At 49.3% G+C, this 141,897-nt stretch overlaps 4 protein-coding genes and 1 long non-coding RNA gene across 25 annotated transcripts in view; 2 read left to right on the top strand and 3 right to left on the bottom strand.

Moving 5' to 3' along the window:
- Positions 1 to 81,115: 81,115 nt before the first annotated feature.
- On the bottom strand, positions 81,116 to 88,640 carry LOC116764074 (collagen alpha-2(I) chain-like). The gene is made up of 5 exons (XM_032652279.1): positions 88,586 to 88,640; positions 87,554 to 87,670; positions 87,253 to 87,482; positions 82,395 to 84,382; positions 81,116 to 82,201 (listed from the first exon to the last, which is right to left on the bottom strand). The coding sequence occupies exons 1-4, from the start codon at positions 88,638 to 88,640 to the stop codon at positions 84,239 to 84,241; spliced, it is 546 nt and encodes a 181-aa protein (XP_032508170.1). The 3' UTR covers positions 81,116 to 82,201; positions 82,395 to 84,238.
- Positions 85,730 to 86,875, bottom strand: LOC116764779. Its single transcript, XR_004353010.1, has 2 exons — positions 86,235 to 86,875; positions 85,730 to 85,893 (listed from the first exon to the last, which is right to left on the bottom strand). It is a non-coding gene; the product is annotated as an uncharacterized LOC116764779 (long non-coding RNA).
- On the top strand, positions 87,059 to 112,817 carry FHL2 (four and a half LIM domains 2). Of its 18 annotated transcripts, none has more exons than XM_032653762.1 (8): positions 87,059 to 87,265; positions 88,697 to 88,781; positions 89,232 to 89,380; positions 97,764 to 97,941; positions 105,938 to 106,112; positions 109,177 to 109,346; positions 110,078 to 110,264; positions 112,230 to 112,812. In XM_032653762.1, exons 4-8 carry the CDS (start codon positions 97,786 to 97,788, stop codon positions 112,379 to 112,381), a joined length of 840 nt encoding a protein of 279 aa, XP_032509653.1. In that variant the 5' UTR covers positions 87,059 to 87,265; positions 88,697 to 88,781; positions 89,232 to 89,380; positions 97,764 to 97,785; the 3' UTR covers positions 112,382 to 112,812. The 18 variants fall into 18 exon arrangements, with proteins under 18 accessions (XP_032509653.1, XP_032509648.1, XP_032509656.1 ...); XM_032653757.1 differs by having other exon boundaries at positions 89,219 to 89,380; XM_032653763.1 differs by having other exon boundaries at positions 87,116 to 87,265; positions 89,237 to 89,380.
- Positions 112,639 to 129,974, bottom strand: C13H2orf49 (chromosome 13 C2orf49 homolog). Of its 4 annotated transcripts, none has more exons than XR_004353008.1 (5): positions 129,492 to 129,969; positions 127,380 to 127,546; positions 124,020 to 124,401; positions 118,271 to 121,742; positions 112,639 to 115,505 (listed from the first exon to the last, which is right to left on the bottom strand). XR_004353008.1 is itself a non-coding variant. In XM_032653770.1 (5 exons), the coding sequence occupies exons 1-4, from the start codon at positions 129,591 to 129,593 to the stop codon at positions 121,686 to 121,688; spliced, it is 708 nt and encodes a 235-aa protein (XP_032509661.1). In that variant the 5' UTR covers positions 129,594 to 129,971; the 3' UTR covers positions 112,639 to 113,248; positions 121,668 to 121,685. The 4 variants fall into 4 exon arrangements, 2 of the variants coding, with proteins under 2 accessions (XP_032509661.1, XP_032509662.1); XR_004353009.1 differs by having other exon boundaries at positions 112,639 to 113,248; XM_032653770.1 differs by having other exon boundaries at positions 112,639 to 113,248; positions 121,668 to 121,742; positions 129,492 to 129,971.
- A 3,892-nt stretch (positions 129,975 to 133,866) lies between these two features.
- TGFBRAP1 (transforming growth factor beta receptor associated protein 1) overlaps positions 133,867 to 141,897 on the top strand; it is a 44,470-nt gene continuing 36,439 nt past the window's right edge. Inside the window, 1 exon segment of the mRNA XM_032652731.1 lies at positions 133,867 to 133,975. The gene's annotated coding sequence lies outside the window, so the exon portion shown is untranslated.

Here is a 141,897-nt window from a genome sequence, read left to right as displayed (position 1 = left end):
CCGTTCTCTTCCTCCCCGGGCAGAAATTCCTCTTCCGCAGCCCCTGAGTTTTGGAACTGCTCTGGAGAGAGCTGCATTTGAAACTGCCAAGACGAGCACGTTGTGTGTGATCTCTCCTTGGTGAAATGATTTTACAATCTCACCGGAGAGGCCAAGGTGGCATCTCAGAGCCACAGGGACCCTGCCAGTCCCAGGCTCTGAGCCCTGGCAGGTGAGGGTGTGCCTTCGTCTGGCCTTGGCTCTGCCCCCTAGAAAGCCAGCCCTCCACCATCACCTGCCCCTTCCCGGCTGCTGTGTCCAGCGTGGATAAGCTGACAGCAACCAGCAACCCTTCCACAAAGTTTAGAGCTTTCACCAATCCTTGCACGGTCCCCTTTGAGTCAAGGATCCATTATTTTTTAATTAAAATGTTTTATTGTTTACTTGATTTTTCCTTTGAATTTTCATGTGCCGAAATGAAAACATCTAAGACTTTCTATATATGTGTGTATATGTGGGTTGTTTGCTTATTGTTTGTCTGTGTCATCGCACTGTGGATCTATGACGTGGCATGCTGATTATAATCCTACCAGAAAGACTAAGTGCTTTGTGGTGGTTTTAAAGCAGCAGTCGGCAAGCTTTTGTCTACAAGGGACCAGATACTAAATATTTACGCCTTGTGTGCTGGGTGGTCTCTGTCACAGTCATCGGCTTTGTCCTGCAGCCCAAGAGGAACCACACACAATACACAGACAGGGCGTGGCCGTGTCCCAATAACTTTTATTTATGAACTGAAATGTAAACTTTGTAGATTGATCGTGGCTCGCAAAGTTTCCTCCTTTGATCTTTTTTTTCCAACTCCTTAAAAATGTAGGAACTTCCCGGGCGGGCCAGTGGTTAACACTTCACCTTCCATCGCAGGGGGTGTGGGTTCAATCCCTACTCGGCGAAATAAGATCCCACATGCCTTGTGGTCAAAAAGACCAAAACATAAAACAGAAGCAATACTGTTACAAATTCAATAAAGACTTTAGAAATGGTCACGTCCAAAAAAAAAAAAAATTTTAAAAAAAACGTAAAAATGCTTCTTGCAGGACCTACAAAAACAAGGGGATGTCAGATGTGGCCCGCGGGTCATAGTTTGCTGACCTCTGGTTTCAAGTTTGGGCACAAGCTGATAACCATAATTTCTCCAAAGTTTTAAAGTTGCTGAGGCAAACGCTTCTCAGCCTGTGCCGGGACGCAGGGCTCAGTCACACTTGTCGTGGCTCAAAGCCCCGCTCGGGAACCCAGGGATGTATTTTTATTCACTGGCCCCTTGCATCCCTCTATCCAGAGACAAAGATGACACTGTGGTCCCTGGGTTCACAGAGGATCCCCATCCCCTCAGAGCCCTGAAGTCTCTCCAGCCTGGGGTCTGCAGAGCCCCCCAGGATGGGCTGCTCTGGGTGTGCTAGACTGCTGAGCCACTCTGTCCTCTGCCCCTGGACACACATGCCTCCTCACCCATCCACCCCCCAGACTCTCTAGGTGATTCTAGTAAGCGACCTGGAATCTTCCTCCACATCTGGGCCACCCCAGGGTTTCAGGGATGGAGCCACTCCCGTTCCTAGAAATGGCAGGTCTCGGTCCCTCCCCCAGGGCTCCTGATCGTCTCTTGGATGGTCATTGCCTGCTGTGTCAGGCGGGGGTCTCCAGAGAGACAGAACCTGTAGGAGACACACAGAAAGAGACTCATTTTAGGGAACTGGCTCAGGCAATGGTGGGTTGGCAAGTCTGGCTGCAGGCTGGACCCTCAGGCAGGACTGCTTTGCTGGTCTGGACGCAGAACGCCTTCTTCTCCAGGAAACCTCAGGTTTCGCTCTCAGGCCTTCGGCTGCATGAGAGCTGCCCCCACGTTATCGAGGGTCGCCTCCCTGACTCACAGTCCCCTGACCTGGGATGCTGACCACGCCTGCAAAAAGCTAGATTAGTGTTTGGCCAGGCTCTGCCGGGCTCAGTCCAGCACCCTATGAGCCACCGTGGGGGAAAGCTTGGGTCCAGAAACAACCAGAGCTGTGTGGCTTTTACCGCATCTGCTGGTTTCTGGGTCTCAGTTTTCTCACCTGAAAACGTGCGTAAGCCATACCTGCTTTCCTGGGTGAATCAGTCTGGGTCCAGCCAGGAGACAGGACCACACAGTGATCTAAACAGGGGATGTTTAATTGAAAGAATTATTCAGCTACGAGCGGTCCTCAACCTTTTTGCCCCCAGGCACTGGCTTCGTGGAAGACAATTTTTCCACGGACTGGGGTGGAATGGGCAATGGCTCAGGCAGTGATGCCAGTGATGGGGAGCGGTGGGGAGCGGTGGGGGGCGGTGAGGAGAGATGGGGGGCGGTGGGGAGTGGTGTGGGGCGGTGGGGAGCGATGGGGAGCGGCAGATGAAGCTTTGTTCGCTAACCTGCCGCTCACCTCCTGCCGTGCAGCGCGGCTCTTAACAGGCCGTGGACGGGTACCAGGACGTGGCCCGGGGTTTGGGGACCCCTGATGTAAAGAGATCTCTCTGCGGTTCCCAGGGCTGAGGGAGAACGTCCAAGGGAGGACAAGCTCGGGAGGGGGCCCCATCCCAAGGCCGGGTGCAGACCTCCATGGGGAAGTGTGGTTGCAGCCTCTGGATGGAGGAGCAGGTGGCAGGATGCCCAGGTGGAAGCCGGTCCACAGGACCCGGGCAAGCAGGGAATACCCGGGGTGCAGGTGTGCCACTGCCGGCATTCAGGTGTGCAGACCTGCAGGTGGGAGGAGCTGCTACAGGTAGGAGGCCTGGAGCTCGTGTCGAGGGGCTGCAGGGGGGCAATCGGCAGGCCCCTTCCTCGTGTCTGGCCCCCCAGAGCCCCGACCAGGAGAGCTGAGCGTGCTGCTCTCTGGGAGCTCTGCCCCCGCCGCAGGGCAGGCGCTAACGGGGAGCCGGGAGCTGCGAGGCACATCACGACCACTAGCACGCGGGATGTTTGGAGGCTGAGGGAGATGACGGGGGTGACGCCCCTGGACGCCCAGTTTCCACCAGCGGGCCGCAGCGGCCCTAAGAGCAGGCCCTTCTCTTTAACCTGAGTTTGCAGTTGTCAAGCCTAAACCTCTCAGTTATGGCGCCAGGCAGCCCGTTTCCGGAGGTTGGGAGATCTGGAGACCCACGTGTGGGCAAAAAAAAACAGGGAAGAAGCCCATGGCCAGGTCCCGGGCCGCACAACTGCTCGCGGCCCAGACACACTCTCCTTGCTGCCTCCGCCTGCCCCGACACGGCTCGTGTTTGAAATGCGTTCAAGCAGAGGAGGGCACGGAGAAGGAGCCATTTCCTCTGTCATTACCCTCCCCGTCTGTATTCCTTTCCTAGGACTTCAGCCAGGTGACACACGACACAGGTGTATTGTCTCTGGTCCTGGAGGCCAGACGTCTGGGGTGTCACAGACTTGGTTCCTGCAGCGGGCTCTGATTGGGACTCTGTTCCAGGCCTCTCCCCCGGCGTCTGCTGGTTTGCTGACAACTGACTTGCCTCGGCTTGTAATACATCCCCCCGATCTCGGCCTTCAGGCTCACCTGGTGTTCTCCCTGTGTGCTTCTCCTTTTTATAAGGAAACCAGTCATATTAATTAGAGCCCCACCTTACTCCAGTATGATGCCATCTGAACTAATTACATTGTAACTCCCCTAGTTCCGAATAGGGTAGCATTTTGAGGAGCTGGTGGTTAGGTCTTTAAGCTCTGAATTTGGCGGGAGGGACACCCTTGAACCCACAGCCCCATCCTCTTGCCCTTCGCGGGCTGAGGATGAAGCAGGCGCAGGGTTGGGTTGAGCACGGTGGAGGAGAGCGGGGGCCACGGCAGGACGAGGCAATGCCCCTTCTGGGCTACGGGGCTCAGTACTGAGGGTTCTTATGTGTTCCTTCACTTCTTCCCTCCGTCGTCATCTTTTTGGTGTCTCCTCTGCTCCTGACCTGAGGATCCCATGCTGAGCTGACCTGTTGACTTTCTATCCTCCTTTTCGGGTTGGTCTCTCCATCTGGAGGTCACCTGTTTCCAGCCAAACCCATCCCTGCCTCAGGGCTTCAGGTTTCTGGTTTCCCAGCTCCAGCGGCCTGGCCAGCTCCCAGCTGGGCTGCACTTCAGACAAGTGCAGCCCACGGGGCCACTGAGGGCAAGGCCAAATGTCACTGAAGTCTGGGGTTATCCCTGAGCTGTAGGGGCAGTGCGGCAACTGATGTTCATATGAGCATCTGAGTCACCAAAGGAAGGTGCCATTGGGTTCACCATAGACAGAGAATGAGTCCTTGTCTCAGAAACATTCCCATCAACAATTTTTTATATTAATTAATTTATTTATTTATTTTGGTTGTGTTGGGTCTTTGTCGCCGCGCGCAGTCTTTCTCTAGTTGCGGCGAGCGGAGGCTACTATTCGTCGTGGTGCGCGGGCTTCTCATTGCGGTGGCTTCTCTCGTTGCGGAGCACGGGCTCTAGGCACGTGGGCTTCAGAAGCTGTGGCACGTGAGCTCAGCAGTTGTGGCGCACGGGCTTAGTTGCTCCGCGGCATGTGGGATCTTCCCGGACCAGGGCTAGAACCCGTGTCCCCTGCATTGGCAGGCGGGTTCTTAACCACTGCTCCACCAGAGAAGTCCCGCCATCAATAATTTTTTAAAATCTGTAACAGGCTTCAGTCACCCAGGAAAGACCACGAGGCCGGTATATCGCTGTGTCATGATGATTCTTCATAAATGAAGAATAGCTGGGTTAGGTGTTATTTTTTTTAAGAAAGAAGAAGTTGCAATGACCTGTTTTTACACCAGATGGCAGAGTTGATTTTCCTTTGGCTTTTTAAAAACACTTTGCAAAATAACGAATTGGTCCATATCAAGTTGATATAGTTTGGGTTACACCTTTCCATGCAAGGACACAGCACACTAGAATTCCTTTACCCTAAACCCTTTCTTGGAGAAGTAGAATTCCAGGCAATCTAAAGAATGTGATTTTGGTTACTTCATACCTATTTTGTCAAAGGAATGTGTGTTTGAACTATACCCATGGTTACTTTCAAATTGATGCAGTTTTGCATGTGGTTTTTAAAATTTGTATATGCAATTATACAACCTATTGGCCGATCATTCCAATAGTTTATAGAACCTCGACTACACAGTGTCCCAAATGCATTTTTAAGAAATATGTCTGGGCTTCCCTGGTGGCGCAGTGGTTGAGAGTCCGCCTGCCGGTGCAGGGACGTGGGTTCGTGCCCCGGTCCGGGAAGATCCCACACGCCGCGGAGCGGCTGGGCCCGTGAGCCATGGCCGCTGAGCCTGCGCGTCCGGAGCTTGTGCTCCTCAGCGGGAGAGGCTACAGTGGTGAGAGGCGCACGTACCGCAAAAAAAAAAAAAAGAAAAGAAAAGAAATATGTCTGCTACTCTTAACAATTATAAGGAACTCATTTGCATTATTGCTCCTCCTTTTGTGTGTTATTTATCATCTTCATTTTATTTTTTTCCCTATTAAACTTGAAGAGCAAAAACTAAAATATGAAGAAATTCTTTTTAACCACTAGTGTAATAAACATTCAACATGCCTGCGATCATAAAACAGAACTCTCTACTTCCAGCAACAAATGACTATTATCAGACACGAATACCCATGCAGGCTGTACTACCATACACATTTCAGAATTTAGCCCTAGATTTTAAGAGCGTAATTATAACCAAACTTTGGGACTATGAAATGTCTTCGTTTATTTGTCGTATGTTGGCATTTATACTGTTTATATATATACCGTCTTAGCACTGCTCTGTGCTACGAGCACGGAGGTTAAGTTGCCATCTCACTCTCCCTGGAGTGCTGCACTGTATCACCACGTAGACGCCCAATGGCGCTGCGGCGTGGATGGACGCACAGACACACGGTGAGAGGAGGGGGCCACACCTGCTGCATATAGATTCCCAAAATGCTTACATTTCATCCCAAATATTCAACAGTTCCGTTCCTATTTATCCCACATCCTGGATGAGATCATCTAAACCCAGAGCTCTGTGCTTGGCCCGCGATCAGAACTAATAATATTAATGTCTTTCTGGTCTCTAGTTTTCCTCGGTCTATGACGAGAGCCCTTGGGAGCACTGAAACCCTGGGTTTATTTTATATGAAATAAACGCTATAGTGCTGTGCGTCTCTGCATTACTGAAAAACAGCTGAAAATCTGATCTCACCAAAAACTAAAGTTAATTTGGCTAAAACAAGCCCCAAATATACTCAAGGGACAGCTTTCTCTGACTCCGCACCAGCATCAAACTTGCTAAGTTTTCCAATGCCAAGTTCTTTACTGTCAGTCGAGAAATGAAGATTTTTATTTAAAGACAAACTAAAGGACAGTGGTGGTATATGGTTTGAATGCTGGACGTCTTCCAAGAAGTAATATGGTGGGGACTGAGCGCACTAATTTTTTCTGTGACATTTAAACTAACTCATTCTTCACATCTTATAAACTTTGAAAGCCACATTGGGCTGCAGGTTTTTTAATAGATATGAAAGAAAGGAAACCAAAAGTCTATGACAGGCAAAGTTTAAATCGGACATCTTCTCATTCCGTTCTCATGTATTACTTTAACATCCACCAAGAGTGTAATATTAGTAAGAGCCAACCTTATTAGCTCTTACTGTGAACCAAGCATTATTCTAAGTACTTTACCTGTGTTAACTCATTTAATCTTTATAAAATAAAAACCTTATAAAATACTCCTTTTAGAAGATGTGGCAGATGTATAGAATGGAATATTACTCAGCCATAAAAAGAAACGAAATTGAGTTATTTGTAGTGAGATAGATGGACCTAGAGTCTGTCATACAGAGTGAAGTAAGTCAGAAAGAGAAAAACAAATACCGTATGCTAACACATGTATATGGAATCTAAAATTTAAAAAAAATAGGTTCTGGAGAACCTAGGGGCAGGACAGGAATAAAGACACAGACGTAGAGAATGGACTTGAGGACACGGGGAGGGGGAAGGGTAAGCTGGGACAAAGTGAGAGAGTGGCATGGACACATATACACTACCAAATGTAAAATAGACAGCTAGTGGGAAGCAGCCGCATAGCACAGGGAGATCAGCTCCGTGCTTTGTGTCCACCTAGAGGGGTGGGATAGGGAGGGTGGCAGGGAGGGAGACGCAAGAGGGAAGAGATATGGGAACATATGTATACGTAAAGCTGATTCACTTTGTTATAAAGCAGAAACTAACACACCATTGTAAAGCAATTATACTCCAATAAAGACGTTAAAAAAAAATACTCCTTTTAGTCCCATTGTGCAAAGGAGGACAATAAAGGCTGGTTTTCTTGATTAGCTCATGGGGTACCGTGCACACCCATCAACTACCCCGTGGTGGGACGAGTGACCGCGGAGAAGTACCAGCCTCCGCCTGGTGAGGGGGCGGAGCTTCCCCGTGGAGCTGACCCTTAACCCAGGCGTTACAGGGGGAGGCGGAGGGTCCCTCAGGCCCAGCAGCTTCAGGTGCAGCCACAGGACCAGGGCGCTGGGGAGGCCAGGCGCTGAGCGGGGCTGGGGGTCCCTCTCCCGGGCCGGACTGAGGACTCGGAATTAATCTTGTAGAGCAAATGGTGGTCTCGAGCAGAAATAACTCAGTCTGTGGATGCAGAGGACAAAGCATAGCTAAGTGGAAAATGAGCAAAGGTGGGGGACCCAGGGGCTTTGGGATCTCGGGGAAGCAGATGGGCAGGGGTCTGTCCCCTGGCGGGGTGGCCTCGGAGGCTTTGCTCCCTCAGGCTTGCCCTGGGGACGAGCCTAAGTTGGTTGGGAGGACTGAACGAGAACAGTGCTCGTTCGGGGCCACATATGAAGAATTCATCATGTCAGATCCTGTCCCCCCGGTACAGACCCGTACCCCTCCCCCTCCAGGCCCTCCGCACCACCGGGCAGTAATAATAACCTAACGAGGTCAGGCACCACTGAAGGCGCAGACCAGCCGGCGCCTTGCCGGCCTTCTCTCCGTCAGCCCCCAGCTCCCGGTCACCGGGGGAGTCACCAGGTCACACGATGTCGTCCGGGGCGGCCAGGTTCCAACCCAGGTCCATCTGGCTAATGCAAACTTCACGCTTGCACTCTCTACGCAAGCACGTGTCTGCTTCCCGAGAGCCTGTGGCTGCGGGAGGGATTCCCCTTCCCCCGACCCGCCTGCTTGGAGCCGGTGGCCTTGCTCTACTTGGAGCTGCCTTGCTGCGTTACTGTCGGGGAATCAAAGTTAGGGGAGCCCAGGCTGACACGGCAGAAGAGGTGCCCTGGGTGGTGTGTGAGGACGCAGCGGCGGCTGTTACCGCGGCCCCGCAGCAATCGTACAGCCAGGGCCCGGTGATAGTGCCCTTTCTCTCACAGGTGCCAAGTTTCCTTGCTGATCCTTTCTCCTCACTCCCTACCGGCCCACAGAGCAATGGACACGGGCCCTTGTCGGCGAGCGAGGACGGAGGGAGAGGGGCAAAGAGGCTTGGCAGGTGCTGAGAGTCGTGTTGGGAGCAGGGCTATGGGGACAGGGGACGGGCGGTAGGGAGGTGGAAGAGGAGGCTGGACTGACAGGTGAGGGGCTTGGCCTCCTGGCTAAGGAGCATGGCTGTCACCCTGAGGGAGTGGAGCCACCTGTGGGGCCTGGACTGGCCTGGCCCGGGCTCCCACCTCCCAGCTGCTGTCCTGCCCCGGGGCACACAGGACGGTGAGGAGGCACAGTGAAAACTGCGACCTGCTGCCAGGGACAGAGCAGAGAGTCGGGGACCGGCCGGGCTTGTGGCCAGCGTCACCCTGGCTCTGCCTGTATGAACACACACAGCTCTCGGCAGCCAGGCTGGCCGAGCACCACGGGGGGCTCCGGAGCATCTGGGCGACTAAACTACAAAAGCACAAGACGTGCTGCGAAAATACACGGTTAGAAAGGAACTGAGGGAAAGAACCTGAAATCCTTAGATTCAAACCCAGTGTCCCTGGTTACGAATGGACCGCTGAATCTGAGGCTCAGTTTCCACGTCTAGAAAACGCTTCTGTTAATTCCCAGAATTTGTGAGACTCGAATGAAGTAATATATGCAAAAACTCTAAATCATTCCCAAATGCGAGCTACTCTGTCCCCAAGGCACCTGAAGCAAAGAGAATAGCAACACATCCCGTGAGTCAAGCACTTGTGTCTGGGAGGACCCAGGTGCCGGCAGGGATACGGGTGGAACGAGGGAAAAGGCGTTGCTCCTTTGATGTTACTGGAGATGGAGAGAGACGTGGCCGTGCTGGGCTTCGTAACGGGGCGCGTGCCGGGCAAGTAGCACCAAGGAAAGGCCCGTGGACTGACCTGGAGCCCGGAAATGACGTGCTGGGAAAACCGACCCACACGGCTTCTGCCGCTGTCAGGTCCTTTCAAGGGACAGGAGATGCAGGAACTTCCCTAGCGGTCCAGTGATTAGAACGCCGCGCTTCCTCTGCTGGGGGCCCAGGTTCCATCCCTGGTCGGGGAACTGAGATTACACAAGGCACACGGTGCCGCCAAAAAAAAAAAAAAAGGACAACAACAACAAAAAAAACAAGGGACAGGAGACACTGGTCTGAGCCACCCCTCCCTGTGGCCTCCTTTGGGACCAGACAAAATTTAGTGCTTTACTCCACGTGCACTTGAGACAGGTGTGAGATGGAGCACCTGAAACGGCTTTGGCAGCGAGTCCAGAAACGGACGAAGATAAATGGATGCTTTAGAAACCTGGAAGAGTGGGGAAGGTGCTGATTTCAACTAAAAATAATCCTTGGAAACAAGATCCCCTGCTGTGGGATTTGTTTGTATATCGTGTACCTGACAACGGCCAGCCCCTCGGGAGCAGGCAGGACAGACGCAGCTGGAGAAGATTTGATCCTGGATTTACTGGTGTGAGGAGGACCCAGAGCGGCTTCATCCTGAGGCCGGATGCAGGCCGGAAGCCGACTTTGTAAAGGGAAGCCCGTAAAAGTCAGCTGGATTTCATTTCGGGGCGCCGTGCCCTGTGCACGAGGCCTGCCCCACCCCCAAGGGCGGCAGGAGGAGGGTTGACTTACAAATCGCGTCTTTGGAAGATCTAACCATCATCTCCGGCGCGGGGGAGAGGGGACCAGCCTTGAAGAAGTCCTGCCATGCTCTTGTGAGATGCGGGTGGCTGGGATTATCCGAATGAAAGTGTGAAAATGGATTTCCAGTTTTTGTATTTTGATGGCGTTAAGCCATTTGAGTCCCATTAAGGGACTCCCGTTAGCTGGGCAAGTATACTCTAAAGAAGGTCAACACCCAGTCTTCCCTGTATTCTCAGCACGGTGGGAAGTGTGCCAAGCATTAAAGCTCCTTACAGTCTGGACTGTATGAAATGACCGTTCCTACTGGGCCTGCTTTTGAGAAGGCCCAAAGGAAGAGATATTCATCTTTATCTGACTATCGCCCACAAAGACTACCTGACATAAGAAGTAAATTATGTATTCACATTTGATAACATGAGCTGTGTGTTAAAAGTAAGGAAATGAGGGAAAGTTGGAAAGGTTTTCATTTGGTTCAGACACAGTCCCTCCAGATCCAGATTCTCTAGTGTTTAGGTCAAATTCCGCATGTCATTCTCATGTGTCATAGCCCAAGCCACAGCGATTCAACAGACAATGACCTAGCAGGACCAGCTGTGGCTCTGGAGCAGAGATCACATCACTGAGATGCTGAAACATGTCCAGGAAACCACAGCCTTGTTTGCCCTGCGGGGAAGATCTCTCGGGACAAGGTATTGTATGTCTTTGCATCCCAGAAAATACGCCTCTTGGAAAGTGCCCCATGACCAGGGTTGTATGAAAAGGAGGGAGGTAGTATGTATCACAGGACGAAGATAAATAAAGGAGTGCGTGTGTCAGGAAACAAGAATTTAAAGATGCAGAAACCAGTAAGTAACCTTGGAGGCTCTCAACCAGAAGAGAGTGACTTGGGGGATAGGGTCCTGGAAGAAGGTGGGTCTCGGCGACCATTCGCGTCTTCCTCTCAGTTGCCTTCTCCCTCCCACGTCACTCGTTTTGTCCTGGTGCTCCGCATCTCAGTCTGTGGTTTCTTCTTGTACCAAATGTATTCTAATTATACAGAGAGCTTGCAGTGTCGCCATCTTCTTATAAAATGACACACGACAAAATTACTAAAACAGACCTAGTGATATTTGACTTCTCGTACCTACACTACAAAGCAAAGAAAATTTCCTTCTCACCTCTTCCACGGAAGGTTGAAAGGTCCACCAAGTCCTACAATATCTGGAAACGCCCCTCCACACACAGATATGGGAGGACCGACATTGTGCTTGTAACCTTCTCAGACATGTTTCCTTAATTATTGCCTAAGATGCTCCCACTCAATGACCTCCCTGGTCTCCCCCATCACTGTGGTCCATCCCAAGGCTCCGGCTGTGAATAATGGGAGGGGGCTCACGGGGCTCCACTCCAGGAGGGTGAGGCTGGCTGGGGGAGGATAAGGGCAGCCCCTTTAGAAACATGTGGACCCTCCACACTTGAGCTGGGAAATGGTGCCTCTAACAGAGGAAACAGGACGTGGATAGTGACATGAGCAAGAGGACCTATTTCCATTTTCACTGTTTCAAAGTATTGAGATTAAAGATGATCAAGCAGGGCTTCCCTGGTGGCGCAGTGGTTGAGAGTCCGCCTGCCGATGCAGGGGACGCGGGTTCGTGCCCTGGTCCGGGAAGATCCCACATGCCGCGGAGCGGCTGGGCCCGTGAGCCATGGCCGCTGAGCCTGCGCGTCCAGAGCCTGTGCTCCGCAGCGGGAGAGGCCACAGCAGTGAGAGGCCCGCATACCGCAAAAAACATAAAACAAAAATAAATAAATAAAGCTGATGCCTGAGAGTTCTGGTGTCTATTTCAGGCTGCTGACGCTCACGGGGACATGGTAGGTTTTACTCCAGATCACGGACGAGGCTGTCACTGCCTGAACTTGAGCTTGCTGACCCTGCCACTGAGGTCAGTAGGTACGAAGGGATTCAGACTGGGGCGCTGCAGTTAAGAGGTTCTGAGCAGGGCTGGAAATCTGAGCCCAGATCAGAAAGGATCTCATTAACAGGACAAGGTTGACGCATGTAGCATCAGCAAAGAACATAAGGCAATAATGTAGATTGGTACATCGGGCATTCCTGACTACGAGTAAAATGGTTTCAAAGGAGAGGGCAGGAGCCTCTAGGGTCTTCTCTCTATTGCCTTGGCTCCCTGCTAGACAGGGATGTTCTGTGAAGGTGTAGGCACCCAACTGGGCACACGGACAGCCATTATACGCTTTTCAAACGATCGATTCAGGTGTGAAAAACTAGCCCAGATGAAGACGCCAGTGTTCTAATACCCGTCCAGCCCTCTGGTCTTCTTTTGCTCTAGAACCGTAGCTCTCAAACTGTGATCCACAGGCCCCTGAGGATCCCCAAGGCCCTTCCAAGGGGTCCTCGAGGTCAAAACTATTTCTATGATACCGCTAAAATGTTATTATTGCCAAAGAGAGAGTTGCTAAAATTGGCTCAGAGGACATTTTTTTAGCAAAAAAGTATTTGTTAATTGAGGTGTGTACGTTGTATTTTTAGACATAATGGTATTGTGCACTTACTAGACTACAGCGTAGTGGTGACATAACTTTTATGTGCGCTGGGAGGACAAAGAATTTATGTGACTCACTTCATTGTGATATTCACTTTATTGCAGGGGTCTGGAACCAAACTGGCAATATCTGTGAACCAGTATTTTTTCTAACGGCCAGCACACGAAGTTAGAAATTATGCATGGCTAAAAGACTTATTCAAAGTACAAGATAGACCTGTGGATTTTAATGTAATAGAATACAAAACGTTCATTAACGTGGTTTCCACTTCGACATCGCAGCAACCTCAAGCAGCTGGCACTCATCAATTTTCCACGCAGGATCAAAGCGTGTTACCTACAATTATCTGAAAAGGCTGATAAAAATCCTCCTCCTTTTTCCAGCTGGATATCTGTGGAAGCCTAGATTTTCTTCACTCATTTTAGCCAAAGCAACGTAACACAACAGGCTAAACGCAGAAGCCCTAAATGGACAAACCCCGGGTCACCCAGCCAGAGTGTGGACATCTCACACATCCAGGCCTCCAAATTCTCTTCCTTGGACAATTCAGAAAAGACTTTCCCTGTGTCCGTAGACACCCGGTCATCCCTTTCTTTTTAAAAATTGTTCAATTTGTTTTTTATTTTTTTAATTTTTATGGGAGTATAGTTGCTTTACAATGTTGTTTTAGTTTCTGCTGTACAGCAAAGTGAATCGGTTATACATATACACATACCCACTCTTTTTTAGATCCTTTTTTCATATAGGCCATTACAGAGGATTGAGTAGAGTTCCCTGTGCTATACAGCAGGTCCTTATGAGGTATCTATTTTATATATAGTAGTGTGTGTATGTCAGTCCCAATCTTCCAATGTATCCCTCCCCACCCCCATTGCCTGGTAACCTTAAGTTTGTTTTCTACATCCATGACTCTGTTTCTGCTTTGCAAATAAGTTTATCTGTACCATTCTTCTAGATTCCACATATAAGCCATATCATATGATATCTGTCTTTCTCTGTCTGACTTACTTCACTTAATGTGATAATCTCTAGGTCCATCCATGTTGCTGCAAATGGCAATATTTCGTTCTGTTTTATGGCTGAGTAGTATTCCATTGTATATATGTACCACATCTTCTTTATCCATTCCTCTGTCGATGGACATTTAGGTTGCTTCCGTGTCTTGGCTATTGTAAACAGCGCTGCGGTAAACACCAGGGTGCGTGCATCCTTTCAAATTATGGTTTTCTCAGGATATATGCCCAGGAGTGGGATTGCTGGATCAGGTCCTCCCTTTCTGTTTCCATATCAGAACCCTCTAGAGTACAGAATTGACAAGAAAAGTGCCTCCCTAGGACAGGAGCCAGTAGTTATTCTCAGTGCTGTTCTTTTGACCAGGCAGACTTTGGCAAGACTGTTCACACTCCTTGCTTCCTGTCTGCTGCAACAGTGGAGACCACCGCCTCTGAGATGCTGCCTTTTGGGTCCCCGATTACCCCCCTTAAATCAGTTATTTCCTATGTGTTCTTCACGTGATGCTTTCTCAACTTTTTTCCTACATAAAACATTATTTTTCTATGAAAAACTATGTTCTATTAAAAAATATTCAGAATGTAAGAGCTGATGTTGAATTCTTTCATTTGTTTGACCGTCTCATTGTTGACCTTGATTTGTTACCAACGTGCCTGCTTTTCCCTTTCATTTGTATCTAAATCTATAAATGGAGAAATTGAATCATTCACACTGCGATCTCTGAGATCACAACGGGGCATTAAAATACCCTATTTGGATTTGAGGGCGTTTATCACTTAGCTGGGGAGGGGTGGGCAGAAGTCAACCATAATTAAGTTACCATGATGTTAGCATTATTCTGATGTTTGTTTGAGATAACTTCTCAGAAATGTCATTCCTCAGGAAGAGAGTTTGTTGTGTGTGTGTGTGTGTGTGTGAGAGAGAGAGAGAGAGAGAGAGAGAGAAAGAGAGAGAGAAGGAAGATCTAAAACAGAAGATTGGGAAGGAATTCTAGAGACTGTTCTACCATTTGACAAAAATACTGGGTTGAACTACATGAAATTCCCAATATTACACAATTTTGAACTTCAGAACTGGCCATTTTATATGATTCAATATAATTGCATTAAAAGTGAAACAGGTGGGAAGTGGGCAGAGGGAGGAGGGGGCCTGGAGTGAGGGAGGACAGGGTTACAAAGTGGAAAGTATTGGTGGTCACCCCTGCAGATAGCTCTTGGCCTGGACAAGGGATTATCTACTTACAATAATGGTCAAGTCAGTCCAGAAATTTTCTGGGGACTTATTGAGGAAATTCCCAATATAAGAAAGTTCCAGGAGGGCTTCCCTCATGGTACAGTGGTTAAGAATCCGCCTGCCAATGCAGGGGACGTGGGTTCGAGCCCTGGTCCAGGAAGATCCCACGTGCCATGGAACAACTAAGCCCGCGAGCCACAACTACTGAAGCCCAAGAGCCACAGCTAGTGAAGCCCCTGCACCTAGAGCCCGTACTCTGCAGCAAGAGACGCCACCGCAATGAGAAGCCCGCACACCACAACAGAGTAGCCCCCGCCCGCCGCAACTAGAGAAAGCCCGTGCGCAGCAATGAAGACCCTACGCAGCCAAGAATAAATAAATTTATAAAAAAAGAAAGTTCCAGGAGACTCATTTACTCCTGAAATTGAAGGGTGGATTTAAGGCTCAGGTGGAAAATTTCCCTGTGAATCCAGTGATTTGGAGCTGAGAGAAATACCTGAACCTCAAGGGTGGGGCTGTGATGAGGGAGGAAAAGCAGCCTCAGAGGGTCAGGTGGATGATGAGGGTTAACAGTGCCTCTGAGACTACACACACACACACACACACACACACACACACACACACACACACTCACACACACAGCCCTGAAATGCCCCAGAGAGCATGTAACTGGGACCCATCACATAACCGATTCTCACACGTCCCCCGGTGAAAGGCCTGACCGTGTGTGTGCTGGGTGTCCACAAATAAGATAGTTCAGATAAATGGACAACTGAAAGGTGACAGCAGAAATCAGGCTGTGGGCTTTGAAAGAGATCCCCTTACCCCTCTCCTCACATCCCTGTAGCTGTAGGGTGATGGTAGCCGGTAACAACCAGGCTGAGAAAAGGCCATGGAAAGTCCCACGCCCCAGTGAAACAAAGCAGGACCCTATGGTCCTCGCCCTTCCCAAGTTCTCCGCCTGTCTTTTACCTGTGGAAAAACCTTCACCAAAGCATAAGTTTAATCAGAGAAGTGAGAAAATGCAGAAGCAAAGAAAAGCAGTCAAACAGGACAACAGTTTATTATTAAATAATAATAGTTTAGTCTGTAAGCAAAGCCAAGGACCTTTAGTTCCTCCTCAAGGGCTCTAGATAATATTCTGAGCCATGTCCTGTGAGCTGTCTTGTAGATACTGAAACCTCCACCCGGTGGAAGAAGTGAACTACGTGATGACCAGACTGTAGCCGTGACATAAGCTGTCACAATTCTGAGAACTGGCCCCAAAGAAATGGGAAAAAACCGACCCTGGAACTGAAGATGAACGGAACCTGAAACAATCAAGAGGATGCAGGTCAGACCACCGAGGACCAAGTTCGGGATGCCTGTCAGAGCCGCCTGTGCTGTTTCTGCACGGAGTCCCCTCCCTCTGCCTATAAAAGCTCTTGCCCCCTGATTGTCAGAGGGGCCTCCAAAAAAGCAAACTTTCCTTTCCACCAACCTGGCCCCTTTACTGGCTTTTGAGCAGTAAGCAGCCGGACCCCACTTCCGGTTACACCGGGGTCCAGCTCCCCACCTGACCCCAAACTAGATGGCTGTGCAGATGTTGATAAAAACTGCCGGTTGGACTCTAACTCATCGCTTTTGAGGACTGAACTAGCGTCCTTCAAACAGTGGGCACAAGGAGTACAGACAGACAGCCTCAGAGTTGCTCAAAATATCTTCCCCAGGGTCCCTCATTAGGTAGCAGGCTGCCCTTTCCAAGAATGTGTTTATCAAAAAGGCAACTGGAAACTGTGCTCTCTCCAGAAGTCTGCTAACATGCGACGTGAGATAGCCGAACAGGCCTCTATGTGGAGAGCAGGACTGACTATTTATAATAATGACGGCTCAGGCCGTCAGCTCCCCTCTGGGGCCTGCCTGCCAGTAAGATCAGGACATCCATTCGCCCCCCCCAGATAGGCGAAGAGTGCTTTGCTACAAACCGCAGAGGCCACAGAGTCTATCCGCAAGCTCTTTCCTGCAAGGGTGGGCCTGGATTTTGAAGCAAAAATTGGATTTCCAGGAAGAAACAGTCAAACGAGTCCCTGACAGGCAGCCACTCTACCCTCCTGGGGATCCAGCCGTGGTGCCTTCATGAGCTCTCCACCCCTGTGGAGGCAACGTGAGGGAACCAGGCTGGCTCCAACTTTGGGAGCTTCAGGCAGAACACAAGGAAATAAAGATGATCCTGTCCTGGAATTTTAAAATTTCGAAGTCAGGCTTCCGTTGTGTGTTTAAAATTTCTAGTCCAAGGAAGGGACTCTCCCATTCACCGGAAGGGGACATATTGTGCTCTCCTTTGCCATCTGGTCACTTGCCATTTATGCTTCAGGAATTCTGATCCCAGTTCTGTGTGCAACGAATGATCAAACCCAAGTTCGTGAAAGTGTACAAGAGAAAATAGTCTATCCCGGTGATTCAAAATTACAGACCATCTCACAACAGGACAGGTTTGCCCTTCTGCTTCTAGTTTTGCCAAAAGTGCAAGCACTGGACCTAAACTGCGTTTTCATTTTCATACTTTCCTTCTCTGAGAGTGAAACCCTTGAAAAGTTTCTAATCTCCGTACACACACCCAGGCGGGTAACGCGCTCACGGGACCACGGTCTGAAGGGAGCCTTCGTGCACAGTTTATCACCTTGGAAGGGCCATCAGCAAAGCAACCGGCTGACAACGCCCAGAATCCAGCTGCCTCTGAAGGGCCCAAGTGGTGTGGATTTGTGAAAGCAATACCCTAGATAACAGGCAATAAAAAGCCGCTGCTTGTTTTAGAGGAGAGTTCAAGCATAATCACAATGAAACCTGCATCATAAATAGGAAGATCCTGGGGTTTCAGCAAATCTTTGAAAAGCTGGTATCGCCTGATTGGGACCAGAAATCCCAAAGTGAAATGTGCAGGGACTTTCCTGGTGGCGCAGTGGCTAAGAATCCGCCTGCCAATGCAGGGGACACGGGTTTGATCCCTGGTCCGGGAAGATCCCACATGCTGAGGAGCAGCTAAGCCCGTGCGCCACAACTAATGAGCCTGTGCGCCACAGCTACCAAAGCCTGTGCGCCTAGAGCCTGTGCTCCGCAACAAGAGAAGCCACCGCAACGAGAAGCCCATGCACCGCAACGAGGAATAGCCCCCGCTCGCGGCAACTAGAGAAAGCCCGCGTGCAGCAACGAAGACCCAATGCGGCCAAAAATAAAATTAATTAATTAATTAGTTTTTTTTAAATCTGTTTTTAAAAAGTGAAATGTACAAAAACACACATTTCTGAATAAGGCATCGGAGAGGAGATCAAGGAAGTCATGGGTGGGAGGGTTGTCCCACCACAGCACTCCAGGAGACACCGTTAACCTCATAGTCACGGGAATCGTGCCCTCTGGCCTTGAGCAGTGCACAACACACACAGCCGGTCATGGTGGTCCTGGGGTGGCCAGAACACTGGCCAGGTGGAGGTTTCTTTATACCTGCTCAGAAATAAGGAGGGAGAGATTAGCATCAAAGTCCCAGAAAAACAAGAGCGGTAACAACAACCAGCTACCTCAAAACATATTCAAACTTAAGATGTCCCTACTTTGCTAGACTGTTCTAAGTTACATTGTACTATCCTCATCTTGGGGTCAATCGTACACGGAGACCCAGACTAACTACGCACCTGTATCACGTTTCTAACGAGTGAATATCTAACCATGTGCCTGAGTCTCCAAATGCCAGGCTTGGGAAACCTGGCGGCTGGGTTTTATTTATGGTGCCTGTCCAGAACTCGTTCGGGGGTTCTGCTATGAGGAAAAGAGCAAGTGGAGTCGTGGGTAGCAGGGAGGGGGCGGGAGGCCAGAGGCGCTGACAGCTGAGAAGGGGTGGTGAACATGTGTCAGAGCCAGCACAGACCCCGCACACCTGTCTATTTTTACACAGCACTTAGCTGCCGTGTCACTGAGTCCCCAAAGCCGATTTTAAGAGATCCCACTTCAATGACTGATACGAAAAAAGCATGCAAATTCTGCCAAATGACTTCACGGAAAGGAGGTCTGGGGCAGCTTTCATCGCTGGAAAAGCAGAAATATGGCCTCCCTGCAAGTGTGTGGACATCAAGGGACCTAGTGAGACCATCATCAGAGGGAAAGAGGCCCTGGAAAGCAGGACCCCTGTGTCCTGCGACACGCTTTTGTAATTTTGTCATTACAGGTGTCCTGTAATACACCTCCTCACCCTTCCCCAGCAGAGGTGAAGCATCTGTCGCTTTTATTTTCCTGTTACTTTTTCGCCTTTCTTTGTAAGTGGTCCATCTTTTGGGGCAAAGATTTTATATTTATAAGAAAAAAATAAAGGTGGGCGAAAGATCCTGCCTCTCCCTCTCCTAACTTTCTCAGAAGGATGACAGGGGTGGCGGCTGATGAGGTCCGGGGACTTGGAGGTTGTTTCGTCAGCATAATGAGGACGCTGGATTCTCTTCCTGGAAGAGGCCACGCACCAAAATGTCCCTCTCTCATTGACAGTTTCTCGTGTTCCATGCACTTCTAATCGCAAAGCTCAGTCTGCCAGGTTCACTCCAGCCCTGGAAGCAGGATGCATTTCTTATCAACGCACAAACAAGGCACAAGGGCGCCCTTTCGCTATCTTTATGGCAGGTGCTAAATTTTAAGCTTCCTGCCCAGGCAAGTTCTCCCAGGTACTGATGACGTCTGATGCTCAGTAAACACTACGGGCTCGGGGAGGGTTCCTGATCAACACTGGAGAAGAGCCATCACACCAGTGTCTCTGAGTGACCAGGGCGACTCCGAGCAGCCCGGCTCCCCTCCCTGGCCCTCCACACAACGCCAGGCAGATCCTGGCACTCAGGTGAGGGATAAGGTGGTGCTAGCAGTTGACCTCGAAGGTGCTGAACGTTGAAGCTACGGAGCAGCCTCTTACCACAGCCGATGGCCCTCAGACCCCAGCCCGGGAAAGGGCTCCCGACCTGAAGGGCTTTGCTGCCCCACCAAATCTAAGCGACTCGAGTTGATCGCTTGGAAAGGAAATGGAAAACAAAACACAATCTGGATCATTGTGGTTAGAAAAATAGCTTCAGGATCCTTTGGCCTGAGTGTTCAGAAGGCCCAGGGGGCCTGAAGAATGCAGTGGGTTCCGGGAAGGCAGAGATGAACACTCATTCCTCTAAAACACCCAATTACCAAGTTTTCATTTGTTTTCTTGGAACCAAAAATGTCTGAAGAGGGGTCGTCCTCTTTGAGGCTGGGGTACAGAGACGGGTCTAAATTGCAGTCAGAGAACACAAACAAGGCAATGGCAGAACATCTAATACTCATTAAACTATCATTTCAAACTAATTCTAAGCCAGCAAGAGGCAGGCAGTGAAGAGTCAGCTGAAGGAGTCAACGTTGGAAGACTTGTGCTTTGCTGGTGGGAGCGCAAAACGGCGCAGCACCTGGGGAACACTTCCTCCAAACAGTGCACACTGGGGCTTCCCTGGGGGCGCAGTGGTGAGGAAGCCGCCTGCCAACGCAGGCGACACGGGTTCCAGCCCTGGTCCAGGAAGATCCCACGTGTCGCAGATCAGCTGATCCCTTGCCCCACAACCACTGAGCCTATGCTCTAGAGCCTGCGAACCACGACTACTGAGCCCGTGTGCCACAACTACTGAGCCCACGTGCCACAGCTACTGAAGCCCGCACGCCTAGAGCCCGTGCTCTGCAACGAGAGAAGCCACCGCAATGAGAAGCCCGCGCACCACAATGAAGGGTAGCCCCCCGCTCGCCGCAACTAGAGAAAGCCCGCAGCAACGAAGACCCAACACAGCCAAAAATAAATAAAAATAAAACAAATAAATTTAAAAACAAATTAAACATAGAGTTACCACATGATCCAGCAATTCCACTTTAGGGAATAAACCCCAAAGAATCAAAAGCAGGAATTCAAACAGATGTTTGTACCCCATATTTATAGCAGCATCGTTCAATGGCCCTAAGGTGGAAGGAACCAAGTCTCTATCTACAGATGAACAAATAAACAAAATGTGGTCTGTGCCTACAATGGAATATTATTCAGCCTTCAAAAAGGAAGGAGATTCTGATACCTGCTATGACATGGATAAACCTTTTAAGACTTTATGCTGAGTGAAATAAGCCTGTCACAAAAGGACAAATACTGTGTTATTCCATTTATACGAGGTCCCTAGAACGGACAGATTCAGAAAGACAGAAAGCAGAACAGTGGAGGCCAGGCACTCGGGGCGGGGCAGGGGTGAGTTAGCATTTAGTAGGTACAGAATTTCTGTACTCACTTTTGGGAACACGAGCGAGTGCTGGAGGTGGATGGTGGCTGCTCCATGTTGTAGATGTACTCAGCACCACTGAACTACACGCTCGGAAACGGTTCCGATGGTAAGTTTTGTGCCACGTGTATCTCAGCACACTGTGAAAAAGGCTTAAATGGGAAATGCACCCAGCGGTTGTCTGATGGATCAGACTCTTGGTTCCATTGGTACAGACGTTTATGGATCTCACGGGCCGGGGATGGACCCCCAGATACAGATCCACAGATGTCTCTAGTGGAAAGTGTGTATTCCTCTAAAAGTGCTCTGCATCAGCCACGAAAAGTGAAAAGCGTACTGTATTTTTCCTTCCAGTGACTTAAAAATAGAGACGTGAATAGAGGCTGATGTTCTTAATAGTTCTGTTTAGTTTCCATCTCAAAGAATTCCTTCCTGTTCTGAGAAAAACTAATGAACACTCTGCATGCATTTCCATGATTTCTGAGCCTGAGGTACGTGACTGATGACGGCCAGAACTTAAGCTGCCAAGTGCTCAGAAAAGGTATGCTTTTAAAAACTGAACTGCGAAACCCAAAGTCCTTTACTCAGACTTTCTCTGATCCTCCAGCGTAACTGAATTGACCACCTATTCAGAAACCATCAAGGGCATCACACGCTTGGCTTCACGGGTCTCCACTCACCCCGACCCCAGGTCAGGACCCTTACCCCGGGTCAGGACGCCCCTCAGAAATTCAAAGATTAGAATCTCAGGACCACTTCCACAAACGTCAAGTCAAACTTTCCATGCCAGGGCTTCGGAAAAAGTATTTGGTGACCAACTATTTCATGTGGTCTCATGGGCCCAATCTTAGCCCCGCACCAGCCGAGCTACTCTCATCTCCCATCGCGGACCCACGTGTGAACATGGGCAGGCCCAGGGAACGAGCTGCTTCTGTACTTCGGAGAAGCCCCAGGCTGCTTGGCCAAAATGCACCGCGAACAGAACTCTTTAGTCATCATTTTTCTGTTCAGTTCTAAAACCGGGAGTCCAAAAGAGCTTCTAATGTGTGCTAAAGAAAGGAGGAGGAAGGAGGCCGCTCCGGGGCTGGGGGGCAGCTCAGGCAGGGCCCTGGGGAAGCCGCAAAGGATGATCTGGTTCACGCAGGCCCGCCGGGGCAGAGCAGGCCAGGCGGGCGGCCTCACTGCAAGGAGCCTGCATGCGGCAGGACCGTTGAACAACACTGCTGGTCCCCTAGCAGGTGTGGACGCGGGTGAACTGAGATTCTCCTGTTAAATCACCCAGGTGATGGGACAGCCCCCTGAACTGTCACCATTATTACTGGGGAGTGGGGATGGTCACCAAAAGAGAAGGCAGAAAGGCCGGGGAGGGAGGGACCCGAAGGTCAGTCTCTGGTTTACAGCTGTGTGGCTATTAGCAGGCACTGGACTTTTCCAAGCCAAGTCTCAGGGTCTATAAAGTGGGAGTTGAGATGCCACCCAGCTCCTGAGCCCTGTGTCAGGACATCGAGGTAACGCAGGAAACACAGCACAGGCCTGGGGTCTGGGCTGCTGGTGGCAATGTCCAGGCATTATTTTGGCCGCAGGGGCCACAGCAAACCACCCACCCGTTACTCAGCTGGGCTTAGGCCGCCCCCGTCGTGCACCCAGTGCACGCAGTGCCTAAGGGGGTGCTGGTGGGCATCCAGTAAGACAGGTAACCCGGACTCCACAGACTAGGGGAAGGAAAAGCGTGTCATGAGGACCTGTATCCAAATTCAGAGATGAGCTGGTCCTCAAGGAAGCCACAGCTGTTGAGCTTTTTGAGCTCACTGGACATCAGCGCAAATAGGGCCGCCTTTAAGGTGAGGACACGAGGGCAGTGCGGGCCTGATGCGCTCTTGCCTTGACATGGGGCCACCCTGGCGTGCACTTAGGAAGGTAGACAGGGTGGTGGCCACTCATCTCTTAAATTTGTCGTCAAAGAAACGCTGGGAAAAGGTGGTCTTAACCCCTCTGCTCCTTGTGTTTTCCTGGCTCAGCAGGTCTCTGAACTTGGGCTGAGTTAAAATCTTTGCCTCCAATTTGTCCAGTTTTCCACACGGTGGGACCGTTTTTCCCCTCTGTGGAACGTGTGTGTCGCCAGGCTTGATCAGGGGAGAGGGAAAATCCAGCACAGGGAGCTTTGACGGCTTCTTCATCCCGTGAACATGGCCCGGGTTTTCACTTTTTATTTATATATAAAACTTGATGCAGGGACTTCCCGGGTGGCATAGTGGTCAGGAATCCGCCTGCCAATGCAGGGGACATGGGTTCGGGCCCTGCTCCGGGAAGATCCCACATGCCGTGGAGCAACTAAGCCCGTGCGCCACAACTACTAAACCCTACGCTCTAGAGCCCGCGAGCCACAACTACTGAGCCCGTGTGCCACAAATACTGAAGCCCGCGTGCCTAGAGCCCGTGCTCCGCAATGAGAGAAGCCACGGCAATGAGAAGCCCACGTACCGCAATGAAGAGTAGCCCCCGCTCCACAGAACTAGAGAAAGCCCGTGTGCAGCAACGAAGACCCAACACAGCCAAAGATAAATAAATTAATTAATTAAAAATTTAAAAATAAATAAAAAATAAAACCTGATCCAGGTAGTATTTATAGTGGAATAAAAGTCGTGTATAAATGGGCCTGCCTTTTCCTTCCTGTCAAGAACAAAGGTTGAGATGGTCTTGAAATTCTTTAATCATTCCTGCTGATTGACGTTCATGCAAATGTGCCTGATATGAATACAGATGCGTACGCTGAAACGTTTTTATTATAGAAATAACAAAGATTTGTTAAAGAAAGGGAACCAGAAAAAAAATTAACAAAATAATAAAAATTAAACTAACACAACATTGTAAAGCAACTATACTCCAATAAAAATTAATTAAAAAACAAAACAAAACAATAATAATCATTATTATAAACATTACCCGCAATTTGATCATCTAAAGATGACGTCTTAGATGTCTGGACGTATATCCTTTCAGTCTGCTTTCTGTGCACGTGGGTAGGTGTTTTCACGTGACGTCAGTGGAATTGTGTTACATATGCATTTTTGTATCTGCCTTTTTTCACTTAATATGACTGGGGGGCATATTCTCGTGTTGCTACCTACCTGGTCCCTGTCTCGTGGGTAAATCATAATTTATTAAGACATCTTACTGCACATCTAAACTGTTTACAATTTTTTGCGATTATAATTACACCACAACGAGAGTACGTGTAGCTTTGCAAAAGATGCATCTGGTTTCCTGCAGTTGCTGCGCAAGCTCTGTGAAGTCGAGAGAGGCCACCGGGTTTTATATGCGTCTTCCCAGCAAGCAAAGCCGTCCAGCGTCTGCCGCTTGTTCGTGGAGTGAGGCCAAGCGGCCAAGCTGTTTTCACACCCAGATTAAAAGCGGACACCAGCCAAAGGCTCCTGGACTCTCTGTTCTCAGTGGGCTTCGGACATTCAGCGGGAGAGGTGACCCTGGAAGGCCATGTCCCCCTGCAGGCCCTGGGGGCGGCGTGGGTGACGTGTCACTGGATCCCACTGCACCCAGGTCCGGTGAGCAGATGTGGGTCCAGGACAGAGCGACAGGCAGGCGGGTCCTTGGCCTGAAACTTGCCTTCCCTGTTGCGCTAGGTCGTCACTGTCCCTTTGAGAAGCAGGGCTGCTGGCGCAGGGCCTCCTGCCTGTGATCCCCACCCACCCCCCTCTATCCCCCCATCTGTCCCATCCCAGCCATCTGCCCAGCAACTGAACCTTCCCCTCCGTCCACCCTGCAGGTTCCTCGCTGTGGCCACTGCTCGTCTGTCTCTGCTTCTGTTTAACGAGGTCGTCCTCCCGGCCAAAGATTTAGGTACGATTTATGTTTGCTCGGGGTGGGGAGAGGGGAAGAGAACTCACAACCAAAATAGAACAGTTAGCACAACATTTTTTCCTGTTGAATGTTGTCTGGCACCGAATTATCTGGAATCCATCTGTTCCCAAAAGAATTGTAGAAATGTTCAGAAAATTAAAAAAAAAAAAACACTTCAATAGGGGTCGTCTTGCAAATCCAACCTGAAGGAAGAGAACCAGCCCAGGGCCTGCAGAGGGGCTGCAAGAGAAAAGCAAGAAGAAATGAACAGCGGCTCCCAGGCGGCATTCAGAAGGCAGTGCTGGGCCGCAGACAAGCCCTGGGGTCACGTTCAGTCCTCCAGCAAACACGGGTCCACTCACACCAAGGCCAGGCTGCCCTCGGGGACTCACCGACCACAGGCCTGCTTTCTGGGCCTGGCTGTCTGGTCGGCCTGTGGCCACCACTCGCACATCGACGGGCAGCTGACCACACAACCCGCCTGTCCCGCGTTGAGTGGGACCCAGACGAAGGAGCAAGAGGTCGTGTCCAGGAAGAACGGCGCGGGGGCGGGGGGGACAACCCCGTGAGAGACACTGACGGCTGCTCCTGGTCACATACAGGTGCGGCCACGTGCTTGCCCACCAGGTGGCCCCCCGGCCTGGCCCAGGAAGCCCAGCGTCAGTCCCAGCTTCTCTGCCTCGGGACCACGTGTTCACCAGACGTCCCGGGGAGCGGGCATCTCCCAGCGCTGGGAGGAAGGGCTCAGGGCCAACAGAGGCAGCACACCCGGGGCTCGTAGCTCAGGTCCAGATGGCGGATGGCCTTGCTGCAGCGTGTAGAGCATTGTGAGAAAGCTAGGCTGCTCTCGCAAGATGAGTTTTTACAGAATGCTCTGGATTTCCAGATTCTCTGAGGAAATGGCAGGAGCTGGCACTGCAGGGCCTGAGTGTCCCCAGGGCTGCCCGACGGCTGCAGCCAGCGTGTCACCACCTTTCCAGCCGGGCCCCAGCAAGGGTCCTCCTGCGTGGTGTCACTCGGGCCAACAGAAGGAACAGAGTTGGGGTCAGAAGCAAGAGAAAGGGTTAGTTTTTGAGCAGAGAGGTGCTGTGATACCTTCATCCTTAAATGGAAAAACAAAGAAACTAACCCGAAAGGCCCCCTCCAGTTCCTTCTCTATTTTTCTGCTCCCCTCACAGCATGAGTCCTCGAAAGGGCTGCTCTGGTACTTGTCACTTCCTCACCCGCAAGTCCAGTGGGACTTTCACGGTCCGTTTCCACTGGGACCCCTTGGTCAAGGTCGCCATGTCCTCCAATCAGCATATTCCAGCCCCTCAGCACTGGAGTCCCGATCAGGCCCTCCACTGGAAAGACGTCCTTCTCTTAGCTTTGGGCCACCACCTCCCCTGGTTTCCCTCCTTCCCGCCCTGTCACTCACCTCCACACCCATCCACCCTTTCAGTGATATGATTTGGTTACTCGGGACGTTGGTCTCTCACGAAGCTCCGAGCTCCGTGCAGGCAGGGATGATCTGGGCCATTTTCTTCTCTGTCCTGAGCTTCCAGACTTGCCTGGTACTCGAGATGGGTGTGCTGAACAGGGAATGTGGAAACGGGCCATTGTTTGTGCAACGCCCTGCAGGGCACGGAACTGTGTGTGACTAACAGCTAAGTACCTTAGTCTCTGCTGTAACAAGTCACCCAGATTTACTTAAAACAACAGAATTTTATTCTCGCGTCCTTTTCTGGGGAAATCAAAAGTCCAAAATCAAGATGCCAGCAGGGCCGCGCTTTCTCCCAACGTCTGGGAAGAACCCCGGGCTTCCCTCGGTTGATGGAAGCACAGCTCCAATCTTTGCCTCTGTTACGTTCTCCCTCATGTCTCTCAGTGTCCAAATCTCTCTCTCCTTCCTCTTATAAAGACACCAACAGGGGATTTAGGGCCTATCATAAATAAAGGATCTCAAAATCCTTAACTACTCACACGTGCAAACAGCCTATTTGCAAACAATTCCACCTTCTAAGGTTCTTAATAGACATGAATGGGGGGGGACACTAACCCCCTACAGTCAGTTTGGATCTCCATTGATATTCAGACTTTCTAAATACCCAAAACAGCTTCTACGATTCAGCTATTGTGTCTCAAAGTTTTTGGTTCTTCAAGTCTTATAAACTCGTGGAGCTGATAGAGGCGTGACACTTTATATCTAAAAACTCCAACATGTAAAAACGTAGCTTACTTTCTCTTATGTGACTTTTTTTTTTTTTTGCGGTACGCGGGCCTCTCACTGTTGTGGCCCCTCCCGTTGCGGAGCACAGGCTTGGGACACGCAGGCTCAGCGGCCATGGCTCACGGGCCCAGCTGCTCCGCAGCATGTGGCATCTTCACAGACCGGGGCACGAACCTGCATCCCCTACATCGGCAGGTGGACTCTCAACCACTGCGCCACCAGGGAAGCCCTGCTTATGTGACTTTTATTTTTACCTTGAGCTCCGTTCCACCCAATGGAGAAGATTGAGTGGTCATTTCCAGGTGATGGCAATCTGTCCTCAGTCAGTCCAGGTCGGAGTAGGCTGAGTTCCACTTCCCACCTGCCACCAGCTCTCCCGTTTCTCTGTCATCTACAGTCCTGGCTGCTGTGTGAGCAGGGTCTCCGGGGTCCTGCTTGCCCTCCGGGGACGTCCCTCAGGACTGAAAGCAGGGACCCCCAGACCCGCCGGCGAGGACAGACGTGGTGAGGACCCCACTCCAGCCCCCGCCTCCTGTCTGCCCTTCCTTCACTTTATCCAGGCTTGCGGGGTGGTGCAGGGGTTGGAGCATGTGAATAGCAGACAGGCCAGTTCTGCCCAATTGTGCTGCGCACAGATTTTTTCTTTTCTGAAACTGGATGGAGGTGTTTGGGGTTTGGCTTGGTCTTCATTTTTTAACTTAAAAGTCAAGAATTGTCTTTGATCTCGGTTTCTGCCGCGCTCACTTTTGTCTGAGTTGGTGACTCATGTCGGCAGCCTTCGTAAACCAGAGGCCCTCTGGGCACAAGTGAGGCCTTCGTAAACCAGAGGCCCTCTGGGCACAAGTGAGGCCGGTCACTAAAGCAAGGGCGGGGACCGAGTCTGGGTGCCAGGACACACCCCTACCTCACGCCATCCACACCTGCAAGAGAAGACCCTCCAGTAGACTAGACCCAAATGTTCTCCATTCACAGCACCCCAGGGTCTCAGACATTGTTCCATGGTGCCCCTATGTCAAAGAAACACTCAACAGTCTGTTTACTAAGTAATTAGGTTCAAACAACTTGATAAGCATTTATGTCCTAACAGCAGAGTAACCTACGAAAAAAATAATATGTATAAGTTGAAAGAAAAAATAATTTTTGTTTCATTCTTTAATAAACACAATTTCTTACTATTTGGATGTGTGCCTGTCGAGCACTGAGCAACTTTTCAAACTTCAGAATCAGATGGGGGCTTCCCTGGTGGCCCAGTGGTTAAGAATCCGCCTGCAAATGCAGGGGACACGGGTTCGAGCCCTGGTCCAGGAACATCCCACATGCCACGGAGCAACTAAGCCCGTGCGCCACAACTACTGAGCCTGCGCTCTAGAGCCCACGAGACACAATTACTGAGCCCGCGTGCCACAACTACTGAAGCCCGCGCACCTAGAGCCCGTGCTCTGCAACAAGAGAAGCCACCACGATGAGAAGCCCATGCACCGAAATGAAGAGTAGCCCCTGCTCGCCACAACTAGAGAAAGCCCATGCACAGCAATGAAGACCCAACACAGCCAAAATTTAATTAATTTATTTATTTATTTAAAAAAAAAGAATCAGATGGAACACAATCTGTATGGATCGAATCGTGTCCCTGAAATTCATATGTTGAAGCCCTAACCTCCAATATAACTGTATTTGGAGATGAGGCCTTTAAAGAGGTGATTAAAGTTAAACAAAGTCATACGGGTGTGGCCCTAATTCAACAGGATCGGTGTTCTTACAAAAAGAGGAAGAGACACCTGGGACAAGTGTGCACAGAGAAAAGGCCAGGTGAGGACACAGCAAGAAGGTGGATTTAGGAGAAAACTGTTCCTCTACGCTCCTAGGTTCTATGCTTATGGGCCTGCAAATTAAATGAACAAAAGACAGATTAATAGAATAGCCACAATTTTTATTAATATTTACATGCATGAGAGTTCACAGAAAAGAAGTGAAACTCAAAAAGGCAGTTAGGCTTGGGGACTCATATACCATCTTAACAAAAAAAGGGGGTTTGGCTTCAAGGGACGATAAATCTTGGGGAAGTTACTAGGAAATAGATGAGAGAACTAATGGAAGATAAGGGTTATGTTAATGAGGTCTTTTTATGCCAGCTCACCTGGTGTGACCTCCATCTATGACAATGAGTCACTCTTATCACCGGGGAGGGGGAGGGGCTGAGGGAGCGCTTCACAAAGTCTGCTTTAGGCAGATAAGGGAGAGCAGAGAACCCTTCCTGCATCTGTTGACTCTCAAATGGCTTCAGCTCAAAATAGTCCTTATGCCAAAGTGGCATATTTTGGGTGGCTTACCTGATGCCCTTCAACAGCACCCTGAAATCCAAGGAGAGAGGCTTCAGGAGAAATCGACCTTGCTGGACTTCCAGCCTCCAGGACTGTGAGAAAATTAATTTCTGTTGTTTAAGCCTCCCAGGCTATGGTATTTTGTTATAGCAGCCCTTGCAAACAAATTCACTATCACTTGTTTCCTTTCTTTTAGTTTTATTTTATTACAGTGAATGTCTTTGGCAAAGAACAGAACTCTATCTGGTGCTGGAACCACAAATGACCTCGAGCTAGTTGTCCATATGGAGCGGGGTGGGGGGGGGCGGGGGGGCAGATATCAAGGACGCAGTCTTCCCCATGAGGATTTGAAATATCTCAGGGGCTCTGAGTTGGGTTGATGCTCCAGGGCACTTCACCCACAGTACAGGAACCATGGCATCAGACAAAAAAAATTAGGTCTCTCCCCTGCAAGAGACACAGGTTTAGTAATATAGGTGAGTGTTTTCTTCTTATATGTTCAAGCTTACTGCTTGCTTCTTCTAACTAATAATTTTTCATCTTTATAGTAAATATTATAAAACTTCATGGTTTTCAGTATTTAATATCAACCCATAAGCCAAGCACAGATATACCCATTCAATACCGTTGAAGAAGAGAACAAAACTGTTACGAACCCCATCCAAGAAAAATGATGGAATTGCGAAGAGTTGAGAGGTGCACTGGGTAGCCGGCTATGACTTTCCTCCACTTACCTGATGGAAACTCAGGAGGAAATGACTAAATGCAATGAAACAGAAAATAGAGGTTCAAGTACGTTGCAGAAAGTTGTAAAAGTAGAATGAAAGCATTAAAGGAAATACTTTTTAAATGGAGAGGGGCAGAGAAGATGGGGGAAGTGTGATTGACCCGAAATCCACACCCACACTCTGCAAAGTTAATAGATACAGCCTAACTCTAATAAACTACCAACTAGAGGGATAAACGTGCTTTTAAATTCCTTTACAAGAACAAGAGGTAAAGGTGTGTCTCCCTGGGCAGTACTACTGGGTGTGAATGGGAAGAGGGGTGGTTCAAGTTGAAACAAGCCTCCTTTACTTCTTATTTGCTGGCATTCCATTCACTTTATTGCTTTCAAAATAAAAGTTTGTTTCCTAAAAAAAAAAAAAAAAAAGTTTGCTAAATGTTAAATGGAAAGAATAGTATCCCAAACATAATACTGTATAGTATTATTCCAATATACTTCATCTATCTAGTTCTAACATATGTTCAAAAAAAAGATTGGAAGAAATAAACCATACTCACTGCCAAGAAGGACTCATTCGGGATGGTGAGAACACCAGTATTTTAATTTCTGAAATTAGTAGGCATCACTCTTTTTTTAAAAAAATTAATTTTATTTATTTATGGCTGCGTTGGGTCTTCATTGCTGCGCATAGGCTCTCTCTAGTTGCGGCGAGCGGGGCCTACTCTTCATTGCGGTGCGCGGGCTTCTCATTTCAGTGGCTTCTCTTGTTACGGAGCACAGGCCCTAGGCGCGCAGGCTTCATAGTTGTGGCACGTGAGCTCAGTAGTTGTGGCTTGCGGGCTCTGGAGCGCAGGCTCAGTAGCTGTGGTGCATGGGCTTAGTTGCTCCGCGGCATGTGGGATCTTCCCAGACCAGGGCTCAAACCCGTGTCCCCTGCACTGGCAGGTGGATTCTTAACCACTGCGCCACCAGGGAAATCCCTAGACATCACTCTTATAATCAGAAAAAGAAATTATCTTAAGAGCTGGTACCCAGATTTTTCTCAGAAAGAGAACTGAATTCTCAGTATATGAGATTTTATAAAACTCCATCTTAGCCCTCGAGGGATGGGTGAGAGCCGTAGGCACAGACACTTGCTGACACCTGGGCAGCAAAGTAGAGGTGTCCCATGCCCCTTCTCAAGCTGCAGGAGCAGCGCATGCTCGACGACCACACCCGGTCACAGATACAGGCCAAAGCTCTGAATTACTCCTTTTTCACAATCTGCTTGTCTACCAAATTCTTCGGCACTATTGTCCCCACTCAGGACTTCAAATCTCTGTAAGAGCACAAAACAACCCCTTTCTGGAAGGATGGGCATCAGGAAAAGTCTCCACAAGCCGTGAGAGAGAAATCAACACGGGCCGATTGATGCTAGGATCGAGGTCAGGTCAGGGTGTGTATCTGGGGGCAGGTGGGGGCGGGAAGAGCTGTTGGCTCCATCAGGGGTCACAAGGAAAGCTCTAGTTCAGGACTGGACTATTCCGTTTTGTCCAAGGAGCCCCCAGAAGACCTGAAAAGTTCTCACACCATGAGGCTGGCCTGGGCTCAGACTCACCCATGGTGGGCCTGCCTGGTTAGGTCAACCCAGACTTGAAATACGTTATAAAATCAAGGCTGTGTGCACAAGAAAGCCTGCCAGGTCGGTGCCACAGCGACCGTGAGACATAGCAGAAGCAGGCAACTTCTGCCCATGTTTTTGTGTCCCTTTGGAAGCTTCTCAGAATCCACTACTGAGTCTACCATTAAGAAAGCGTCCAGGGCTTGCAGACTCTCGTGCCTACAGCAGCCAGGAAAGTGTATGAATACGTGAAGCAAACTGCTTAAGGCTGTAGGTGGAAGTGGGGAGACCCTGAGCTGGACGGGTGGAACCTCAGAAACCATGTGCCCAGGACGTGGCTCTCCAGCTGCAGATGGGCAGCCATGGAGGAGAATCCAAGGCCAGGCTGATCAGCTCAGATCGTAAAGCCCCTGGAAACTCATGCCAAGCCTGGAGGCTTTGGCCCCAGCAGTGGCAGCCAGAACGCAAAACCTTAAGTAGAACATGAGCTCCATCTAACAGTTACATTCATCAGCCTTTTGCTCAGTTGTTTGCTCCACTTTTTCCCCTTTCCTCCTCCCACCTACATTTTTCTTTCCAATTTAAGCAAAACAGACCTTGAATTTCTTGCTTCTGGAATGTTACCGAAAATAGCTTACTCAGAAAACTTACTTTCCATAAATATACCGATTTATAAATGAGAGGACATGGTAACGGGAGCTGCAGACATTCCTAATTTGTTTTTGTTTTGTTTGTTTGACTCTCACAGGGATACGATTATCCAATGCACACAATCTTTTCAGACCTGAACATGAGGTCTGGAGTCTTGACCAGAATTCCTTAAACCAAAGGAGTTTACACTAACAGAAATAAGCAAAAAGTTTTATCCACATAAAGAATGTGGAGTTAATGGTACTCAGGATTAAAATTCCTCTTTTTGGTTATACTTAAATATGTCAGAACAGAAGATTGAAGAAGGAAAGATTATCTGATACCTTCACCTACCCCACCATGATGTTCTAGTACAGTTGGAGGATAGAGAGACACAAAGTTTCTAGAATAAAGAACTAATTGACAGAATTCACTAGCGAAGCCATCTGGTTCTGGGTTTTTCTTTGTTGAGAGGTTTTTGATTATTGATTCAATCTCCACGCTAGTTATAGATTTGTTCAGACCTTCTATTTCTTCATCGGTTTGTCTTGGTAGGTCGTGCGTTTCCAGGAATTTATCCATTTTGTCTAGGCCATCCAATTTGTTGGCATATAATTGTTCATAGTAGTCACTTATGATCTTTATATCACCAATTCTTCTCAAACTCTTGCCAAAAAAATTGAAGAGGAGGGAACATTTCCAAACTCATTGTGTGAGGCCAGCATTACCCTGATACCAAAGTCAGAAGAAGATACCACAAGAAATGAAAACTACAGGCCAACATCCCTGATGAATATAGATGCAAACATTCTCAGCATGATACTAGCAGATCTAATCTAACAGCACATTAAAGGTATCATATGCTATGACCAAGCAGGATATGTCTCTGGGATGCAAGGATGGTTCAATATGAGAAAATCAATTAATGTGACACACTACATTAACAGAATAAGAATAAAAAGCACATGATCATTTTAATAGATGAAGAAAAATCATTTGACAAATTCCAACCTTCTTCATGATAAAAAGAACACAACAAACTAGGAAGGAAACAAACTAGAAGAAAATTATCTCAACAAAATAAAGACCATATACGACAAGCTCACAGCTAACATCATACTCAATGGTGAAAAACTGAAAACGTTTCCTCTAAGATCAGGAACAAGACAAAGATGCCCACTCTCACCACTTCTATTTAACATAGTATTGGAAGTGCTAGCCAGAGTAATCAGGCAAGAAAAAAATAAATGAAAGCCTTCCACATCAGAACGGAAGAAGTAAAACTGTCTATTTGCAGATGACATGATGTTATTTAGAGAAAATCTTAAAGACTATAAAAAACTGTTAGAACTAATTTTAAAACTCAGTAAAGTTGAAGAATACAACATCAACATTAAAAAATCACTTGGTTTTCAAAAAACTAACAAAGAACTATCTGAAAAGGAAATTAGGAAAACAATTCCATTTGCAATAGAACCAAAAAGAATAAAATATTTAGGAATAAACTAAGGAGATGAAAGGCTTGTATACTGAAAGCTACAAAACAATGATGAAGGAAATTAAACAAGACACAAACAAATAGAAATGCATATCTTTTCATGGATTGGAAGACTTCATATTGTTAAATGTCCACTTTACCCAAAGCAGTTTACAGATTTAATGCAATCCTTATTGAAATCACAATGAGTTTTTTAACTAGAAAAAGCAATTCAAAAATTCATATGGAACTGCAAAAGACTGTGAAGAGCCAAATCAATATTGAGAAAGAAGGATGGTGTATTTAAGGTGCAGGTTTTGGCTATTTTGGAGAATTACTGTTTTCCTGATCTCTCACATGTATACATGTTATTAAACTTTTATTTGATTTTCTCATATTTTTAAAAAAAAAAGAAGCTAGAGGCATCACACTTCCTGATTTCAAACTATATTATAAAACTAAAGTAACCAAAACAGTGTGACACTGGCATAAAGATAGACATATAAAACCATGGAACAAAATAACCCAGAAATAAATCCATACATATATAGTCAACTGATCTTTGACAAGGGTGCCAAGAATACACAATGGGGAAAGGGTAGTGTCTCCAGCAAATGGTACTGAGAAAACTGGATATCCACATGCAAAAGAATGAAATTAGACCCTTATCTTACACCATAAACAGAAATCAACTCTTAATGGCTTAAAGACTCAAACATAAGACTTGAAACCAAAAAAATCCTAGAATTAAACACAGGGAAAAACCTCCATGTCATTGGTCTTGTCAATGATTTCACAACTATGACATCAAAAACACAGGAAACAAAAACAAAAATAAACAAGTAGGACAACAGCAAACTAAAAAACTTCTGCATAACAAAGGAAGAAGTTAACATAGTGATAAAGCAACTTAAAGAATGGGAGAAAATATTTGCAAACCATCTATCTGATGAGGGGTTAATATCCAAAATATATAAGAAACTCCTATAACTCAATTTTTAAAAGAGCTAATAACTTGATTAAATAATGGGCTGAGGACTTGAAGAGACATTTTTCCAAAGAAGACATACAAATAGCCAACAGGTAGGTATAAGGAAAAACATGCTCAACATCACTAATCATCGAGGAAATGCAAATCAAAATCACAATGAGATGCCACTTTACTTCTGTCAAGATGGCTATAATTTTTTTTTAAAATGGACAGTAAGTGTTGGCAAGGATGTGGAGAAACTGGAATTCTTGTGCACTGTTGATGAGGATGCAAAATGGTACACCTGCTATAGAAAACAGTATGGACGCTCCTCAAAAAAATAAAAATAAAACTACCATATGATCCAGCACTCCGTTTCTGAGTATTTATTTATCCAAGAGAATTGAAATCAGAATCTCAAAGAAATATCAACTCCTCCATGTTCATTGTAGTGTAACCGAAAGTGGGGTCTGGCTGCTCGCCTCTCAAAAGCCAATAAAGAGGCCAGGATGGTGGAAAGGAAAGTTTGCTTTATTTAGGATGGCAGCAACTGGGGTGTGGCAGGGAGAGCGGACGCCTGTCCAAAGGCTTTTATAGACAGAGGGAGGGGGCTCCGTGCAGAAACAGCACAGGCAGCTCTGACAGTCATCTTGAAACTGGTCATCGGTGGTCTGACCAATCAACGTCATCTTGATTGTTTTATGTTCAGTTCATCTTCAGTTACAGGGTCTGTTTGTTTCCATTTCTTTGAGGCCAGCTCCCAGAGTTGTGGCAGCTTATATCACGGCTACAGTCTGGTCATCATGTAGTTCATTTCTTCCAGCTGGTGGCGGTTTCAGTATCTATAAGTCAGCTCACAGGATATGGTTCAGAATATTATCTAGAGCCCTTGAGGAGGAACTAAAGGTCCTTGACTTTGCTTACTGACTAAACTATTATTTTTTTGGCCTCCTTTGACTGTTTTCCTTTGTCTCTGCATTTCCTCACTTCTCTGACTAAACTTATCCTTTTGCTAAAGTTTTTCCATAGACAAAAGCAGGCTGAGACATACAGAGGGGGGAAGGCTCATAGGGTCCTGCTCCGTTTCAGCAGCACTGATCACAATAACTAATATGCCGAAGCAACATAAATGTCCATCATCAGATGGATGGATAAAGAAAATGCGGTACATATACACAGTGGAATACCATTAAGCCTTAAAAAACAAGGAAATCCTGCGATATGAGAGAACCTCGAGAACAGTATACTAAGTGAAATAAAACAGTCACCGAAAGGCAAATATTCCATGATTCTGTTTATATGAGTTACCTAAAACAAATTCAAAGAATCAGTGAGTGGAGTAGTCGTTGCCAAGGGCCGGGGGAAGGGGATGATTGTGGAGTAGCTAATCAACAGGCAGAAAGTTTCTTTTAAGCAAGGTGAAAAAGCCCTAGGAACCTGCTGTACCACGACGTCCCCCATAGTCAACAATACCATTGATATATTGTGCACTTAAAAATGTATTAAGAGGGTAGAGCTCATGTTAAGTGTTCTTGCCACAATGAAGTTTAATTTTTTTAAAAAAAAGAACTAATTGAGCACCTGGCTTACAATGTAAGGAGTGTGTTTGGATAACACATATCTAAAGCCTCATTTTCTTTCTTTTTTAAAGTCTTTATTGAATTGGTTACAATATTGCTCTTGTCTTATGTTTTGGTTTTTTGGCCGTGATGCATGCAGGATCTTAGCTCCCCGACCAGGGATCGAACCCGAACTCCCTGCATTAGAAGGCGGAGTCTTAACCACTGGACAGCCAGGGAAGTCCCTAAAGCGTCGTACTCTACTGAATTAGTTGGCTTTTCGATCCTCGGAGTTTCAGAGCTCTGGAAGTGATCTTGACGTGTGCTCCTCACCCCCCCTTCCCGCCCTCATGGGCTGACCCACCTTCTTTGCAGAAGACTGGTTTTCGAAAGAAAGATGTTTTCGTTTTGTTGGGTTTTGGGGGGGTTTTTTGTGTTTTGTTTTTTTGCTTTTATCTGACCTCCCTTTTCTACTTCCTGCCCACCTTAAGGGTTTTACAATCAATGAACATCTTCACGCTAGAAAACAGATTTTGACTCCTTGCTCAAAGCCCGTTCCAATTCCTCCCAAAGTAAAATAGAAATTTGGGAGGTCTTCTTCCCCATGGTCTTTCGTGACGAAGTAGATGACGATGGAAAAACAGGGCAAACAAATACATGTGTCACAGTGGACAGCTGTCACCCTCTCAACAGCTGGCGTCTGTCTTCTCGAGACAGTACAAAACTTGCGTGTAAGGAATTAAGTACCATGGGAAGAAAGGGGGCCTCTCCGATCGCCTCCTCACCATGTGCTTAGGAAGGAAGGTTTGTTACCTACTTTGTCTTTGTCTCCTTATCAAGTTAATTGTTGGGGGCGGTGAGTAGCATTTTCACCAGACCTTTATTTTCTGGTATCGTCTAAATCAGGACGAGACGGCTCTGACCCCCTTCCTCCTGTTTGCACGTCTTTCATTTCTTTCTCTGGTCGCCTCTAGCTCCCTCTCTCCTCTCCCAGACCTCCTTGCCAACCCTCCCACTTCCTTCTTCCCCCTCCATCCATTCCTGGCCTTCCCACATGCCTCCTGTTAGACACTAAGCCCCTGGCTTCTCGCCTGATGGTAGGAGTCCAGCCTGAAAGGACTGCTAACCTCTTTTCATCACCCTTGACCTGGGTCAAGGGCCAGTCTTCGTGCCTCTGTTAAAATGTCTTCGCCATCGTACCGATGAAACGTCAAAGAATCAGCTAATACTGACGTCCCACCCTGTGTGTTTGGAGAGTCTTACCGGTGAATTTGTGTTGCCCTAAAACCTTCCATGTTTTCATAAGTTACAATGACCAGTCCCGTGAAGTGATTTAAAGGACAGGGCCCCTTGTCTTATGCAGGTAAGAGTTCATTTCCAGGACAGGCTGACAAATACTGTAACATCTTGATTTTGTCAAATGTTCACCAACTATTTTTCAACTATCTTAGTTTCAGCAAAACCAAATCTCTCCCTTCCCGGATTTGTAAATTCATGTGTACTTTAGGTGAGATATAATCCCTATGTTTCTACTACATTTGCACTTAATACAGCCAGCTATTGTTGTCTTAATGTCCAAGAACACTTTAAGGATTTCAACAAGCCTCTTTTCAAAGGCTTTCTTCCTCCCAGGCCGCTAAACAGGAAACTGTATTTTACTCAGTGTAAACAGATTTGATAGCTTCCAAAGTTCAAGTGTGGATTCGTGCCAAGCGCCCGACATGATTAAAGAGGCTCTTAAATTTGACAAAATGTGTTCTGTTTCCTCTGGTTCAAAAGTGCGCAGATGTGAAATTCCCCAGTTTATAATCTTATATGTATATGTAAGATGGTCAATCTATTATAGAAGTGCATTTATATCTTTCTCGCATTTAATGCTTTCTTTCCAGTTCTGGTGCTAAGGTCTATGAACAGTTCTCTACTCTGCATGTAAGCACAATTAATAAAAAGCTTTGCATTACATATGATAAGATTTTAACATTCAAATCAGGACATATCTGACTTGGAGGGCTCCAAAGCCTTCTCACGGCCAGTGGTTTGATGCCACTGCTTTCTGATTTCTGACACACCCTGTCCTACTCTCCTCCATCTGAACACCATTCGCAGAGTTTTATAGCTAATTACTTCATCGTATTAACGAAATTGGTTTCCATGCTCTGAATGCCATTGCAAAACTCATTTGTAATATGCCTGCTACCCTCTTAAAAGTGGTTATTTTCCCTCCAGCTAGGCTGGGCTACCCAGCAGAACGTAAGCACCAGTGTGCTTGCCTGATGGCGACCAATCCGTTAGTCCTGGCATGCTTGGAAACTCTGCCTAACAATTCCCAAATTCTGTTAAACATGTAAATATCACTCAGGACCTATGTTTCTAAAAACTCAAATTGACTATTTTCATGCATGGATATACAGATCTTTATCCAAAAATGTCAACCCCCGTTTCAACTTTCATGGTGTATCTGAAGACTATAAAAAGCATAATTAGGAAAATGAAGATGTATGATTAAATACACAGACCTTGAGGAAATCCCTGAAGCATCCCATCAAGGCTATCTCTTGATATAACTTTGCTCCCTTAAATATATGACTCAATTGGAGCTTTTCCACGCATCTAAGCCAAGTGGTGGTGGATGTTACCTTGTACTCAAACACCTGAATCCAAGATTTCCCTTTTTTCTTTTTTTAATAATCCAGCCGACCTACTGGTTCATTGCTCCATAGCCCAGTTCTCTGAGCTAGGACAGGATTGCGTGTCCCCAGCTAAGCCCAGCTGGAAGATTCTGAGGCGACTCCGGCAATATATTTTCCTGCCAGGATCACTTGGCTGTCAGGTGTATGGAAAGTGATTCTGGTCAAAATGTTCCTTTTTCATGTATGCTAACAACACACTTAGGCAGGTGGTCACACAGTTCCTGAGCATCCCTTGGCACTCTGCAAGTGTGTATGCTTAGACACACACACACGGCACAGGCACAAACGTGCAACATGTAGAACATTTTCCTATTTATTCCCACGTATCCCTGAACCCAAATGACTTTTCACTCTGTCCCAAGAAACGGCCCAAAGCTGATTTTAAAGTGTAACTTTTAGCACAACTATTCCAGTCTTAAGACAGAGAAATTTCACTGTGTGACCTGGAGGCCCAGGGCTATCCCCAGGTGGTTTTGACTTATTAACCCCAGATAGCATTCCTGTCCTCTAATCTCCCAAGAATATCTAATTCTTGTCCTCTAATCTCACCTTTATGGTACGGCCAACAGCCAGACCTCTGAAGCAATCGTCAGAAAGAATAGGAGAGGCGAAGGCTGGAAAAGGCTGGTATTTGTTTGCTCATTCAAAGGAAGGTCATCCGCATTAACGGTTCATTGTTGGCACTTGTTCCCTGAACGTCCTGAGAGCCTTTACCTGGTACTTGAGAGCTTTCCCGCCTCCTGTGTCTCTTACTTTAGTTGGAAAAAGAAAGAAATGAAAATATAGGAAGAGGATGCGTGGCCCTGATGATGTTTGTCTGAGGCTAGGAGAATCAAAATGAAGTGGAGAAATGCAACTCACTTTTGCACATTGATTTTGTATCCTGCAAATTTACTGAATTTGTTTATTAGTTCTAGTAATTTTTTGGTGGAGTCTTATGGTTTTCTGTATATAACATCATGTCATTTGCAAACAGAGACACTTTTACTTCTTCCTTTCCAATTTGGATGCCTTTTCTTTTTCTTGCCTGATTGCTCTGGCTGAGACTTCTCATATATAAGGGAGCAAAATTTGTCACCCCCAAATGTGTCTCTTGGTATGAGGATTAACTTACATTGATTACTTTGAAGAAACAGACTCAGGAAGAACCCTTGACCTCCCCCCTTAGCTGCCTAAAAATTGTAGATGGAGGACCTGTTCCGGGAAGGGAGCTGTCACCATAGATAACTCTAGTGTGAACTAAGCAGGTAGGCAGGGAGGAACCCAGCAAAGTCTCTTAAAACTCCTTTCTGAATCCCACCGTCTCTGCCTGGCCCAGCAAACATTTGTTTACCAAGCCTCACTTTTCCATCTCCATGTGAATTGCCTGCCTCCCCTTTGAGATCCCAAACCACTAACTGAATAGATATTTTTCCAAGGACGTACAAATGACCAACAGCTACATGAAAAGGTACTCATCATCACTGATCACCAGGGAAATGCAAACCAAAACCACAGTTAGATATCAGCTCACACCTGTTAGAATGACTATCAGAAAAAGGAAAAGAGATAAGTTCCGGAGAGGATGTGGAAGAAAGGGAACCCTTGTGTGCTGTTGCTGAGAATGTAAATTTGTGCAGCCACTATGGAAACAGTAGGCAGCTCCTCAAAAACTTAAAAATAGAAGTACCATGTGGTACAGCACTCTCACTTACAGGTATATACCCCAAGGATATGAAATCACTACCTCAAAGATTGCGGCATTATTCACAATCAAGATATACGCTTCCATCAATGATAAAGAAGATGTGAGATTACATATATTATTCAGCCATAAAAAAAGATGGAAGTCCTTAGTTTATAGCAACATGGATGAGCCTTGAAGGCATTATGCTAAATGAAATAAGTCAGACAAAGACAAACACTGTATGATCTCACTTACATGTGAAATCTATAAAAGCTAAACTCATAGAAACAGAGAGTAGAATGGTGGTTGGCAGAGGCCGGGGTAGAGGGACTTGGGAGATATTGGTCAAGGGGCACAGACTTCCAGTAATAAAGTGAATAAGTTCTGGGGAGCTAGTGTCCAGCATGGTGACAGTAGTTAACAATGCTATATTTTATACTTGAAAGCTGCTAATAGAGTGGATTGCAAATGTTCTCACCACAAAACAAAGGTAAATATGTGAAGTTATATTTGGGTAACTAACCTTACTGTGATAAGTATTTCACAATAGATGGTATAATCACATTGTACACCTTAAACTTATACCATGTTATATGTCAGTTATATATCAATAAAGCTGGGAGTGGGGAATGAAGTGGAGATTCACAATTTTAAAAGGAAGTGAGCAGGGGCTTCCCTGGTGGCGCAGTGGTTGAGAATCTGCCTGCCAATGCAGGGGACACGGGTTCAAGCCCTGGTCCAGGAAGATCCCACATGCCACGGAGCAACTAAGCCCGGGAGCCACAACTACTGAGCCTGTGCTGTAGAGCCCGTGCGCCACAACTACTGAAGTCCGTGCGCCTAGAGCCCATGCTCCGCAAAAAGAGAAGCCACTGTATTGAGAAGCCCGCGCACTTCAACGAAGAGTAACCCCTGCTCGCCACAACTAGAGAAAGCCCGCGCGCAGCAATGAAGACCCAACGCAGCCAAAAATAAATAAATAAATTTATATATATAAAAAAAATAGTGAGCAAAACTGGAAACTCTGACAGGGAATATGGGATTAGCAAATTAAGACAGACATTTTTTAGTAGAAATTTCTTTGGTGCAATCCATGATCCTTGCGGCTGTTGGAGATCAGTTGACATATAGTCCCAGGGTTCTGGATCATGGGTTCAGTTGTCTTTCAAACACTTACCTGCCTGCTGCCTGACTTCTGTTAGTCCCAGCCTGATGTCAATCACCTTGTGGGTTTGGGGGTGTTGGAACTTGAAGCATCTGTGTCGTGTGTTTAACCCAGTGACAGAAACTAGAGGAAGTGGTTCAAAGTCTGCAACTGATGATCCACATTCCGTGGATCCATTTGACCCACACTCTGAAATGACCTGAGTACTGGTTCTACTTGACCGGATACACCACTGAGTGCTCAATGAGAATACTAAATTAGAAATACAGTTTTCGCTTTTGAAATGCAAACCTGATGACAGTATGATGAGGAAAACAAGACAGAAACCATTTGAGCACATAAGCAAGGCTTATTGTCTGGTTGTTAAAATATTGAAATACTTCCTTATCCACCGGTGACAGCAGCTTCGCAAGCTCCCCAGATGTCCCACTGTTGCCTTCAGATGTCTGGCCCTCCCCAGGAATCTTCTGGGCTGCCACAAGATCCAGCCACAAAAATGTTAACACCTGGCACCTGGCACAGCAGGAGGCCCTGGACCTGCTTCCGCTCTGGTTGGGCAGTCATTCCAGGGTGCAGATCTTCTAACACACAAATCCCCACACAAATTACCATGAATTCTTTCTTTAGGAATTCTAGTTGCTACAATTCAAAAAGACTCAATGAGGATATTCCCTGGCAGTTAGGACCCGGGCTTTCACTGCCGAGGGCTTGCGTTCAATCCCTGGCCAAGGAACTAAGATCCCACGAGCCATGCGGTGTGGCCAAAAAAAAAAAAAGACTCAGTGAAACTGGAGTTAGACAACTGGGGGCTAGCCCCCGGAGGCAGAATATAACTGAGAATGTTTGTCAAGAGGGATAAAAGCCTTGAAAAGACAACTGTTGATAACCAGCACGATCCGGGGGAACAAGGACTAAGTGCTTTGCACCTAAAATAGAAATTAGTGGGGTGAGGGTGAGGATGAGTACCTGCTGCTTTGTTCAGCCTGTAACGAGCTTGGGAAAGCAACATAGTATCAAAGGATGCTGGAGCTGAAGGTGTAAACAGGTCCAAAATGTATATTCAGTTTTTGTTTTTGTTTTGCGGTACACGGGCCTCTCACTGCTGTGGCCTCTCCCGTTGCGGAGCACAGGCTCCGGACGCGCAGGCTCAGCGGCCATGGCTCACGGGCCCAGCCGCTCCGCGGCATGTGGGATCTTCCCGGACCGGGGCACGAACCCGTGTCCCCTGCATCAGCAGGCGGACTCTCAACCACTGCGCCACCAGGGAAGCCCTCAGTTTTTTTAAAGTGAGCATTTGGTAGCTTGAATATTGATTATTGAGGGGAAACTGGAAACCTAAGTATGATTGTAACTGTTTGAGGCTGATGTCAAGACGATGGCTATACTCGGCAACTGTTACCTTGGTGCTTCTACAAAAACAGAACTTTGAACTTGGCGTGATGCGTCCTCTTAGCACACACTTTTGTCATTATTGTCATTGTTGATAGCGTGGTAATCAGAAGTGAGTGGGAAATTCTCTACCCACTGCAGGTGGAGGAACCTGAGAACCTTCCTATTTTTCATCCCTCACCTCCCCCCTTGCTAATCACCCATGGGCAGAACCTAAGGCTTTGGATCGCTGAAAGGTAAAGCAGCAGCTGGGCAAGTGGGACAGGATTGGACAGGGAGTCTGGGAAGTGGGGTTTGAGTTCTAGTTCAGCCATTGAATCTCCTTGAAAATGTATTATGTTATTAAAAATACATTTCCTCTTTTTCTGTTTAAAAATTATATATATTCCTTATAAAGATAATGAATGATAATCCAGAAAAAATATAAGGCATAAAATAAAAACTGCCCAATTTTCCACCAACCCCAGAAAAAAAACCCTGGGGTCTAACATTAACAATCCACTGGACATACTTCTGGATAGCTCTCTCCATGATCCATATATAAACACACAACACGTAACATGCCACTTTACATCAATGGAATCCTGCTTTATATGCTATCTCATAATATGCCTTTTTTTTTTTTTTTTTCTGGCTGTGTCGGGTCTTAGTTGCGGCACGAGGGATCTTCGTTGAGACATGCGGGATCTTTTGTTGCAGTGCGCGGGCTCTTTGTTGCAGCATGCAGGCTTCCCTCTAGTTGTGGCATGCGGGTTTTCTCTTCTCTAGTTGTGGCGCGTGGGTTCCAGAGTGCATGGGCTCGGCGCGCAGGCTCTCTAGTTGAGGCGCGAGAGCTCAGTAGTTGCAGCGCACAGGCTTAGTTGCCCCGAGGCATGTGGGATCTTAGTTCCCTGACGAGGGATTGAACTCACATCCCCTGCATTGTAAGGTGGATTCTTTACCACTGGACCACCAGGGAAGCCCCTATAATATGCCTTTTTTACTTAATATATGTTGTAGACATTTTTACTCAATGTATATAGCTCTGTTTCATCTTAAAGATTGAATAATGCTCATTGTTATAGTGTTTTGATGTACAATAATTTACTTGATGAAACTGTAGATGAGCATTTTGATTGTTCCCATTTTTTTCTACCATAAGTAAGTCTACGATGAAAATCCTTGCATCTATATCTTTTCACAATTATCAAACAGCTTCTTAGAACAAAGTTCCAGAAATGGAATTTCTACATGAAAGGACCTGCCGATTTTAAATTTTAAGAAACATTGCCAAACTGCCCTCCAGAAATTTGACCTCATTTATACTGCCACCAACAGTTACAGGGAGTTGCCTTTGGATTCTGGTGCCATCAACATTGAGTAAAGTCAACTTTTAATCTTTCCCAATTTGATAGAAAAAAATGACATCTCAGTTTTGCTTTTATTGGCATTTATTTTATTACTAGCAAGGTTGACACATTTAAATAAGGTCACTTACCTCTCTTGTGGTGGTTGCTTGCTAAATCATCAGCTTGATGTACTCTTCTATTGGATTATTTACCTTATGTTAATTTATACAAACTGCTTTAGGTATATTAATACTTGATCATATATGTTATAAATATTTTCTCCTTTTCACCTTTGCATATGATATTTTTTGCCCACATTTAATGTGGCCCAATTCAGTGTTTTCCTTTCCAGCTTTAATATTCCATGTCTTCCCTTATCTCGAGATTATAAAAAGAGCCCACTGGATGTTTCAGCCTCTGACAATTAGAGGGATCCAGTGTCCAAATTCAGAAATTCTGTGTTTCACTTGCTGACCTACACTCACTCCAGTCTTCGCCTCTCGAGCCAACGTCCACTCCTGTTCCGGAATTCTCTTCATAGTGCTAGGGGATCACGTTCAACCTCTCCCTGTCACCGTGGCTGCAGAAGCTCTTCATCAGTGCTTGGCCAGGCCAGGGCCAGACTCAGGTTACCAGCTAGGGGCCAGCACTGACTTCCACATGGTCACAGAAAATCAACATCAGTTATCACAGCGACAGCTGCCGTGGCCCTGCCTCCAAGGCCTCTGTCTCACTCAGGTCCCCACGTCTGGAGCTGTGCTCATGGGCTGAGCTCTAGCTACCGTCGGTGGCGGCCATCTGAAAAGTTAGCCCCTCCTGGGACCTCAGGGTGCTCGTGTTTCTTGTTTGTTTCTTTCTCTACGATTTCATCTGTCCGAGACCCAAACTTTTAGTTCTGTTACACCAAGCCAAAGAGTGGCTAAAGGGAAAACAAGGTGAATAAGAGTCAATCGGGGGTCAGGAATGAATCACTAAACATGGATTTCATGGGGAAATTTCTCCTTAGCGTGGCAGAGCAAAGGTTTTCTAAAGTAATGCGAAGCCGTTGTGAGGAAGGAATGCCCAGGGCTGTGTGTGATAGCACATCACCTTTCACACAAGAGGTGACTGTGAGAATTCCCTGAGTGATTAAGGCATGAATAATGCAGGGATGAATGAAGAAATGAACAGAACTCCCCAACTACCCTATTGTTGGATAGAGTAAGGCTTAAATTCTATACTGTGGCAGTCGTGATAAAGGAATATGAGAGTCTGCTCTCTAGTTTCTACTTAAGACAGGATGGTTTTAAATGCGTCTGAGGCCAGTTCTCAGATGGGGAGGATGGAAGTGGAGGTGGAGATTCATTAGAACCACCTGAGCAGCTTTTTATTTTTATTTATGTATTTTTTAAATTAATTAATTTTATTTTTGGCTGCGTTGGGTCTTCGTTGCTGCGCGCGGGCTTTCTCTAGCTGTGTCGAGCGGGGGCTACTCTTCGTTGCGGTGCGCGGGCTTCTCATTGCAGTGGCTTCTCTTGTTGCAGAGCACAGACTAGTTATGTGGGCTTCAGTAGTTGTGGCACGTGGGCTCAGTAGTTGTGGCTCATGGGCTCAGTACTTGTGACTCGTGGGCTCTAGAGCTCAGGCTCAATAGTTGTGGCGCATGGGCTTAGTTGCTCTGTGGCATGTGGGATCTTCCCGGACAAGGGCTCGAACCCGTGTACCCTGCATTGGCAGGCGGACTCTTAACCACTGCGCCACCAGGGAAGCCTCATGAGCAGCTTTTTAAACTGCCCACACCCCTGCTTTCTGCAGATGCAATGGTGTGTGTGGTCCCACCTCCTTGTTCTGGGTTCACTGCACTTGCTCCTCTGGGGGAAATCACGCCCGTCTACAACCCTGGACACTGCCCGGGGAGCTCATGCTTTGTTACTATGCGAATCCCTGCACCACCACCACCACCACCCCACCACCCCCCCGCCCCAGCAGTGTGTCCACAGACCTCCAGGGCCAGCACTGGCCAGACCGCCTGAGGCTCCACCCGTATCAACAGCAGCCTCCTTTGCTTCCTGGTGACGCTGTAACAGGTGCGGCAGCAGGAAACTTGTGCACTCGGGAATTCTGGGCGCTGAGCACCTGCTGTGTCTGCGCTCACGTGACTGACAGCTCTGTGAGTTAACCGAATGTTCACAAGGCCCCTTGCCTCGCACACCTGTGGCCCCTGGTGCGTGGAAGAAGCCCTGCATCTGGCCTGGGTGCTGCAGTCCTGGCCCCTCCCTGCTCACCCTTCATGAACCGGTTACACCCTCTGTGAGCAGCCACGCCCCTGCTCTCCCGCGGACCGGTATCCATTTCCCTGAATTCACGGACTTGACGCAGTTCACTACCTCTTATTAATTTAATATTCTTTCTGTTGCAGTACAGTATCTTTTTCTTCTGATTGTTATACGCATCAAAGTGATTCATTAAATGAGTGACTAGTGTAGTTATACTCCAGTTTCCAGGCCCTCTTCGTAGCTAGTCTGGGCTCTCCTACTTTCTAGCTGCCAAAGCAGCCTCTTCCCTAACTTGGGATACATGTAGCTAATTCTCTCTACAAAGGGCTATATATGTTGACTGATGAAAGCTGAGTAAGGAACTCGCCTTCTCAAAGCATCCCTCCGGCAGTCTTGGAGGACACAGAGTTCACATAAACATGAAAAGATCAATTAGGTCAACTCAGAGGACAGGGTTACGGTTTTTGTTAATTTGTCCAGATATTTGTATATAATGAGTCTTTAATTAACATAAAACCTTGGACTTCTAGAAACAGTTGGAAACGTCTAAATAGGGAAATAATATCTTCTTCAGGTAATTTAGTGGAATTTAACGCCGAGGAGTGGCCACAGGGCCTCTGGAGGAGGAGCTGAAGGCCAGATTGGGAGGGTGAGGAGAAAGCCACTGTGCCTCCATGGGAGCCCCAGAAGCGGGGGTCCCCCAAAGGATGCCGGACCCGCGGCAAGAGTGGCACGTGCTGCCCGAGACACTGCCGTGGGCATCGGGGAAACACGCCTGTCTCGCTTTCCCCCAGCCAGCGCCCCCTTCGGAAGGAAGCAGCAGCCACAGGGGCAGGGGAGGCTCCCGTGGGACCACGCGGTCCTGCCGCAAGCAGAACGGGCAGGGGCGGGGGTGGAGGTGCATCTGGGCGAGGAGAGCCAGAGCCCGCCTTGCAGGCCTCGCCCGCGTCGTGGACCAACACAGACCACGCAACGTGAGGAGTGAGGCTGCACCGAGAACTCCTGGGAGTCGGGTCTATCCTCCGCCCCTCTAGCCTGGCAGGTGGCAGGAGACGACTCTACAGCCCTGTAGAGTCTCACCCGAAGAAGTAACCGTCTCACCTCCCCTGAGAGCCTCAGCGGTCAAGCCTCTCAAGGTGTATTTTTATAAACTGGTTTATGTTCCCTCACTGGTACAGGGGACTTTAAGGTAGGGAAGTATCCACAAACGCCCACTCTTCGGACATTTCTCCTAACTGAGGCACAAGGGGCAAACTTTCCGGATTCTTCAATTATGCTTATGTGTATTTATTCTAAAGAGTATGAGATGACTTAACGAAGGAATCACATATTTACCTGTGCCACCCACGTGTTCATCAACCGATAAATGGGTGATAGAAAACAAAATTCAACTGAGTAAAGTTGAAGATCTAGTTGGCCTTATCCAATGACTCATGAATCAGGCAGCACCCCTCCTAGTAGGTAGAAGGTGCTCCAGGGAGTTGTAAAAAATGGAAGGTTTGTATAGGTGGTAGGAGGCGGCGGGACAAGGAAGTTACTAGCTGGAAAGGAAAGAAAGGGCTGTTTCAGGGCAGGTCACCTTCCCCCAGGGGAAAGGGCAGGGATCTTCTTGTGCAAATGACCTCACCCCAGTGCTGAAATTTCAGATTGTCTGTTTAAAAGTTACATTTCTGGGAGAGATTGAAACTGCAGTTGTCTTTTTTTTTTTTAATTTATTTTATTTATTTTTGGCTGTGTCGGGTCTTCGTTGCTACACGCGGGCTTTCTCTAGTTGCAGCGAGCGGGGGCTACTCTTCGTTGTGGTGCACGGGCTTCTCATTGCGGTGGCTTCTCTTGTTGCAGAGCACGAGCTCTAGGCGCGCGGGCTCATTGGTTGTGGCACGTGGGCTCAGTAGTTGTGGCTCGCGGGCTCTAGAGCACAGGCTCAGTAGTTGTGGCACACGGGCTCAGTAATTGTGGTGCACGGGCTTAGTTGCTCTGCGGCACGTGGGATCTTCCCGGTCCAGGGCTCGAACCCGCGTCCCCTGCATTGGCAGGCGGATTCTTAACCGCTGCGCCGCCAGGGAAGCCCCTGCAGTTGCCCTGATTGCTGTCCTGGGGGCAAATGACTCCATGTGGGTACTGTGGTTTCTTTCTAACAGGATAAACAAAATGTGTATGTACATACAATGGGATATTACTCAGTCTTTAAAAGGAAGGAAACTCTGATACCTGCTGTAACGTGGATGCACCTTGGAGACCTCGTGCTACCTGACGGAACCTGGTGTGAGATGTACAGTCATGTGTATATATTGTCCCCAGCTTTGTGTCCAGAGCATCTGAAACTCTTGTAATTTCCTAAGTGATAAGAACAAAGGGCCATCTTTTGTTATCATATTTGGGTTTTGTCCCAGGTCCTGAAATAGCTCCAGAGGGTAAAGGTGAAAACGTGTCCTGTTATTCACGACAGGCCCCTTTCAACCACACCAGAGTTTATATCAGTGACTGACTTTCTGGAAAGCCCTAAGCATGGGGGTGGCTGGTTGCCAAGGGAACCAACCATGTGATTAGCGGGTTGGAATTTTCAGCCCCACTCCCGACCTCAGAGGAGGAGGAAGGGTCTGGAAGTTGACTTAATCTCTAACTGCCAATGATTTAAACAATTGCACCTGTGTAATGAAGCCTCCAGAAAACCCCAAAGGAGGGGATTTGGAGAACAGGGAGGTGCTGGGAGGGTGGTCAGCCCCGTGCCACCTCTCCACACCTTGTCCCATGCATCTCTTCTATCTGGCTGTTTTTGAGTTATGTCCTTCATATTAAACAGGTAAACATAAGAAAAGTGTTTGCCATTCTAGCAAATTGTAGAACCAAAGGAGGTGGTCATGGGAAACTGATCACAGCCAGTTGGTCAGAAGTCAGAGGGAGGCGCAGACTTGGGTCAGGCTTCTGAAGTGGGGGGCAGCCTAGTGGGCCTGAGCCCTGCACCTGTGGGATCGGACGCTACGTCCAGCCGGACAGTGTCAGGACTGACGTGAGTTATAGGACACTCAGGTGGTGTTCACAGAAGACTGGAGAATTGGTTTGTGTGGGGGGAAAAATGCATTTGGTGTGGAAGTGAAATGTGAGAGCACAAAGGAAAAGTAGTTTTGTTCTCTTTAGCCCATCACAATAGGACAAATCCTGCATGACTCCACCTACACGAAGTACCTGAAGTAATAAAGATTGTCGAGACAGAAAGTAGAATGGTGGTTGCCAGGGGCCGGTGCGCGGGGGAGAGAATGCGGGGTTAATATTTAATAGGTGCAGTTTCCGTTTGGAAAGGCGAAAAGTGCCGGTGAGGGATGGTGGTGACGGTTGTGAAACAGGAGGGAAGAGGGCAGGGCCCAACCTTTGAAAGAAAGACACAGCCCGAGGACATGACATAAACTGATTAGAACCAAACGGGTCCAAGATGGCGGACAAGTCGACTTCCACTAGACCTTGAGCCTCCGGATACGCTCACTGTAACACATCGGCAAGCGAAATGATGCACCCACAGGCGCCACAACAGTTCCAAGACCAACCACGAGGATCAAAAAGTGGGCGGTGGCCCCATTCCTGGAAATCCCCACCCCTTCCTGAAATAGCTGGAATACTCCTCCCCCTCATTAGCCTATGAAATTACCCACCCCCGTAAAAACTGACAACCCCAGACCCTGGTGCTTTTCTCACCTTCTAAGGTGGCCCCCACTCTGTCTTGTGGAGTGTTTTTCTCTCTAAATAAATCCACTTCTCACCTATGACTTTGTCTCTTGCTGAATTCTTTCTGTAATGAGACATCAAGAACCTGAGCTTCAATAAGTCCTGAAACCAGGTGTGTGATCTCAGTTGGAAGACTGTGGGGTTTGGCCGGGTTCGAGTCCTAGCCGAGTGGGTTCAAATCCCAGTCTGAGGTGCATGGTTTCAGTTGTACAGCAATGTGAATGTACTTAATGCCATCGAAATGTCCATTTAAAATGGTTAAAACAGTCACTTGTATGTTATGTATATTCTACTGCAGTAAAAAAATATTCTCATTTAAAAATGGAGCTACGTGTGGTCTTCCTCCTGAACTTGTATCCGTAAGTCTGGGCATTTGGGACGTTTTAAAATGACTTCGCGATTGTGGTGTGAGTCGTGAGGGCTGTACTTTGAGTGACTCATGAAACACTGTTGCTTACATCAGCTGGGCACGGGCCTTTGGCAATCAGGCGATGCTCTCCTGGGTTCTGAGGCCTGACCCGGTCCGTCCAGATGGGGCAGCTATCAGAGGGGTAATCAGAGCAGAATCAGTGAATGCTGCAGTCACCTGGGAGAGGAATGAGGTGAGCCTCTCATCTGATGATGCAGGAAGCAGAAGGTGAGTGATTATTTCCTCTCTGGGCTCTTCAGTTTCAGCTTTTCTTTTTTCTCTTTGAATTTCTCTATTTTATTTTTTTTAATTTTTTAAATTAATTTTTATTGGAGTATAGTTGCTTTACACTGTTGTGTTACTTTCTGGTGTACAGCAAAGTGAATCAGCCATACGTATACATATATCCCCTTTTTTGGATTTCCTTCCCATTCAGGTCACCACAGAGCATTGAGTAGAGTTCCCCGTGCTCTACAGCAGGTTCTCAGCAGTTATCTATTTTCTACACAGTATCAATAGTGTATATGTGTCAACCCCAATCTCCCAATTCATCCCATTCCCCTCCTTTCCCCCTTGGTATCCATAAGCTTCTTCTCTACATCCATGTCTCTATTTCTGCTTTGCAGATATTTTCATCTGTACCATTATTCTAGATTCCACATATGAGCGATATGACGTGATATTTGTTTTTCTCTTTCAGCTTTTATGAATGCAGGAGTGAGCAGAGCTGATAAGTAGACCTGAGGAGGTGGGAGGGAGCGCCCACCTGAGGAAGGTGTGCTTTCTCTCCATCTTTATATCGGTCTGGCTTCAAACGTCAGCCCCTTGAGGACGGCAAGTGACATCAAGCAAATGGGAAGCTGCCAGGAACTCGGGCGGCCCCTGTGAACTGGCAGCCCCCTGCTGCGGAGGCCCCCTCTCTCTTTGGGGCCGAGCTGGGTTTGCCCTCAGGCCCGCAGCCTCCTGCAGCTCAGAGGTCCCCTCACCACCCCTTTGGCGGAAGAAGAGGCAGGTGACGAGCCGCGGGCTTGCACAGTAAGGACAGTGGTGTTTCCCCAGGCTTCCGAGCTCCTTCTCGAGGCTCCCCTTGAGGGGAAGGGGCAGGCAGCGTGGCGCTTACCAGCATAACTGTGCTACTGACTGCACGACAGGCCAATAAATCGGAGACGAGGTGCGGAGGCAAGGAGTAACGACTTTATTCGGAAAGCCGGCAGACGGAGAAGATGGCAGACTAAAGTCTCCAAAAAACCATGTTGTCAAAGCTTGGATGCCAGTTTCTTTTATAGCACAGAGAGGGGGAGGAGATGAGGAGGTGAAGTAAAAAGGCCGTAAGACTTGCAGATATCCCCTGGAATGGCCAGCCTCGGGGAGGCTGTGTTCATCTGTGTTCATTTCTTGTTCCTTGCCGCCATCCGCAGGTGGACAGGGTCCGGATGCTTCCCTGAACAACGGCACTTCGGTTTAACCTTCAGGCGGAGGGGCGGGGTTCCCCGAGGCAGGCCACTGTGTACAGTCTCCTTTCAGTGAACAAAGGCAGTGGAAAGCAGAGGTGAAAGTAAAAGGAACAGAGCCAACATGGAGTTGGATTTGTCTCTTACCTGTTACGACTGCAGCTGGTGGTCGCGGCCTTCTAGGCCTGCTCCACACGTGCTGGCCAAGCCACGACTGTGCCTCATACATGGCAAGGGCTCAATAAATGGCAGATGGAGTTGTCATTAAACAGGTACACATCTCAGTCTAGAAACACAGCTATACAGGAAATATTACTTTATTTTCCTTAGAGCAATTTAATGAGGACCTTGGGCACCCATCTCCCCACAACACAGTAGGAAATTCTCCCCCTGGAAGTACTGGGTTCCTTCCTGAATCTGGTCCAGAATCTGGAGGACTGTGTGGTCCCCCCACTGTGGGTGAGGCAGTCCCATCACTGGACACCAACCCCTGGTCACGCCCCAGACCCCCCTTCATTCACAGCCCCGCAGCGCGAGGGCTGGGGGCACACGGGAGCCACTCTCTGCCTGCTTCTCAAGACACTCGCTCTTTCTCCTCCACATCCGCCTGGGTCCAGGCAGGTGAGAGGCCACACCTGACCTAGGTAACTGGAGGAGAGTTTTACCAAAGGTACTCTCTCCAAAGGTGTGGGCAGTTAGGGAAACCAGTAAGGGAGAGTGAGGACCTTGAGTTGGCAACTGTGGAGGTCATTATGTAACGGGGAAGAGCCACATCTGACTCCATGTTGGCTCTGTTTCTTTTACTTTCACCTCTGCTTTCCGCTGCCTTTGTTCACTGAAAGGAGACTGTACACAGTGGCCTGCCTCGGGGAACCCCGCCCCTCTGCCTGCAGGTTAAACCAAAGTGCCTTTGTTCAGGGAAGCATCCGGACCCTGTCCACCTGTGGATGGCGGCAAGGAACAAGAAATGAACACATCCCCTCCCCGAGGCTGGCCATTCCAGGGCATATCTGCAAATGTTATGGCCTGAATTTTACTTTACTTCTTCATCTCCTCCCCCTCTCTGTGCTATAAAAGAAACTGGCATCCAAACCCCGATAAGATGGTTATTTTGAGACTTTAGTCTGCCATCTTCTCCGTCTGCCGGCTTTCCGAATAAAGTTGTTACTCCTTGCCTCAGCACCTCGTCTACGATTTATTGGCCTGTCGTCGGGTGAGCAGGGCAGGCTTGGATTCAGTAACAATTTCCCCGTCAGCCCTTAGAGTTCAGGAGAAGGAACCAGAGCCCAAAGAGGGCTTCCCTAGAGGGACAGAGCCAACCACAGTGGGGACGGAGCACCGAGGGCCTGACCTCACTCTCCTGTCTTCTGCCCTCCGCTGGTACCGTCTACTGGCCAAACCCAACCAAAAGCCAGAGAACAAAGGCTGAGGATAACCGTAGACAGAGAATCACAATGCTGTCGTCAACAATGTGAACTGGTGTGGGTGAACGTGGTAAGGGCAGATCTGACGGGGATGTAGGGGAGAGGATACCAGAGTCCACAGCAGGTGGAGTTTGAGGAATGATACCTCCCGCTATGGGTAACATTTTGTGTGCCTTTGGCACGTGACTTGAAGCAGAGGGATGGGTCGGATCCAGGGATTTTTTTTTTTTTTTTCGCGGTACGCGGGCCTCTCACTGTTGCGGCCTCTCCCATTGCGGAGCACAGGCTCCGGACGCACAGGCTCAGCGGCCATGGCTCACGGGCCCAGCCGCTCCGCGGCATGTGGGATCTTCCCGTGTCCCCTGCATCGGCAGGCAGACTCTCAACCACTGCGCCACCAGGGAAGCCCCCAGGGATTCTTAAATGAGGAAAGCTTAGCCCAGTGCTGGGCACGTATGAGCCTTCTTCCTGTGGTAGCTATCAGGACCCTGAGACCCCAGGCATGGCTCAGTTAGCTCTCTGACTCTGTAAGCTGGTTCATTTCAACACCCAAACTAGCTCATCCTAAGTCGAGTTCAAAGAAGGAAGGTCTGGATTCTCTCACACCAAGAAATGGTTATGCTACTTTTCAGGTTGAAACTTCCCAGAGCTGTTTGCAGACGTGTTTATACTCTTGGACGTCTATGCAGCCGTTCTTGCCTGTTCATTGTTCTGGAAAGTGCGGAAGGAATGTTCATGGAGAGATTTCTGTCCTAGTGCATGGAGCAGACAGGGACACTGCGGCAAAGGCCAGCCTTGGCCGCCTGGCTCCGTGGATAGACAGTCAGCAGGAGACAGGCTTCGTCAGCCTGCCCCGCGTGGCCTCGACCCACGGGCTCTGCATCCGAGCTTCCCAGCACAAGGGAGCAGGGCTTGACGCTCTTCCCTGCCCCTCCTCCAAAAGAGCTGCTCTCTGCAGCTCCTGGCCTTATCACTAAGCTCTCCTGCACCTGTCCTGTGCTTGTCCTTCTCTGGCTGCATGGTTAGCTCATCTTCCGCTGTCATGGAATCTGCTAATCCAACAAGGGAAAGTCTGTCCAGGGCAGAAGAGACTAGCTCCCTCCCACTGGGGCAGGTGCATTAACCCCCGTGCCTTCCCACTCAGGGAGGGCAAGGAGGAAAAGGCCGTCCCGGCGGCAATCAGCCCGGTGACAGCCCTGGTGACACCCAGCCTCAGCAGCAGGGCCCAGGGCTGCCCTCAGGCGGCTGGGAGAGGCGCCCCGCCGGCAACTTTCAAAACTCAGCCCTGCTCCGGGAGCAGCAGGGCCGCGTCCACAGAAAGATGGTAGCACAGCAGGAAATGGCAACAACAGTGACCAGGAGACGAAGATGCGCCAGGTTCAAGGTGAGAGGCTCAGGCTGCGACGGTAGCTCACAAGAGGTTGTAAGCTCCTTGAGGTGAGGTTTTTGATTTTGTTCAAGGCTGAGGCTCCCGGATCTATCACAGTGCTTGACACGTGGAAAAAGCACAACACATATTTATTGTAAATAAAAGAATGAATAGTACAGATGGATGAACAAGGGGATTTCCTGACCTCTTGGGCAGAGGGCCTGAGAGCCGAGATGGTGGCAAGTGCTGGCGGCTGGGAGAAAGGTCCCGGAGGTCCTGGGCCACTGGTATCCATCATCTCTCTATCCTTGTGTCTCCTGGCTCTGGTTCCCAGTGCGGGCTCAATACACAAGTGCTAGATAAATCAAAATGTTTGTCCCAGACCTTGATGTCCATCAGTTTTGGTCCCTGAGTTTTTGGAAACTGGACCAAGAAATGCAGGTCAGCCTTTCTGTGATACTGTGGAAGAGAGACAGTGCCCCATCCACATTCAGTGCTTCTCCCTGCACCCCCAGTCCTGGCCACAGTCCGGAATCCCGGGCCTCAGCCCCCATACGTGTCTGCTCCAGGGGACGCAGCCCATCACATCCCACCCACCTCCAGGACCGTGCGCCTGAGTCAGGAGAGCGAGTCAGCACAGAGCAAGGGAGAAGGTCACACCAGGATGCTTCTGAGCGCAGCCCTGGAGTTCGAGGAAGAGACCTTAAACCGGCCCTTACAGAGGCTGCCCGTTGCGTGGGCGCCCCAGTACCTGCCTCAGGCATGTTTCCTGCAAGAGAAGCCCTCATTCAACCCGACCCTGCACTGACCTCTTGTCTTATTTGGGAAACTGGCCTGCGGCTGGAGTCCCCCTTCTCACCACGGCCCCTGGCCACGAGTCAGCACTGGAGTCAGAGGCAGGCGTTAGGTAGACTTTAGGGGAACCGTCCAAGAGGGGCTTGGGCTCTGAAAGCTCCAAAGAACTGTCTGGAGGGTTGCTCAGCCTCCAGGTTCTGGCCCTGGGTGGAGTCTGTTACAGGGCCCCATCCTGTAACAGCAACTCCACACAGCGCTTTGAAACTACCCGTTCTGTGCCTTACGCCAGGTCCTCTTCATAGAGGGGGCAGCCCCCCTCTGGTTTCTGCATCAGGAGAGAGGCAGTCAGAGGATGGGGTCCCTCTGTGCCACAACCCCGGGAGCCCAGTGGGAGGGGGGCCCCTTCTCCTTACACCTAGCAGTGACATGTGCTCTCGACGACACAGGTTTGGACGTCACCACTAAAGTCAAAAACAATGAAAGAGGAAGTTGTCATCAGAACGTACCAATCCTACAAATAAAAGGCACAGAGGTGCCTTTGTCATGTCCTGGTCAGAGCATGAGTGGGGATGTTAGGTTGGATGGGGTGATCTGGGGCTGTGGATGTTCTCTATCACCCCCATTACACACACTCTCTTATTTTCTAACTCCTCTTTCTCTTAGTGTTTTTTGCTTTCTTTTCTTTTCTTTTCTCTCTCTCTCCTCTTGACTTACGTTGCCTTGGCAGGGGCTCTCGGGGACCCTGCTGGCCTCGCTTCATCACATCAATCATATCGGCATGAAGAAAGGCTGCCAAGTGCCATAAAGGTCTTTCCAAAGACCGGGGAGACTCCGAGGAATTCTGTAATCCTAAAATAAATGGGGGTTCGTTAATGCAGGGACACAGAGCACTCTCTTCTGATTCTCAGAAACTTCGATTTTAAATGAAATTAAAGGGGGGAGGGATGAACTGGGATATTGGGATTGACATATACACACTACTATATATAAAAGAGATAACGGGGCTTCCCTGGTGGCGCAGTGGTTGAGAGTCCGCCTGCCGATGCAGGGGACACGGGTTCGTGCCCCGGTCTGGGAGGATCCCACATGCCGCGGAGCGGCTGGGCCCGTGAGCCATGGCCGCTGAGCCTGCGCGTCCGGAGCCTGTCCTCCGCAACGGGAGAGGCCACAACAGTGAGAGGCCCGCGTAACGCATAAAAAAAAAAAAAAAAAAAGAGATAACGGATAAGAACCTACTGTAGAGCACAGGGAACTCTATTCAGTACTCTGTAATGACCTATATGGGAAAAGAATCTAAAAAAGAATGGATGTATATATGAGTGTAACTGATTTACTTTGCTGTAAAGCAGAAACTAACACAACATTGTAAATCAACTATACTCCAATAAAAGTTAAATTTAAAAATAAGTGAAATCAGGGCTTCCCTGGTGGCGCAGTGGTTGAGAGTCCGCCTGCCGATGCAGGGGACACGGGTTCGTGCCCCGGTCCGGGAAGATCCCACATGCCGCGGAGCGGCTGGGCCCGTGAGCCATGGCCGCTGAGCCTGTGCGCCCGGAGCCTGTGCTCTGCAACGGGAGAGGCCACAACAGTGAGAGGCCCGCGTACCGCCAAAAAAAAAAAAAAGTGAAATTACAGTTATTATAAAAGCAAAATGAGATCACTGTGAACAGTTTAGAGATTGTGTATAAACCAAAGAAGAAAATGACATCAGCCGTAATTCGACCATCCAGCCATAGCCTCGTTTTCTCACTGGGGGCGTGTTCTTTCAGAGGGTCTGGGGGTTAGGGACTGCGTGCAGTCACTTACTACAAATACCCCATCTTCCCTTTAAAGTGGCTGCTTTCTTAGTACCAATTATCATAGTACTGTTTCTAAGTCCTTAAACCCTCTGCTATGGCATTTAAGGTTGCAGGGTGTTTCCTTTACGGACGTACTTTTCCTCGTTTAACCAGGCCTCTGTTTTTAGCCCTTCAGGTTGTTTCCAGCTATTCCCAATTATGAAAAAAGCTGCAAGAAATGTCCCTGTAGCTGCGTCTCTGCCCACATCCCTGGTTCTCTCCTTAGAATAAATCCCCAGACCTGGAATCACTGCCTTCACACAGACAGCGGTCCTCGGATGAAATGCCTTTCAGAAGAAATTTAGTGAGTGAGAAGTTTAGGGATGAAACAGAAACAGTCGCTCCCCCAAATTAGTCTTCTCCCTTGTCTCCCAGCAAATGATTTGAAAAGGCTCTAGGAAGATTGCATTTTCTTTAAAGAAGGTGACTTGAGGCTACAGAAACCCTCACCATCAGGCTGGGGCGGGGAGGGTGGGAACCAGGGCTTTCTGTAAACGCGTCCACTCCTAGCTTCCCGGAGGCCCAGTGTTGATACGACTGATCCCTGGTCTTCCCAGAATCTCCACCCAAACAAATGTCCCTGAAGCCGGGGTGGGGTTAAGGGGGGCTTGTGGGGGAAGGTGGTGGTCAGCTGAAACTCCACTCAGGCCACAGAGGGCTGTGTGTGCTGGGGAAGTTTTTTCCCCTTGCCTCAGTGCCAACCCCCTAACCTGAGGGGATCGCAGCACGGGGCCTCGGAGGCTCTGCCATTTGTCCGACAAGGCGAGATCCCTCCCTGGCGCCCTGGCTCTCCCCTCCCCTGCCGCCGCAGGAATACGTGCCAGGCCTGGGATGTCCTTGAGGTCAGCAGGCCAGATGGGGAGCTGGCAGCCCCTTCCCCTCTGGGGGCTGAGGCTCCTTTAATTTGCATACCTTAAAAGGCTTGCAGGAGCGAGGGGCTGGGTTCTTATCTCTTGTGCTCTGGAGGGGACTTATTTATAGCCCAGCTGGCCAGCAGCTGCTTGCATGTTGGGGCGAACCCACAGGGTGGTTGACCTCCCACTGCTGTCCCCCCTGGTTGGGCTGGAGGGCAGAAACCAGACAGGTAAGGCTCCAGTTTCTGTTCTCTTTCCCTTCCCTTGCCATCCTTCCTCTCACGTCTGCACAGCTTTGTACCCCAGCTGTGCAGAGGGAGTGTCCGGCCCTGGGAGGGAGCTCTCTGGCAAGTGTGGACCGCAGACCCAAGTAGGACCCAGTGGCAGGGACAGCTGGCTCTTTCCAGCAGCTAAGCTCCCGCTGCCCGCAAAGCTGCAGCAGGTACCCACGGGGACATTAAGAACTTACGGGAACCCTAGTTTATCTTACTTTCTCTCAGTGGGAATCAGGAATTTGCATTGAGTTTTGACACTGGAAAGTTTTTTTTAAAAAAAGAAAAAGAAAAAAAAAATGATAAAATCAACACTGGAAGGGGGAAAAACCACAGTGCCCTTGAACTGCTTCTCCCTGACAGAATTTCCGGGTGGCCTGGGGTAAAAAGGCAAGTTACTGATACGTCTGATTCTGTTGGGGAAGTGTGTTTATACAAGATGACTTGTTACGGCTGATGATTCGAAAGTACAGATCACTGTTGTGTGCTTTACAAAGGAAATGCATTAATATTTTACTAATTTCTAGAGCAGGATATACGCGAAAGGCGAAGTACTGAGTAAGGTTCTAATGCTTGGCCAGCCGCGTAATAATGTTAATACTGATAGAATGACACATTTCTGATAATAGGTATGACACATATGTGATAATAGGTGTCATAGGTATAAACATCCTCTAGACAGACGTCAAGCAAGGCATTTTATCAGGTCCAATCTATAAGGAACATAATTGTGAGATCAGTTTTTTTAAATAATTTTGAGGTCAAAAGATAGATTAATAGCTGTGTTATAGGCTAATGCTACTTTATCACATGTTTGCTCTATTTAGATTTATTGTTTTGTTTCTTGAGCAATGTTATTTGAATCTTGCTTTATTGCTGGGTTTATAACAACAAAATGTGCTTTAATAGTCTATTACATTTTGGGATCCATTCTACTGTAAAACAAGTTTTTGTTTTTAATGGAGTAGCCAGCTTAACTCAGATGATTACATTTTGGAGGCTTTTTCTAATATGAAGGAAATATTAATGTATCACTTCCATGAAGAGCTGCATATTCTCCCATAAAGTGTACCCTGACCGCTCACCCACCCATCTCGCCTGTCTTCGAGAACATTTTGCACCTTTAGTTTCCACCATCCTCTTAGTGCTTCCGTTGATTTGGGGTCCCTGAGGCTGGGCCACACCCTTCTCTCTGCATCCCTCAGCTCCAACACAGGCACCTACACACCTCCTACCGTGTGTCCTAAAACACTTCGTATTTAAGGATAGATGGCCAAGAAACACTGATTTTAAATTCTCTTTTCCCCATTTGTTAAAACACATTCAACTAAGTAAATTTTTAAAGATCTTATTGGCTTTATTCAATGATTCATGAATCAAGCAGCATCCCATCCAGCAGACAGAAAGAAGCCCTGAGGAGCTGGACAGAATGAAAGACTTTTCATGGCAGAAGGGAATGGCAGCAAGGAAGTTGTACTCGGCAAAAAAGCAAGTTGGTTATTGAAAGGTTACTTTCCTTTAGGGGACGGCAGGGGTCTATCAGGCAGGTGACCACACCAGTCCTGGTCAAGCCATTCCTGATTGACTGGGTTAAGATTCCATTTCTGGAAGAGCCGAAACTGTAATGAAGTCTCAGTTTGGAGACGTGGGGTTTACAATAGGTGACTCCATTGGGGGCCTGTTGTCTTGTTTTTAACACCACAAAAGAAAGAGGTGAAATGGTATTCATAGTGTTTATATTTTCTTTTGTTTTCTCTTACTGTACAAATATGTGTTCACCACAGGAAGTACAAACCAGCAGAGAGAAAAAAATGGAAAATGATGTGCAGTCTTACTATTCAAAGATAACTCAGCATTGCATTGTGTATCTTAACTGTTTCTTGATTCTAAGAGGTCTTTGATTGTAACATCAACCATTAATTTAATGCTAGCTTTAAAAGAGAGGGGAAACTTTCCCCCTATGTTGTACAGATTAAGATGAATCCAAAAACAATAAACTGGGGGGAAAATATAAATTGTAATTAAGGAAAAAAATATATATGATCAGGTTATGTGGTAAACTACTTTTTGTCCCATTCATAGTCAGTGTATTTTTACTGTGCATTCAAGCTCTAATTCTTTGAAAATTGCTTTTCAATTTTTTTATACACTAAATTATGACATTTTTCATTTAACCAGAATATTAAAATATCCATAATAGCTGGATAAGTGGGACGTAAAAAAATCATAAAATGAGATTTAGATAAGTAATTTTTATCAACATACAACTTGTTTCAAAGTACGGTCTGCTGATTTCTACACTATTAATGCTACCTACTGAATAAGAGAAACAACTCAAACATCTAGGACCTGGATCTTGATTCCCCCTAAATTTTGTTTTATTGATTTTTTTTCATTATCATTGATTTCTCAGTCTTTGTACTTAGTCTCCAATATACCAACGTAAGGTTGAAAAACAGAAGGGAACATAAGTTCTGAGCAGTGTGATATTTAACAGATATATTTCATAAATATCATTAAATATTTTTAAGTGTAAGCCTATAAAAATAAAACCAATTTTAACTTTGAGGGCATTTTACAATTTGGGGCTTTGTTTAAATCTAAAAGAGAAATTTTAGATACAAGACAGACAAAAATTTGTTTTAACAGAAGACTTTGTTACAGTTAAACTGTAATGCTGAAAAGTTGAACTGAAGTAAAACCCTATCCAGCCAACAACACATGAAATATGCTCCAGGTGTTTTATTAAGAAGGCTGCAGGGCTTCCCTGGTGGCGCAGTGGTTAAGAATCCGCCTACCAATGCAGGGGACACGGGTTAGATCCCTGGTCTGGGAAGATCCCACATGCCGCGGAGCAACTAAGCCTGTGCGCCACAACTACTGAGCCTGGGCTCTAGAGCCCGCGAGCCACAACTACTGAGCCTGTGTGCTACAACTACTGAAGCCCGCGTGCCTAGAGCCCGTGCTCCGCAGTAAGAGAAGCCACCGCAATGAGAAACCCCCGCACCGCAACACAGAGTAGCCCCCGCGCGCCGCAACTAGAGAAAACCCGCGCCCAGCAATGAAGACCCAACGCAGCCAAAAATAAATAAATAAATATTTTAAAAAAAGAAAAAAAGAAGGTTGCATAATTAGGTTTTCCGGGGAAAGAGAAAGAGTTTTCGTTTGGTTTTTAAGAAGTGAGCCCTCTTTCTCCGCCTGGGACCTGCCTGCTCAGCGTGGAGGGGAACTGAAGGGGCAGGGGGACCGACTGTCTTCACGGAAGTCGAGGTCACCGGAGCACTTCCTGCTCGGGTTCAGGTCTATGCTGACAAACCCTGACCAGGATTTAGCATGAATGCAAAACAGAAAAGTGAATGGTGTTGATTATTCTACTTCTCTCTAATTCGTAGCCTTTGTAGGAAGATAAAATGGGTAATATGAAGGCACAAATAGTTATATGACAACATATTATATGTAATACCAAAACGGTCAACAGTGAGATTGCTCAAAAGTCAAGTATGGTTAAATAAATTATGATATAGCCAAGGTATGGATGATGTACAACCATCAAAAATAACATTTGCACAGAATTTTTAATTAAAATAATCAGAATACAAAGCTATATATATATATATATATTTTTTTTTTTTTTTTTTTTTTTTTTTTTTTTTTTTTTGCAGTACGCAGGCCTCCCACTGCTGTGGCCTCTCCCGTTGCGGAGCACAGGCTCCGGAGGCGCAGGCTCAGCGGCCATGGCTCACGGGCCCAGCCGCTCCGCGGCATGTGGGATCTTCCCGGACGGGGCCACTAACCCGTGTCCCCTGCATCGGCAGGCAGACTCCCAACCACTGCGCCATCAGGGAAGCCCCAAAGCTATATTCTTATAATTAATGATCTTAACCTATATAAACACTGAAAAAATATACCGAAATATACGCAATTATTGTTTTTGAGGGATAAGATTAGTAGTAAGTTTATATTCTCTCCACATTTTAAATAGTTTGCTACGTTTTCTACACGGAGACTAATCATGAAAGTTTTTTATAGCAAAATTCCACGCAAACGTAAAGAATTCTAATTATAGCCACCAATTATAAAAACTGTAAATAACCTATCAGAATGTTTAGCCTCTTGAAACAGGAGGTAAAATTTACTGAATGGTTACTATGTCCAGGAACTATGTATTATTGGCTCATCTAACGTACAACCAGCCTACACGTGGGTATTGTTATCATCGTTGTTATTATTATTATTCCTACGTTCAGATCTGGAAGCAGGCTTAGAAAAGTGTTATCAGTGCAGAAGGTGCAACCCAGTGAAAGACAGGGCCTGGGATCTAGCTGGTGTTAGAAGCACAAGCGTTCTCTGAAGGCCTGCGGGAATGTTATAGGAATGGTGGCTGGTATTCCTGAGGAACGCTGCTTGGAGTGGGAAGGGAGTACTTGGGTAGAGGCTGCCTACAGTGTGGTGTGGAGACTGAGGAAGTAAGGAATGCTGAAAGGGGGGCAGGCTGGCCTGCCAGGTGTAGGACAGGGCCCTCAGGAAGCAGAGATGCTCTGTGTGTGTGTGTGTGTGTGTGTGTGTGTGTGTGTGTGTGTGTGTGTGTGTTGTCTGGGCGTGTGTGAGAGTGTGTGGTGTGGGGTATGGGGGAGTGTGTGTTGTATGTGTGTACAGCGTGGGGAGGTGTGGTGTCTGTGTGTGTGGTGTGTGTTTGTGTGCTGGGGGAAGGGAAAGAGGGTGGAGATGATAAATGTTAAATGCCGTAAGCTTCCTTTTTAAAAAACTCTCCAATTTTGTTAAGAATCGCTTAATTTATTAGGAAACAACAACATTTTGCTCCCTTCAAATAGAGTTCAAGAGACAAAAGAGCAGGTGAGAGAGGAATCCCCGTATTTCAAAACCCCAATTTTAATTACAGACCAGCTATTATGCCCTTCCAACCCCTAAATCAAGACAGAGGTCCACAAGACTTTCAAATCAGTTCGGTTCCATGAAAAAATAATCATGTGTGTGCAACACAAAGAAAGCTCAGAGGTTTTGAAAGTGCGTGAGACAAACTCCTTTTAGGCACCTCTCTCTACTCCTGCAAATTGAACGTGCAAAAACACTACCAACAGGTGCAAACTTGTTGGCATCAAATTAAGCTGCGTGAACAACCATCCGAGTGAGGGAAGAAATATTTACGACCACAATCCCACGTCTAAAATACTGTCGGATGGAAAAACTCTCAAGGCAGCAAGGAGGGCTGAGGGAGCACCTTCTAATTAAGACAGAGTTCCCTACAAGTCGGAATTCATACCGGCAAGTTCAACATCATTTGAATAATGCAGTTTGGACAGAAGAACGATAAGCCCTTCGGCCACTGTTTCTCAGCAGCAGTAGCACGAATCCTCCAGCCTGGCGGGGGATGAGCTCTGGCAGGATCCTCGAGCCGCCCTGAGCTGTTTCTACTTTGGCAGGAGACACTTCTCTATCTCCTGAGAAGTATCAGCAAACCTCAGCCAGCCTCAGGCAGCAGAAGCCGGGCAGCTCCAGAGGCCCACGTGAGCTCCATTGAACCTCAAGTCTCTCTTTAAACTCCGCTCTCATGTTCCAACTTATGTTAGACCGGTCTGTCTTCTGCTCAAAACTCTCCAATGGCTTCCCAAGTCAAAATAAAGTCCAGTGCTACATAGCCTCCAGAGTCCTACAGGATCCAGACCCTGGAACCTGCATTCATCTCCTTCCTTCCTCCCTCTCCACCTAGGAGGCTCCTGTCACACCGCCCTGCCCCAACTGTGCCGTGCACGGCCCTGCCCCAGGGCCTTTGCACCTGCTGCTGAGCTAGTCGGTCAGGCTCTCCCCCGAGGAAACCACACGCCTCCCACCCCCCTTCAATCACACCACATGTGAGAGCCAGCCCCAGGGGTCCCATCTGAAATCACACCCTCTGCCACTCCCTAGCTCCTTGCCCTGATTTACTTTTCTTCAAATCACTTATCTCACACCCACAAAGGGACGTGTAGGTGCAGAATGAGTATCTGTGAGAGACGAAGGCTCCAACAATCCACTTTCATAAATTTCATTTGAATTCTTAGAAGCTTTTCCAGTGTCATTCATATATCAATACCCTTACACAGTATTCTTATCAGGGTTCAAGTCTCAGGCTTCCCTGTCCACAACTTGAACCTCATTTCAAAAACGTCCGCTGCATTTGGAGTTTGTTCAGGGAGAAAAGTGGGAGCTGGGGGGTCAGGCTGCCTGGGCTTTGCCCCAGCTCTGCCATTTACAGCAGGGCGAGACCTCAACCTCCCAGAATCTTGTCTTTAAAAGGGGGAAAACTATAACAATAACCTCCTAAATACGTGGGAGGATTCAACAAGGCAACAGCCACAACAGTAATAATAGCTACCTGTGATTGACAGGTATGAGGACAAACTGAAATCCAGAAAAGTATCTTAGGCATAGTTACTATATTAGTTTCTTGTTGCTTTTGTAACAAATTACCCCAAAATTATTGTCTGAAAACAACACAAATATATTACCTTATAGTTCAGGAGGTCAGAAGTCTGCAGTGGGTCTCCGCGGGCTAAAATCAAGGTGTGGGCAAATCTGTGTTCCTTCTGGCAGCTCCAGGAAGGAATCTGTTTCCTGGCCTTTTCCAGCTTCTAGAGGCGCCTGTGCTCCTTGGCTGGTGGGCCCTCCCCCACCTGCAAAGCCAGCACGGTCACGTCTTCAAATCTCTCTTATTCTGACTCTCCTGCCTCCTTTTCCCACGTCATGGACCCTTGTGATGACATTGGGCCACCTGGATAGTCCAGGATCATCTCCCCGTATCAAGACCCTTAATCTAATCACACCTGCAAAGGCCCTTCACGAATTCTGGAGATTAGGACATGAACGGTGCTGGGAAGCTGTTATCCTGCCTACTAAGCGACAGAACTGGGGTTGGCATCCAGCTGGTCTCTTGACGGCTGTGCTACAGTAGGACACGGAAAGCCCTGGGAGTAACGAAGGCAGGGTGGAAAACTTGCATCTCGGATTCGGGTTTTTGTCTTTGACATCGAACAAGACGATTCATCCCCTCTGCCCTGCTCACCGGCTATGGGTGCCAGAGCAGCACAGCTGACTCTAAAAGTCACTCTGTCTCATCGAGGCCAGTTTTAAATAATCAGTCTCACTTCAACCTCAAACACAGTAAGTATTGACTTTCAAGAAACCACAGACAGGGACTTCCCTGCTGGCACAGTGGTTAAGAATCCGCCTGCCAGTGCAGGGGACACGGGTTCGATCCCTGGTCCGGGAATATCCCACATGCCGCGGAGCAACTAAGCCCGTGCGTCGCAACTACTGAGCCTGCACTCTAGAGCCCGTGAGCCACAACTACTGAGCCCGCATGCCACAACTACTGAGCCCACGTACCACAACTACTGAGCCTGCACTCTAGAGCCCGTGAGCCACAACTACTGAGCCTGCATGCCACAACTACTGAGCCTGTGCTCTAGAGCCCGTGGGCCACAACTACTGAGCCTGCATGCCACAACTACTGAGCCCACGTACCACAACTACTGAGCCTGTGCTCTAGAGCCCGTGGGCCACAACTACTGAGCCTGTGTGCCACAACTACTGAGCCCACATGCCACAACTACTGAGCCCATGTGCCACAACTACTGAGCTCATGTGCCACAACTACTGAGCCTACGCTCTAGAGCCCACAGGCCACAACTACTGAGCCCGCGCACCTAGAGCCCGTGCTCCGCAACAAGAGAAACCACAACAATGAGAAGCCCGTGCAACGCAACGAAGAATAGTTCCCGCTCACTGCAACTAGAGGAAAGCCTGTGTGCAGCAAGCAGCAAAGACCCAAGGCAGCCAAAAATAAATAAACAAATGAATTTATATTAAAAAAAAAAAAAAAGAAACCACAGACACTCCATAAAAGTCGGTTGCAGAGTGGGAATGAAAGCCCCGCTTGGAGACAGCCCATGCCACACCACCCATGGGGGTCAGGGTAGTGGGGGTGCCTGGACGTAGGAGGCGGAGCCGCTGCCAAAGACCCAGAGCCGGGACACCTCCCGCCCCCCATAAGAGAGCAACCAGCTGGAGCCATGGCATTAACACCTGCACGGCACCTGGTGGACTGGGGTGGGTCATGTGAGAGGCAAAGAGGATGCTTTTCATTAGTGCACAGGTCAGCAGTGTAAACGGGCCGGCCTGGTGGCACTGCTGGGCAGGGGCCGGGCTCTGGGTTCCAGACCTCATTCACAGGCACCAAGACCCTGGATGGAGCTGCCTTGTCTGGAAACATGATCATTCAGAGGGGTTTTCAAACCCTGTAGGCTTCTTGCAGCCTCAGACATTTCTGTTCCTTTCACAAGGAAGATAAGGAGCCACAGGTCAAGTTTCATACAAGGAACATCTGGGATTTGACCCTTACACTGGCCACCGTGTCAAAGGCAGGTGTCCTTTCTCCAACAGACAACTGACATTTGACAGTTCTGAGGTTTCTTCTGTGATGTTTTCCTGAATCGGTTGCTTTTTTTCTCTGCTGTCTCCCCACACATTTGTAAGGAAACCACACATTCACAAGAAGTTCTCCTTTGCCTGATCCTCCCCCAAATGCAAACTTTTCAAACTGGGGGTCAACATCATAGGTCTTAGTGAGTCACGAAATCCATCTAGTGGATGGAGACCTGCACTTCTGTTTTTTGATTTGAAATGTTTATATCATAAAATCATTACCATGATAAGTTTGGTGCACATACGTCACCTCGCAGTTACAAATTTTTTTGTATACGATGAGAACTTTAAAAATCTACTCTCTTAGCGACTTTCAATATATAATAGAGTATTGTAAACTGTGGTCACCATGCTCTATATTACATCGCCAGGTCTCCTTTACAACCGGAAGTTTGTACATTTCGATCACCTTCACCATTTCACGTTTTGAAGAATAAAATGAAAAAGACTAGAATATGGAAAAGAAAGAATAAAAAAGAAGAAAGCATAGTGAGGATAAGAATTATTTCATGACAATCGCTCCCAGCACTGCACATGGGGCTGGGGGAAGCCGTGGGGATGTAAAAATGTACTTCTTAGTTTGCGTTGCTGTCAGACTTGGAAGCACTGCTGTCAACAGGTGCACGTTCCCTTTCTCCTGGGTCCTCTTGACGCCTATGAGCCCCCCTCAGATACTCTTCTCTCTCTGCAGATGGCTTTGCGCTCCTTAAGGCAGGAGCCAATGAAATGCTTTCCTACTTGATCAGCTCTACAAATGTGAGTCTTCGTGGATAAAGGAAAAGGGAAACAAAGACCAAAACACGACAACCTGTGCCATTCATCCAAGAGGGAGACAGCCGTGTGAGCAGAGCTCTGGGGGAAAGGCTAGACGCGCCCCCCCCCGCCCACAGCATCTCCCCTGCAGCGTCTCCCCTGCAGCACCACTTGCGCCTGGCCTGGAGGTGCATGAGTGTGTGTGCTGCTCTAATTCACCTCCCTTCTGGGTCCCGAAATAAGTAACAACACCACAGCCTGGGGGCCCAGCCCCTTCCGCATTGTTTCATGGTCTCTGCAGCCATGCAGCCTCTTCCTGTAATTTGGCAGAAGGGCTGGGGGGTGCTCACTGGTTCCCACATCAAAGGCTGCCTTTGGTGACTGCTGGCCAGGGGAAGGGAGAAGAGGGGCCCCCGTGCAGAGCAGAAGGGAGCAGGACGTCTGGAAGGAGAGAGAAAGCAAACTGCAAAGGTATTTTAATAGACATGCCGTTTCCATTCTTGGCCATGTGTTTTTCATTCTGATTTTGGTTACTTTTGACTTGAATTATGGAGCTCTGTCTCTTGGTTCAGGCAACTTAGATGCAAGTGCTTTTCTATCTCAAAAATGAATGCTGACTTTTGCGGGGGTGGGGGTGTTGGGGATGGTGGGAAGTGGCTGAGACAGAGAGCCTATCACCTTTCAGAAGGCAGGGAATTTCTCTTTTCCCTCTTCCTCAGGGGACTAGAGAGCGCATGTTTCCAAGAGCCCAGGGGACTTTGACAAATGCAGATGGTAAAACACTGCATCCGCATGGAAGAGATCGACGATGCGATGCTGCGGCCCTTCTGCTCAGAGGAAGCAGCTCCTTTCCCCAGAGCAGCAGGATGTAGAGATAAGCAGCCTTCCCGCTGCAGAGACATGGTGGACTCATCCCAGGGCCCCAGCAAGCACGTCCTCACTTCTCCTCTAAGATGCAGATAATCATATTTGTCAAGGGTCGTTGTCATGAAATACGCTTTTGAAATCTTCAAGCGGCTTCTGAATAATTGAAAGTTGAGCTACAATTTCCAGTCTTCAGTGAGCTGCACTGTGGCCTGTGTTGGAGCCCTGTCGCTCCCTTGACCATTCCTAGCATCTGGGTATCAGGAACTACCTAGTTCTGTGGCAAAATACAGAAGCACCCTCACTCCTCTGGGGGCAGAGATCAGAGATGGGGAGGGAAGAGGGGCCCCAGGGACACCACTGCCTGAGTCAGGCCCATCTGAGCTGCAGGAAAAGGCAAGAAACAAGAGACAGAGAAAATTAACACTCTGATACCGAAGTCCTCACCATGGTTCCCTAGCCATCTTAGGGACACAGTGTCTACTGAGTGGAAAAATCAGAATGAAAAACAATCACACTGCAAAGATTTTGGTATCTTGACCAATGCAACCCCTAGGCTTGAACCCATGTCCCCTGCATTGGAAGGTGGATTCTTAACCACTGAGCCACCGGGGAAGCCCAGCATTATTGAATTTTATTATTTAAAGACATTATTTAAACTGTCTTTGCTCTAATAAGAGATGCCACATTTTAATTTATTATTCTATTTTATTTAGTAGATCATCAATGCACAAGGTGCAAAATTCGAAAGGTACAAAAGGAGAAATAATGAAAAGTGGTTCCTCCCCCGACCTCCATGCTCCCTCTCCTCCACAGAGGCAGCTGTGATTGCCAACTAGAGATATTCTAGACGTGTCTTGTGGGCATGAGTCCTTTCCTTACGCACATGGGGTGGCGTGCTCTGCACAGTGATTTGCTGTGCTCTTTTCTCTCACACCCTACTTGGAGAGTGTTCTGAGCACGTATGCTCCGTATGCAGTGAGTTCGCCTCATTCTTTACAGCTGTCGGATTCCACAGTCAGGATGAATGGTTTATTTGCCTCTCCCCTACCTATCAGCATTTAGATGGTTTCCCATCTTTTGCTACCGTAAACAAGGCTTTAATGTCTTTGTACATGTGTGTTTGTGTATAATAAATATATACAAGTACAACACAGGGTCTGTCATATGACATCCCTAAACTACAGTGTATCACAGAAAGTGATGTCCTAGGTCCCGAGAGCGATTGGTAAGCATTGCAGGGCAAGCAGCTCTTAGCTTAGTCGCTGTTAGCGCAGCTCTGGGGACAGGAGGTGGTCTTCCCTTTAAAAACACAGTGGGGCTTCCCTGGTGGCGCAGTGGTTGGGAGTCCGCCTGCCGATGCAGGGGACACGGGTTCGTGCCCCGGTCCGGAAAGATCCCACGTGCCGCGGAGCGGCTGGGCCCGTGAGCCATGGCCGCTGAGCCTGCGCGTCCGGAGCCTGTGCTCCGCAACGGGAGAGGCCACAGCAGTGAGAGGCCCACAAAAATATATATATAATAAAAATAAAATAAAATAAAATAAATAATAAAAATAAATAATAAATAAAAATAAATAAAAACACAGTGGAAAGGAAAAAAAAATAGAGAGTGGAAAGTTTCCTTCTCTGACTAGGAAGAAAAATCAGGTTTTATGCTTCTTGATCTTGGAAAGTTTCTGTCCATTTTTGCCAGGAGGGTGAAGGGAGAGAGGAGCCTCGGAGAGAAAAGGGACGGGAGAGCCTTTGCCTTTCTCTTGGAGAGTTTATTCCTGTGCTGGTTGAGAAGGAAGAGGTGTGAGGAGAGGAGGTGAGCTGTCCCAGAAGGTGGCACAACGCGGGCGGAGGACCACAGGCCGTGGAGTCAACCTCTCCTGGTCCCTGTCCACACCGTGACCTCCGATGTTGGGCATATCACTGACCCTCAGGCCTTGGTTCCTACCTGGGTGACCACCTCTGCTACTTCTGTTTATTCCCATTGTTACTAACCCGGATTCTTGGCCTCCTTAATCAATGGAAACTGACGAGAGGCCAGACAGGAAACTCAGGCAAGGCTCTATTGGGGCCCCTGCCGCAGCAGTGGGGAGTGAGAGCAAACAGCAGGCTCCCTCGCTTTCTCCCTCCCTGAGTTGGGGACGAGCTGGTGAGAGTAGGGGTGTGTCCAGGGGTCGGGCCAGAGGGCTGGCTTAGGTGTTCTGTCCACCCCTTAGGTGGTGTTGAGTGCAGGGGGCAAGCACAGTACCCTGCTTTTGTTCCTGACACGCTGTTTTTGCTCCAGCCTCTTCAAAAGTGGCAGCTGGGGTTTTTTGGTCTCTTTTGTATCTTTTGGGTCCAGAATTTGCCTGGACTTGCACACGCACGCAGTTATTTTTAGTTCCATACGGTTTGTTTGTATTTTGTTGGTCAAGGAGAGGCGCGTCCATGTGCAAGCACTGCAGCAAAGGGTCCCGGGTCCCAGCCTGTCTCACTGTCACACTTGTCATACCGCCATCACCACATCCTCAGTTGCATTGACCTCAACCTACTGAGGCTTGGCCTCTGTCCCACTGAAATACACTTCAGAAGCCACCAACCGTCTCCACGCCACACCCGGGGAGCCCTGGCGGCCTCAGCCCACCATCACTGCCGGCCACAACTCTCAGGTGTATGTCAGTCGCTGGTGTACCGCCCTCTCTCGTGGTCCCTATCACTGTTGGACAGCCCGCCTCAGTCCTGTGCTTCCTCTTCTGCCTGCCCCGCAAACCCTGGAGCCTCCTGGAACTTGACCTTTGATCCACCCCTCACAATCCACACCCTCTCTTGGGTGACTTACTGTGTTTCTTAACTGCCCTTTAGCCTCCCAACCACGTCACCTGCTTTCACCTCCCCCAAGTGTTCATACAAATTTGGAAAATATTTCTATTTGGATGGCTGTCCCCAAAGTGCTTCCGTGTCAATAGGTTAAAACCCAGGAGTTCCCTGGCGGTCCAGTGGTTAGGACTCCACGCTTTCACCGCTGAGGGCTCGGGTTCAGTCCCTGGTGAGGGAACTAAGATCCTGCCAGCCACAAGGCCAAAAAAAAAAAAAAAATCAAGAGGTCAAAACTGTGTTCATCCCCAACCAAAACTTGTTTTTTCTATTTTCCTGAAACTGGTACCTTCCAGTTTTCCAAGCCAAAGAAATTATCTTAGACTCGTCCTCAGTATTATCATTTCTACTGAGTCGACATCTTTAAAATTCTTGAAGCTGACACCCTCCCCCGCCCCCAGTTACTCCCACCCTTGTTCATCGCACGCCTTCTACCGAGTGGCAGCCACCTGTCCCAGGTTGGGTTTCCCAGGAGCAGAGTGTGGGCTTTGTGAGGAAGTGCCCCCCCCTCCATAGGAAGTGGGGAAACAGGACAGGGAGGGGGAGGGCTGAGCCAGGACGTAGTTTCAGGTCAAGTCTCAGCCTTAGCCGGATCCCGCAGGGATGTTCTGGTTACCAGACTTGCAGGAGGAGGCTGGACTTCCACATCCCCCACTCCGGGGAATCCACACGGAAGCAGTAAAAGGAATCCAAAGGGACCCCAGGGGGTCTGAGCAGAGGATCTCCTGAACCTGCTAGATGAGCCACTGGTAGACTTCTACACCTGAGCCAGAGTCATGTGGCCCAGGGGTCCCCATCCTGTCTGCAGCCCACCGGGCCGCACAGCAGGAGGTGAGTGGCCAATGAGCCAGGCTTGATCTGTATTTACAGCTGCTCCCCATCGCTCTCATTACCACGGGAGCTCCGCCTCCTGCCAGCATTATGGTGGGTTGTATCATTATTTCATTGTATATTACGATGTAATAATAATAGAAATAAAGGGTACAATAAATGTAACGTGCCTGAATCATCCCGAAACCATCCCCGCCCCAACCCCAGGTCCATGGAAAAATTGTCTTTCACAAAACTGGTCCCTGGTGCCAAGAAGGTTGGGGACGGCTGATGCAACCAATCAAAGAGCTGAGCAGGGCAGGCTCCACTTCAGCCTTTTCAGAGGCCTCCAGTCTCCTAGCAGCACCCTCTGGAAACTGGCTTTCTTCCCCATCTTAATAGGAATCAGAAGTAGACAAGGGGAGGAGTCCGTGTTAAAATGCAACATCCCCTCCTGAACATCTGCGCTGCACACCGGCCCATTGAAGGCTCTGAAAAATCCTGCAGCAAAGAAACCTATGAACCTTGTTTAACCTGGGAATGACCCACCTTCTCTGACCTTGGCCTTGCACGCTCTCTCGCTGGTGTCTTGTGTGAGGCCCTGTTACACGCTGCCATCGGCAGACCTCATGGGAGATGCCAGCCCACAGGATAACGCTCCCTGACAGGGCACACGAGGTTCTCCATGGCTTGGCCACACCTCCACACCCTCATCCCTGGCTCCACTAATGCTTGACGTGCCACAGGGGCCTCGGTGGCCCATTCATGTCGGCCAGCTGGCCACCTGTCAAGGCTCAGATCCAATGACATCCCTTCCAGAAGCCTTCCCAGGACCCTGTCTCAGTCAGTCAGTTAGTGTCCTCCAGAAATAAATCTCCAGAGATTTATTCTAAAAAATTGGCTCATGTGATTTTGGAGACCAAGAAGTCCCAAGCTCTGCAGGGTGAGTCGGCAAGCTAGACCCCCAGGAGAGCCTGTGTTTCAGTCCTAGTCCAAAAGCAGGAAAAATACTGATGTCCCAGCTTGAAGGTCATCACGCAAAAAGAATTCTCTCTTGCGCAGGGCAGGGTCAGCCTTTTTTTTTTTTTTTTTTTTTGCGGTACGCGGGCCTCTCACTGTTGTGGCCTCTCCCATTGCGGAGACTGTGCTCCGGACACACAGGCTCAGCGGCCATGGCTCACGGGCCCAGCCGCTCCGCGGCATGTGGGATCTTCCCGGACCGGGGCACGAACCCGTGTCCCCTGCATCGGCAGGCGGATTCTCAACCACTGCGCCACCAGCGAAACCCAGGGTCAGCCTTTTTGTTCTCTGCAGACCTTCAGTGGCTTGGGTGGGATCTACCCCCGTTAGGGAGGGCAATCTGCTATATTCTACAGATTCATATGCTAATCACACCCAAAAACACCCTCACAAAAGTCCCCAGAATAATGTTTAACCAATTATCTGGGTACCCCATGGCCCTGCCAACTTGACACACAAAATGAATCATTAGAGACCCTCAGGTTGGGCTAAGTGCTTTTCTTGCGTTCCCATCTCTTTCTACACTTGCACTTTTCCGTAATTTTTTTAGCCATCTTTGTTTATAAGTGTGCGGTTCAGCTGTGTTAAGTATATTCACTGTTGTACAACAGATCTCCAGAACATTTTCTTCTTGCAAAACTGAAACTCTATACTCGTTAAACAACAACTCCCTGCTCCCTTCTCTTCTCAGCCCCCAGCACCCACCCTTCTACTTTCTGTCTCTATAAATCGGACTCCTCTAGGTCCCTCATATGAATGGAGTTCTTGTCCTTTTGTGACTGACTTATTTCACCCAGCGTAATGTCCTCAAGGTTCATCCGTGTTGGATCCTGTGATGAACAGGTTTCCCTTCCTTTTTAAGACTGAATAATCTTCCTCCGTTTGTATCGACCGTATTTCGTTTATCTGCTCCCCCACTGATGAATACTTGGGCTGCTGCCATCTCTTGGCTGTTGTGAATTACTTTGCTATAAACGTGTACGTGCAAATGTTTCTCTGTGACTCTGCTTTCACCTCTTATGAATATATACCCGGGGGTGGGATACACTTTCTGTATCTTAACCCTGACCGATGGTATTGGGCTTTCGTCTCTACCAAGCTGGCAACCTCCCTTCCGGTCGTGCTAGACTTTAAGCTCTGGGAGCAATGGCCCGAGCTTTATTCACCTCAGTGCCCTGGTGAGGATGACTCACTCAGCAAACAGCAAGGTCCTGCCTGATGACTTCCTCTTGCACATCCTCTTCAATCCAATTGCTCTCAGAAGGATGTCATCTGAGCTTTTAACATCAAAACAGTGCCAAGTTTCAGGCACAACTTTTTCATTTCAAAGATTAGAATTCTGGGTGAGTAGGGAAAAAAGATTCTAACTCAAGCCAGGAATAACAGACAAGGGCTATTAAGTTGTGCTCCAAACGAATTATCGAGAAAGAAGTGTTACACATGACACTTAGTTTTCTTTAAAAACTTGCTCTAAACGTGACAGCATTGATATTTGATAACACTCTTTCTAGAGTGATAATTTGTGTTTCTTTTTAAGTTACCCTTTTAAACTTTACCTCAAAGGTAATACCAGGAAATTATGCTAATGTCCTTTAATTTTGTCTACAGTTTAAGATATGTTGGGTGTCAGATTGCCTTAATTTTAGAATCAGTTTTATTGACTGAAGTGAATAAGTTTAAGTATCTGTAGTGATGATATTAATGTGGATGTGTGTACCCCTAGAGGCCCATTTGGAATTCTTTTATGTTGGTTCACATTACTGCTTGCCCCCCAGCCTGCCCTGCCCTTTACAGTTCATGAGGATTTAATAAACAAGCCATGGGTTCAGGGCCAAAATGGTGAACGTTTTGTAAATGATGAAATGGAACTTGGAAATATTAAAATAAAATCCTTCTATGTACTGGTCCCGTGACATCTTACCTGAGGTTGGTTTAACAGGCAGTGTGTCAGGGCTTCCCTGGTGGTGCAGTGATTGGGAATCCGCCTGCCAGTGCAGGGGACATGGGTTTGATCCCTGGTCCGGGAAGATCCCACATGCTGCGGAGCAAGTAAGCCCGTGCGCCACAACTACTGAGCCTGCGCTCGAGAGCCCACGAGCCGCATGCAGCATGTCGCTTCCAGAGATACCCAAGCGTATCCATCACCTAAATTTTCTAAATATTCACCTCCTGCCTTCGGCTTTGTAGCGCTGTTAACTTTTGTCTGAAAGGATCACTCATGTCACTGCTGCTCACCCAAGCCTCTCAGCATTTCTTTCCACCTATGTGGATGCCAGCATCACGGAAACACAAGCCGATACAAGAAGATGTGCATCCCACACTCCGCCCTCGGGCTCCCGGTGCCAAGAAAGCCTCCTGGTCTTAGTAAGACCATCCAAAGTGCTGGTTTCAGACACCAGCATCAACTCGCAGGGTAATACATGACATCTCCCAGAGGTGAGCAGTGAGAACAGACTTCAAAAGGCCTTGTCCTCATACACCTGCTGGCAGGTAGTTTACTGCCATTCAGAGCAGTGTCTGCTGAGGACTGGCCTGCCAGGGATGTTCAGCTAAAGCGGTCGTGGCCCTGCCCTGGATCCACGCAGACTAACATTCAGTGTAACCCTCTCCTCTCCATCTGTCGGGACCAGCCCTGGACTCTTCAGATGCCAAGAGGAGAAAACCATCCACCCCGCAGTTATTGGGGGTTATTTCCCTTCCTTATCGTGAGTACCGTGGAAGTGGGTAGACAGGCCAGGATGCTAGAAGGTGAAGGATTCGCCATAAAGCTACCCTGGGTCTCCTTCCAGATGATGAGCTGCTTCCACGGGGGGACAAAGCCCTCCTGCTTTCCTGTCCTTGCTGGTCCAGCCTCCCCGCCCCCAAATCACAGACTCTGCTTTCAGCTTCGCCGCGGGTAAAGGGTAGTCTGGGGTCCACTCCCTACCTCCCATCTCCCCCTGGAATGTCCCTTCCCCTGGGTTAACTTGGCCTCGGGCCCCGTGTTAGGAACCAGGCAGGAGTCGGCTTGTCCTCCTGGCAGAGCTGCTGGGGAGACCCCGCGAGCCTCGCTGAGTAACCTGCCCCAGGGAAGAGCGCAGCCCGGGTTCTTCCAGGCGGCTCCAGACTCCAGGGGAGGCCAGAACACACCTGAGATGCTGCAGGGTGGATTTTTTTTTTTTCTCTTAGGTACGCGGGCCTCTCACCGCTGCGGCCTCTCCCGTTGCGGAGCACAGGCTCCGGACGCGCAGGCTCAGCGGCCATGGCTCACGGGCCCAGCCGCTCCGCGGCACGTGGGATCCTCCCGGACCGGGGCACGAACCCATGTCCCCTGCATCGGCAGGCGGACTCTCAACCACTGCACCACCAGGGAAGCCCTGCGGGGTGGCTTTTTTATCCCCGCTCTGCCTCCTCTTTCCGAGACAAAGAGCCTTGGTAGGCGTTAAACACCAATATCACATGATTTACTAACATCCTGAGCTGGCGTCTGTAAGAGCCAGACAAGGGCCATCCAACCTGGTTAGTCCCGCGCCCAGCTTCATTCACCACTCCATTCAACGGAGATGTCAAGCTCACCATGAACTTGCGGCTGATCCAAAGTGCCAGGTCTCGGTCCCCCCTTCCCCTTCCCTCGGCTGCTATCTTGCTGGGCTTAGTGTCCTGGCTTCACTTGGGATGGCTGGAGCTGAGTGTGAAGCTAAGAGGTAGGGAGATTTGGGAGGAACTTCAGCTTCTTCCCCGGAAACCATCCCAACTTCCAGGCATCACTGGTGAACAGTGGCCTCATTTGCCAGCGTCGATTAAGCAGCCACCTCCAGCTTCCCCAGCCGAAGCTCCCTGTCACCTGCTCTCACCACCTTCCCTCCTTCCTTCCCTCACTTCCATCTCTGTCTTTCCTGCCAACACTGTCCCTCCGTGCATCCTTCCCAGGAGGCCTCTGCGGCCCCATCACTATGTCCCAAGGCCTTTCCTGCCACCATCTCCAGCTGTTTTCTGGCCCCATCAGGAGGGGCCCCCCCTTGATGGCGGCTGCCACGGGCTCCCACCCGCGCTCTGCTCCCCCCGCCCCACCGTGGATGCAGAGCCCACCTCACACCGCCTCTCCTCCTGGGGTTTCAGGGGGAAAGGGGAAGCCAGGAATCTGCACAGACCGAGTCTGAATCTCAAGCCGAATCCGGCCTCTGGATCCTGACACCGAATTAATTTTTGGAGACAGAGTTTTGGGTGAAGTAGTAAAAAATAGCTTTATTGCTTTGCCAGGCAAAAGGGGCCACAGCGAGCTAATACCCTCAAGACTGTGTGTCCCACCCTGGAGGGGGTCCTGAGGAGTTTCATAGAAATGGTTCAAAGAGGGCGTGGTCAGCTCGTGGACACTCTTCTGATTGGCTGGTGGTGAGGTCATCGGGAGTCGGCATCAACAACCTTCTGGTTCCAACCAGTCTGGGGTCTCCGTGCTTGTGAGCAGCAGACAGTTAACTTCTCCCACCTGGAGGGGGTTTCAGTACCTGCAAAACAGCTCAAAGATATTGTTGTGTGTATCCCTCGAGGGCGAACCAGGACCCTGCCCCAAGGCTGCGCTGTTGTGTCCTGACTGCTCCTCCCTTGTCTCTGCATCCCCTCCCTTCCCTAATTAGCAACTGTTTGAACCTGCCCTTTGGAACTCAGGGAAGGTCCTGGAGGCTGAATGAAGCCTATTTCCTGTAACGAAGAAATGGGGGACACAGAAAGGCTTTCAAGCCGAGGAGCCCACACCTACTCCGTATCAAATCCACACCCACCTCACCTTTCTCTACAGAACATTCCTCCACATCAGCAGTCACAAACAAACAAACACATTTGTTGTAACATTTGTTGTAACGGTGATGATGAATCAGGGATGTCAAGCTGACATCCGTAGACTCTCCGCCTGGTCGGCTCCGCTCCAGCAAACAGACGTGTCCTCTGTGTGCGCCCCGTGCCTGTGAGCAAGAGAGATCTGTCCAGAATAAGCCACTTCCCCCTACAGCCCCAGCTGGCTGTGGAGGGCGTCCGTCTCGTAAGCACAGGCTGTCACTCTGCCAGTGAACGGTGCCGGCCCCAGTCCCAGTCAGGAAGGGCTCTCAGACCACCTGCTGGGCCCCCATGCTCGCCTCTGGCCAGGTGTGGCTGGCCACGGCCAAGGGAAGTACCAGTTTATCACTCTGGTCCACCTTTGGGAATGATTATACATCAGTAAGATGAGCCGCACGACAGGCCCATGACTCGGAGACTAGGTGCTGAAGCAAGGAGGCCATTACGTATGATTATAATAACAAAAGCAACGGAAAGCAAAGGTTAAAGTCAAAGAAACCGATCCAACCCGGAGTCCCATTTAGCTCTTCCTGTTACAGTGAGTGGAGAAAATACAGTGGTTTTCTTTCTGAGCGATTCTGCCTGAAAACAGTCTGCTGGATGGAGGTGAACCGTGTGCTCCTCTCTGGGCTGTGTCCCTGGCCGGCCCGGCAAAGGCGCTCCTCGAGGGTTGGGGCCCCTCTCCAAAGCTCCAGCAGAGTCGTTGCTGGTAAATAGGCCACTGATTTCAAGAAGACGCTCCCACAGACGGTCTGCGACCCAGGCTGCTACAGTTATGGAGGAGGGAACCTGGCTGATTTCTGTGGGAGGGAGAATCTGCTTTGTATGTTCCCATTTGTATAGATGGAGTTTGCTGAAAGCGTTTAAGAGGAAATCACAATGCCCCAAGTGTTATTTAAAGACACGAATAAGGCCAGTGGGGGGTGTGGGCAGAAGCAGGTCAGGAGGAACTGCCCTCCGTCCCTGGGGAAGAGCCGGAGGACCATCCCCAGAGCGGCCCCGCTGACCCCTGTAGCCTCCTTTTCAGCGTCCGTACCTGCAGGTGCTACACCCCTGGGCTTCCTCCAGGTAATGCAGGAAGCGTGATTACAAGTCCTCATGTGGCCATCTGGAAGGGCAGGCCCTTCTGCTTTGCTTAATTCAAGTTGTCTGCAAGTTGCCTCTCAGCGCAGAGCCCTGATAACTGAGCTGCCCAGAGGGACGACAGGCCTGATTTGTTTGCCGCAAAGAGGCCCATGTGAGCCTGTGTATGGAGGCCCTTTATTATTTTGGGCGTTTTCGGGAAAGCTGATGTGAATTCAGCAAATATTGAAATATAGAAACAAATGTCCCAATCCTGGCCCATCGGAAGCTCACACTCTCTCCTCTGTTGTTCTAAACGAACGAAAGATGAGGCAGTGTGGAATGATGAAAGTGAGGCTACCGATGGCAGCGCACACAGCCTTCCTAGGCCAGATGCTTTATCTGGGTTCTACAGGGTACACTGGAGTTTGCCGGGCAGAGCAGAGCGAGGAGAGGAGTTGCAGCAGGTCACAGGATGAAAGGCATCTTCCTCCCAGGCTGCAGGGGGACCTGTGGGCGGGGCCTCGAGACCTGCTCGCCAAGGTTCTCAGTCCCCACGCTCCTGACGCGATAACTTTCCAAACACGTTCTTAGAAAAAGGAAACCTCTCAAGCGTTTCCTTCAACTGATTTTAGCAAGTCCTGGGGACTCAAGGGACCAATATGGATGTAGGGAAATAGACACGCCACAGACAAAGGTGGGAGAGAGAGCTGAGTCCACAGAAGGTCAACAAGGTCAGGGAGCCCGGTTATGGTGAGGCCACCTGCCATGTAAAAAGAGAATTGCAAACTGCTGAAAAGAAGGGGAAAGAAAGAAAAGAGAGAAGGAAGAAGGAAAGGGAGGGAGGGAGGGAGGGAGGGGGGAGGGGAGGGGAAAGCACCTGAATGCCAGGACGGCTAGATGAATGTTTTGGACATCTGGCGGTTAACTTGCCCCTGGTCCATCCCTGCAGGAGGCGCATGAATGATCTGGTGCAGTTATAGAGTAATTGCTCAGCATCTAACTGTGCAGAAGTTTCCAAAAAATATTTGTGCCGTGAGGATGGCCCAGAGTTTTAAGAGATGTTTTGAGGTACAAAGAGTACTGCCAGGAGAGGCTGAAGGTCAGACGTTTTAGAAAATCTTTTCCTGGTTTTTGAAGTCCACTGTTGCAATGATGTAGGAAGAAGCTTGACCGTTCCAGAAAGCTCTGCCAGGACTCTCGGGTCCAGTGTCAAAGCACTTTCTGAAATAGGTGGAGGACAGTCCTTAACTTGTTTTTTAGAGGAACGTAAATCAATTTAAACTACGGTTCTTCCTCACACGCAAATCCACACCATGGTGAAGAACCGTCCACAGGAGACATTCCAGAAATCTTTCAATTATTAATTAGCCATAACAGTGAGTTGAATAAAAACTAGATACTTAACCCTTTATGGTAAGAAGTGAGGTGGTACATCCTTTGTCTCACAGGTCAGGTGAGGTTGAGGTCTGTTACCTGGGGCCACGCTGCTCCATCAGAGGTCCTGGCGCCCAGGCTCTTCCTGGCTAGACCACCAGGTTTTCTGTTACTGACCCTGATTTAGGGGCAAATAGTACAAAAGGACTTTGGTGACCAGGAAGAGAGATGTTGGGATTTTAAAGTTACAGTGTTGACTCATAAAGTTACTTCACAAAGAGTAACTGCGATTTCAGTGTGGTTGAAAATCAACATTCTGAGAAATAAGTGAGGCATGAAAAGCTCCCTTATCAAGGATGCCAGGAAGGACCGTCAGAGGACCCAAACATGGTTCCTTTAAAACAGGATTTTGCCAGGTTTGCACAGACCTGGGACATTTACGTGTTCTTTAAATGGATTTTGGACAGGGAAAAAAAAACACAAAGAACTGCTGGCAAGCAGAGAAGTGAATTGCCTGCTACAGAACAGGACTGGAATCAGAGACCAAACGATCCCAAAGAAAAAGCAAGAGGCAGAGTTTTTCTGGGCGCACAGTAGAAATAGTTTCATCTGAAACAGCACAGCGTTTCCTGATCCGAAACAGACCCAAAGGAGCTGCGGTGGGAACGGCTGCCTTTCATTGGACGTTAAGCCACCGGACAGAGCCGTTCCTACTGATTTAGCAAAGGCACCCTGGAAACTCGTGTCAGATGCTCAAATATGCAGGAACCAACGACGGCAAAGTCCGGGATCCCGGAGCTGCTCGTGGATTTGACTCCAAGTCAGATGTGTTTGGAGGTTTTACACACGACCGTTTGCACCCAGTAAGTCAAAGTTTATGGAAAGGAGCAGGAAGAAACGGGATGTGGAAACTCTGCATCTTGACGAGGAACCAGGCATCTTCCCTCCAAACCAGAGCGTGAGGGGCAGGGGCAGGGGCAGGGTTTGTCTTTGGTGAGGGCTGAGCTTTTCCTGAACGTCTACCAGGTACAGGAACAACACTTGGGTCCTTCACGGGAGAGCGATCGAGCCACTGTAACGACACCAAGTTCTTTCTGTTTGCTCCGTGAGCACCCACACAGGGTCTCGTGCGCTTTCAGGAAAAGGGAGCGCAGGTGTCCTGAGCCCCCTCCCCTCCCCTCCCCTCCCCTCCCGGGAGCCCCGCCAGCCTTGTGATCCGAGACATTCACTCCCGCTCCAATCACGAGGCAATTACGGATGATTACCTCTGAATCAGGGTCAAATCATCCGCCGGCTTCCTGCCCAGGGTTGGAGTGGGCGGAACGAGCTGCCTGTGAGAAATGCTCTCTGCAATGGGAGAAAAGTGTCCTGAAGATCTCCGCTGGGATGGCGGGTTAGGGCAACCAGCCCTGTCCTCCTGGCGGCGGTGAGGGCCCGGGTACCCGTGGGTGCCCGTCACGGGGGTCTGCAGCAGGCCCACGCTCGGGGCAGCTGGCCCTCCTCTCAGGGCCGGGAAGAAAGAGTTCCGTTTCAGCGTTTGCAGCACTGAGAGGCGTCTGGAACTTCTTGCCCTGTAAGGTTTCTACCTTGTGGCTCCCTCACGACAAGTGTCCGACAGCCTGAGTGGTACTTGCAGTTGGATCTGAGTCCCTGGGCCTGCTCTGTGATTAGTCTACCCCCGTTCCCGCCCCCATAGAAGTTTCTGGTAAATTACTGAGTCCAGAGAGGGAGTCCCTGGCGGGTATTTCACCTCAAAGCACTTATCCGTCATCAGCATTACCTGGAGCGCTTTGTTCAGACACTGAGGCGGCCTGAGAACGTTTGCTTCTGCCACGTTTCCGGTGATCCTAATGCGTCTGGTTCCAGGTCACTTGGAGAAACGCTGGCCTACCTACCGCACAAAGCGTTCTCCCCGAACCTCTCCCTGAACCCCCAACAAGAGGGGAAGGAGCCATTAGGGCGGTGTTGGCTGGTGCAGGAACTTTAGGAGAATTGAAATAAACTAGAGGAACTTGGATAACCCATCAATATTGCCACTGGATCCCTCTCCCAGGAAATATAATTTCTTAATTTTTCTTCTTCTATGAACTAGACTTGTATCTATAGCAGAGAATTTTTCCCTCAAAAAGACAATCTTTTATCTTTAGAACAGGATCTAAACTGTAATCCTTCCTGATGAGAATTCTGTCTCCTGCTTTTTCCTTCGTTGAGATCTAATTGACTTACAACATTATATTACTTTCTGAGGTGCAGCGTGATTTGAGATTTGTATATATTGTGAAATGACGAGCACAGTAAGTTTAGTTAACGTCCATCACCTCAAATTTTTTCTTGTAAACAGAACTTTTAAGATCTGCTCTGTTACAACGTTCAACTATACCATACAGTATTGTTAACTAGTCACCACGCTGTACATTAGATCCCCCAGGACTTATTTGTCTATAACTGAAAAAAAAAGTCTGTACTGTTTAACCACCTTCACATTTCCTTCTTATTCAGATTCATCTCTCCTTTACCCACAGAATAAAAGCTAATACTTACTGAGGGCCTACTAGGTACCAAGTGTGTAATCGTGGTAAGCGGTGTATACGCAGCGTGTCAAAGGATCTTCCCAACAATTTTGCAAATGATATGTCATTGGCCCATTTTACATGTGAGCAAACTGAGGGTTAGGGAGGTTTTGTGGCTGCCCAGGGCCACAGAGCTAGTCACAGGCAGGACAAGGGTTCAAACCTGGGCCTGATTCCAGAGATCAGCTATATTGCTACAGACAGTTATATTTTCTCTAGTTTTCCATCTGCTATACTATGAAATAATCAATTACAAAGCGAGAGACATCACGTATTAAACAATTCTTCTGTGACCCAACCATTCATTCAAATTCTGTATTTAATAAGCACATACTATGTGCCATGCCCTACAGTTAGGTCCTGAGAATACAATTGGCCTTCTATATCAGTGGGTTCTGCATCTGAAAATTCAAACAACCTCAGATGGAAAATATTAAAAAAGAAAAAACATTTCCAGGAAGTTCCCAAAAGCGAAACTCGAACTTGCCAGACTCGCAGTTAGTTACATAGCATTTACAACTGTTTACATAGTTTATGTACTATAAGTAGTCTAGAGATGATTTAAAGTATACAGGAGGTAATATGCAAATACCACTCCATTTTATGTAAGGGACTTGAACATCCTTGGATTTTGGTATCCTCAGGGGTCCTGGAACCAATACACCTCGGATACAAAGAGACAACTGTACAATGATGTACAAGATAGAACTTTACACAATATATTTTCCCAGAATGTCTAGTGAACTATTTTTTTAGTAGTTTGTCCTTTGGTTAAAATTGTTCAGAAAAGTACCTATGTCATTAAGCTCAGAACGCATTCCGCCTTCCTCTATTTGTTTTCTAGCAAACCACTTTTGGCTTTCTAAAAACTCAGTTTAACAAATTTGTTTCCTATTTTTCTTAAAGAAGGAGCATGTGTTGCTTTAACTTTTAAAATACTTTTATTTTTGAAGGGACAATACATACGTATAGCTCAAAATTTCAAAAAAGACAAAGGATTTACAGTAAAAATCAGTCTTCCTTGTACTCCTGAGCCCCAGCCACCCAGAACTCCCCAGTGGCAACCACTATTATATGTATATATTGTCTTCCCCCTTCCCTTCCTTATTAACACAAACGGTTGGTTACTATTGTCAAATTAATAAATATACTTACCTCGTTCTTTTTAACAACAGCTGCATACAGAAATAATTCTAAAACGTACCAAGTGATATTTAATTAGGCCCAGTTGATGAACATATAACATGGTCCAATATTTTGCTATTACAAACAGTTCTACGATGACTACTCTTGTATGTATATGAATTTACGTATGAGCAAGTCTACCTGTAAGTTAATTTCCTTTAAGGGGAAATGCTGGGTTAAGGGCAAATGATATGTGCATTTGTAGTTAAAATTCTTTTCATTACTGAATATTTCAAGCATTCAGTAAAGAAAGAGACCAGTGTCATGAACTTCTACCACCTTCAACGATTACCATTAATCTATGACTGGTACTATTTCATATATATACTCTTCAGCCCAAATTATTTTGAAACAACCCCAGACATAATGTTTTTTGTTTTTTTGCGGTACGCTGGCCTCTCACTGCTGTGGCCCCTCCCGTTGCGGAGCACAGGCTCCGGACGCGCAGGCTCAGCGGCCATGGCTCACGGGCCCAGCCGCTCCGCGGCACGTGGGATCTTCCCGTGCCGGGGCACGAACCCGTGTCCCCTGTATCGGCAGGAGGACTCTCAACCACTGCGCCACCAGGGAAGCCCCAGACATTATGTTTTTTCATTGGCAAACATTTTGGTATTATTTCTGAAAAGTAAGGGCAATTTAAAAAATATGTGTGTGTGTGTGTGTGTGTGTGTGTGTGTATAATTTCATTATCATACCTAAAATAAATTAATATTAATTTATTAATGTCACCACTTGTTAGTGTTACATTTCCCAAGATTGTCTCATGAAAACTTATTTTTCCAATAGTTTGTTCTTTGATTCAGAATCTAAGTAAGATCCATCCATTCATTGCAGTCGGTTAAGTCTTTTTTTAATCTATTGGTTTCCTCCTCCATCTCTCTCCTTTCTTTCTGTCTTTTTTTTTTTTTCCCCCTGAGTGATATTACTGTAGAAACAGAGTGAATTTGCTTCCAGAGTCTCGATTTTGCTGATTACATCCCCATAGGGTCATTTAATATGTTCCGCTATCCTTTAGGTCAAAGGAAATATACAAAATTAAACTGTAGAATTTCTTAAAATAAGAAAACACAACATATCGGAGTCTGTGTGCCATAACTAAAGTAGTTATTAGAAGAAAATTTATAGAACCAAATAACTATCAATTAAAAAATTAAAATAAATGAATTAAACATTCAACTCAGAAAGCTAAAAGAAAAATAAAATCAAGTAAGCCAAAAGAGAGCGAAAAGAAGATAAATGCAGAAATTAAGGTTTCATTATTTTTTCAACTTGTTTTTACAAACTGAAACTTTAGGCTCATCATTTGAGAACTAGATCATTTTGTAATTTGCAACTAAATAGACAACATACCTGGGTAACTGTCAGAGGGAAAGGCTTTTCTCCAGTTTGCCCTGGATTTCGAGATAGGGCCTGCTTTGACTGTCAGTGGGAAATCGGGTCCCGAGCCCACACTTCCGTTCTTGGTGAGAAGCTGCAAGGTTCAGGCAGGAAGCAGGCGACGCAGAGTTCTGGGGGCTCAGGTCTGGGGCGAGTCTCAACCCCTAGTGGCCCTGGAGTCACACTGAAGGGACTAGGGGCACCTCCTCTCCTGGGAGATACCAGGGCTTGACCTTGACACACTCCAGGTCAGATGGCAGCTGCCATAATTATTGCCCAGCAGGCCTTCAGCAAACCTCTGTGAGCTGAAATTTCTTCACCATAAAACGGGGGTATTATTAACCCTTAACTTTTAAGGGGCGAGAATCCAATGAGATGCCCGGTAGAGCTAGATGGTAGGTGGTAGCTAATAGTAGGTGTTAGCTAATAGGATGTAGGTGGTAGCTAATAGGATGTAGGTGGTAGCTAATAGGATGGCGCTCAGGTTCTGTGATTCCATGATGGAGGCCCATTTGGGGAGCCGCTAAAACATCACGGGACACAGAGCATCAAAGAAGGGAAAGCAATCAGATAGCTTCCCTTCTCTGAGGCCCACCGATGCTAAACGCGACACGCCTGCCCGCGGTCCTTCTGCCCACCTTGCGCCCGGGCTGCACGCGGAGGACGTTTCCATCCCGGCCGCCGTGAGCTCTCCGCCTCTGACCCCCCCCCCCCCCCGGCCGGGCTCGGGGGCCTGGGCTCTGCTGTGGGAGGCGCTTTCTCCTTCTCTGCTAGGTCTTCCTGGCCCGGAGGGGGCCACAGAACGTCCGAGGAGCCCTCGGCCTGGAGTGTGGGCGACTGGTCCTTCCCCTCCCCTCCCCAGCGGGACAAAGACCCGGCCTTCCCCATTCTTCCTGCCATCGGCAGGCTCACTTGGTGGCAGAGGGGCCGCGGGGGCCGCGGAGAGACGCCCCCCCCCCCCCGCAACCCCCGTCCTCGGTGCGCCTCCCACTCCTCCGGACCCGGTAAGTGGCCGCCCCTCCGCCGCGCTCCCCCGCACCTCCCCGGCCGGGCCGCCGCGCGCTCGGGACCCGGCGGGAGTCACGGAGCCGGCGCCCGCGACGCCGCAGGACGGAGGAAACGCCCGCGGCAAACAAAGGGCTGGGGTCCCCAGCGCCGCCCCGGAGCCCAGGGGCGCTCGCCCGCCCGGCAGCGCCGCCCGCGCCGCCCAGCGAGCGTCTCCTTATTTGGTCAAATGACACGCGGGGTTCTCCGGGCGGGGCGCGCCTCTCCCTGGGCCCAGCCGCCCGGACCTCCGCTGCCGTCCGCCGTCCGCGAGAAGCCGCGCGGTGAGTGCGCTCCAGCCGGGCTGGGGCCAGGGCGCCGGCAGTGGGGGACGGGGGACAGGGGGGCCGGGGGCGGAGGAAGACCTGGGGACGGAGGAACCTGGGCGGTGGGGGACCCCGGGGCAGGGGAACCGGGGGCGGTGGGGGCACCTGGGGAGGGGGTGCTGGGCAGTGGGGGGACATGGGGACAGGAGAGCTGGGCCACGGGGACACCCCGGGGGTACCTTGGGTGGGAGGGACCCCGCCCCAAAATTGAACTACTGAGCCACCAGGGTTTAAAAAAAAAAAAAGGGCTTGTTTTAGACGAATACAGTAGTAATCTTAAACTGTACTCGTGTGATACCTTAACATACCTAAAATTGCAGGAAGAGAGTGTTAAATGCTTTATTGACAAACGAAGAGAGTTCTCTTTACTTTCGGATGCCCATTTGGGTTTCCGTTCCCACTAGTCTAACCAGGTTAAATGAGCTGCACTAGGGCACTTAAATCACAATAAATCACAGCTGGGGCTCATAGCCGGGAGAACTGTGCTCAGAACCAGTGCCAAATACTTCCCAGCCCTTTGGCGCTAACCCCTGCTTGTGTGTGTTTTGTAATAATACGTTAGAGGGAGAGGCTTTGGTATCCTGAAGGTGATTTCGACTAAAAAACATTTGGGGCAAGTCTGAGAAGTACAGGAATTCCTAGGCTGCCTGTTAAACTCCTATAAAAGCAAACAGTGAAGAATATTTTATTGTGCATCTATATGAATTTTTTCACAGTGTCTTTCATCCTGAATTTTTAAGGCTTATCAGTTAATGTATAGAATGGGGTTCAGTGTTTGTTAGCCCGGCATGCCTCGGTGCTTCTGCACAGCTACATGTTCAGAGGGCTGTGTTGGCTTACCACAGGCCGGGCAGTGCCAGGTACAGTGGGGTAGGCTCAGGTACAAACGTGCCACGAGGCAGGTGTGGCAGGTAGCCCGTGTGCTTGGGCTGGAGCTAGGCGGCCTGAGCTTACGTTCCCGTCCATCAGCCCCGAGCGGTGCAGTCTTGGCCAAGTCACCTAATCTCATGGTGCCTCCGTTTCAACCGTTGGAAAACACAGATAAGATGGTGGCTTGCTTTGCAGGGTTGACGTGCCCATCAGAAGCAGTGTATACAAATTGGATATTACCCTCGTCTTTACAGATACACTGAAGCATAGAGAGATCAAGGTAACTTTTCTCAAGGTTTTCCAGCCTAGAAATGGGGACCCTGAGAGCTGACCCCAGGCAGCTCTTAACTTGAGAGCCTGAGTTCTAACCACTAAGCTATGGCGGGTGTACCCCAACATTTCAGTGAGGCCTTAGTCTGCGTACTTTCATCCAAGGTTGTTGTTAAACCACTTCCAGTGCTGAAAAGACTCTAAATTGTAGACAAAAGGGCCCACGCAGCAGGACATTGAAAAAAATCATCCTGGGCTCAGGAGGTCTGGGTTCTCTTCCTGTCCGGCCCTGGGCTGGTTCCCCAGCCTCTGGGGCTCAGGCTGCCTCGTTATCAGCAGGGGGCTGGAGTAGGCAGGTAACTTACCTAAGCTGCTCTGACTCAGCGCCAGGAGATACCCAGTTCTGTGAGCTCCCATGAGCAGAAAGAGACATTGGATACTTCCTAGGTGGTTTTCTCAGGACAGTTTTATCAGAGCCGCACTGGTCCCGTGGACTTACACTGAGCAGTCACTTCCTGAAGACGGCCACCTCGAACTGAACGCACAAGCCCTTCTCTAGTGACTGAGAGCCCAGTCTTCCGGAGTCCAGGCTGGCATTGTGACTTTGGGGTGAGTTAAGGGAATGGCCTCTCTTGTCCTGACTGGTGGATCTCGGTGTTAGCTCTTGTGATGGTTAATTTTGTGTCAACCTGACTGGGCCACCAGGCGCCGAGACACCAATGTTATTTCTGGGTGTGTCTGTGAGGTTGTTTCTCCGTGTGGTTAACATTTTAATCTGTAGCCTGGGTGCTCTTCCCAAGTGGGCGGCCTCATCCAATCAGCTGGAGACCTGAACAGCATAAAAGGCTGAGCTGGAGGGGATTCCGCCTGCCCTACTGTGGAGCTGGGACTCCGTCCTCTCCAGGCTCTGGTCTCAGACTGAAGCATCAGCTCATCTTGGGTCTTGAGCCTGACGGCTTTTGAGCAAGAACTTAAACCTCTGGTGCCCTGCTTCTCAGGCCTTCAGACTCAGACTAGAACCACCCAGTAGCTCTGCTGGGTCTCCAGCTCGTCAGCTGCTTGGGACTTCCAGCCTCCATAATGATATAAGCCAATTCCTAATATCAATAATAAACCTCTTCATATTATACATATATATATATATATATTTCCTCTTGGTTCTGGTTCTCTGGCGAACCCTGACTACCACCGTTCCCCAGTAACTTTGCTTCCCAGTTCTGCCCACCAGCTCTCAGTCTTGTTTTTTTAAGATTCCATCACCCCTTTCCTACCGGTGGTCCTCACTTTCCTTTCACTGCAAAATGTGCTTGCCCACCCTTTTGGGTCTCTGATGAGAGGTTCAGGGCAGCCTCTGGTCTGTCCATCTTTAGTCCACTTCTCATGGGTGATTCTCACACACTGAGTTTGGACATCACATGTCACCCTACTCATCCTTGGCCTTTGTCAGCCACACGTTGCCAGCCCTGATTTAGCCTGTGACTTACAGATCTCCTTTAGGTGTTTCTAAGTGTCTGTGCCCACAGGAGAAGTGGCTGCCGTTTTTGTTTTTGTTTTTTATAAAATACATTTATTTATTTATGGCTGCATTGGGTCTTGGTTGCTAAGTGCGGGCTTTCTCTGGTTGCTGAGAGCGGGGGCTACTCTTCGTTGCGGTGCGTGTACTTCTCATTGCGGTGGCTTCTCTTGTTGTGGAGCATGTGTGGGCTTCAGTAGTTGTGGCTCACCGGCTCTAGAGCGCAGGCTCGGTAGTTATGGCACACAGGCTTAGTTGCTCCGCGACATGTGGGATCTTCCCGGACCAGGGATCGAACCCGTGTCCCCTGCACTGGCAGGTGGATTCTTAACCACTGCGCCACCAGGGAAGTTCGTCTGCCTTGTTTTTATGGGTAACTAAAACCAGTGTAAAAGAGCATCCTTGAAGCCTGTAAACATTTAGGTTTCAAGAAAATAGGTCTGGGGCTTCCCTGGTGGCGCAGTGGTTGAGAGTCCGCCTGCCGATGCAGGGGACACGGGTTCGTGCCCCGGTCCGGGAAGATCCCACATGCCGCGGAGCGGCTGGGTCCGTGAGCCATGGCCGCTGAGCCTGCGCGTCCGGAGCCTGTGCTCCGCAACGGGAGGGGCCACAACGGTGAGAGGCCTGCGTACCTCAAAAAAAGAAAGAAAAAAGAAAATAGGTCTGTGTATGTTTGGTGGTACAACTTTTGGAACAAATAAGAATTAGCCAACTTAGGCAGCAAGCGAAGCCAGCCGCAGGAGGTGTGCACGCCTGTTGGTTGTGCTAGAGAAGACCACGGGGAGCAGGGTTTTGAGGACAGTGAGGGGCCAGCCTTTCCTGGAAGTTGGGATCATTGCAGATGGAAGGCCAGGCAGATGAGAGCAAATCAAACCGAGAGCTGCCTTTTGGAGATGGGAGGAGATGCATGAAGGGCAGTGAGGGTTTTTCCTTTTGTTCTGTGTAAACAGACATGGATAACTGGACCACACGTTCCCGGGAAGCAGAGGGAGAGAGGGTGGGGTACACGCCCCCCCGCCACACACACCACACACCATACACACCACACACACACACCACACACACCATACACACACCACACACACCACACAACACACAACACACCCACACACACCACACACACATACCACAGCACACACAACACACAACACACACCACACACACACCATACACACACACCACACCATACACACACAGCACACACACACAGCACACACACCACACACACACACACCACAGCACACACACACACACCACACACACACACCACACACACACCATACACACACAGCACACCATACACACACAGCACACACACAGCACACACACCACACACACACAGCACACACACCACACCACACACACTGCACACATACCACGCCACACACATACCACACACACACCACACCACACACACACCACACACACCACACCACATCGCACACACCACACACCCCGACACACACCACACACACTACACACCGCACGCACACACACACACCACACACACAACACACACACACACACACCGCACACACACACACCCCGCACGTGCTAGCTATGCACCTGAGGCCGATCGCTGTCCCAACCCGTGCAATGATGCTTGTCCTGCGTAGACAGAACTGACACGTTTCGAGATTAAATATCCAGATAGTATCTTAAAGGTGATTTAAACTCTTTGGAGCTAGAACTAACCTCTTTCGGAGACTGTGTGTTTTATCTCAGTCTCCCAGGGCCTAAGACGGTACCTAGAAAAGAGAGGTTACTTAATATATCCTTGTTGGCTAGATTTAAAAGTCCGCAGGACCTCAAAACAAGTGTCACTATTCTTAGTTTATGGTCTTAAGGTCAGAATCTGACATTTGTTATTTCCCACTTTATGTATCCAAAAGATAATTCCAAAGACAGCCGTTCACCTTATTCAAGCCTTGTCTCTCACACAAAGCATTTCTTAACATGAGCATAGACAAATCAAGCTTGTTAGACGTTTTTGAAAGTTACCAGTTTATATATCAAGTTATAATACCTCCCTGATCCCTGCCTATATAGTCAGACAAGGCTCAGTAAATGAAGCCATAAATATACAGCAGTAGGCATAGTCGTTCTTAGAAGAATCCCAAAATGGATTTCAGATGAATTTTAAATATTATAATATGTTTTTAAAATAGCAACATCCCTTAAGCTGGTGTCCCTCTCGCTTTCACCAGAATTTCTATTTAAGAGAAACAGTTCAACTGGACTAATGGAAAGAGTGTCGGGGTAGCAAAGCTGGTTCGTGCGTTGATCCTTCTGTCCACAGAAAAACAAACTGGTACAGAGTGTTCTCTGGCTTCCCTTCTGGGTGAGAGCCCCTGCCTTTGGACAGAGGATCTCTGATTTAAAGGCTGCTGCATCCGTGTAGGACACCCAGGGCCCCACTGGTACCTGGAGCCTGGGTCAGGGGAGCTGGCTCCGCAGAGATGTTGGGAGCATCTCTTGGTGAGGCTTGTGCGTCTTGGCCTGACCAGGCCTCATCCGGGGCTGTGCAGCTGTGTGTTCACATGGGTTTGGATCCAAACACAGTAAGAACAGTTCCACCCTCTGTGGAAGCAGCAGTGTATCTGGAAGGGGGAAGAGGCCAGAGGCGGAGGAGAAAGAATGCAGCTCAGGATCTGTTGCATTAGAAATTGTACCAGCATCGGATGCCAAGCCCCATTACATCTGGGGTTTGCTATGCAAAGTGGTTGTTCACATAAAACATTCCTCGTTTCCACTCTGGATGTCTACATGTTTGTGCTCTGGGATATTTGTGTTCACCCGCCGCCCATCCACGTGTCCGTTCATTCATTCCCCAGGTGTTCATGAAGCGCCTGACCCGGGTTTGTCACCTGGTGTGGCTGCAGTGATCCTAGGGTCCACCTTTGCGGGACTTACGGCTGGGGGCTGGGAGGTGCACGGGCAGTCAGCCTCCTGCGGTGTCATGAAAACACTGCATTTTCCAGTACATTCTTCAAAAGAGCGAGCCCGCATCTAACAGACCAATTTTCTTAATTCTCTCTAAAGAGCCCTGGATGTTGGGAAGCCATGGCGTTTCCCACCTGGGACCCGGGTGGCATTTAAAGCTGGGCGTGGCTTCTTCGGCACTGGCTTCCTGAGGCCGCTTCCTGCCTGTGGGAAGGCTTTGGGAATGTTCACAGATTTCTCTGGAGGAATCGAGGATGTTAGGGCAGTCTCCTGGAGCAGCGTGGATAGAGAAGGACGTGTGGGTTTCGAGGGGCAGGAGGCAAATGGCATCTTTGGGGTCAGATTAAAGTACATGGTTGAGAAAAGGGAGCATTGAAGAGGGTGCTCCATGGACACTCGTGCGGCCCAAAGGGCCTCCTGTTCAGGAAACACCTGAAACCCTGTCCCTCCCTTGATTCCCAAGAAATGTTTCCGGTAAAAAAAAAAAAAATGCACCTGCTTCCTGGGCTCTGAACGCCCTCCTCCCATCTCCCTCCTCCTTCCTTTCTCTCCTTTCCCCACCTCTCCACTTCCTCTCCTCCTCCCTTCTTGTTTCTCTTCTCTCTTCCCTCCCTCCTTCCCTCCCCCCCAGCAGCCCGCAACTCCAGACACTGACAGTTCTTAAACCTGAGAAGATGAAAATAGCCCACACGTATAAGCCTGTGGACCTTGCAGATAGTCATTATTTTCCGTGGGGCAGCCCTGCGCGTTGCTGCCCACTGCGCTCTGAACCTGTGTCCTTGCCTCGGACTCAGCGCAGGTGGAGAATTGGTTTTAACCGGAGATCAAAGCTCTGCGCCCACCCCTCACCCCAGGACTTTCCTCTCCCAGCACTGTGGTCGGTGGCTGAGCCTGTGGCCACACCTGTAAACCTGCCCCCTAAGATCCGGGTGCTTGTTCAGAGCCAAGGGGGATGATATCAGAGGATGACGTAACCCCGGGGGAGGGGTGAGAACTCCCAGACACGGGGATTTGGGTTTGGTTCATGAATGACAAGTCAGCAGTCACACCTGCGGTCCAGATGTCTCCTCCCTTGCTGCTGCTTCATGCTGTCAGCACCTGTGCACCAGGTGATGTGCAGGAGTGACAGGTAACCCGCGGGGAGGGATACGGCATTGAGAGAGGGTAAGCAGATTGTGCACAGTTAGGTTAAAAAAAACCAAGATGGGCTTCCCTGGTGGCGCAGTGGCTGAGAGTCCGCCTGCTGATTCAGGGGACGCGGGTTCGTGCCCCGGTCCGGGAGGATCCCACATGCCGCGGAGCGGCTGCGCCCGTGAGCCATGGCCGCTGAGCCTGCGCGTCCGGAGCCTGTGCTCCGCAACGGGAGAGGCCACAGCAGTGAGAGGCCTGCGTACCGCAAAAAAACAAAAACAAAAAAAACCAAGGTGTTCTGTTTGGGTTTTTTAAATTTATTTATTTATTTATTTTTGGCGGCGTTCCGTCTTTGTTGCTGCATGCGGGCTTTCTCTAGTTGCAGCGAGTGGGGGATACTCTTTGTTGTGGTGCATGGGCTTCTCATTGCGGTGGCTTCTCTTGTGGAGCACGGGCTCTAGGGGTGTGGGCTTCAGTAGTTGTGGCGCACGGGCTCAGTAGTTGTGGCGCATGGGCTCTAGTGCACAGGCTCGGTAGTTGTGGCACGTGGGTTCAGTAGTTGTGGCTCGCGGGCTCTAGAGCGCAGGCTCAGTAACTGTGGTGCACAGGCTTAGTTGCTCCACGGCATGTGGGATCTTGCCGGACCAGGACTCGAACCCACGTCCCCTGCATAGGCAGGCGGATTCCTAACCACTGCGCCACCAGGGAAGCCCAACCAGGTATTTTATAAGATTAAAAAATGGAGTTATAGGAGGCGTCTAATGCAAGGCTATCGCTAAGTTTTTGTCATTAAAAAGAGGCTTAAGATGGATCGTATAACTTTGAATACACAATTTTGTATAATAATTTTCTATTTGGTAGCATTTGACTGAAGAAGAATTGGTTTTAAACACTTTGTGGCGGAAGGGACGCTCCTGGTCTCCTCAGTAGCTCGTGGCCTACTGATTGTGATGCTGAGGGGTTTGTGCTTCTTGTAACTCGCCGGAAATGCGGTCAGATTTGTGTCCCTCTGCTCTGCCCCTCATTAGTGATGGTCTCACTTTCCACCCCAACTTGTTGGTTTAAGCATAAGTGCTGTCCTAGTCAATAAAACTGCAGTGACTTCTCAGAGGAGATAAAGAACAGGATGGGAGAGAGATCCACCAGCGTCCAAGACAGTTCTGCAGAAACGGGGGCTATCGGACCCTCCGGGCCCGTTGCGGCCACACTGGTCCTCCTGGGAGTTGGTTTCAGTGATGGGGGCGTTGTCTCGGGGTCACCTCGGTCCCCTTCAGCCGACGTGGAGCCCTGTGTGTTCTCACAGTTTACTCTGTTAGCTGATTTCTGTCCCAGTCCTGCAGAGTTGGAGGAGGTAGAAAGCATATCCCAGGTCTGTAAGCATCACCAGGGCCTTACCTGGGATGAAAACAGTTCCCCACTTTGATGACTCCAGAGCACAGGAATGGTGCTCAGCGGGGTTGGTGCAGGCTATGGTCTGTCGTCTCCTTTCCCCCGCAGGGCCTGTGCTTGTCCAAACCCACATGGAACCACCTTTCCATTTAGATCGGGAGTTTCTTTTTTCTAAGTGAGACGGCTGTTTGGGAATGCTCATATGAATCTCTGTTTTCATTAATATTCCTGGCCTCCAGTTTTTCCATCCAGAAAATGAGGTAGTCATAGATAATCTCCCAAATTATTTCCAGATTAAAAAATTTTATGATCTATAGCCCTATCTCCTTTCCTTGTTCTTATTTCAAATCCTCGAGTCATTATTCTTACATTTGTGTGACCAGAATAGGCAAATAAGATCCCACAGGTAAATGGTAGGCTTTATTCGAAAAATCTGTATGTTAGAGCGACGGCGCTTAACTGCGATGCACTAAACGCTGGCCGCTTGCAAGGCCAGTAACTGAGGAATTACAGGAAAGCATTGCATCTTCTGCCAGCATAGCCGCTGCAACCTGATGGCGGCCTTAGGACAAAGGATATTTACATGTTGTGTTTCAGAGCAAAACTTCAAACGCTCAAGAGCCTCATCTTGTGTTGTTATTGCAAGAATGTCCAGACAATGTTTTCTCCAGGAAGAGCAACGCATGTGTCCAGCTGCATGCTTCATACTTTTGGGGAAAAACTGTCCTATAAACGCAGAAGTAACCAAGTATGGTTGCTTGAAAGTTGTCCATTTCTTTGCTTACAGTTGTCAGGATCTTATATACACAAGAGTACAAAGTAAATAAACACTATCAAATTCGCTATTATCTCATAGGTAGCAATTTTGCATCCTGGGGTATGATCTTGGAATTTCACTCCTAAGTGGGTGGAAATGACTGAAAATGGAATCAAGTTTAATCAGAGTTTGTGAAATGTCCCTCAGAGTTACACAGTCAACCTGTCTCCCTATTTAATAATTTATAAAGCTTTCGAACTTGTGGCAAATCAAATATTGCCACTTGAGAAGATATTTCTAAAGAAGTTGGACCGTGTTTCTAATGGCTCGGAGGCGTTTCTCCACACCTAGCCTTCCCAGGGTGGACTGGCTCTTTTCTGGGGTAGTGCTGACATGTTTGTGCAGGAACCACATGGGGAGCAGGGGAGGGTTAAACCTCCCGCCTTCCTCTGCCCGTACCCTGTCCTTTCTGCTCAGACACACACCACACTCATCGTGGAAAAATGCAGCTCGAGGTGTCGCCTGGAGTGGCCGTTGACTGCTGTCGCTGTGTTTCCCACCGTGATCATCCCCGTCCTTGGAAGCCAGCCTTTCCCTTTCTCCTGCTCCCTGGATATCTGGGCTGAGAGAGGATAATCTTGTCATCTGGGAGGAATGAGGCCCCCGGGGCGCCTCCTCTTGGGCAGGGGCCGGGCGTGCTTACCAGTGAAGCCAGGTCGAGGTCATGCTCCCCCGGCCTCAGGTTTACCGGCTCTGAACCCCCCTCCCTTGGCTTCTGTGGTTTCTTCTTATTCAGATTCATGAATCATAAAGGGAAGCTCACGGAAAGTCTTTTTATAGCAACGAGCATATTGTTTTCTATCCCTGCTGTGCTATTTTGGGGGCGGGGAGAATGGGAAGATGTGAGGTTGCGTCCCACGTTGGAAGCAGGCACTCCTTCCAGGGGATGAGGGCTCTGATGCCAGCTCTTTCTTGGGTCCAAAACTGGGATCACGTTTTCTGACACAGTCACCCAAATTGGGACTTTTAAAGAAGTGGAATGTTCTCAGACACAGAACTGCCCCCGGCTAAGTTTTTAAAAGTATCATTGAAAATTACACCCGCTTCAAGGGTGAGTGTCGATTGCTCACAAAGAGGATGTAGCCAGCGATGGGAAAGGTGATGGGAAAGGTGACCCTAACGGAGCAGGACGGTCACTGACGTGTGCACGGGACATCGGGCGCGCTCACCGCGCCTGTCCTTTCTCTCCTCCCTGGTAGGTGGCACAAATCCGGTGCCAGGATGACCGAGCGCTTCGACTGCCACCACTGCGAGGACTCCCTCTTCGGCAGGAAGTACATCCTGCGGGAGGAGCGGCCCTACTGCGTGGCCTGCTTCGAGGCCCTCTTCGCCAGCACGTGCGAGGAGTGCGGGAAGCTGATTGGCTGCGACTGCAAGGTACCCGCCCCTGGGCATCCCCCAGCCCTGTGCTCTCCGCCCTCCCTTGGGCCTCCCAACCCCCCCTGGACACCCACACTGGACTCCCCAGGAATCACGTGCTTCTCAGCACAGTTGTGCTCACGTCCTGGTCATCGCCCTGGACGCCCTGGAGGCCCCTCTGCTGGGCTCGGACCCTCCACTGCCCTTTCCCAGCCTCCTCCCCACGGTCCCAGTCCCGCCACACCTGGTCGGGGCTTTTCCGGGACGTGTGCGCCGAGCATCCCAGGTCCACTTGTGGTGGCCCCGTGGTCAGCATCCTTAGCTAACCGGCCACCTGCCGCCCGATCCCGTGCTCCCCCGAGGGCAGCGCTCTCCCTCCTGGGCTGACTCGTGGGGCAGGTGCGCGCGATCAGTATTGGCGCAGTGAGCGTGCGTGTGGGAGAGCCGGCGCCCACCCCCGGCTGGAGGGGCTGAGAGACCCTGTCTGCACTGGGGCGTCGGGGGAGCTTCTCTTCTAAGTGGGGACGGTGAGGATGTGTGGCTGCCAGCTGAGCAGTTAGGGCTGGCTCTGCTGGGGGCAAGCCGGAGTGGTCCAGCGCGCGTCTGCCCTGTTTCTGTCTCATCCATCCTTCCCATGACGGTCAGTAAGCAGCCGGCTGACTGGCGCTAGGTGTTTAGTGACAGTCGAGGGATAATTTCCATCTTACGGGGAAGAAGCCTTTGCCCTGAGCAGAGACAAAGGGTGTGGGATGCCCCCACTTGAGCCCAGGCTGCAGCCACGTGTCGTGGCTCCACAGAGGAGTGGCACGTGGAGCGGAAGGGAAACGGGACTCGGCACCTGTCCCGTGGAAGCCTTAAAGCATCCAGAGCTTTGGCTACGACCACGGGCAGAAGTAGCTGCCCTTGCTCGTCTGAAAGCCGCCTGCCCTCCGACCTCCAGCTCTGTGATGTGTGTCCGAGCCCCTCTGCGTTCATCTCCAGGCCGAGCACAAGCGCTCGGACACCGAGCTGCCCTGTTCCGTCCTGGCTCTGCGTCTCATTGGCTGTGTGATCGTGGGCCCATGGCTTGACCCCTCTGTGCCCGTCCGCACGTTTATAAAAGGGAGGTACAGGGCTTCCCTGGTGGCGCAGTGGTTGAGAGTCCGCCTGCCGATGCAGGGGACGCGGGTTCGTGCCCCGGTCCGGGAAGATCCCACATGCCGCGGAGCGGCTGGGCCCGTGAGCCATGGCCGCTGGGCCTGCGCGTCCGGAGCCTGTGCTCCGCAACGGGAGGGGCCGCAACAGTGAGAGGCCCGTGTACAGAAAAAAAAAAAAGGGGGAGCTACAACAAGGGAGCCTGCATCATGGGTTCTCGTGGTGTGTAGCTACCATGCACTCAGTGCTCTAAGGAGCGGCTGATGGTGTGGAAAATTCCACCCCCTCTTCTCTTCCGACTGCTTCCCTGCAGCTTGCTCCCCCCACCCCACCCCCGCCTCTCGAAGCTTCGCCCTGTCTCTTTATCAGTTTTCACTAGAGAAACATCAAGAAAAATGTCCACTTTGAGGAAGAAATAAGAGGCGGAGAAAACAGTTATTATTTTATAAAGGCTTTACCTGGAAAAGACATAAGTAGGTGAGAGGTTCAGCTATCATTCTGACAAACAACTCTGGTTTAAAGGAGACGTTTTGGAGATTTAGGGCTCATCATCCTTGCCTGGAAGCTAAACTAAAGACAAAAGCGAAGTCACTGATCATTTCTTCAGTATGATTTAGTGGACAGACCCTTGAAACTAGTTATCCTTCAGCACATGCTTTAGGAGCAGATAAACAAGAATTCCCCAAATGGGGCCAAAATCAACAAGACTGCTGCAAAGCCAGGCGTCAGTCACGCTGAACTTTTCAACCCGGATAACGGTTCTCTCTCTGCAGAGTTCCGCCACGTGATTCTGCGCATGTGGGGAGGGAAAAGATGTGAACTTGCAGTTAGACCTTGCCATTTGGGGCTTCTGAATATTTGGAACGGTTTTCTTGGCTTTCAGAAGTAATTATGCAGTTGGTTTTGTGGAGGAAGTGATGGCAGGAAAACTGTGCCTCTGCACTTCGGGAAGAGAAGCCCCAGCTTGGCAGGTGGGGTGCTGGGCGGAGCAGCTAGGCTGGCGGGTCTGGTGGCCGTTCTTTTGTCTGAAAATAGCAGGGGTGCCATAAGCCCCACCTGGGTCTCCCTCTGAAGGACATTTGTGCGTAACTTAAAATACTGCAAGCCACTGGGGGTTAGGCTGATGTTGTGGGTATTGACTGACTTTCAGATGAGGTAGGCAGGACTTCAGCATGACCTACTTCCGTAGGTAGCTTACCTGTGTTTGAGCATCATTTCTATGCAGACTCTCTTTCTGTTCTTTCTTTCTGTTTCGTTAACTCTGAGGAAATGCTGTGATCTCCAGGGGTAAAAATCATTCATTTTTATGGCCAGTGGAATAGTTGACAACAGGTAATACAAATAAAAATTTATGATCCTCTGACCTTATGCTCTTCCGGAAACTTTTCCTGGACACCTGTGGATACCAGCAAAAAATATATATATATATATTTTTTTTTTTTGCCTGATTACAGATGTTTTTCAGGGGATAGGTCTACCTAAGTCCCGGGCTTCAAAAAGTCAAGAAACCAAAGAAAAGATAAGCTGGGCCAGTACTCAGAGGTGGCTGCTGGTCCCTCCCATCAGCAAATCGGTGTCTTTAGCAAACTATGGGCCACGTACCTGGCTCAGACTTTGGGTTTTCCGTGTCTCTGCGAGCAGTGCCATAAAGTCAGACGGGCCTCCAAACCCACCCACCCGCGTGCCTGGAGGGGGCTGCGAAGAGGAAGACGTGGTAACAGTCAAAGGACCTTCTGCAGGTCTAAAACCAGCATTAGGGGCTTCCCTAGTGGCGGTGCAGTGGTTAAGAATTCGCCTGCCAACGCAGGGGACAGGGGTTCAAGCCCTGGTCCGGGAAGATCCCACATGCCACGGAGCAACTAAGCCCGTGCGCCACAACTACCAAGCCTGCGCTCTAGAGCCCGCGAGCCACAACTACTGAGCCCGTGTGCCACAACTACTGAAGCCCACACGCCTAGAGCCCGTGCTCTGCAACAAGAGAAGCCACCGCAATGAGAAGCCCGCACATCGCAACCAAGAGCAGCCCCCGCTCGCTGCAACTAGAGAAAGCCTGTGTGCAGCAACGAAGACCCAATGCAGCCAAAAATTAAAAATAAATTAACAGTAAAAATAAATTTAAAAAAAAAGTAAACAGGTCCCCTTGAGGGCACACCTGGGACAGGGCTGCCCAGCGTCGTTCTTCAAGGATTTGAAAGAATGTGCAGCTGGGGACGTGGTAGCCTGACAGTCTCAAAGTGCAGAACACCTTTTCAAAGTGCTGGGCACGAATGACACGGCAGATCCACTGATGAGGTGAAATCCCGTGGAGGTGAGGACTGGCTGGTTTGGGAATCAGCAGCTGAGCTTCTCCCAGCCCAGGAGGGATAGACAGGGTGTAAAGGAGGATGAGGGACCCCCCCCTGCCCGGAGCTGCATTAACTGGTGGGCGAGGGGGTGCCTCCAGGCCACTGACTCCCCCTGCGGCTCAGCTGAGGTCTCAACAAGGGCACATTCGGAGCAAAGCCACAAGCGCTTACCCTGTTAGGAATATTTCTGAAATGGAAAAATAAATTCTGAAAGGAAGTGTCTGGGCCTTACCTGACCTTGTTTATCAGACACTTTACTGCAGTTTATGGCATTCTGCATGTATAAGATTAGCATTGGCCTTTTTTCTGCGACGTGTCAAAGATCTTTTTTCTTCCAGTTTTTTGTTTCTCCCCTTCGTGCTCTCTCTCTACAGAACCTTAAAACCAAGGTACTTGTAGAACATTTCCAAGTTCTTGAAAGTCAGTTAGCGCGTCCATATGTCTTAGCCTTGAACCTCCAGCATCTAAACGGTATCTTTGGGGACCACGTGGCGTACTCGACACATAACAGAATGAAGTGAGACGAGACTAGCTCGGTACTAAAAACTAAAACTCTGTTTGGAGCCGTGAACGCCAGAGGTGGAAAGAGCCACTGGGAGCCCAGTTTTACAGACAAGCATTCAGAGCAGCCGTGCACCGGGTCGAATCAACCCAACCTGACCTGGAGGCTTGGCCTTTCTGTGCCATTTTCCGGTCCATCCCCACGAGCCCCGAGCCCCCAAAGCCAGTGGCATTTCCCACCTCCGCGCCCACAGGGCATGGACTCTGCAGAAGTGAGTTCAGGAGGAGGTGGTGACGTGAATTATCAACTTGACTCAGACTCCCTTTTCAGGACCCCACAAGAGAAGGAGAATTACAGGAAACCCGACAGCACAGCAGCAGATGAAGGCTTCCATGTGCAGTCCTGAACGAGCTGCATGACGTGGGCTTTTCCGGGGGTGCGCGCGGGGGTGGCACCAGGGGCACAGGGTCCTGCAGGGCCATCATCACTCATGGCCACACAGGCGTCACCGAGCGGCTGGTGCCCACGCGGGGCCTCACAGCCGAGGGGGCGGAGGGGCCCCCCCCTCGGCTGTGAGGGCACGGGCACGGAGTGAGAGAGGACACTGGGGCGGAGGGTGAGGCTGGGCGAGCGCGCTGAGACCTGCTTGCAGAGATGCTCCCGGGCTGCAGGTCAGCAGGAGGGATGCAAGAAACGGGGTTCATGGTGTCTTAGCATTGTTACGTTAAACTTGCTCACCTATCAGATGGGAATAAACCTTATTCCATGGGGTGGGGTTATTGTGCGGTTGAGATCAAGTAAGAGGGGACTAAGAATTTTAGAATCAGAAGGGCTGTGGAGGCCAAAAGCCCTGTACAGAGCAGTGACTGAGCCAGGAGCTCGGAGCTTAGGTGAGGGCGTCCGTTCCATCCCCATCTTCACGAGTAAATGTGATCTCAGCGAGTGACGCTTCAGGGCACCTGCTGTCACCACGAGCTGGCATCTAAGACTGACATTAATTGAGCCGTGTCAATGTGCCAGGACCGTTGTCAGGGCTTCACCGTCATCCCTGTTTCCCCGGGCGGATCTGAGGCTGGGAGAGGTCAGGTGACTCACCCCCAGCCCCACGGCAGGTACATACGTGGCAGAGCCAGGGTTTGAGTCTGGAGCCCTCCGCTTTAAGCACTGGGATGAAATGCATCAGGCATTTTAGACACTGTGCTCCTGGGTCCCCGAGGGCACTGGTGGCACAGCAGGTGTGCAGGTTGGTGACCGGAGGGCAGTCACCGCTGGCTGCAGCTGGAACAGGGGTGGACCGGTTCCAGTTCCCCACGGCCCCGCCCCCGACAGTGATGGTAGCTTGTTCAGAGACTGTTTGTGACTCACTGAGGCTTTTGAGAGCAGGAGTGTGGGTTGGTATTTATCTCAAGGAAAAACACTTCATCAGAAGGTTTGAGAATTATCAAATGCCCCTGAACGAACATTTCAGGGCTGTGGAGTGTTAATGCAGAAACACGTGTGTGTGTGTGTGTGTGTGTGTGTGTGTGTGTGTGTGTGTGCGCGTCTCAGAGGGGCAGACAGGGGAGCAGCTGTGTGAGGGTCACAATGCTCCAGGGAAGGGATGGCTGGTGACTCAGCTAAGCCGGCGTCTGGGAAGGACAGAGACTAGCTCCCTGGGGCGGGATGAGGGTGGGACCAGGAAGGGGGGATGATTCCACGTGGCTGCTGTTAACGGCCTGGAGGACTAGGCAGAAGCCAGGGCGTGAGCAGTCCTTCCCTTGAATACAGGACACGGGATGTGGGACGCAGGACAGCAAGTGACCAAGTGACCGGCAGCCTCGGGAGGGTGGAGGCTAGGAGCTGGGCCTCCAGAAGGTCTAGAAGTCCTGCCTGGGTGCTTATGGTCTCGTCAGGACAGGGCACTGGTACCCAGATTTCTAGGGAACTTTCTAGTGTCAGATGTCTGTCAACAAATCAGCTCTTGTCAACCTAGCTAATGTGTTTTCATGCCGGAAATGTTAACCGTAGGCAAGTGGATTTCCGCAGTGCTTTTGACCCACGAGATCGTTTTAAATGAGCTTTCCCCTGACCGTCCAGTCCCCTAACCATGCGCGGCTCCGTCCTCCTATGGGACTCGCTAACCAGGGCAACTGGTGACAGCTGGCGGCTTCGCTCTCACGATGTCGTCCGTGGAGGGTCCCCCTGGGCTGTGTTGAAGGTCAGGCCCCAAAGGCAGATGTCCTTGGGCTTGGCTTCCTTTCTTCCCGGCTCACTCGCCCGCCTCGCTGTCCCCTGCCCCGCCATCCCGGCTCACAGCTCAGCGGGGTGGGGCTCACGGAGGGGACCCGCTGAACTTCTGGAAGGGTGCGTTCCACATGTCATGTGATAATCAAAACTTACTTTTTAATTGTGGTAAAATACACGTAACATAAAATGTGCCATCTTAACTGTCTGGAAGTGTACAGTTCAGTGGTGCTAAGTACCTACACTCTACTGTACGACCATTTCATCTTGTAAAACTGAAGCTCTGTCCCCACTCACACCCGCACTGCCCCAGCCCCGGGTACCCACCTTGCTGCTTCCTGTCTCTGAACTTACCTCCTCCGGGACCTCATATAAGTGGAATGATTCAGTATTTGTCTTTTTCTGACTTATTTCACTTAGCATGTTCTCAGAGTTCATCCATGTTGTAGTGTGTGTCAGAATTTGTTTCCCTTGTAAGGCTGAACAATAGTCCATGTTTATCCGTCATCTGTGGACGGACGCTGGGGTGACTTCCCCCTTTGGCTGCTGTGAATGTGGGTCTGCAGATTCCTTTTTTTTTTTTTTTTTTTTGTGGTACGCGGGCCTCTCACTGTTGTGGCCTCTCCCGTTGTGGAGCACAGGCTCCGGACGCGCAGGCTCAGCGGCCATGGCTCACGGGCCCAGCCGCTCCGCGACATGTGGGATCTTCCCGGACCGGGGCACGAACCCGTGTCCCCTGCATCGGCAGGCGGACTCTCAACCACTGCGCTACCAGGGAATCCCTGCAGAGTCCTTCTTTTGGTTCTTTGGGGCATATACCCAGAATTAGAACTGCTGGATCATATGGTAATTCTCTTTAATTTTTTGAGGAACTACCGTACTGTTTTCCATACAAAAAAACTGTTAAATGCATTTACTCTATCATCAGTGTTGTAACAGTGACCCCACGATCAGAAACTGCTCTTCTTAAATTATTAAATTAGGCATATTGTTCTTAGTGGACGGGGCATTATTTATTTAATTATTTAAATTTTTTGGCCACGACGCTTGTATCATGTAGGATATTAGTTCCCTGAGCAGGAATTGAACCCGTGCCCCCCGCAGGGAAGCACGGAGTCTTAACCACCGGACCACCAGGGAATTCCCAGCGGATGGGACTTTAAATGGTTTGTTCGACTTTTCAAAGCCTCAACAAAGACAGTGCTGAATTGCATTCATTCGTTTGGCCTCCTTGGTCTAGCCGGGCGGGAACTCTCCCAGCCGGCTACCTGGAGCCGTGGCACAGCTCTGCCCGGCGCCCCTCTGTCTTGCCCTCCTGGTCTGTGCCCTTTCTCTGCCCAGCTCACGTCTTCGACGCTCAGCTGATGGCACCTACTGGATCTCTCCTGACCTGCTTTCCACCAGGTTGACCCAGGACCCCATCCTCAGGCTCTGTCTCTGAGCTTCCCAGCAGCCCGGCCTCCCTCCCGCGGGGATCACAGCCTGTCATCCAGCACAGTTGGGTTTGTCCAGCGTCCTCGCGGCCAGAGGACTCCCGGGGTCTGTGTGCCCAGGAGAAGCGCTGATGAGTTTCATGTGCCGTTTCTCTTTCTTACAGTCCCCAAGCGAAAGCCACTCGTTTTTCAGACGCATCCCTCGCACACACCCCTGTCTACACAGTGGCCCTAAGAACAGCAGGAGAAGCGTCCTACCTAACTCATTCCAGCCCCTCTTTGCCCACTTGCCCCCCTCGCTGTGGGTCCAGCAGAGCCCACGCCCCCGGCCCCTCTCACGTCTCACGTCTCACGTCTTGTGTGCTCTGGGCCTGCAGGACTTGTCCTACAAGGACCGGCACTGGCACGAGGCCTGTTTCCACTGCTCGCGGTGCAGGGGGTCCCTTGTGGACAAGCCATTCGCTGCCAAGGAGGACCAGCTGCTCTGCACCGACTGCTACTCGCAGGAGTACTCGTCCCGCTGCCAGGAGTGCAAGAAGAGTATCATGCCAGGTGGGCACCAAGCCGCGGAGAGAGTGTCTGTGCGCGTGCGTGTGAATGTGCGTGCGCGCGCTTCCCCCGCCCCCTCTGCCTCCCGCCCGCCCCCGCAGAGCTTGCGCGCACGGGCGTGAGTGTGCGTGTGCGCGCTTCCCCCGCCCTCTCCGCGCCCTCTGCACACACGCAGAATTCCTGCCCCATCGGTTACTGCCGCAGGTGGGTGCTGGGCCGGGAGCTGGGCGCTGTGCCCTCATGCAGGTTATGTTCCCGGCAGGCTCCGGCGGCAGCTGGATCCAGTGCCAAGGCTAGTGATGGGTGGCCTGTCTGTTGGTGGGGGAGCATGTCCCTTGCTCTTTGGGGGGAGTTTGGTTTCTTTGTTTTATGGGAGAGAGGAATCTTTCATTTTAAAGAACAGAGTGGACAAAAAAACTTTATGGAATTTTTCAGTACAGAATTTAAAAAACAAATCTTGTTAGACACGCACACAGTGCAGGCGAGAAGAGCCTAAGATTTGGACCTTGGATGGTTCATCGGCTACTTAGGGTCAGTGACGTCCTCTGTGTGACCAGTAAGGGGTGGCTGGACGGTATAGCCTTGCCAGATTTAGCAAATAAAATACAGGACTCCCAGACAAATCGGAATTTCAGCTAATCCCACCTGGGACCTCGTTAATCTGGCATCTCTACCAGAGAGCCACCTAAAACCAGGAGAGGACTCTGTCCATTGACCGACTTTGGGGATGTGGCCCCCGGATCAGGCTCAGGCTGGGGAGTGGGAGTCAGGGGCACAGGCCGGGACCCCTAGCTCTTAGGAAGCTCGATACAGTTCCGCAGGGAGCCCTCAAGTTGCCCTGGAAGGTATCTGTTCTCAGGACAGCTTCTTTGGTAGATACACTTCCTTTAGTCCTGCGAAGGTTTAGAATTAAGGGCACACATATAAAGAGAATCCAACTCTGAGCAGTAATAGTGTGTTAAATAATCTGGTAACGTGTGGGTGAAGTTTAGAAAAAATTTGGTCTAAAGAGTAAATTAACCGTATGATTCTGACTGAAAGTGAGCAATCAAGTAAGTGATTTAGGCTTGTGGTTTTACACTGGAATTTTCTTAATTTGTAAATGGTTTTGATGCTTAAGCTATTTTAGGATTCATCATATTTATAAGTTTAATTCATTTCAACAACAATTACTTAAGAACTTAAGGGACTTCCCTGGCGGTCCAGTGGTAAAGAATCCGCCCTCCAGTGCAGCAGATGAGGGTTCGATCCCTGGTTGAGGAACTAAGATCCCACATGCCCCGGGGCAACTAAGTCCGCGCGCTTTAACTACTGAGCCTCAGCGCCTCAAGAGAGCTCGAGTGCCGCGGACTACAGAGCCCACGCGCCCTGGAGCCCGTGTGCCACAGCTAGAGAGAAGCCCAAGCGCACCAACAAAAGATCCTGAGTGCTACAACTAAGACCCAACGCAGCCAAAAAAATAAAGAAAAGAAAAATAGGGGTTACTTTAAAAAAAAAAGAGGAAGAACTTGAGGTGCGGTTTGCTAGTTGAGGTTCTTAAAAGGCATGCCAAATACATTAAATTTTCAAGTGTCCTTTTAAAGGAGTTCAGTTCACTACATTGGTGAATGGAACTGAACACAAAGAAATGCACCTTAAAAGTAATTTTTTAAATTCTCTGTATTCATGAATGCAGGATAAAGATGTGCAGGATGAACTTCAATTGAGGGTTTTGAATTTTCAACTTCAATAGAATGAATGTCAATTTGTAGAAACCAAGGTAACCTGCTGAGTCCTTCTAGCCCTCACAGCGGCTGGGGTCACCCTGACATGTGAAGAGAATCAAGGCTACAGGGATAATTTAGAGTCAGACTCCTGACTCTGTGGGGAGACTGACGGGTGAGGATGCCCAGCTGCCTGGACCCAAGCTGTGGGCCACGCGTTTGGGGAAAGGCACAGCTTCCCAGGGTAACAGCCTGGAAATTCCAGATTGGGAAGAAAGATTTTTTTTTTAATTTATTGATTGATTGATTTTTGGCTGCCTCGCTGCGCGCAGTCTTTCTCTAGTTGCGGCGAGCAGGGTCCACTCTTCATTGCGGTGCACGGGCTCCTCATTGCAGTGGCTTTTCTTGTTGTGGAGCACGGGCTCTAGGCACATGGGCTTCAGTAGTTGTGGCACGTGGGCTCAGGAGTTGTGGCTCGCGGGCTCTAGAGCGCAGGCTCAGTAGTTGTGGCACACGGGCTTAGTTGCTCCGCAGCAGGTGGGCTCTTCCCTGACCAGGGCTCGAACCTGTGTCCCCTGCATTGGCAGGCGGATTCTTAACCACTGCGCCACCAGGGAAGCCCCGGCAAGAAAGATATTAACTGCCGCTTTGACAAAGACAAATATATGTCTATCTTAGAGTAGAAGGTCAATTCTTGATTCTGGCAGGCTGATCTCAAGACGACGCCCTCCTCAAGAAACCAAAAAAAACAAACCTAGACCTGAGCACTAGCTTCCTTCCTTGGTTTGATTTTAGAAAATGCTACAACCAAATCAAGGTGAAATAGGTGCAGACTGGTCAGTGTGGCTTCTGCAGCGAAATCAGACAGTGCAGTGCAAAGCTCGGTGCAAAGCTCGCCCCCCTGCCCACACCTGCAAATCACCAACCGCGGTGCACGGCTCCGTCCCCACCCAGGGAGGCTGAGCCCCGACTAGCAGGTGCATCACGGCCTCCGGGCCAGGATCACGCTGTCACCAGGCCTTCACGGGGTTCCTCACTTGCTCCTTTGAATCAGAAAAAGACACCTCTTCCACCAGGCGGTGGACTCTGTCTGTCGGAGGCGCGTCCTCATCCGCAGCCCGTGAGAAGGAGCTTTGCCGCCCTCTGCTGGCGACGCCGCACAAGCACCACACGGTCTGCGCCCAACCCTCTGGGGCTGCGGGAAGCCAGCGGGCGCCCTCCTACGGACCTGGGACGGGACAGCACCCCGAGCTCTGGGGTGGACAGAAGACTGTCCTTCAGAACACGCGGAAGGCACGTGTCGTCTGGCCTAGGGCCTTTAGTGAGCATCGCGATTGTCCTCCTTTCTCCCCGACCCCTGACAGGCACCCGTAAGATGGAGTACAAGGGTAGTAGCTGGCACGAGACCTGCTTCATCTGCCATCGCTGCCAGCAGCCCATCGGAACCAAGAGCTTCATCCCGAAGGACGGCCAGAACTTCTGCGTGCCCTGCTACGAAAGGCAGTATGCCTTGCAGTGCGTTCAGTGCAAAAAGGTACCTCGTATTCCCCCTGGCCCTTGCACACCTGGTGTTCTTTCCGAAAGAGCCGCCACCTATCCCTAAGGTGTCTTTGTTCATCGCCTCCCTTGAATAAACAAGAAACGGCCCTAGACCTAGTGGGGAGACGGGGAGGGGAAAAGGCAACTGGAAAGGCCTGTCCCTGGGGTGGGGACAGATCCCTCGTCACTATCCAGGGCTGCGTCAGGTTAAAGAAAGAAAAGCGTCCTAAGACCACAAACAGGGTGGGAAGGCAGGCTCTGGGCTCATTTTTTCCACCTAGGAAGCCAGCCCCACGGTGTCTGTTAAGCCTCTTCCTTCCCCCCGAGTAGCTGAGGAGGCTGTTGGAGCAGGTGCACCTGGTGGTAGAGAGATGCTACAGGGATCTGCCCGCAGGGGGGCGCTGAGGAGGGGCTGCGTGACATCAGACCCCGGCCCCTGAGCCGCGGTCTCCCTGCTTCGCCCTCCTGCCGACCAGGAGGCAGTGCTGTCCCAGCAGACACCCCGGTACCCACGTCACGAACGGGGATCCGGGGTCTGCAGCGGGGGCCTGGCAGCTTGGGGAAGGGGTGGCGGGGCGACCTTGCCGTCCGGAGGACAGCACCTCTGGGACCCGGACGCCGGTGCGGCGTGTCCTGGGCGAGGCCCGCGCATCCTCCAGCGGCGAGGGCCGGGACAAGGGCGCCAGGCACAGGCCCCTGCGGGAGCTGACGCCCTTCTGCCCGCAGCCCGTCACCAGCGGGGGCGTCACGTACCGGGAGCAGCCCTGGCACCGCGAGTGCTTCGTGTGCACCGCCTGCAAGAAGCCTCTGTCGGGCCAGCGCTTCACGTCCCGCGACGAGTTCGCCTACTGCCTGGGCTGCTTCTGCGACCTGTACGCCAAGAAGTGCGCCGGCTGCGCCAGCCCCATCAGCGGTGAGTGTCCCGTTCCCGGCCCGCACCACCGCCTGCCCCTCGTGTGGCTGCCAGGCTTTGGCTTGTGGGTCTGTTCACGAGAGCAGACTCTGGGCCGCCGCGCTCCCTCCCCCGCACGCTGGGCGCGCTTCCCTGCCTCCCCCCCATCCCCACGGCCTCTTCTCCACGGCGGCGTTATTTCTGCTTTCGGCTGGATTCTCTCCAAACCGCAGGCTGTGAGTCTGACATCCCCGCACAGGCCCTGGGAAGCAGCTGGGCTGTGCAGACGCTCCCCAGGGCCTGTGCGGGGAGCGCGCTCTGGTGGGCCCTTCCCACCCCCCCCAGGCACTTGGTGGAGCCCAAATCTGGGTGAACTACAGAATGTGCCCCAAATTCAGAGCGGAGAGCAGATGGCTGGTGGGACTCCAGCCCTGGAAATGCGCCCACTTTAAACACCTCTGGGGAACTTTACACATGTCTGCTGCCTGGTCATGATTTAGTTACTCTGGGGGACCACCTGGGTGTTAGAATTTTTAAAAGCTTCTCAGATGATTCATATATGCAGAAAATCCTGAGACTCTCTGGCCTGAATCACTCATTTGGTTCTGCCTCAGGGCCAGGGCCCGGGCTGTGTGGTCTGCGGGTCTCCCATAGTCACTGTGGGCCTAGGATGGGTAAAGGCAGTTTAAGATATTTAGGGAAAGAGGTGAAAAGCTTTGCTGATGCAGCTCCATCAGTAGCAGAGGGAGTGTGGTATCAGAAAACTGGCCTCAGTTATACACACAGAGATTCCTTTTTTGACATCCTTTTCCATTATGGTTTATCACAGGATATTGAATAGAGTTCCCTGTGCTCTAGGGTAGGACCTTGTTGTTTAGCCATCATATATATAATAGTTTACATCTGCTAATCCCACACTTCAGTGTAAAAAAAAAAAAGTTAAATTAGAAAAAAAAAGTCCCTATCTAGGTTTCAGATCATAAAAGAAAAAAAAAGAAAACTAGCCTTGGAGACCTGGGTTCACCCCCAGTCCTGTCACTCACTAGCCCAGGGGATTAGGCTGAGGCCACCCACGTGTGAATGGATTTAATGCCAGACAGCAGGCAGTTAAATTACAAAAGGAGCTAACTGCTGGGTGAATGACAGACTTCTGCTACTCTGAGACCTCCAACTATTAGCCAGTGTTGTTACTTGTTCTTAACTTGGCAGATTGAGCCGTTACTTCTGGAAAGAGTTTGTAATTGCAAGTCACGATCCAAATTTCACCAAGGATTACCCCGTGTATTCGATTCCATTTTGTTTCAGGGGCCTCGGTGGCCGGACAGACCGCCTGTATTGTAACAGGTAGCCGACGTACCTTAAACATTTGATAAGTAGACGTCAGAGTCAGACACCCCAACTGAAATGAGTTCCTGCTCCCCTTGTTTCGATAAAGGATGGCTTTCTCCACTGCCCACACGTCCTCCTAACCCGCTCTCACGTTCCACCGGCCTCACTAGACCTCCGTGGGGTGAGGACACGTGGGCAGTGGAGAAAGCCGTCCTTTATCGAAACAAGATGCCCATGTAGCATCTCTTTCGTGAGGCCGTTCTGGGCAGTTCCAGAGACGGTTCACAGCTTTCTCATCGGTGCTCCCTTTGGCGACTCATTCATTAATCGCCCAATTTTTGAGCACCAGGCCTGAGGCACCCAGGGAAGGAAGGGGTTGGAGAAATCGGCTCTGTAACTCACGCGTTTCACTCGGGTGGGAGGAACACACACACCCCGCAGGCTTCTTATAATGACGGCGATCGTCATGTAGCTGTGGAGCCCGTCTGTCTCTCTTTCTCCTGCGATTCAGGAGCTCCCCGACCTGAGCACAGGATGGGATTTAAACGTGGAGCCCAGCACTGAGCACACCGCACCAGCCGGGCTTGGAACGCGTCCACGCAGGACTCCCCCCGCCCGCCCCCCATCCTCACCCGTGTCCTTTTCCTCCGTCCACAGGACTGGGCGGCACTAAGTACATCTCCTTCGAGGAGCGGCAGTGGCACAACGACTGCTTTAACTGCAAGAAGTGCTCGCTGTCGCTGGTGGGGCGAGGCTTCCTCACGGAGAGGGACGACATCCTGTGCCCTGACTGCGGGAAGGACATCTGAGCCCCTCCGCGACCCCCCGGCAGCCCCCCCAAGCCCCTGCTCACGCTGCACCTGGCTCCACCAGCCACCTGGGGACTTGCCTCCGCGCTGCTCAGCGCTACTCACGTCTGTTTAAACCCTTCATCTACCCTTTGCGCTCATTCTGTAGAGAAGGAGAAAAGCCATGGAAGCCTGAGGCGGGAAGAGGGTTTTGAGTCTTTGTAATCAGGCGAGGCCAATCAAAGTGTAAAACTCCTTTTGAGTGATACCTTTATAAATGCTTTTCTTTCACTGCGTATTTAATTTTTAAGTGCAATTAATGTGTCACGAACTTGAACATCTCCAAGCTACGTAAAGTGACGAAGAGTTGGTATCTACAACAGTGTAACTTCCTGTGGTGCGGGGCCAGGAGCAAGATTATATGGCTTACAATAAAGTTACCCAGAGCAAGACCTTCTGCCAGGCGCAGTGTGTGAAGCGGTGATGCGGCATTTGGGTTGAGTACGAATAACACTTTACTGGGGTGCCACTCATCACTCTGGCGGGCTGGGTGGGTGTCGACTGAAACAGCATCCCACCTTTTATTTAAGAGAAAGTCTCGGTTGGAATTTCTCTTGGCATTCAGTGCTCTGCCTCTGATGCAGTGACACAGGCCCCGCACATGGGCTGACGGCCTCGCAGGCAGCATGGGGTCACTTTTCTGGACAGAGCTCGGTGCCCTCCCACCATCATGGGTCCGGACCTGACAGTGGCCTGCCTTCTCCTCCGTAAGTGGAGGGGTGCAGAGGCACGCAGGCACCTCGAGGCCGGAAATGACATCTTGGTCGCCCGTGTAGTTATCAACACCCGGGCAAGTGAGGGCATCCTGGGAGACTTCAGCGAGTGTTTCTGAAAAGACAGACAGTAAAGAGAGAGAGAATCGCTGCCATCAGAATAACACTCTTTTCCGGTAAACCTCTAAAAACGGTTCGCTACTCACTTGACCCAGAAAACCCCATAAAATTGTGCAAATCAAGAGGTTCAAATCTTCGTGTTCACTTTAAGAACACGCGTGAAACTGCCCAGGCCGTTAAGGGTACGCATATCCAAAAAGCCACCAAAATATCCGAAGGATGTCACTCGACAGAAGCAGTGTGTGCCATTCCGTCGTTAGAATGGTGGAGTTGGTAGGTGTGCCCAGGCCAAACGGGGGGGCTGGATGCAGGGTCGGTGGCCCAAAGAGAGTGCTGAATTCTTACTACACTTGCTCAAAAATGCAGAAAGGAATGCTGAACCTAAGGGCTTGGCTGTAGATTCTCTGGTCACTGAGCACGTCCAGGTGAACAAAGCCCCCAAGATGTGGCGCAGGACTTCCAGAGCTCACGGTGGGCTCAGCCCATACACGAGCTCTCCCTGCCACAGTGGATGAGCCTCACTGAAAAAGGGCAGATTTTCCCTAAAGCAGAAGAGGCGGCTCCACAGGAGAAAAAGGTATCCCAGAAGAAACTGAAGTAACAAAAGCGTATGGCCCAGGAATAAATGCCGTAAGGAACAAATGCAAATAAAAGTAAAAAAAAGATTAACACTCAGAGTCCCTAGCCTGGCAGCAGTCTGTAAACTCGTCTGGGAAAGAGCAGTTTACAGCTGGGAAGCACTGAGCCAATTTATGAGGTAGGGCATTGCATGCTTCTCTGTTTATAGTAACAGTTGTGACTTCCTGTCTTCAGTTTTCTAAGACAATGCAATATGATCAAATGATAAGCTCTGCAACAGAAAAATCTGGTAGAAATCAAGTCCCATCTGTGCGGAGCATGCGTGAAGTCAGTTTCTTGACCTGAGCACTGGTCAGTGCGGGAAAGCCTTGATCGTGGCTGAGACAGGCCTCTGGATGGACAGTCAGCTGGAGGCTTTGCTTAAAACGAATAACGCCCACCATCCCTTGTGAGTTGTTTTGCCAGCTTCTTCTACTTTATGATACAAAAGTAAAAGCATTCTTGCAGATGTGCTTTTTAAAATAAAAATGTTTTTAGAACAGTAAAAGCTTTCTAAATCTTGTGATGGAACATCTTACCTGCCCCCATGATAGCCACAGGCACACTAGACCGCCAGCGTTCAATTATCCAGCCTTAAATTAACGCTTAGGAGAGTTCCACGTCTAGTAAGTAGCTCCTATTGGAATAATCTTCCCACAAGTTAGAACCACTCTGGACAGAATATTTTTAAAAATTTGAGAACACTGGAGCACGACCCACAGCAGGAGGACTCTGGAGGGGCGTGGGCCCTGGAAGAAGAGGACAACCGGTAGGTTTCCCAGTCTCACGGCTTTTAGGTCAGGGCAGGCCCCACAGGGCAGCTACAGCTCTGTTAGAAAACCTGCAGCCTCACCAGCTTGAAGAACCAGAGGCCAGAGTTTGGCACCAACAGCCTCTGGAAAGTGAGATGGAAAATTCTAGAAAAGAGAGCCCCAAGTTACATGTGTGAAATCCCTACAAACTGCTGGCTGAAGCACCAGCACCGAAACAGCCCAGCCAAGCCTCAAAGAACAGACTTCCTGGAGGAGGAGCTTCTGGACGGTGGTGCGCACCACCGTCAGCCCAGGTCAGCTGGGCTCAGCGGACCCTCTGCCCAGTGGAACAACCCTCTCTCTAGCTAGGGAAACTGTATACAAACTAAATAACGTAAAGTCTCTGAAAATGTTCCTAGAGGCATACAGCACATGGAGAAACATTTATTCAGGAAACTCGACTGCATGTTAACGAGACCAGTGAAGTCTGTGGCATTTGAGCCCCAGCTGATCCCACCCTACCCCCACTCCCCAGTGTCACGTGACAGAAGCCCTGCTCCAGGTTGGTGCTGCCCGGAAGGGAAGGGCTCCTATGGTCGAGGGCTCTGCCCCAGGGGTGATAGGCTGAGAATTCCGGGGCTCCAACCTCTCATGCGGTGGAGGTTCCACATCCAGAGAGGCAGTCTGAGAAGACCAGGGGCTACCAGTCCCCCCACCCCGACACCTCCCCAGCACCTACCTGGGAGAAGGAGTGTTAACTCTAGGAGAAGCCAACACTGTCCAGCCCCAGGTGGGAGGCAGGCTCTGTGAACTGGCAGCTCTGTGAACCTCTGCAGAAGGGCACTATTTCGTACCAAGAATGGAGAAATCTGCTGGAGGGGACTGTCAAAAACAACAGAGATCTTGGTGGCGAGCAGTCAAGAGGGGGCTGGTGGCTCCATGATACGAACAGCAAAAAGCCAAATGGCAGGCAGTTCTGAAGTTTAACTGAAAGAATTGGGGAAAGAGCTGAGAAGAGCTGTCCTGGGCTCCCACTTAGGCCAGGAGACTGTGGGCATGGACTGGTCTGCACCCACCCACTCAAGAGCAGTCAGAGTGGGACGTGAACAGACCTGAAAGCATTCTCCAAGCCACACGAGCTCCTCAGCAAAGAGCAGAGGTCTTAACTAGCTCAAGGTGCTTACACAGATCCTCCAACCAAACACTGCTGAATGTGTGTTATAAACACGTTCAAAGAGGGACTTCCCTGATGGCACAGTGGTTAAGAATCCGCCTGCTGATGCAGGGGACACAGGTTCGATCCCTGGTTCAGGAAGATCCCACATGCCGTGGAGCGGCTGGGCCCGTGAGCCATGGCCGCTGAGCCTGCGCGTCCGGAGCCTGTGCTCCGCAATGGGAGCGGCCACAACAGTGAGAGGCCCGTGTACCACAAAAAAAAAAAAAAAAAAAAAAGAATCAAGTGGAAATTCTGTAGTGGAAAAGTGTATTAGCCAGAATGAAGAAATTCACTAGAGGGGTCAATAGTAGATTTGAGTTGGGAGAAGATAAAAAATCAGTGAACTTCAAGATGGATCAACAAAGATTATGAAACTGAAAAACAGAGAAGAATAAAGGAAAATGAACAGAGAAATGTGGACATCACTAAATGAACCAACATATGCATAATGGGAACACCAGGGAGAAGAGAGAAAAGGGACAGAAAAAATATTTAAGAATTAATGGCCAGAAACTTCCCCCCAGTTCAATTAAAAACATTCATCTCAAAATACACATCCAGGACTTCCCTGGTGGTCCAGTGGTTGGGACTCTGCACTTCCACTGCAGGGGGCACAGGTCTGATCCCTGGTTGGGGGACTAAGATCCGGCACGCTGTAAGATCCCTGGTTGGGGAACAGCCAAAAAAATAAAATAAAAACACATCCAAGAAGCATGACAAACTCAAAGTAGGAAAAATGCAAAGAGGTCCACACCCAGACACATCAGAGTCTAAATGCTGAAAGCCAAAGATAAAAGGGAAAATCTTGAAAGTGAACCCAGGTTTGAGCTGTCACGCCCACCGCTGGTCCCACCACACACAAAACTTGCCTCTGCCTACCCCGCGCCTACCCACCTACCCTCTATCAGTGGAATCACTGCAATGCACAATATTTCTGACTGGCTCTAAAATAATACAGTTCTTTGATAATCCTTTACATTAAGCAAGATTTTTATCAAATTAGAAGAAACGTTCTGTGTATCGTTGGCCCACGGGCTAAATCCTGCCTGCCACCTGTTTTCTTAAAAATTTACACTGGAACACAGCCATGGCCATTCATCTATGTACTGCATGGCCCACAAGGCCTAAAATTTTTACTATCTGACCCTTTACAGAAAGTTTGCCAACCTTGCTCTGTATCTTGATCTGGACAGTGTTTTTTTATATACATATATTCATAAATACATATATATGTAGATTCACTGAGCTGTATAAGACTTTTAAAAGTCATAGTATTTTATGATATCTCAATCAAAATAAAAAAAATTTTAAACATGTTACACTTTTTACAGTTTCTGTACTTAAGTCATTTTTTTTTTTTTTTTTTGCAGTACGCAGGCCTCTCACTGCTGTGGCCTCTCCCGTTGCGGAGCACAGGCTCCGGACACGCAGGCTCAGCGGCCATGGCTCACGGGCCCAGCCGCTCCGCGGCATGTGGGATCTTCCCGGACCGGGGCACGAACCCGTGTCCCCTGCATCGGCAGGTGGACTCTCAACCACTGCGCCACCAGGGAATCTCTATTAGTCATATTTTTAAAATGAATATTTTAATTCAAATATGCTACAACAAAAACTTAGATAATTTTACTAGATAAAAAAATGTTTAGGGCTATTATATATACTTATTGAACTAGTCTTATTTCAGTCTTCTGATTAAACTGAACGCTTGGTTAAGTCTGAACACAGTTAACAAAGAGCTTCCAATTGCTCTTAGAATCAAATCCGAAGTCCTTACATGGCCCGTTTAAGTCCTGTGTAACCTGGCTCCTGCCCCCCTGCCTTGGGGTCATTTCATACTAGCATCCCCAGTCTCTCACTGATCCTAGCCACACCAGCCTTTCTGCCGTGAAATCCTGTCCAGCCTCAGGGCTCCACTCTGCCCCTGGCTGGCATCTGAGTTACCCAGGGCTAGGAGCAAAGCACCCCAACACCTAGTGGCTTCGTACACCCCTCACTCTGCTCCCTCATGGCTCTGAGTCAGCTGCCTGGGCTGGTCTCACCTGGCAGCAAGTGGGGAAGGGTGACAAGCAGTCCCAGGTCTGGGGGTTAGTGCTGGCTGCTGGCTGGGACACGTTTCTCCCACAGCCTTTTCCCACGGCTGCTGCAGGGCTCCACGAGTGAGAAGAACCAGTCTGATCAACACAAACTACCAGGCCAGGCCACACCCAGCAGGGGACACGGACTCCGCCTTCGACGGGAGGAGCAACAAAGACCATGCAGCCCTTTAAAACCTACCGCCAACAGGAAGCTCTTCCTGAGAGCTTTCCAAGACCGCCTTCCCTAAAGCATCATCTCTTCTCGGAGGCCCTCCCTAACCACTCCTCCCCCTCCCCCATCCCTCAACTGTTTCACGACTGATTTTCTTCCTGTCATTCACTGCGCGGGAACTTACTAACGCACGTCTTGAACTCTCCTGCCGCAGGAGGGAAGACAACCGAGTTCAGCGCCACAGCACAGAGCACGCGAGCCAGGAAAGGGCACTTTAGTAAAAAACGATCTAAAGGGAAATGAGATTTTTTCGTCTCTTCTGTCCAGACAAAAAATGAAAGATCTACTTTTAAGTTCAAGGTATTAAAGTTACCTGAGGCTTTTCCAAGTTAATTAGTTAATTTAGAGCTTCAGTCTCCAACTGTAAGATACCAGTAAAAATATTAACTTTTTCAAGATCACTCCCAACACAAATAACCCCTCGACCGAATCTCTGGTCAGTGCCCCCCGGGTAGGAAAGCTTCCACAGGACAGGTCCGGGGCACTGTGTCTCCATCCCACGAAGCGCAGTGGCCGCCAGCGAGTCAGCCGCGCAGGAGGCCTCCCGTACAGCAGGCTGCCCTGGCGACCCAGCACCTCCCGCAGGCCCAAGACGTGGCTGGACTATTGGCACCAGGGCTGAGCCCAACTGACCTGGGCACAGAAGGCTGTACTATAAAGAATAAACAACACTTTTTGACATAGTTTAGTGAAATGGAAAGAGATCAAATCACTACAGAGTGTGTTTCCATTTTATTTTTTTGTGAATGAGAAACCTACTCAATAATTTTATTCCTTTTATTTAAATAAGGATAAGGCTCCTTAAAAGACTTTTTACATACAAAAGTGTACATTACAAGGTTAACCCTTCTGTACCTAATTACAAAACCTGCACAGGCATTTAATGAAAAGAGCACAACACTTGAAAACGCTTTGACGGTTCTGGAGCCTCAGGACTACTGAGGCCCCACAGTAGTAAACAAAGGAAGCTCTTACGTACAATTTAACCCACTGGCAGTTTCACTTCATGTAAGCTTTTAACAGGTTGTTGCTATTAAACGAGTCTCTAGATCAGTTTTAGAATCACCTCTCAAAACTTAAGGTAACCAAAACACTCTTTCAAACAATAACTGCAATCATGAAGAATTTTAATACTAGCAGAAATATCACAGCCTCCCAGCAGTAGTTGAGCCAGCCTTGCAGAGTGCCTGGCAGCCGCCCAGATCAATGAGTGGGCCCTGGTAAACCACCCCGCCTCCAGAGCCACTGCGGCAATTCAGCGCCTGGTGCCGCAGGGCCTTGAGACTCACAGACCCCCGCAGCAGCGTCTGTGGTCCTCAAGAAGCACGGCGCTCGCCTAAGCGGGCCGGGGCAATACAACTTGTAAACCTAAGCCTGGAGCTCAGGGTCTGCAGGGTGAAGGAGGAGGAGCAGAGAAAGTGAACTGTGGGGGAGGGGAGAGTAAGAGAAAGGAAAACGGAACAAAGAGGGGGAGGAAGAAAAGAACGGGACCAGCTGCTAAGGGCAGGAAGTGGACACATGCCTATTCCCTGGGAGCCACCTGACTCGACCGACTGCCCTTCGCTGACCCCAGGAAGGACTCCAAGCCACCAGATGAGCCCACGCTAGGGAGCGAGGGGTGGTCCAGGTGTGCGCCGTTCACACCAAGGCCGTGGAAGCTCTAAAGCCCACAAAGCACCGCCTCGGATCCCTACCATGGCCCATGGAGCTGTGTCCGCGCACCGCGAGGAGGCCTAGCGCTCGGATGTCAGTGTACGTGACACACAGCGCAGGGTTGAGGCTTCTCCACTTTTCAAACTCAAAATAGCTCAATAATATGCTGCTATATGAGCACTGATTCTGAATGTTCATAATATAAACTTCAATTTGAAGCAACAATGTTACACAGTTCAGCTGTTATTACCAACCTACTCTGTAAGTTAAATATACAAATTAAAACTTAATTTTATTGAGTAACTAAAAACAAGTTTCCGCTGACTTAAAACTGTCAAATGGCTAAATCTCTCTTAACTAAGAGAGAAATGCAGATGGAAGCAGAAGAGACAACAGAATGTAGAATATAATGTCATTCTACCCTGAAATCTGCACTTTTAAAATCTCCCTTAACACACAGCTGTGTATAGGATTATGGCTGTCCTTCAACAATATTCCAAATATCAGCCCTGCAGACAACCAAACGTTTAACAATCTAGCATAACATTAACAACTTACGCCACACTCAGTGTCTTTCATTCTCGTCTGACCGGATGGACTTAGTCTGGATAAAGGCAGGAAGGCTAAGAACTGTAGGGTGAAAGTTTTAGTGCAGTACTTACCTGCAAGGCTGGATTAATTTTTTGTAAGGCTATTCAACAGCTGAACTAAAGTGCTTGTTTTAACATATCAAAAAAGGAATGGATTGCTCTAAAAAGTGTTGAAAGGCAAACCCCATTCGGAGATCAGTCGTACAAGGGAAGAGTATAAAGTACCCTTGGCCTTGGTTAGAAATACACAGCAGCAAGTGGACACCAGAACTCGTGAACCTGACTTCTGCTACACAACTGGAGTGACACCACTTAACACCAACGAAACCTCAGCAGTGCCTCCACGGGTGCCGGGCCCTGCCCCCATGCTGCTCTCTCGTGACCTCCAACTCAGCAGACCCCCTTCTGCAGACTGCACACGCGCTGAGTTCCCCTCACTGCCAGGCTTCCTGGATTCTCAGGTTCTAGAATTCTACCCACCCTTCCTATCCTGTAAGCTTTCTGCCATCAGGTACCACCTCTAAAGTGATTACTTCCCCTGAAGAGTCTGAAGTCGGCCTCATTTGGAAAAGATTAAGCTCCCAGGAGAGAGTGATACCGGAGCTGAGAGGGAGGTCAGAGCCACCGCGAGAAGAGGGGCAGGGCTGCCACATGACAGGAGCGTCCAAGGGCTGGGCCGGTCTACTCACAGAAGTCAATTCACAATTAGGGGGAAGGAGCGATAGCAAGCACTGGCTCCCTTTTCGATCTTTAGGGAAAGAGGCAACATGAGCACTTAAAGAACAGCAATTTCATCTGTATATTCTGAACAGCTTTCCATGGGGAACCTCGAGGAGGAGTCTGGCAGAATTCACTAGAGTATTGCAATGAACTGTCATTTTCTTTTGCTTGGGAAAAGAAATGAAAATTGTGAACTTCTAAAATATCCGAGTTTAAAAAACCTCAAATTTCCCCAAAGACCAAAAGAGACTAATGCAAATAACTCCTAAAATTCATCAAATGCTTTATACCAGACTTGCAGCTAATTGAGTAGGGCCAGTATAAATGACTTATACTAAATCCTTTGTTTAAAAAGAAATTCTTTCCTAATTGGAGCATGAAAGGCAAGATTTCTTCCCCCCAAAGGAAGGAAAAGGAGGGAAAAAGGAAAGGAAAGGACTTTATTTCTTTGAACCTAATTTAAACCTCTTAAGAAAATTCCACAATAATCAGGATCTCTGTAAATACTGTCAGTAAATGTGAACCTGTTTGAAAAACTACAGTTACAGTTATATTTACGTTTTTGGAAACTTTCCTTCACGGCCATGTAACATGCTGTATCTTCCTCTTTGCTTCTGGGGGCTTCAGGTTATTCTGAAAAGACATGAGAAGAAGTCAGTTTACACTCGCAGAAATGTCAGAGAATACCCAAAAGGCACATTTTAAACCACCAAGCTTGACCACTGAGGCAGAAACGGTGGGGCACTGCTGCCATCTGGTGGGGAAGGCGAGGAAATAAGGCGAGCCCCGGGCTCCCGTTTTGCCAGCTGTGGTTCTCAGATGTTTACCCTGCAGACTCACCCACGGTAAAGTTGACCAACTAACCAACATGCCCAGGCCTGGGCCCTATCGCAGAACCGACTCAGTCAGCGGCCACGGGAGGGGGCTGGGACGAGGCTCCAGCTCTGGCCAGGTTTTCTGGAAGCCCATCGAGGTGACCTCAGGCACATGCGGAGTTGAGAACCACTGACTGCTCCCAACCTGCTTCCTCCCTGCCGAGCCCATCTCCTCCCAACCTCACAATCTAAGACCTTAATACAAGATTTAAAAGAGAAAAAAATCACACCTCTGAAACAGTAAAAGCTTTCTGGGTAGAAAAATGCTTTCCAAGAGAGTGGGGAAAAACTCCTCGAAGCTCACTCTTATCCCAATATTCACGGTCTGGACCGCTCGTGCCGCTCGCCCCACAGGAGTGACGGGGTGAGGGCAGAGGCAGCACGGTGCCGTCAGGAGTGCGTCCGCTGAGGCCACACAGACCTCGATTCAAACTGCAGGCCGGCCACTTACTGCCTCTGGAACCTGGACAAGGTCATTTAGATTATTTAAGCTTCTTTGCCCTCATCTGTGAAAGGGGAAAAGCTATTGCACCTCCTTCACAGGGCTGCTGGAAGGAGTCAGTGAAGAACTAACACGATAACTTTGGGCGGCTCAGATACAGAGCAGCTTTCTTTTTCCAGGGACTGCTATTTTAGGTTTTTTTTTTTAATTAATTAATTTAATTTTTGGCTGCGTTGGGTCTTTGTTGCTGTGCGCGGGCTTTCCCTAGTTGCAGCGAGCGGGGGCTACTCTTCGTTGCAGTGTGCAGGCTTCTCATTGCGGTGGCTTCTCTTGTTGCGGAGCACGGGCTCTAGGCACATGGGCTTCAGTAGTTAATGCTCGCAGGCTCTAGAGCACAGGCTCAGTAGTTGTGGCGCACGGGCTTCGTTGCTGCACAGCATGTGGGATCTTCCTGGACCAGGGCTTGAACCCATGTCCCTTGCATTGGCAGGCGGATTCTTAACCACTGCGCCACCAGGGAAGCCCCAGGTCTGCTATTTTAGAAGGTCTGAACCACTCAGAGTTTTGCTCCCTTTGACACACAACTTGAAGATGATAATAAAGCCAAAGTATACTTACAGGAATGCTATGGACGGAATGTTTGTGTCCCCTCAGAATTGTGTTGAATCCTAATCCCCCATGTGATGGTACCTGGAGGCGGGGCCTTTGGGAGGCGCTTATGTCATGAGGGTGGAGCCTCATGAAGGGGTTTAGTGCCCCCATAAGGGACCCCAGGGAGCTCCCCTGCCCCTTCTGCCATGTGAGGACACAGTGAAAAGCAGCTGACTCTGAACCAGGAAGTGGGCCCTCACCAGACACTGAATCTGCCAGCGCCTTGATTTTGGACTTCCAGCCTCCAGAACTGTAGGAAATAAGTGTTTATTGTTTGAGCCACCGGTCAATGGTATTTTTTGTTATACCAGCCTGAATGAACTAAAATAAGGAATAAAAGCTATAAAACTGCTGGATGTTTAAAAGTGAAATCACTTTTCTGAGAAGACTATGGGAAGATCAAATATATATAGATATGTAAAATCTCATAATTGAACTCAAAATAAACCACGGTAACTACAGAAATCTGCCGTACGAAATCCAAGCACCCAAATGCTAAGTCTAGTAGAGCGTAACAGAGGAGACTCCAGCCTTCTAAAGACAGGCACGTGTGAGGGGCAGAGGAGGCAAGGGGTAACTCCCAGAGATTCTGGTGTGATTTTAAGGTAAGTGCAAAACAGACTTAGGGTCAAGCTCTAAAATGCTGCTTAATAAATGTGTGACCCTGGGCAACTGAGTTGACGTTCTAAGCCTTGCTAACAAAGGACTATTTCTCTCTTTTAGTTCCAAGATAGTTAAAGGATCTAAGTGAGGAAAATCCAGGAAAAGGGCCTAGGAGACACTCTCTTTACACATTTTAAGCAGAAATAAACTGAGTGCACTTTAAGAAACATTAGCTTATCATCATGGATTCCAGGGCTCAAACACACGAGAAATGAGGTGCACAAGTGAGCCGGATCACTGGCGGGCTGCAGAACGATTACATGTCCTGTCCACACTCACCGCGGCCTCGGCCTCGGCCTCCTCCCTGGGAGCGGCGCGCTTTAACTTCACCGGAGTACTGCCTACAGGCGACAAAGGCGGCGACTTCACAGGGCCGGAAGGACTCTTCCTATGCGTTAAGTCATGGTTCTGTTGAGTGTCATTATTACTGTGTTCCATTCTATTGTTCGTAGGCAAATTGGAAGACAAAATTAGGGGTGAAACACCTGAAGAGGAATCTGACAATTTTCGAAAGGCATTACTGGTAGCGCCGGCCTGAGGCCGGGACTTGAGTCGGTCATTGTCTCCGTTCTCGGTCTTCTTCACTTTTATGCTTGTACTTGTTGAACTCCCGTCAAACACGATGAGGGGTCTTTTCCGAAAGCCGTCTGCAGTGCTACTCCTGAAATCGGAAAGATGCGTCATGAAAAATACCCTCTGGACAGCAAACCAGTTCCCTGGGACTCAAAGGTAAAACAATGACCAAAAAAGATTTATTGATAAGACTAATCTATTCTAAGTAGGACTACTGGAAATAGGGCTACAAGAAATGCAGTTTTCTATGATTAGTTTAAGTGAAATGATAATTTTCCAGTGCTTTTAAGTTTAAAATATTTATTGACAAAAATTTAAAGTTACCTTTCATGTGTACATAGTTATTTTTAAAGCATCAATCCACCAACTAACCCCAAAACTTAAAACAGGATTTCTTAGTAACAAAAAAATTTTTTTTAAATTTTTAAAAATCACCATCCTATTGATAGGGTTATCTTACCCATGTATCAATGATTATTTAGAAAGGAAATAGATTATAAAACTATACTAAACTACCATAATGGCAGTCTACAAACAATGGGACAGGACATCCTACTCCATTCATTAAAGGTCTTGAAAGCCACGGCATCTTCTAAACTAACTGTAACTGTAACATCTGTATAATTTTAAGTTTATAACTTGGCAGGTCTTCACATTTAGCTTCCGAAAACCTAACTTCCACTCTTAATCATAAAGGTTAATAATAAAAGCATTCATTTGTTCATTTTTAATTATACCTCAAATGAAACACAGATCTGTTTATTTAAAATAAACATGGTAGGGCTTCCCTGGTGGCGCAGTGGTTGAGAGTCCGCCTGCCGATGCAGGGGACGCGGGTTCGTGCCCCGGTCCGGGAAGATCCCACATGCCGCGGAGTGGCTGGCCCGTGACCCATGGCTGCTGAGCCTGCGCGTCCGGAGCGCTCCGCAACGGGAGAGGCCACAGCAGTGAGAGGCCCGCATAGCGCAAAAAAAAATAAAATAAAATAAAATAAAATAAACATGGTAAAAGAACTTGAGTTGTCAGGAAGAGCACTTCAGCTCTGCTGCTCAGGGGCCAGCAGCTTCAGCACCATCTCGGAGCTCAAAAGAAACGCAGCACCTGGGCTGTGACCTGCACCGGTGTAGAAGCTGCATTTCTACCCAGATCCTAGGTGCCTGGCCAGACTCACCAAGTCTTAGGTCACCAGTGAGCACCATCTGGTAGAAGATGAAAAACAAGCTCAATGTCCACCCACTGCCACCTCAGAGGGGAACAGACAGCCAGACTGAGGGCAGGACACTGCAGCTGGGGAGAGGCCGGCCTAAGACTCAGGAGCACGCTGAAGTTGGAGAAGCGCTGCACCGAGAGCCGGGCCTGCGTGGTGCGCCCTGGGGGACACCGTAGCACCTCTGGAGCTCAGCTCCTCCGGGAAAAGCACAAGCAATTCCAAAAGGCCTGATGGTCTCTTAGATCCTTCCAGCTTTAATGCTCTGATTTGAGAGCCAAACTGTGATGTTTACAAACAGTCAAAGACCCTTGCCAAAATGATACAGAGGAATTAAGAGGGATTACCATAGGAAGTAAAACATAAGAGTATTGAAAGCTTTGCTTACGACCAAGTGCCTGAATGTGCAGGTCAAGAAGAAAATACTTTCTTAATAAGAGTCACCAAAAATAAATTAAAGGTATACACGGCATAATTCACAGGTTTACAACAGCTAACACTAATGCACGGCCTGTAACCACGGAGTCAAAATGATGCTCACCCTGAACTGGATGTGTTCCTGACCAACAGTGACACTACACACACCTCTTCTCCAAAAGACTACACGCAGGTGAGCACACGTTACGTTCTTCAACTACCCTCAGACCTGGGGAACAATCTCCCTATCAGTCATGAATTTTTCTTTGTACCTAGAGATTAAAGCCACTAACTCAGAGCCCGCGCTCTCCTCACCCAGCCCTCTCACTCCATCTTCCCCCACCTTCTCTAGTGCACTGCCTGTGACAGTAAGGCTCTGAAAAGAAATTCAGCAATTAATCAATAGCACCCACTTGTGATAAACAGACACGAGAAAAGAAATAATTAGCTCATTTAGGGATCTTAGGATACTTGGTCCTCACCAACCAGCTACACTGATTAGTTAAATGTAACTTTCTTTATAAAAGGAAATTCATTTGCTTGTGGTTTCATGAAAAATTTTCTGGAATTTAAAACTTTAAAATAGTGTACCTGAAGCTACACGACCATCTCTTCATTTCTATTTTATTCAAAGACCTCAGAGTCTTATCTGATTCCACTTTTTCCTGACAATTCAACAAATCTTATTGGCTCTGCCTCCAAAACACATCCAGACCCCAACCGCTTCTTACCAAGTCCACTACTTCAGTCAAAGTCACTGCCATCGGCTGCTAGGATTACAGCACAACCCCTTAAGTGCTTTCCCTATTCCCTTCCCCCAACCTTAAATCATTTCTCAGTACAGCAGCCAGAGTAAACCTCTTAAAATGTACATCAGATGGTGCCATCACTCTGCTCAAAATTCTCCGATGGCTCTCATCTCAGAGCAAAGCCAAGGTTCTTACAACGACTGACCACCTCCTGCACTCACCCCTGTGCACCTCCTTCCCTGCTCTGCCCTTGATTCTCCCTGCCCAGCCTGATGGCCTCTGGGCTCTTCCTGGCACATCGTGTGGACACACTCCTGACCAGGTTCTCAGGTTCGGCCTGGGACGCTGGCTTGCCCTCTACTTTCTACAGGTCTCTCTACTGAAATGTCACTTTTCAGTGAAGTTGTTCCTGGCCACTTTACGTAAAATTGTCATCCCTTTCCCTGCTTCACTTTTCCCTTAGCATTTACCGCAATGTAGCATACCCTGTATTTTACTTAACTTTTTATTGTGTTTCTCCCAATTAAGATATGAGCAAGGAATCCTGTCAGTTTTATTCAGGCTACAGCACAGTACCTGGTACTCAATAAACGGTCGCTGAGTCAATATTGTTTACCTAAGTTTATCTGGGGAAAAAAGAAAAGCAAAATTGTTTAGTCATATAAGATAAGACCTTTTCGTTCGGAAAAGTACCTTTTCGTCTCATTTTTTATCTCATGTTGTTCTCTTTTCTTTTCCATCACCTTCCCCCATCTATTCTTTGGCAAATCTCTCTGAGGCAGTGGTATTGCATGCTGAACATAAAGATCGGTCAGACTGTCTTTGTTTACTCTCATGTCATTTTCAACAGTTATGTTCTTCTGTAAAAAAAGGAAACAAAAGTAATTTCAAAACAACATCTCATTTTAATGACTAACCAACTGCCCACCTAACAGGGTAAAACACGACTGCTTAAATTACAAGTATAAAACCATTTTCACATTTAGACATATGCCTAACATTCTATATGATACTGCAAGAAACAGTATTACAGAGACACTAAGCTCTTCAAATTTTTGGTTCAGCTTCATCTTAAAGACAGCAGTCATATGTCCTCAGTGCGACAAGGACAGCTGTCCACACTGCTCAGCCCACACAGGAGGCATAAAGACCATTTCCAGTAGCAGCATCTTAATCTATGAACAAAACTGAAAATGAGGGACTTTCTGGGGAGACCAGACAAAAGAAAACAAACAATAACAGTTACTACATCCTGTCAAAAAGTTATCTAGAGTGTTACTATCATGATCAGATTAGCGGGCTGGAGGTCTCACCCTGTATGTTATTCCCCATGTTTCCCTAATAGTGCTTCTTAAACTGAAGTTCACCACCCAGACTTCAATGGCCCTATGGATGGAAGCTGCATTCCCCTTCCTGATGATGGTCCTGATAACGGCACACACTAGAACAAGCGGCCCCTCATGTCTGCACCCGTCCTTTCAATGGCTCCCAGTCATCGTCCAGCTATCCCTCTCTGTGTCACCTCACTTTCCGATTTATTCTCAACAGAAAACATAAAGCAGACGCATAGGAGCAGTTACGGATAGAGTGGGATTTAGGAAGGAAAGTAAGGATGGAAAGGAGATTGTGGGCTCAACAATTCAGAAAGGCTTGGAAACGTTTGTGTTTAGAACTGACAAAACAAATCCAATCTGCCCTCTGATAAATTGATCCCCTTTTCTTTTGTTCTTCAAAATTTTAAAGCACAAATTTTACTTCTTTTATCTCTCATACTGGACCATTCTTTATTATCAATTGTCACCTGTACTCACTCAGAAGAACGGGGAAACGCTAGGGCTTCTCTTGGACAACATTCCTACAGAATCCATAAACACCTTAGTTAGGGAAGCACTGCCCCAGGACAGTGATTCTCAAACTGTGGTCTCTGGACCAGCAACAAGAACTCGTTAAAAATGGCAATTTCCAGGCCACACCCCAAACTACTGAATCTGAAACTCTGGATATGGAGCCCAGCAGGCTGTGCTTTCACAAGCTCCGGGGTGACTGGGACCTACCTAAAAAGTTTGAGAACCACAGGTAAGAAAGGTAACTGACATCCCTAAAATAATCTACTTAGCAGGGGAGCTCGAGGAAACCAGAGGAAGAGTACCGAGGGGGGAAAAAAACACAAAGAAAACATGCTACTTAAACCCCTTCAAAAGCTTTCAGTAATTCTCTACCATTTTGAACAAAACTCGTCACTTCTTTGGTCTTATTTCTCTTCTGCTATCAGAGGCCACACCAGCTGAAAAAGAGCAAACGCTGCACTGAGAGCCAATTCGCCTGTCTGCACCATCTACCAACGGTGTGACCTCACAGAAGTGATGCCGCTTCTCTGGGACTCAGTTTCCCCATCTTTGAACGCGGTGAGAGTGGAGAACAGTCGATTTCTCCGATGCCCTCCAGCCCTGGCAGTCGGGGACCGCCACCCGTGTTTTCCGTTCTTCTACGACCTACCCCAGCCCCTCTCTTCGGAGGCCCTTGCTTACATCCAGGCCGCGGGGGTCGCCTGGACTCCCCTTCCCGAGTCACCAGGACCCAAAAACGTAAGTCCTAACTCCCGGGAGTTCCTGATATCCTGAGGACGTCTCTCTCCCGGACAGGGTAGTGAGGAGACCCGGCCGGCCCGAGCGGGGCGGAGAGAAGCTCGACCTGGCGGCAGGCGTGCCGGCGGCGGGTGTGTCCGGCGCCGCCGAGGACTCCCCGGGGCGAGCTCAAGTCCCAGCGCCTCCCCCAAGCAGGCCCGCCCGCCCCGGCGCGCCGCACCTGCTCCAGAGTGAGGAGAAGGAACTCCTGGGACAGCAGCTCCGGGTGCAGCAGCAGCTCCGAATCGGGGCAGCTGCGACCGCCCACATACCCCGCCATCATCGTCGCCAGGAGACCCCGGCCGGCTACCCACAAGGCCCCGCGAGGAAGCGTCCCGGAAGTGACGTCCAGGCCGGCGCGGCGGCCTCGGGTGTGCCGTCACTCTGGGTGGGCCGCTCGTCCCGTTCCGTTTCTCAGGGTCGGCTGGGGTGCCGAATGGGGTCTCGCCGGGGAATACCCCCGGGGACTAAAGAAGTGAAAGGTCTTTCTGCCGAGGAAACGATTGGCGTTTCCAGTCTGGCGGGAAGAGAAGGAAAGGCGAAGTTCACGGAGCGGCCCACCACTGGCGCCCGGTCGCGCCTCCTGTGACGTCAGGGGCAGAGACCAATGGGAGCCCCAGGATGGCCTCGCGGGAAGACGGCGCGGGAGAGACGTTATCCCAAATATGGCGTGGGAAGCGTCTCGGGTTTCTTTTTTTAACCGTTTTATTGTTTCTTAATCTTCCTTCAATATGATGTAAGGCCAGAGGGTTTAATTACCTGAAACCCCACCGCCTGGCACATAGTAGGCACTCAAGTATTTATTCCCTAAAATAATACTCGGAATGAAACTGCTCAAACATGAAAATAACGGCTGAGAAGCGCTGGGGACACGGCCGCACTTTTGTTTAGCTTCCGCAGCTGTGAAATGGGAATGATAACGCCACCTCACAGTGTTGTGAGGTTGGAGCCAAAGCAGGGAAAGTCCCTTGCCTGTTACCTCTATCTACCCGGACGTTTGTTGTAGCCTGTTGACTGTCATCAGGGGAGAGAGGTGGCAGGACGGTGGTGTAGGTGGGGGGAAAAGAATTTGTAAGAGCCTGAAAATGGGGTTACCGGTTCTTGCTGTGTTCTTTCTCCCTGTGGTTTTCAGGACTTAACCTGAAGCCTCAAGCTCTTCATCAGCAAAAATGTTTTATGGCAGGTGAGATCTGTGCGGTTTTTCTCTCCCGATATTTTCCAGTTTAAAGCTAAAAGTACTTCCCTGCTTAAAACTAAATCCATTAAGATAACTCATGGTGCCTCTGAAACAAACATCTCAGGATAGAGGGAGCGTCCTTGGGCAGAAGAAAAAAATCAAGAGTCAGAGAGGAGGGAGTAGAATTCGGTTCTAACACCCCTCCCTGCTCCAGGGAAGGAGAGACTATGTCTTTGGTAACGCCTGCCCCGGCTCCATCCTGGGCAAAGGCTTAAAGAGTGGAGCCTACGAGAACATGTGGTCTGCTGTGTTTTAATCAGAGTTTCTGATGGAAATAGGGCAGGGAGAATTTGCGTTTCTAACAAGTTCTAAGGTGACGTTTCAAATGTGTCTAGGCAGAAAGGCCACCTCACAGAGACTCCTGTCACATCGAAATAAGGAAGCTACAGGTATCCCGACCTTCCAGCCAGGCACTTACCGTGATTGGAAGGGCCAGGCCTGTCAGCACCAAAACCAAAAGACTGAAAACCAAACCCCAGGGTGGCCCAAGAGCATCTCAGAATCCGTGTGGGGACCAGGGATGCGAGGACCTGACCTCTCCCGCTTCTCCTCACCCCTGGCACTTCACAAATTCCCTAACCAGACACAGTCCTGAGGAAGGGGGCCGGCCTCCGCTGATAAGATTATTGTCACTGCAGCTGAGTGGGGGCTTAAAGTAGAAATAAAGCTCAGTTACAGAAAAAATTCCATTTGTTGCATATTTAAGTTTGTAGACTGAAGTTTATTCCTGCTACAGTATTATCTGTGAGTATTATATAGTAACCATAAATGCTTAAGTTTTATTATGAGAATTTTCCCTTCACTCAAAGATCATGAGGTTTTCATTAACATTTTTATTTGGTGCCTGTAGTCGACAAGAACAGAGCTGAGGGAAACCAGCAAACACTGCCCTGCCTGGCATCATCACCTCATTGGGCTATGAGCTCCTCTGGGGCAGGGTGCATATGTGTCCTTGGAATCTCCGCCCGGTCCCTAGCACGCACAGCGCTTGTACTTAAGTACTCAGTGTCTACTGAATGAATGAATCATGAACAAGATATAAACTGAGAACCTGGGGTGTTGATTCCTCTTGTTGGCGGTGTAATATTTAAGAGACTTACAAATATTTTATCACATGTATTGTCAACTATATCTGAGCATCCATAAAATGCTTCAAAGTGAATATAACAAAAAACAGTTCATGTTTTGGACCCATGTTTTTAGCTATTTAGAACCACAGTTCTGCTATGTGTAAGTGAGGATGTTAAGTTTTGGGAGTAGATAGCAACTATTAGAGTATTCGGTTGTACCTATTCAATGCTTAACCTATTAGACCATTTTTTTCAAACTCTATAAAATACTCTAACGTGTGTAGTATGAGCCCAAGGGATATTTAATAAATATAATAAATGAAGTTAATTAATAATTCCTTTGAAAATAAGACTTTGATAATTCATAAATACGACCAATCAAAACAACATGAGAAATACTGAATTAGCCTGATGGAGATCTTTGCACATTTATGGAATAGTTACTTCCATACCGCTGGCGGACATATGTGAAATAGACTTCTCAGAAAGCTCAGGAAGAACAAATGTTTCTAGATGGAATAATGAGCACATGTGGAGTTTGCCATTTTAAGAATCTTATGGCAAATCCTTTCAAAAAGGAAATAATTATTTCTGAATTACCTCCTTTTACTCCCCTTTTTCGTTAACACGTTTGCACTCCTAGATTGTTTAAAGCAGAACACAAATATTCCATAAACCATTCAACCAACAAAACTTAATTTTATGTATAAAAAATTTTATGGTGTTACTGAGTTCTGGGTTCTTATCCTTGCTCTTTTCTTCCATGGAATTTGGGAGAAGCCTTTCACTTCTCTTTGCGTCTGTGAATTCGCGTGTACAATGCAGAAATCAGTAGTGCCTACTTCATAAGGGTATGGCGAGGCTTAGATGAGATCACTGCAGTAAGCCCCTTAGCCCAGTGTCCAGCTGGCAGTCAGTAGGTGTCACCTCTGCACCTAATCTCACGCCAGGCCACGGTAGAGCGCTGAAATGAAAAAGCGCAGAGTGGATTCAAGCTCCCGCTGGGCCAGTGATGAGCTGATGACCAGTCACATATTCTCCACAGGCCTGGGCAAAATGAGACGGCTGTAGTTACTCTGGTGTTCTCCAGCTCCCTGGCCGCACCAGACTCGGGAGTCCATTCATTGCCACTTGTCCTTGAAGCACACATAGCTGTACACTCTGGGAAACCCCTTCCCCACCTGGAGGCTGGGCCAGTGATACTGGATCCATTGGGTCAGGGCTGAAGCACTGTCTGGGGCTGGGGCACATGTGTGGCCATGAACTCAGAAGGGAAGGGTGTAAAAGGCCATAGAAGATGAATTCCTGATGGTTCTTTATTTCCTTCATTTAACTTTTTTTGGGGGTGGGGTCATTTGTTTTTCTCCATTTGAAGCAGAGGACCACAGAGTAGAATCTGGTATGACTCCTGGTTCTGGAGGACGGTTTTATTCTGTAATCCCCAGGGGCTGGAGGAAAGCTGGGACCTCTAAAGTCAGGGAAAATCATTGAGAAAATTGGGCTTTTTGTAATTGATGCTGATAGTTGAGCACTGACAGCTCTGGAGGGAGTTTTCGAAGTTTTTCATCGTGAAACTGGATTTTGACTATATATTGAAGAGAGGCGCATGGATTGTTCGTAAACTAGGAGTCTTCACTGTGGCTTGACCCAAAGGAATAGCTATTGATGGAATTTCCTTAAGGAGTGGGTAAACTAGCCCCAGGACTCCCTGCTTCAATACGGACACCTTGGAATACACTGCCCCTGGGGCTCGCGGCTAGCGGTGGGCCGGAGGCGGCGGCTCATGCCCAGCACTACATTTCGGTTCCAGGGGGGCCACCAGCAGCCGTCCACTCCTACAGCCCGACTTCGTCAGGTGGCAGCGCCGTCCAGCCCTTCCCAGGAGTGATGGATGGGTGGATGGATTCATTCATTCCTTCAGCAGGTGCACTGCCCAGCGCCGTCGCGGTGCTAGAAGCAGGGCGGCGAGCGAGTCCGGCAGGCCGCGGGGGAGGAGAAAGCGCGGCCCCGACAGCGGCAGCCTCGCCGCGTTACCGACCCCGCCCTGCGCCCGGTGGGCTCCGCTCGAGCGCCCGCGGGGATCGGCGCGTCTCCCCCCGGACCCCCGAGGCAGGCGCGCCGGGAGCCCTGCAGACCCCCGGCACCTGAGGCCGGAGGGGCGTTCCCCTCCCCGTAGCCCGGCCCGGGGCGGAGTCTGCAGGCGACGCGGGGCAGCAGGCCGGACGGGGCCTGGCGCTCCCGCCCTCGGCCGTCCACGTGACGGGAAGCGGCGGGGCCGGGCTGGAGCCGGGGCCGGGGCCAGGGCCCAGGAGCGCGCAGCCCGGGGCGCGGGGCCCGGAGCAGCCGGAGCGCGGGCCGGTGAGCGCAGGGCGGGCAGGGAGCGCGGGGAGGGTGGGGCTGGGGTCGGCAGGGGCTGGTGGGCGGCGGCCTGCGGGCAGGTGCGCGGACAGGTGCGCGCAGGCAGGTGCGCGGGTGGCGGGCGCGCGGCGCCGGGAGGGGGCGGCTGTGCGGCTGCGCGCTTTCGGGGCAGGGAAGACCCGAGACTTGGTCCGGCTTTGGGTGGGCTTTCGCTGTTCTGGAGGGAGGAGCCCGGCGGGACGACACCCCGTGCCCCTTGCCCGTCTCCCCTCCACCCTTGCGTGCGATGGTTTTGTCGCTGTGCTTGACGTTTCCTGGAGCTCGTGGGATTTGAGGGTGCAGATTCCGGGCCACATTCGGGCCTGTTTGGCCTGTACTGGGAGACGGGGCAGGGGTGCGATGGGAGGAGGGGGGATCTCGCCCCTGTTCTCCCCTGGGACGGAGGTACGGGTGGAAGGAAGTTGAGTTCTCCGCTTCTCGCCTCCTGTGTTTTAAGGGGTGGCTTTCAAGACACAAGCTCCCGCCTGCGGTTGCCCGCACCTGCCATTGCTTCCGCCACGGGCTGCTGGGTGACCATCACCCCCCAGGCCCTACCTGGCCGCTGGAAATGGGGGTTCACACAGCGCCTCTTAATGCACACGGACTGTACTGGGTGCTGGGGTCCCAACCTGTCGGATCAGGGTTCCATCCTTGAGAAAGCTCTTGGGGAGGGCAGGCAGCCGCGGGGACAGTGGTGGCAGGTGAAGACCTGGGGAGAATGTGTGAGGAGGGTCCGCTGCGGTGTGAGCTGGCAGACCCTGGCCCAGAGCTCACGGCTGGAGGCGCCCCCCGAGCCCACTACCCCTCCTCTGGCCGCGCTTCTCTGTTGGTCAGCCGGAAACTCCAGCCCTATGGTCGGATAGGAAGGAACATCTGGCCAGCTGCTTCCTTTTCTTTTTCCTTCCATTTCTGACAGCCACACAGCCTCAGTGGTCACCGAAGCGGCCTCTGATGTGTGGCCCTAGAGGCTGTCTACCGCTAGCCTTCTCAGGCCCCATTCCTTTGTGAAAAGGGGCCGTGCTGCTCCATGGCGGTGGTGGGCTTGGAGCTGCAGGTTCAAACGCTGACGCTGCCACTTCCTAACTGGGAGCCCAGGGCATTCACTGGACGTTCTGAGCCTCACTTTCTTCAATCAAAATAGGGGGAATATGAGGAAAGATACATGCATTCCAGGAAGAAAATGTGCATCGGGCACAGAGCCTGGCACTTAGTAGGTGCTCGATGAATTATTGTTACTAAATAGAAGCGAGGATGCGGGGTGGTAGCTGTCTCAGCTCTGAAGTCCGTGGTGTTGGCTCTGAGTAACCGTTAACCCAGTGAGGGCTCTCCTCTGGGGTGAGACTCCCCGGGGGCTCTGAACTCCAGTTTGCTGTGCCCATTTTACAAAGACACGGGGGACAGGTGTGGTGCTAGCCCTCGCCTTCAGGTACGTCCTCTGCCTTTTCTCTTCCACTCAGACGGTGAACAGCAGTCCTTGGGTCCTACAGGTGGAGGCAAGTTGCCGTCCACTGCGGGCTCCCAGGACGCTCCAGCCTCTGCCTAACCCTCCAGTGACAGGGATTTTGTCAGGAACCTGTTCTTCCCTCAGGCAGCTCCAGTTGACAAGTTTTAAAAGCACAGAGCTCACTGTTTAAAAAACGTGAAATTTCCAGGCCTGATTTGCAGCTAGCATTTCTGTTCATAAAAAAAAAGTAGTTATTATGGTTTATTCCTTCACGCTAATATTAAAATTTTGTGATCCTTTAAGAAGACTCGAGGAAATTTGACTTAACGAGTTAAGCATCTTGGTCTTGGTCTTAGTTCTCATTAGAAATACATTAGTCATTTGTGGTAGCCAGGTGTTTGTATACCGCCCGACAGTTTGGCCTGTACTTTATAACTTATCTCCTCTGTGGCAAACCTGACCCATTTTCCTTTCTTAAACAATACTGTACTACAAAATGGACGTAGAAGTAACAAGTTAATTTGGGGCTACCCCGAATGAGCTGGAGTGCCCCATGCAGAAGGGCAGGAGTAGTCACTGAGCGTGTTGTGAAGTCGTGCAGCTGATTTGAGATCAAGATCTTTTGATAGTCAAGTAGCTGCTGTTGGGTAAATCAAAGATTCAGGAAAAATAACATGTGGAAGAGGACAATTGCCTAGCATCCAGTAGGCCCTCAGTGATTCTTATGATGGTTTGAAGGTCCAGTATTGAGGAAGACGTTACAAAGGAAATGCCTGGAGATCCACACTCCTCCTCTGCTCTTTTCCGCCTCCTCTGCCCCGCCCTTCCCAAATCCCTGCTTCAGTTATAACTGCTGATGTTGCTGTTCCAGGACGCATATGATATATATACACAGAGACACGCAAATGCATATATGTGGTAATATGTATGTGTACATACACTTGTGTGTGTATATTTACGTATCTATGTATTTAAAGAATTCTGATTAGTGTCGCCCAGGAATAAGGGTCCCAGCTATGAATAGTTACGTATAGGTACGTACTGGGAAACGATCAAGATGACAAGTTAGTCGTTCGGCCTTAGCTGTCTTTTTTCTTCTGTTTTAAGATACTCTTTCAGGTCACTGAAACAGGTTTATTGTGATGTAACTAGCCTTATAATATCTCTGTCGCATGAGTGCAAAAGAGAACATTAAATGGTCATCCAGTGGTGTCCTGATTTTCAAAAGGGGGAAAAGTTGTCTTTGGTGCAGGTTGGTAAATGTGTTGTCGATTCCTGGCGGATTTCAGGACCGGGTCACTGAGCAGCTGGCTGTGAGAGCTGAGAGAACCACAGGGGCAGCATGGGCTGCAGTCCCTCAGAACAACTGACGCCACAGAAACGTGTGTCCCGTTTAGGTAAGATTACCGGGCTAGCGGGGAAACGTGTCCGCGTGTCCCTCTGTATCTGAGGTCGAGCAAGGCGGTGCTGACTGCACTCCATTTGGGAGGAAGCGTTTATTTGTGACACAGGTTGTTGAGGGGGCGAGGCGTTTGGCCACAGAGAAACGTTAGAAGGGAGGGTGAGGCGGGTCCTGGGGGCCCTCTTCTAGCCTCGGGATGGAAAGCGAGGACCTACTGCTGAGGGTCCCCCGGGGAGGGCCTCACACCATGGTGCCCCCCGTGTCTGGGGTTGTCTGAGTTCTCTTCGGGGATCCGAAGTCACACTCGCCCCCTTTGGTCAACGCAGTAGGAAGAACATGGCCTTGGAGTCAGAAACAGAAACGGGGCTGAAGTCCCAGTTTCTTCACCTGCGGCTTTGTAGCCTCTGTGCCCACAGTGACACCCGCCTCTCGAAGCGAAGCATCTGTCCAAACCCAGGGCCCAGGGCCGCAAACAGCTGGTGCCCATCCTTCATCCAGACTCAGAGCGGCCTTGAGCCTGGGGTGGGCAGTGTGGTGCAGTGGTTAGGGCCCCGCTCTCCGTGGTCCTTCAGCCTGTGAGAGCTCCATCTCCCCCTGCGGAGTGGAGTGACGGGAGTGCTGGCCTGGTCGGCCACCGCGGTGAGCTGGAAGAGCCCGCTTGATCCGGAGCCTGGCACGTGAGGAGCATCGCAGGGGTTGTGGCTCCCCTAGGATACTGTTATCACTACCCTGTCCTCCACAGGAGCCAGAGAATAGCCCAGAGGGAGCACGTGATCCACCCAGATTCAAGAAGGGGACAGGCCCAGAGGCTTTAAGTGACTTGCCAGGAATACACTCTGTTCACCTGAGTCCATCCCAGACTTTCCCGGCTACCCTGGTCCAGCGTCTGCTCAGTCTTTTCCCTGGGTCCACGAGAAACTGGCCCCGAGCTTGCTTCTTAGCCTCCATGGGAGAGAGGCCAGGTGACCTGCGGTGTTGTGAGCCCTCCTTTCCGGCCTCTCCACTCAGCTCCGTCCTCTGGGCCTCAGCTGTCTCTCCTGATCTTACGGGACCAACGTGATAACCTGTTGGCATGGGGTTGAAAACAGCCGGTGAAACTTGGGAGGCTGTGTATGTCCCCCCCGGCCCTTTCCTGGAACGTGAGAATGTGTGACAACTTTAATTCCCTTGTAGGTTTGATATTTTCAGACCTGATTTCAGTAGAACTGCTATTTTCAGTTTTCCCAAAGATTTCCCCCTTCTAGAGTATTGGTATCTCAGGTCTTTATAAATGTGTTTACCCAGGTTAATCGAGAAACTTCTTAAGAAACTTTTTTCTATGAAAGTCTGTTGTTAAAATGGCAAAATAAAAAATTTTTTAATGTTGCATTTGTAGAAATACTGTAAGTGACAGGCAGATTCAAGGAATGCAAGCTCTCTTACAGCTAACGCCTGAACTCCTCTGACCAGTGGCAAGCTCTCGGAGGGTCTCTGCCGTGCTCCCTGGGCCCACTTCCAAGACTCTGACGCCCAGTCAGAGTCTTTCTTTCTTCTTCAATTTCTTGGCCGCACCCTGCGGCATGCAGGATCTCAGTTCCCCAGCCAGAGATCAAACCCGTGCCCCCTGCGGTGGAAGCGTGGAGTCTTAACCACTGGACCGCCAATGAAATCTATTTTCTGATGAATGGTTTCCATCCCTTGAAATGATGCCCAGGGAGTGGTTTTTGCCCCCGATCCCTTTTGACAACTGGTGGGTTTGTAGAGCACCTCACGTGCTTGCAGACGTAGACATGGCTTTCCAGCTCAAGTGCCTCAGAATTCAAGGATTCAGAACTGAATGTAGCTAATAAAACAAGTGACTGATGTGGGATAATATGAATAGGTTAATGACTAACTTCTCTTTATAAGTAAGAGGAAAGGTTGGCCAAGTTTACATTTTTTTTTTTTTTTTTCTATATGCAGGCCTCTCAGTGTTGTGGCCCCTCCCGTTGCAGAGCACAGGCTCTGGATGCGCAGGCTCAGTGGCCATGGCTCACTGGCCCAGCCGCTCCACAGCATGTGGGATCCTCCCGGACCGGGGCACGAACCCGTGTCCCCTGCATCGGCAGGCGGACTCTCAACCACTGCGCCACCTGGGAAGCCCCCAAGTTTACATTTTTAAGGATTTCGCATCTTGTGATCAGTTTGGAGTTTATCTTTTAGGCAGTGGCACACTTTCCGAAGCGCTTTAAGGGGGGTGATGACGTGATGTTTGAGATGTGAGGTCCATGGTCCTGCCCATCTTCCTGTGTTGGCTTAGAATCAGGCCTGTCTGGTCCAAACGTTAGAATGACCGTTTGATCTCTGTTCACTTATAAAGGACTATCAGAAAATTTTTAAAAAATGTAAAATGGGACAATAGAAAATCTGCCTTTAGGTAAAGTGTCCTTTTTAAAATGTAGGTAAGAATTAATCTTTAGCTGGTCCATAGGGAAGCACCTCCTGGGATAGGGCTGTGATACCCATTGATGGGTTTTTACCTCTAAAGTGATACATCTCTGATGCACATATGCTGCGTAGGGCTCTATAGAGTTTGTTTTATTTTAAAGTGTTGATGTAATCCTCAAATGTGTGATTCTTTGCAGACACACAGGATGCCATGCCCATCTTAAGGCTGTTCTCATATTATGTGAGCGTTCTGTGACAGGAGGTAACAGTGTCCTTTGGTTCAAGAAAAGTAGTTATTGGCGAGGATCCCATCTTAATAAATAGCACTTTGTCATAGCATTCTTTTAGCAGGATATATTTATTTCTGGCTCAGATCGGGAGTCTATATGTATATATATATTTTTTTCTTTGTTTAATCTTGTAACCTTGGGTCTACGAGTGTCTTTCTGCGTCTAGATAATCTTTCTACCTCAAACATTGCTTTTATTCCATGTTTATTCTTTCTGCTGTGACTTTTACCCGCGGCGTGGAGCATTTCCATTGCTCCAGGTTCTTGCAAATCCCCAACGTCATAGGACTTCAGAGGTGTTGTCCGCTTGATGGATATGCAGCAAAGTCTCCTTGTAGCTGCAATTCCAGATGGTTCTACAGGTTAATCACTCCTCCACGGCTGCTGGCCATTCACGTCTCCGCTTCTGTGAGAAGCCGGATCACCTTTTGCCCGGTCTTCTGTGAGATTCGTGTTATTTTCTTCCTGTGCGAGTTCTCTGGACCATCCGGGCGTGTTTTCGTCAGACGTGTGAGGTCAGCGTCTTCTCCCCCATCCTCATGTTTCTTCATCTTAACTTTTCACTTTCTTTTTTTTTTTTTTGCGGTACACGGGCCTCTCACTGCTGTGGCCTCTCCCATGGCGGAGCACGGGCTCCGGACACGCAGGCTCAGCGGCCATGTCTCACAGGCCCAGCCGCTCCGCGGCACGTGGGATCTTCCCGGACCGGGGCACGAACCCGTGTCCCCTGCATCGGCAGACGGACTCTCAACCACTGCGCCACCAGGGAAGCCCAACTTTTCACTTTCTTGATGGTATCTTTTGAAGAACGTAGGTTTTACATTTTAACGTGAATAAATTTACCTTTCTCCCTAGGGTTTGTGCTTTTTTATCTTATTCTAGAAGTTCTTCCCTACCTTAAGGTCATTAACATATTTTCCCCTATTTTCTTCTCAAAGTTTTAAAGTTATGCCTTCCAAACTTAAGACTCTTCATCCATCTGGAATAGTTCTGATGTATGGTATAACGTAGGAGTCTGGTTTATCTTTTTTCTTCTGGGTGGATATCCAGTTGCCCAGCACTGTTTACTGAGTAGGTGAGTGCCCTGTGACATGCAGTGCCACCTCTGCCATATTTCTAGGTTCCGTATATGCACGGTCTGTTTCTGAGCCCTCAGGTATGTTCTCTTGGGTTCGTCCTTTACCAGCACCACATTATCCCAATAGCCATCACTTTATATTTCATCTTATCTGTTGAGTCAAGTCCCCTTACCTTACCTTTTTCAGAAGTGTCTTGCCTTTTTTGGTCCTTCTTTGCATATGAATTTTATAGTCTTCATGTTGAGTTATACACACACACACACAGATACACACATATATACCTGTTACAATTTTATTGGAATTGCAGTTTTTTCTCTGGGTCTTTTAGGGGCAAGTTTGCTTTTTATGGAAGCAGAATTTGCATACAGTAAAATACGCCGAACCTAAGCGCACAGTTCAGTGAATTTTGACAAACCCATACACCTGTGCAACCAATGCCTCAAACAAGACGTAGGATATTTGTGTCACCCCAGAAAGTTCCCTTGTGTCACCCCTTTCTTTCCAAAGTAACCACTGTTCTGACTTCTATCACTATAGATGAGTGTTGCCTGCTTTTGAACATCATATACGTGCAGACACACGTATGTGTATAGTTTCTTTCATTCAGTGTTTTTGAGGTTCATCCATGCTGTTGGCTTCAGGGGTGGTTTATCCTTTTTATTTCCAAGTTGTATTCTGCTTTGTGAATACTCCACGTATGGGTACAAATGGGTAAAGCTGAACTGTTTCCTGTTTTGGGCTATTATGAAGAAGGCTGCTATGCACATTCTTGTACAAGTCTTATTGTGGGTGTTGGCATGTACTCTGGAGAAATGGAAACATTAAGAGCGGAACTGCCGGGTGACAGGATATATGCGTGTTTAACTTTGTAAAAGACCACCAGATTTCCAAGGCAACAGTACCATTTTATCCTCCTTCCAACAAAGTATGAGATTTCCAGTTGTCCTTTATCCTCATTAACTCTTAGTGTTGTCAGTCTTTTTTTTTTTTTGCGGTATGCGGGCCTCTCACTGTTGTGGCCTCTCTCGTTGCGAAGCACAGGCTCCGGACGCGCAGGCTCAGCGGCCGTGGCTCACGGGCCCAGCCGCTCCGCGGCACGTGGGATCTTCCCGGACCGGGGCACGAACCCGCGTCCCCTGCATCGGCAGGCAGACTCGCAACCACTGCGCCACCAGGGAAGCCCATGTCAGTCTTTTTAATTGTCGCCATTCTAATAGGTGTGAAATGGTATCTCATGGCTTAAAATAGATTTCTCTGATGGCT

The sequence above is a fragment of the Phocoena sinus genome, chromosome 13 (genome assembly GCF_008692025.1).
Source record: "Phocoena sinus isolate mPhoSin1 chromosome 13, mPhoSin1.pri, whole genome shotgun sequence".
NCBI classification, from domain to species: domain Eukaryota; kingdom Metazoa; phylum Chordata; class Mammalia; order Artiodactyla; family Phocoenidae; genus Phocoena; species Phocoena sinus.
Note: the sequence above shows the minus strand (reverse complement) of the source record. Positions and strands in the feature narration are given on the sequence as shown.

Bases quoted from the DNA above. Each gene is read 5' to 3' on its own strand.
- FHL2 (XM_032653764.1), top strand. From the start codon at position 97,786: ATGACCGAGCGCTTCGACTGCCACCACTGCGAGGACTCCCTCTTCGGC. The intron at 106,113-109,176 runs GTGGGCACCAAG...GACCCCTGACAG, and splicing joins CAAGAAGAGTATCATGCCAG to GCACCCGTAAGATGGAGTAC. The intron at 110,265-112,229 runs GTGAGTGTCCCG...CTCCGTCCACAG, and splicing joins CTGCGCCAGCCCCATCAGCG to GACTGGGCGGCACTAAGTAC.
- C13H2orf49 (XM_032653770.1), bottom strand. From the start codon at position 129,593: ATGATGGCGGGGTATGTGGGCGGTCGCAGCTGCCCCGATTCGGAGCTG. The intron at 127,547-129,491 runs GTGCGGCGCGCC...CTTTTTTTACAG, and splicing joins TTCTCCTCACTCTGGAGCAG to AAGAACATAACTGTTGAAAA. The intron at 124,402-127,379 runs GTACTTTTCCGA...TTCCGATTTCAG, and splicing joins ATAAAAAATGAGACGAAAAG to GAGTAGCACTGCAGACGGCT.
- LOC116764074 (XM_032652279.1), bottom strand. From the start codon at position 88,640: ATGAGATTAGGTGACTTGGCCAAGACTGCACCGCTCGGGGCTGATGGA. The intron at 87,671-88,585 runs GTAAGCTCAGGC...CTCCGTCCCCAG, and splicing joins CGGGGCTGATGGACGGGAAC to GTCTTCCTCCGCCCCCGGCC. The intron at 84,383-87,252 runs GTGGGAGGCGCA...ATCATTGTACAG, and splicing joins CACTTACCGGGTCCGGAGGA to TTGTCTCTTTGTATCCGAGG.